Genomic DNA, 127,014 nt, shown 5'->3' with positions numbered 1-127,014 from the left:
TATATTTATCGGCCTTTTCTAGGATATTCTTGAAAAGCCTTATAACCGTGGTTTTGAATTCTATATCCAGTCATTTGTTTTCCTCCATTTCTTTCGTTTGTGATCTGTTTCTTTGATGCCGCATTTTCACTGCTTCCCTGAGTTGGTAAGGTAGCTTTGTGTGCTAGGTTTCCTATATGGCCCAGTGGGTTGGCCTCCCCAGTTAACCTGAGGTGGACACTCTTGGTGAACCCCTTTGTGGACTGTGTGTACAGCCTTGTTGTAGTTAAGTCTTGATTGTTGTTGGTATCACTGGGAGAAATTGACCTCCAGGCCAGTTGGCTGTAAGGATCAGCTCTGTCTATGTTGGGAGAAGTTCGGTGCTGGAGACAGCCTTATAGAATTAGACTTGCCAAATTTCAATAGCCTCTGTGCTCAGCTTGGATGGGGTGGACTCTCAGGGCAGAGCAGACAGTCTTGGCTTCCAGTCAGCCTTGCCCTTGCGCGCATGCGTGCCTGCAGACCTCTGCCTTCCCAGGCTCCTGAGTCTCCGCCCAAGAGTCCAGATTCCCCCCACAAGAGCATGGGTCCCCAGGGGCTCGCCTGGAACTGGGGTTCAGTGCAGTCAGAACTGGGGTTCAGTGCAGTCAGGAGCTTCTGACTCCCTTCCACTAGGGAAAGCCTGTGGCAACCTCCGCAGCCTTTGTGCACACTGGCACACGCGCCTCCAGAACCCTGCCTGCCGGGGCTCCCCTGGTCTCCCCCGGGTCTCCGAGTCTCCGGGTGCCTTTCTATCTACCTGACAGTCCAGACTCCCCCTTTATGAGCCTGGGTCCACACGTTTCGCCCAGGACTGGGGTTCAGTGCAGTCAGAACTGGGGTTCAGTGCGGTCGGGGGCTTCCTTCCCCTTCCACCAGAGAAAATCAGCCAGGCTCTCAGCCATCCTTCCTCTCTGCGCTCGCAAAGACCCTTTGCTGTACCTCCAATTCTCTGTGAGCTTTTCTCTTTCCTTCTAGTTGTAGAATTTTCACTCAGCCAGCTTTCCTGTGGTTCTGGATGGTGTCTGTTCTGTCTTTTAGTTGTAGTTTTGAAATTGCTGTGCAAGGCAGCAGTTTAGGTGCTTACCTATGCCGCCACCTTGGTTTCTCCTTCATGAGGGCTATCTTATTATTTGGTTGATGGTTTCATTTGCTGTGCAGATGCTGTTTATTTTTTTTAAATATATTTTATTGATTTTTTTACAGAGAGGAAGGAAGAGGGATAGAGAGTTAGAAACATCTATGAGAGAGAAACATCGATCAGCTGCCTCCTGCACACCTCCTACTGGGGATGTGCCCGCAACCAAGTTACGTGCCCCTAACCAGAATCGAACCTGGGACCCTTGAGTCCGCAGGCCGACGCTCTATCCACTGAGCCAAACCGGTTTTGGCGATGCTGTTTATTTTGATTTAGTCCTATTTGTTTATTTTCTCCCTGTTTTCCATTGCCCTAGGAGCTGTGTCATTAATGATATTGCTACAATATATGTATGATATTTTGCTGTCTGTGGATTCCTCTAAGATTTTTATGTTTTCCCGCCTTATGTTTAAGTTCTTTATCCATTTTGAGTTTATTTTTGTGTGTGGTGTAAGATGATGGTCTAGTTTCATTTATTTGCATGTGTCTGACCAATTTTCCCAGCACCATTTATTGAAGAGATTGTCTTGATTCCATTGTATGCTCTTGCCTCCTTTGGCAAATAGTAATTGAGCATAATGACTTCAGTCGGTTTCTGGGTTCTCTGTTTTGTTCCATTGGTCTATATGTCTGTTCTTGTGCCAGTAACAGGCAGTTTTGAGGACAGAGGCTTTGTAATATAGTTTGATATCTGGTATTGAGCTCCCTCCTACTTTGTTCTTCTTTCTCAAGATTACTGCAGCTATTTGGGGTCTTTTTTATTCCATATGAATTTTTGGAGAGTTTGTTCTAGGTCTGTGAAATATGTCATTGGTATATTAATGGGGATTGCACTGAATCTATAAATTGCTTTGGGTAGTATGGACATTTGTTTATATCTTCCTCTATCTCTTTTTTCAATGTCCTATAGTTTTCTGAGTACAGATCTTTCACCTCCTTAGTTAAGTTTAATTCTAGGTATCTTATTTTTTTTTTTTTTTTGGTGCAATGGTAAAGGGGATTTTTTTAATTTTTTAAAAATATATTTTATTGTTTTTTTACAGAGAGGAAGGGAAAGGGTAAGAAAGTCAGAAACATCGATGAGAGAGAAACATCAATCAGCTACGTCCTGCACACCTCCTACTGGGAATGTGCCTGCAACCAAGATACATGCCCTTGACCGGAATCAAACCTGGGACCCTTCAGTTCACAGGCCAACAGTCTATCCACTGAGCCAAACCGGTCAGGGCAGGGGATTGTTTTTTTTAAGTTTCTCTTTCTGTGAGTTCATTATCCATCCATAAAAGAGCCATAGATTTCTGGATGTTAATTTTGTATTCTGCTACATTGCCAAATTCATTTATTAAATCTAATAGTTTCTTGATGGAGTCTTTAAGGTTCTCTATGTACAATATCATGTCATCTGCAAATAATGACAGTTTTAATTCTTTTCCAGTTTTGATGCCTTTTATTTCTTCTTTTTGTTTGATCGCTATGGCTAGCACTCCCAGTGGTATATAGAACAGGAGTGGTGAAAGTGGGCATCCCTGTCTTGTTCCTGTTCTTAGGGGAAATGGGTTTAGTTTTTGCCCATGGTTATGATGTTGGCTGTAGGTTTGTCTCATAAGGCTTTTATTATATTGAGGTATGATCCCTCTATTCCCACTTTGCTGAGAACTTCGTTAGGAAAGGGTGTTGGGTTTTGCCAAATGTCTTTTCTGCATCAATTGATATGATTGTATGATATTTATCTCTCAAATTGTTTATGTGCTGAATCATGTTTATTGAGTTGCGGATATTGTATCACCCAGGCATCTCGGGAATAAATCCCACTTGGTCATGGTGTATGATCTTTCTAATGTAATGCTGGATCCAATTTGCTAGAATTTTGTTGAGGATTTTAGCATCTATGTTCATCAGGAAAGGAATATTGTTCTCTTTCTTTGTAGTATCTTTATCTGGTTTTGTGATTAGGGTAATGCTGGCTTAATAAAAAGAGCATGGAAGTGTTCAGTCCTCTTGAATTTTTTGGACTAGTGTAAGAAGGATAGGTTTTAGTTCTTCTCTGAATGTTTGGTAAAACTCCCCTGTGAAGCCGTCTGGACCAGGGCTTTTGTTTGCTGGACATTTTTTGATTACTGTGTCAATTTCATCAGTAGTTATTGGTCTTTTCATTTTTTTATTCTTCCTGATTGAGTTTTGGAAGGTCATATTTTTCTAGGAATATATCCATTTTATTAAGGTTGTCCTGTTTGTTGGAGTAGAGTTATTCGTGGTATTTTTTTTTTACAGTCTTTTGTATGTCTGTGGGGTCGGTTGTTACTTCACCTCTTTCATTTCTGATTTTGTTTATTTGAGTTTTCTCTCATTGTTTCTTGATGAGCCTGGCTAGAGGTTCATCAATCTTGTTTATCCTTTCAAAGAACCAGCCCTTGGTTTCATTGATCTTTTGTATTGTTGTGTTGTTTTTTTGTGTGTGTTTTTTTGGTTTTGTTTTTTGGTCTCTATGTCATTTATTTCCACTCTGATCTTTATTATTTCCTTCCTTCTGCCTTCTGTGGGCTTTTCTTGCTGCTCTCTTTCTAATTCTTTATGCTGCAGAGTTAGATAATTTACTACCATTTTTAAAAAACAAAGAAACAACCCCTGTTTGAAAGAAAAGGAGGAATCACCAGAAAAGGAAATAAACAAAATGGAGGCAAGCAATTTGTCAGAGAAAGAATTCAGAGCAATGGTTATAAGGACACTGAAAAGGATGGAAGACAAATTCAACATGTGTAAGAATTAAGAGGAAATCAAGAAGAACCAAAAGGAAATGAAGAATGACATAGCATAATTAAGAACACAATGGACAATTTCAACAGTACACTAGAAGAACCAGAGACCACATCAGTGAGTTAAAAGACAAGGTAGAAAAAAACCACCCAAACAGCAGCAACTGGAAAGAAAACTAAAAAAGAAGGAGGAGAGCCGAAGGGAGCTTTGGGACAACAAGAAACAAAACAACATCTGCATAATAGGGGTGCCAGAAGGAGAGGAATTGGAGCAAGGAATAGAAAACCTTTCTTTGTTTTTTGAGGTAGGCCTGTAATGCTATGAACTTCCCTCTCAGGATGGCTTTCACTGTGTCCCATAGATATTGGATTGTTGTGTTTTCATTGTCATTTGTTGCCACGATGCTTTATATTTCTTTTTTGATCTCTTTGGTAACCCAATCATTGTTTAATAGCATGCTATTTAGCCTCCAAGTGTTTAATTTTTTTATTGTATTTGATTTCTAATATTATGCTATTGTGATCTGAGAAGATGCTTGATATGATTTCTATCTTCTTGAATTTGAGGAGACTTTGTCTGTGTTCTAATATGTGGTCTATTTTTTTAAAATGTCCCATGTGCACTTGAGAAGAATGTATATTCTGTAGCTTTGGGGTGAAATGTTCTGAAGATGTCCATTAAGTCCATCTGATCTAGTGAATCATTTAGGATTGCTGTTCCTTTGATGATTTTTTTGTTTACAGGATTTATACAGTGGTGTCAATGGGGTATTAAAGTCCCCTAGTATGATTGTATTGCTGACAATCTCTCCCTCGATATCTCTCAGAGGTTTTTTTATGTATTTGGGTGCTCCTGTATTCGGTGCATATATGTTTACCAGAGTTATAGCCTCTTGATGAATTACTCCCTTTGGTGTTATGAAGTGGCCCTCCTTATCTCTTGTTATGGCCTTCACTTTGAGGTTTATTTTGTCAGATATAAGTATTGCTACCCCAACTTTTTTCTCATTTCCATTTGCCTGTAAAATTTCCCCCCCCAGAATTTCTTCACTATCAGTCTGTGTGAGTCCTTTGTTCTGAGGTGGGTCTCTTGTAGACAGCAAATATATGGGTCATGTTTTCTTATCCATTCAGCTACCCTATGTTTTTTTAATGGACCGTTAATCCATTTACATTTAAGTACTTGTTTGTTGCCATTTTTATTCTTTGTGCCTTTGTTCCCATTTCCTTTTCTATTTCTTCTTTTTACAGCAGTCCCTTTAGCATTTCTTGCATTGCTGTCTTGGTGGTAATAAATTTCCTTAGCCCTTTTTTGTCTGCGAAGCTCCTTATTTCCCCTTCAAATTTGAATGATATCTTTGCTGGATAGGGTATTCTTAGATTCAGTCCCTTGCTTTGCATCACTTTGTATATTTCATTCCATTCCCTTCTGGCCTGATGTCTTTGTTTAAAAGTCAGTTGATATTCTAATGGGAGATTCCTTCTAGGTAAGTTTCTGTCTTTCTCTGGCAGCTTTTAAGATTCTTACTTTGTTGTTGAGATTTGCCAATTTAATTATGATGTGTCTTGGTGTCGGTCTTTTTGGGTTCATCTTGTTTAAGACTCTATGTGCTTCTTGGACTTGTGTGCCTTTTTTCTTCCCAAGGTCAGAGAAGTTTTCTGTCATTATTTCTTCAAACAGGTTTTCTATTCCTTGCTCCAATTCCTCTCCTTCTGGCACCCCTATTATGCAGATGTTGTTTTGTTTCTTGTTGTCCCAAAGCTCCCTTCGGCTCTCCTCCTTCTTTTTTAGTTTTCTTTCCAGTTGCTGCTGTTTGGGTGGTTTTTTTCTACCTTGTCTTTTAACTCACTGATGTGGTCTCTGGTTCTTCTAGTGTACTGTTGAAATTGTCCATTGTGTTCTTAATTATGCTATGTCATTCTTCATTTCCTTTTGGTTCTTCTTGATTTCCTCTTAATTCTTACACATGTTGAATTTGTCTTCCATCCTTTTCAGTGTCCTTATAACCATTGCTCTGAATTCTTTCTCTGACAAATTGCTTGCCTCCATTTTGTTTATTTCCTTTTCTGGTGATTCCTCCTTTTCTTTCAAACAGGGGTTGTTTCTTTGTCTCCCCATATTTGCTGTTCCTTTGTGATTGTTTCTATGTGTCAGATCAAATTGCTATGTCACCCAGATTTTTTGAGTTTGTATTATATAGTAGGTGTTTCTGGGACCCAGTGGTGCAATCTCTTCAATGTTCTTGGCTGGGCAATCTAGGGATGCCTCCTATTTAGGTTCTCTTGGTGTATTTGGGTCTTAAATGTTATTGTCCTGTTCATGGATGGAGTCTCCTCTCAGGGTATCTGGTTATGTGCCTCACTCTCTACCACATTGACCATACATCACAAAATACAACTCAACATGACACAACACAAAGGGAACAAAACACGAATGTACTCACAACACTAATAACCCAAATATAAGTGACCACCAGAGAAAAGAGAATTAGGGGAGAGGAAAGAGAGCAAAAATGATATCAAAGAGGTAAAAAATGGGGAGAAAATACCATACAAACAGATAAACAAAAAATGCAAACAACAAACACCCAGAAAAGAGGGTGGGGGCAGAATCTGTAGAGGCAGAGCTTATATACAGAAAGTAAGGTTAAGGAATTGAATGAATATGGGGAGGACCTCAATTCAGTATAGAGGAGGTAGAAAGAGGATGAGTGGATAAGAAGAAAAGAAAAAAAAAAGAAAAAAAAGAAAAATAAGATAATATAACAATTAAAAAATAAAAATAGAATGAATAAAAAATAATGCAAAAAATAAAGAAGCAAACAAGAAAATAAAGAAAAAATTAAATAAAAGATTGAAAAACAAAATAAAGTAAGAGTAAAAAATAAAAGATTAAAGATTTTAAAAAATAAAGTAAAAATTAAAAAGTGAAGTGTCATTCATTTCAGTTGAGTTTTAATGCCCCATGGGGGCTGGTTTAAGATCCCATTCTTCTGTCACTTCTCAGTTTCCTACTATGTAGCCAGCACCTTGTTGAAGTTCCAAGTGATCCACTGCTCCTCTGTTTATGTCTATCTCCACCACCTTGACTGTCAGCAGGCGGGACCGATCTGCCCACTTAGCCTATCTGCCCACTTTTAATCTTAATCTCTCAAGCGGCTGTTTCTGACAGGGCTATAGTTAGGGAGGTTGCTATATTGCTTTCTGGGACTGAACGACCTCTCTTCAACCCAGTCCTGAGGGCTCTTAAGAGCTATTCAGATTATATTTTTAGTCCTTTGTACCCTTCAGGGTGTAGTCTGGGTGTGACTGTATTGGTTGCCTGGAGACTGCAGGGAGGGTCTAGCTCTACAGGAGAAAATGGCTGCTTTGTTTCAGAGTATGAGGAATGTCCCAGTGCCGGACTCCTGGTCACCTTTCCCTGACCTGCTCTTCTTCACAGCCTCTCCCTGGATTCCACAAGTCTGCACATCCACCTGCACCTCAGCCACAGGTGAGTATTTGTATTTGAAAGGTCCTATGTACTTTAATTGCAGACTTAAACATATTTGCGGAGCCTGGCCAGAGTTTAGCAAATAAAAGCAAAGACTAAAAAGAGGGAAAACAACCGCGTGACTGCAAGTTCCTCTCCCTCACCCTCTTCTCACCCCACCCCGCCCGCCCCAGCACCATGCAGTTTGGGCAGTTATTCAGGCCCAAATCTGAATGGCAATCTGGGCTCAGCCTTTTATGGCTATGGACTTAGATCTAGAATCCCCTGCCACCAGCAGCCTTGTGTACTTCCTTTCCACAGTCAGATGTTATGCTTGTTTCCAAGGGGTGTGGACTTGGTGCCATGCAGCTTCCTTCTGACCCTCTCAGCTCGGAGGTCTCACAACTCTCTCCAGCCCAGATCCCCCATCCTACCATTCCTGGCTGCAAATTGTCTCACCAGCTGTGTCTACTTCGCTAATTCTGGGTGGATGTTATTTGATTTAGATGCTCCTTCTATCTGCTCTGGGATAAGGCTCAGGACATGTCTGCCTATTTGGCTGCCATTTTGTCATATTCTGAGTTCTTAGTGTCTAGCACTAAGCATGACCAAGGTAGACATCCAAGAAATGGCAAGTCTGGCTAAGCCCCATGAGCTCTTCAGGTCTGACTCAGGCACCTCCCTGAGAAGTCTTTTTCCCTGACACACTGTTGTTTCCATGCCATTCCATGAATCCCCACAGCTCTGAACTGCAGACTTAAAAATATTTGCGGAGCCTGGCCAGTGTGTCTCAGTTGGCTAAGCATGGTCCTATGCACCGAAAAACTGCTGGTTTGATTCCAAGTCAGGGTACATACCCAAGGTTGTGGGGCCAATCCCTTGTCAGGGAGCATACACCTTTCTGACCTTCCTCTTTATTATTTTTTTAATTTTTTTATTGATTAAGGTATTACGTATGTGTCCTTATCCCTCCATTACCTCCTCAACTCCCCCCCTACTCTAACCTTCCCCCTTTAGGTACTCCTCCTCTCTGTGTTTACTGCACCTAGGTGGACCTCTTAGGCCCTAGACCAGCCGTGGGCAAACTACGGCCCACGGGCCAGATCCGGCCCGTTCGGCTGTTCTATCCGGCCTGCGGAGCCGAAAGAACGGAGGGTTCTCTTGCTCTCCCCTCCGCTCCTTTACTTTGAATTTATATTAGTTCACACAAACACTCCATCCATGCTTTTGTTCCGGCCCTCTGGTCCAGTTTAAGAACCCATTGTGGCCCTCGAGTCAAAAAGTTTGCCCACCCCTGCCCTAGACCAAATGGTTCCTGGAACACAGGAACCAGTCTTGATCCATCTCACTGTGGAATCACCTATCAGTGTTTGGCATCAGACTAAGCACAGGCAACATCTATATAAGGCATCATAGTTAAGAGATGTACCTCTGGAGTAGATAGATCCTGGTTGGGATCCCAGCTCTGCTACTTGAGAGTACACTTGAGACCTTGGGTAAATTCCTTTCTATTAGTTTGCTGGTCAGAAAAATGGTTGACTGAGAAGTCCAGAAATGAGGTGTGAACTACCTGGTTGAGTTGTTAAGATAGCCATTTATACACTCAACCCAAGAGGAGGAGCAGAACAGGCCTTTTAATACAAGATATCTGGTACCTGAGCTCTGTAAGGAGGAGGTGAAGTTACAGTGGGTTTGTCCTTCTCTACCCCATTCTAATGTCCTCCACCCCCAAGTCACCTAGAAAACAGAATCTAAAACAAGAATGAAGTACCAATATTTTATTTGGATGATGTAAACCCAAGGCACTGAAAGGGAGAAAATAAAAAACGAGGCAGGGAGAATTGGAGGTAATGCAAGGTAATATCAGGTGGGATCCTGCTTCATGACAAGTCTTGAAGCACAGCAGGTGTGTTCACTGGCTACTTGGGACATCTCCCCATTGGCTGTATTATTTGGAGAAACAGTGTCTTGCAGCAATTCAGGGAAGGAAGGAAAGAAGAGGGAATTTATCGGCCATGGTCTCTCCCAACTCTCATTAGTCAAATGTTGCTCAAGAGAATTAACTCCCCCATGCTTCTGTGTTGCTAGTGGCTACTCAAAATGCCAGATCCCATGCCCTGCAGTGGGCCATTCCATCCAAGTCTAAAAGTGGTGGGAGGAGACAAACTCTGGGCATGTGGCTGGTGAGTTCTGGACAGAATCTGATTCAATACTTAAGATGTGTCCCAAGTAGTCCAATAGTATTTTTTTTTTCACTTACTAGAAGACTTTTGCCAAGGTCTCATGGCCATGTGGTATGTTCAAGATTTGAACATAGCCTGGATCTGGAAACTTTGGAAGACCAAGATAAGGATCTTGGATTTTTTTTGTAGCCGGCAAGAAGAGTCACTGAAGAGTTTCAAGTTGGGGAGTGACATAAAGAGCTTTTTAATAAAGCTCCCAATCTCTACTTTGCTTCATCTTTCCATGTAGCTAAACTCAGCAACAGTAAGTGGCCTCAAAGAGGTAATGACATCCATTTTTTGAAGAGTTCCTGATGGGGTCCAGATAATATGGGCTTCATTCAACACTGTCTCATAATCTTTCTCAGTCTGCAAATAAGCTTATCCCTACTAAAGAGGTCAGAGTCAAGCAGAATCTGGGTAGAGAAGCCAAAATGAAAGAAAGAGGAGACTAACTAAAGAGCAGGAGCAGGAATACCAGCCATCTTTTCATCATTGGCCTGTGGATTGGGGGATCCTGGCCCCCGCAGATGAGTCCTTGAGTGTTGCCTGAGATGGTAAGATCTCATGAATTCTCATCCGCATTGATCACATCTATGTGGCCTGTATCTGGTGTGTATCCACATATGTTGTCCAAGCTCATCAGAACGGAAGAAAGACCACGTACAACCTTCCCACTCACATTTATAGGGCCTCCCACCTGTGTGTTTGCATTGGTGACTCAGGAGGTGGGAGTGCTTCCCTCTCAAGACTGCTTTCATTGTGTCCCATAGATTTTGGATTGTTGTGTTTTCATTATCTTTTGTTGCCATGATGTTTTTTATTTCTTCTTTGATCTTTCTGGTAACCCAGTCATTGTTTAGTAGCATGCTATTTAGCCTCCAAGTTTTTTATTTTTTTGTTTTTATTGTAGTTGATTTCTAGTTTTATGCCATTGTAATCTCATGTAGCAATGTTTATGAATGCATCTCCTCGGGCAAAGGAAACTAAGGAGAAAATAAACTAATAGGACTACATCAAAATAAAAAGCTTCTGCATCATCAAAATGAAAAGGGAACTAACATATTTGCCAATGATACTTCTGATAAGGAGTTAATATCCAAAATATATAAAGTACTCATATCACTTAACAAAAGGAAGACAAACAATGCAATTAAAAAATGGGCAGAAGACCTAAATAGACATTCATCCAAAGAGGACATACAAATGGCAAGAGACATATGAAAAAATGCTCAAACTCCTTAACATCAGAAAAGCAAATTAAAATCACAAGGAGATATCACCTCACACCTGTCAAAATGGCTATTATTAAAATATCAACAAACAACAAGTGCTGGCGAGGATGTGGAGAAAAGGGAACTCTAGTTCAGTGCTGGTGGGAATGCAGATTGGTGGGAAAACAGTATGGAGTTTCCTCAAAAAATTAAAAATGGAATTTCCTTTTGACCCAGCATTCCCAATTCTGGGAATATATCATAAAAATCCAAAACTCCAATTAGAAACAATATATTCATCCCTATGCTCATAGCAGCATTATTTATAATAGCTAAGATTTGAAAATAGCTCAATTGTTCATATGTAGATAAATGGATAAAAAGGCAGTGGGACATTTAAACTTTAGAATACTAGGCAGCTGTAAAACTGAGGGACCTCTTACTCTTTGGGACAGCATGGATGGACCTAGAAAATATTATGTGCAGTGAAATAAGCCAATCTGAGAAAAACAAATATAACATGATCTCACTTATTTGTACAATCTAATGAGCAGAAGGAATTGACCAACAAAATAAGACCTGAAGCATGAAGGCATGGAACAGACTTACAAACCTCAATGTGGGAGTTGGGGGGACGAGAAGAAGTAAACCAAATAAATTATATACTTATAAGCATAACCCATGGACATGGAAAATGGGGTAATGAAGACCTAGGGTGGGGAGGTTTAGGGGTTTGGAGGAGGGGTATGAAGTGGGGAAAATGGGAGATATCTGTAATATTATCAACAATAAAAATATATGTAAGAAATAAATTGTAGTTGAGATTTCTAGCTTCATACCATTGTGATCTGAAAAGATGTTTGATATGATTTGTCTTCTTAACTTGTAGATACTTGTTTTGTGTCCTAACACGTGGTCTATTGTTGAGAATATTTCATGTGCACTTGAGAAGGATGTATATTTTGTAGTTTTGTGATGAAATGTTTTGTAAGTATCAATTAAATTTACCTCATCTAGTGTGTTTGTCTGAAAGATCTATCGAGTGATGTAAGTGTGGTGTTAAAGTCCCCTACTGTGGTTGCATTGTTGATGATCTCTCCCTTAATGTCCTCCATGAGTTTTATAATATATTTAGGTGCTTCTATTTTGTGGCCTTATTTTTGTGTGTGTGTGTGTTTTTGTTAATTGTCACCCAAGGATATTTTCCCATTGATTTTTAGAGAGAGTGGAAGGAAGGGGAGACAGAGATAGAAAGAAGCATCAATGTGAGAGTTACACATTGATTGGTTGCCTCCCACACATGCCCTGATCAGGAATAGGGATCGAGCGTGCAACTGAGGTACATGCCTTTGACTGGAATTGAACTCCCAGCCCTTCAGTCCATGGACTGATGCTCTATCCACTGAGTCAAACCAGCTAGGGCTTATGGCCTTTGTTTGGAAATCTATTTTGTCAAATATAAGTATTGCTATCCCTGCTTTTTTTTTTTTTCCCCCTTTTTCATTTGCCTGGAAATTTTTTCCCATCCCTTTATTTTCATCCTATGTGAGTCTTTTGTTCTGAGGTGGGTCACATACACACACACTCTGAGAGGCCAGATTATTCTGATCTCTAAATGCATAATAATCTGGCCACTCAGTATATATATATATATATTGGAGGCCCATTGCAGGAAGATTCCTGCAATAGGGCTTCCTGCAGCCGTCTGCTTCCCTCCCTTCTCCCCCACCCCGCCTGCTTCCCTCCCTTCTCCCCCGCCCCGCCTGCTTTTCTCCCTTCTCCACAGCCCTGCCTGCTTCCCTCCCTTCTCCACAGACCCACTTGCTTGCTTCTCCGCAGCTTTGCTCCCTTCTGCAATGCTTGGCTTCCTTCTACACTGTCTTCAGTCTTCGCTCTACTCCTGGATATACAAATTAACTGCCATCTTGGTTGGGTTAATTTGCATACTTGCTCCTGATTGGCTGGTGGACGTGGCTGATGGTCGTGGCTTGTGGGTGTAGCAGAGTGATGGTTAATTTGCATATTACTCTTTTATTAGATAGGATATATATATGTTAGAGACCCGGTGCATGAATTCATGCATGGGTGGGGTCTGACCAGCCTGGCCAGGGGGAGGAAACATGGGTGGTTGGCCGGCCTGCCTGCTGGTCAAACTCCTGGTTGAGGGGACAATTTGCACACTGAGTGGCCAGATTATTATGCATTCATATATATATATATATATATATATATATATATATATATATATATAGTGCTTTCTTATCCATTCAGGGACCCTATATATTTTATTTGGAACATTTAATCCATTTATGTTTAAGGTTATTTTTGGTAGGTATTTATTTATTTAAAAACATGAATTCATTTACCAGTGGGGTCCTTCAGCCTGGCCTGTGGGATCGGGCTGAAACTGGATCTCCGACATTCCCTGAAAGATCCTAGATTGCAAGAGGTCACCAGCCAGGGCGAGGGACCCCACTGGTGCATGATCGGGGCTAGGGAGGGACATGAGAGGTTGGCCAGTCAGGCAGGGACCGTGAGAGGGCTCCAGGGCATGTCCAGCTCATCTTGCTCAGGCCCGATTGGCAGGACCCCAGCAGCAAGCTAACCTACTGGTTGGAGCATCTGCCCCTGGTGGTCAGTGCACGTCATAGCAACTGGTCGACTGGTGGACTATCTGCCCCCTGGTGGCATGACATATTGAGCAGTTGAGTGGCTTTAGCATATCATTAGCATATTACACTTTGATTGGTTGAAAGGATGACTGGACAACTGGGCACTTAGTATATTAGGCTTTTATTATATAGGATATTTTTATTGATTTCAGAGAGAGGAAAGGAGAGGGAGAGATAGAAACATCAATGATGAGAGAGAATCATTGATTGCCTGCCTCCTGCATGCCCCCTACTGAGGATCAAGCCCACAATCTGGGCATATGCCCTTGACCAGAAATGAACCTTGGACCCTTCAGCCTGCAGGCCGATGCTCAATCCATGGAGCCAAACCAGCTAGGGCTATAATAGATAGGTATTTATTTATTGCAATTTTTATTATTTTTTCCTATGTACTTCTCTCTCTATTCCTTCTTTGTTTCACAACAGTCCCTTTAGCATCTGTTGCAATGCTGGTTTGGGGGTAATAAATTCCTTTAGCTTTTTTTTTCTTTTTGGTCTCAGAAGCTCTTTATTTCACCTTCAATTTTTTTAAAAATATATTTTATTGATATTTTACAGAGAGGAAGGGAGAGGGATAGAGAGCTAGAAACATCGATGAGAGAGAAACATCGGTCAGCTTCCTCCTGCACACCCCCCACTGGGGATGTGTCCACAACCAAGGTACATGCCCTTGACCGGAATCAAACCTGGGACCCTTCAGTCCGCAGGCCGACGCTCTATCCAATGAGCCAAACTGGTTTCGGCTCACCTTCAATTTTGATTCATAGCTGTGGATAGAGCAGTCTTGGTTTCAGATCTTTCCTTCTCATTAATATGAATACTTCAAGTAATTTCCTTCTGGCCTGTAGTATTTCTATTGAGAAATCCACTGACAGCCTTATAGAAGCTCCCTTATAGGTGACTATCTCTCTTGCTGCCTTTAAAACTCTCTCGTTGTCTTTATATTTGCCATTTTAATTATGATGTGTCTTGGCATGTGTCTCTTTGTGTTCATCCTGATTTGGACTCTCTGTACTTCTTGAACTTCTGTGGCTTTTTCCTTCAACAGGTTAGGGATGTTTTCTGTTATTATTTCTTCAAGCAGGTTCTCTATCCTTTATTTACTTTCTTATCCATCTAGGGCTCATATGATGCACATATAGTTTTGTTTCACATTGCCCCAAAGTTCATTTAAACTCTCCTCATGCTTTTTAAGTCTATTTTTTTTCTTTTTGCTGCTCTAATCAAGTGTTGTTGTTTTTTCTACCTTGTCTTCCAAGTCGCTTCATCAATACTGCTTGCAATTCCTTCCAGTGAATTCTCAATTTCAGGTATATTATTCTTTGCTTCTGGCTAGTTTTTCTTAAAAATATGTTTTTATTGATTTCAGAGAGGAAGGGAGACGGAGAGATAGAAACATCAATGATAAGATAAAAAAATGGCAGCCAACAGTGAGGAAGAGAGTTTGAATGAGTAAAGGAGAGGGGAGGGTGTTAACATGTGGTGTGTGTGTGGGGGGGGCGTGAGTGAGAGACAGTTAGCTCTTGCAGGAGTCTCAGGAACTGGTGGATCAGGCTCTCCTTGATAGGGAGCGCCTGCTACCTCCATAGGAAGTCCAAGGCCAGCATGGCTCTAGCACAGAGCCCATGCCATCTTGAAGAGAGACACAGCAGAGGCCAGGAGTGCAGCCATACTGACACTCAGACTGACCTCAGACACCACCCCAAATGGAGCAGTGTACTGCTGGCCAGCCATAACTCTCAAGGGACCACTGCTGCAACCCTGCAGTGAGTGGTACACTACCTTGCCATGGCTTCCAGATGTCTGCAGTGAGCACAAGCCAGAGAGACCTCCAACACCATGCCTCTTCACCCAGGATCACGGAACCCACACTCCCTGACCCCATGGTGTGAGTGCAAGCTGAAGAGACACCATGTTCCTCCTCATCCAGGCCCTAGGACCACACTGATGGTGTGAGCTGGTGACACCAGATGCTGTGCCCCACCCAGGATCCAGAACCAAGCTGAAGGTGTGAGCCAGAGACACCTGATGCTGTGCATCACCCAAGATCCGGGAACATGCTGAAAGTGCATGCCAGAGGGTCCAAAGGCACCACCCTGCTGTGGGCCCTGGGGCTATACAGTGAATTCCATGCCAGAGGGCTCTGGAATCTCACAGGGAGTCACAAACCAGAAAAACTGTGAACATGCCCCCGTCAAACCTGAGCATCTATAGCAGAAAACTGAGGGACCCTTTCCATGGGAGAATGGAGTACAACTCAGGGCAGAGAACATAAAGGCATGAGAATCAAGGCAGACTCAGCCTCTGGACTAAGGAGTCCTGGACCATAGGACCACTAGGGGCTTCAACTTCTCAGACCTCAAGCAGGTTGCCCAGGGCCAGAAAGAGACAGCAACTCACATCACATAGAAATAAAAAACAAAGGGATAGAAAAGATGGGGAGACAAAGTAATAATTCCCAAAGAAAAGAAAAGGAGAAGATGGCAACCGGCAGGAAGGTAAGGAGGGAGAGAGTGTGAGAGAGTGAGGGAACCATAGAGGAGAGTGTAGACGTGTGTGGGGTGTATGTGTGTATGAGCTAGGGACAGTTAGATTCTGCAGGCCCTCCAAGGGGCTGCCAAACCAGGCAGTCTTAGACGGCGGAGCCCCACGCACAAAGCGGAAACTTCTGGGCGGCCAATGCAGGCACAGAGACCAAGCCATCTTGAGAAACAGAGCTGCTTGAGACTAGGATCCTGGCCTCAGCACCACGCAGTCACGTCTCAGACGCAAACCAGGACCCTGTAGCCACTGGGGACAGAGAACTGCGACCACAGCTTCAGACCAACAGACAACAAAAATCCAGACTTCCTGGCTGCAGATTTCTGTGAGTCAAAGAGCCTATCCCCCTCCCCATAGTAACTGATCATGCATAGCCATAGTGGATAGCCATAGTGACTGATAGACTCGCCCCTCGCTCGGGCCACAGCACCCCTACGGGAATTTGAATTGGGAGCGTGGGCACAAACCGCAGCACTGCTACGGAAATTTGAGCCTGCGTACACACAGAAACTGGAATCTGCTCCCTGCAACGCAATCAGGTGACCAAACCCGAAGCCCACGCAGGGCGGCAGTGCCACCTGACTTCGATTCTGGGCAAGCGCATACAGAAGTCTGTTCTGCAGCACACACAGAAGTCTGTTTTCTGCAGTGAACACGGAAGTCTGTTTTCTGCAGCGCACACGAAAGTCTGTTTTCCACAGCACACACGGAAGTCTGTTTTTCACAGAGCAGGCACGCTACAGTGTTACTGTGCAACCCAGTCCCCCATGGTGACCGGGACCCAGATTCTCCTGGCAAGAGGCAGCACTGAGCACCACTGACTTGACTCTGTTTCTTATCGTGTGCGCCTGGGATCCCTGACTCACAGCACATTCACACTAAGAGCCAGTGACTCCAATTCTTGGTACATGTGAACATGGGGACCCTGATTCTCAGCAAGAAGCCACACGAGGCAACAGAGACTCTGATAATCGATTCTTGGTGCAGATACAGGGAAACTGACTCCTGGCGCGCGCTAGGAGACTCATTTTCGGCACACGCCAACAGCGCAGTGCAGGCAGGGTCCATGATTCTAGGTGCGCACACGAGACCACACTAAACACTGGTAACACTGACCCTGGGCAAGCCAGGTTCCCACCAACCCATGGCAGCCACATGTCCTAGTGTCGGAGCACTTCAGTGACACTTGGGTTGTGTGAAGCTCCCATGGCACACGGCCCAGGTCCATGCAACTCAAAGTTTAAACCTTCTGGTGATAGAATGGGGAGACGGCACAATACGCAGAGGAAAGAAAATCAGGAGTTGCCAAGAATGGAAATTAGTGAAATTGAAGCATGCAACATGACCGAAAAAGAATTCAGATTAATGGTCGTGGAATTCATACATCAGATGGATGAGAAAATCAACAACCTATGCAAGAATCGGGAATAAGTGAAAAGTGATATAGCTACAATCAAAATCACCATGGAAAGTTTCAACGGTAGACTAGAAGAAGCAGAGGACCAAATTAGTGAATTAGAAGATCAGGTACAGTGACAAGCTCAAGCTGAACAGCAACTGGAGAAAAAAATTAAAAAGCAGAAGGAAAGCCTAAGGGAGCTTTGGGACAACATGAAATGAAGTAACATACATATAATAGGGCTGCCAGAAGGACAAGAAGAGCAGCAAGGATTAGAAAATCAATTTGAAGAAATAATGAGAGAAAACTTCCCAAATATGGGAAAGAAAAAAGTTACACAAGTACAGAGAGTCCCAAGCAGGATCAATCGCAAAAGACCCACACCAAGACATGTCATAATTTCAATGGCAAATATTAAAGAAAAAGAGAGAATCTTAAAGGTGGCAAGAGAGAGACAGAGGATACCTACAAAGGATCCCCGATCAGATTATCAAATGATTTCTCAACAGAAACACATCAAGCTAGAAAGGAATGGAAGGACATATACAAAGTGTTGCAAAGCAAAGGACTGAATCCAAGAATACTCTATCTAGAAAAACTATCAATCAAAATTGAAGGGAAAATCAGGAGCTTCACAGACAAAAAAAAGGCTAAGGGAGTTTATCACCACCAAACCAGCAATGCAAGAAATGCTAAAGGGAATACTGTAAAAAGAAGAAATAAAAAGGTAAGAAGGAACACAGACACAAAAAATAGATATGACTACAAACAAGTACCTTTCAGTAATAACTTTAAACATAAACAGAATAAATGCTCCAATCAAAAGACATCGAGTGGCTGAATGGGAAAAAAAAACATGACCCATATATATGCTGTCTACAAGAGACCCACATCAGGACAAGGGACTCACACAGATTGAAAGTGAAGGGAAGGAAAAATATCTTTCAGGCAAATAGAAATGAAAAAAAAAAAAAGCTGGGGTAGCAATACTTATATCAGACAAAATAGACCTCAAATTGAAGGCCATAACAAGAGATAAGAAAGGCCACTTCATAATACTAAGGGGATCGATACAACAACAGGATATAACCCTGATAAACATATAGACACCCAATGCAGGAGCACCCAAATACATAACAAAACTTCTGGAAGATACCAAGGGAGAGATCGACAACAATACAATCATAGTTGGGGATTTAATACACCACTGAAATCACTAGATAAATCCTCTAGACAAAATATCAGCAAAGACACAGCAATCCTAAATGATTCACTAGATCAGACAGACTTAACTGACATCGTCAGAAAATTGCACCCAAAGCAACGGAACATACGTTCTTCTCAAGTGCACATAGGTTGTATTCAAAAATAGACCACATATTTGGTCACAAGCAAAGTCTCCCCAAATTCAAGAAAATTGAAATCATACCAAGCAACTTCTCAGAACACTATGCCATAAAATTAGAAATAAACTACAATAAAAACAGTCCAAAAAACTCAAACACTTGGAAGCTGAATAGCATGCTATTAAATAATGACTGGGTTACCAATGAGATCAAAGAAGAAATTAAAAGCATCCTGGGAACTAATGACAACAAAAACACAACAATCCAAAATCTATGGGACACAATGAAACCAGTCCTGAGAGGGAAGTTCATAGCTCTACAGGCCTACCTCAAAAAACAAGAAAAAATGGTAGTAAATCATCTAACTCTACAACTCAAAGAATTAGAAAGAGAGCAACAAGAAAAGCCCAGAGTGAGCAGAAGGAAGGACATAATAAAGATCAGAATGAGATAAATGACATAGAGACCAAAAAAAACAAAAAAAAAAAAAACAAAAGATCAATGAAACCAAGAGCTGGTTCTTTGAAAGGATAAACAAGATTGATGAACATCTAGCCAGCCTCACCAAGAAGCAGAGAGAGGACTCAAATAAACAAAATCAGAAATGAGAGAAGCAAAATAACAAAAGACGCCAAAGAAATACAAAGGATCATTAAAAAATACTATGAACAACTCTACTCCAACAAACTAGACAACCTGGAGGAAATGGACATATTCCTAGAAAAATACAACCTTCCAAAACTTACTCAGGAAGATTCTAAAAATCTCTATAGGCTGATAACTATGGAAGAAATTGAAGTCATCAAAAACTCCCAGCAAACCAAAGTCTGGGGCCAGACGGCTTCACAGGGGAATTATACCAAACATTCAAGGAAGAACTAAAACATATCCTCCTCAGACTATTCCAAAAAATTCAAGAGGAAGGAACACTTCCCAGCTCATTCTATGAAGCCAGCATTACCCTAATACCAAAACCAGATAAAGACAACACAATGAAAGAGAATTATAGGCCAATATCATTCATAAAAATAGATGCCAGAATCCTAAAAAAAAAATTTAGCAAATTGGATCCAGCAATACATCAGAATGATCATACACCATGACCAAGTAGGAATTATCCCGGGGATGCAAGGATGGTACAATATCTGCAAATCAATACACGTGATACATCACATAAACAAATTGAGAGATAAAAATCACATAATCATTTCAATTGACACAGAAAAAGCATTTGACAAAATCCAAAACCCCTTCTTGATAAAAACTCTCAGCAAGGTGGGAATAGAGGGATCATACCTCAACATAATAAAAGCTAGATATGACAAACCCACAGCCAACCCATAAATCAATGGACAAAAACTAAAACCATTTCCCCTAAGAAAAGGAAGAATACAGGGATGCCCACTCTCACCACTCCTGTTCAACATAGTACTGGAAGTACTAGCCATTGCGATCAGATAAGAAGAAGAAATAAAAGGCATTCAAATTGGAAAAGAAGAAGTAAAACTGCCCTTATTTGCAGATGACATGATATTGTACATAGAAAACCCGAAAGACTTCATCAAAAAATTATTAGACTTAATAAATGAGTTTGGCAATGTAGCAGGATACAAAATTAATGCCAAGAAATCTACGGCATTTCTTTACACCAACAGTGAACTTATAGAAAGAGATTCTAAAAAAGCAATCCCATTTTCCATCGCACCAAAAAAATTAAGAAACCTAGGAATAAACTTAACTAAGGAGGTAAAAGACCTATATGCCAAACACTACAGGACACTGAAAAAAGAGATAGAGGAAGACATAAACAGATGGAAGAACATACCATGTTCATGGATTGGTAGAATCAACATCATTAAAATGTCCATACTACCCAAAGCAATATAGAGATTCAATGCAATCCCCATTAAAATACCAATGGTATATTTCACAGACCTACAATGAACTTTCCAAAAATTCATCTGGAATAAAAAAGACCCTGAATAGCTGCAGCAATCCTGAGAAAGAAGAACAAAGTAGGTCGGATCTCAATACCAGATATCAAGCTGTATTACAAAGCCATGGTTCTCAAAACAGTCTGGTACTGGCACAAGAACAGACATAGATCAAAGGAATAGAATAGAGAACCCAGAAATCGACATAAACCACTATGCCCAATTAATATTTGACAAAGGAGGCATGAATATAAAATAGAGTCAAGACAGTCTCTTCAACAAATGGTGTTGGGAAAATTGGACAGATACATGCAAAAAAATGAAACTAGACCACCAACTTACACCATACACAAAAATAAACTCAAAATGGATAAAGGACTTAAACATAAGACAGGAAACCATAAAAATACTAGAGGAATCCACAAGCAGCGAAAACGCAGACATATGCCGAAGGAACTTCTTCACCGATACCTCTCCTAGGGCAATGGAAACTAAAGAGAAAATAAACAAATGGGACTACATCAAAATAAAAAGCTTTTGCACAGCAAAAGAAACCATCAACAAAACAACAAGAAAGCCCACTGCATGGGAGAGCATATTTGCCAATGACATCACCGATAAGGGTTTAATCTCCAACATTTATAGGGAACTCATACAACTTAACAAAAGGAAGATAATCCAATCAAAAAATGGCCAAAGGACCTAAATAGACACTTTTCGAAGGAGGACAGAAGGAAGGCTGAGAGACATATGAAAACATGCTCAAAGTCACTAATTATCAGAGAGATGCAAATCAAAACAACAATGCGGTATCATCTCACACATGTTGGAATGGCTATCATCAACAAATCAACAAATGACATGTGCTGGAGAGTATACGGAGAAAAAGGACCTCTTGCACTGCTGGTGGGAATGCAGACTGGTGCAGAATAGTATGGAGTTTCCTCAAAAAACTAAAAATGGAACTCCCATTTGACCCAGTGATCCCACTTCTAGGAATATATCCCAAGAAAGTAGAAACACCAATCAGAAAGGATATATGCATCCCTACGCTCATAGCAGCACAATTTACAATAGCTAAGATTTGGAAACAGCCTAAGTGCCCATCAGCAGATGAGTGGATTAAAAAACTGTGGTACAGCACAACTGCGGCACCCACGGAACAGCTGCGAGCCAAAGAACAACGCTCCCCAATTGGCGCAAACACACGGGTTCAGAGGAGCTCTACACTCCACCACGGAAAGGTCAGATTTCGCCTGGGATAAGGTGAGGTCTCTGGTCCCAGCAGGAGAGAGGAACATGCGTTTTGCAGGAGCTGGAGGACCAGGGAAGTCAGTGCCTAGAAAAATCCATGGCTGTTGGGGCTGGCGTGATCTGTGAATGTGGAAGGGGGTCCTCAGAGCTACTAACAGAAGGGCTCTCTAAAAAGCAACCCATTTTGATCTGACGTGCAGGGACACCCTAAGAATTTCAGGGGTGTGCTGGCTGCCTAGACTTACACGCAGCCCCGGAGTTCGCACACTTGGGCTTTTTCCTCTTCAAATCCTTGCTTCTGATAACTAAGCCCAATACATAGAATCACCCAGTTAGGGACACCCTGGGAGACTGCAGGGGAAAGTTTTTTTTCTGGAAACTGGAGATCTGAGCGGGGAGTGACCATCGGAGAGCCAGCTCTGAGGCAGCCCACTCCCACAAACCGGTAGTGAGTGCCACAGGGAAAGAAGGCTCTAACACTGCCTAGAGAGGCCATAGATAGACCCGGAAGTCCATCCAGAAACACTGCCACCCAGGGGCTGAATCACAAATTGACTCTTGTGTAATCAAAAATAAAGGAATACGAGAAATTAAGACACACCACCTGCTTAAAATCAGGACTGGCTTACAACACTGAAGAGCAGTGGAATGCAGGGAACTGCAATACTGTCCGGACTGAGAAACAGGCATGCCAAACAGAACAACATAGGAAGTGAATGACCTTCACTACTCCACATTTTATTTTTATTTTTTATTTTTTTATTTTTTTATTTTCATTTTTTGCATCTTTTACTCAAGAAACTAATTTTTTTCTTTTTTCCTCACTTGATTTTACCTTTTTAATTATTACATTTTTATTTTTAATCCGTATTATTACTACTGCTATTTTATCTTTTTTTTTTAAGTGTCATTTTATTTTCTCTTCATTTTATTTTGGGACTAGTGTTCTACATTCTACTTTTATCTTTCCTTTAGCATCGTTTTACTCTATCTCAACTCTACCTTTATGCCATCACTCTATTCCTAACCTTCCCTTTTACGGTGTCCTGTTTATCTTACCCCTTTCCTGCTTTAGATTTTCCCTATTCTTTCTGTTTACCCCTTGTTAAAATTTCACCCTACTTATATATCTAATCTCCAATCCCCTGCTCCAAGTCCATACACACCTCTCTCTTTGCTGTCTTAACTATACAAAAAATTGTTTTTCTCTCTGTCCTTTTGTTGTTGTTCACGTGAATGTAGATTATATCTAATTTTTATGCTTTTTTGTGAGATTGTTTTGCTTATTCTTCTCTTGTTTATTTTTTGTTTGTTTTGTGCTTCTGTTTTCCCTTGCCTCACTCAATATTAGTTGGTGTTGTAGTTTGTATTAATCCCCAGGTACTTGTTGCTGACATTTGCTGGGATTAGTGATTGTTCTATTGGAGTTTTATCCCCAATATATATAGTCTGTTCCCCTTTCTCTCTAAGTCACTTTCTTGTCTCACTTACTTTTTTTTTTCGTTCCCATTTCCCAATTTCATTTTGCCACTCCTTTTTTTTTTCTTCTTTTTTTTTCTTCTTCTTTTTTCTCTCCTATCCCCTAATTTGCCTTTCTCTGGTGATCACCTTTATTGGAGGTTATTAATATCGTGAATACATTTCTGTTCAGTGCCTTGTGTGTTGTACCTGGTAGTGCTGTATTTTGTGCCTTTAAATCAACGCAGGAAAGAGAGAACTACATAACCAGACACCCAGAGAAGAGAGACCATGGGGAGACAAAGACACAGCCCGCATATGAAAGAAAAGCAGGCATCACGAGAAAAGGAAGTAAACGAAATGGAGGCAAGCAACCTTCCAGAAAAAGAATTCAGAGAAATGGTCATAAGGTGGCTGAAAAGAATGGAACACAAATTCGACAATATGAGCAAGAACCAAGAGGAAATGAAGAAGAACCAAGAAGAAATGAAAAATGACATCGCTGCTGTAAAGAACTCCATAAAAAGCATCAAGAGTAGACTAGAAGAAGCAGAGGACCGCATCAGTGAGCTAGAAGACAAGATGAGAAAAAATAACCAAGTAGAGCAACTTCTAGAAAAAAAAATTAAAAGGCAGGAGGAGAGCCTATGGGAACTTTGGGACAACACGAAACAAAACAACATCCTCATAATAGGGGTTCCAGAAGGAAAGGAAGCTGAGCAAGGAATAGAAAACCTGTTTGAAGAAATAATGACAGAAAATTTCCCTGATATAGAGAAGAAAAACCCACACAAATCCAAGAAGCTCACAGAGTCCCAAGCAAAATGAACCCCAAAAGAACAATGCCAAGGCACATTATAATTAAATTGGCAAACACCAACGACAAAGTAAGAATCTTAACAGAAAGTTACTTACAAAGGAACCCCCATCAGACTAGCAACTGATATCTCAACAGAAACTCATCAGGGCAGAAGGGAATGGAATGAAATAAACAAAGTCATGCAAAGGAAGGGTCTGAATCCAAGAATACTGTACCCAGCAAGGCTGTCAATCAAAATTGAAGGTGAAATCAGGAGCTTCACAGACAAAAAAAAAGGACTAAGGGAATTTATTACCAACAAACCAGCAATGCAAGAATGCTAAAGAGTCTGTTTTTTTAAAAAAAAATAAATAGGAAGCGAAGAAGTAACACAGGGGTAAAGAATAAGAATGGCGACAAATAAGTACCTATCAATAATAACTTTAAATGTAAACGGATTAAATGCCCCAATCAAAAGACATAGGGTAACGGATTGGATAAGAAAACACGACCCATATATCTGCTGTCTACGAGAAACACACCTAAGAAAAAAAGACGCACACAGACTGAGGGTGAATGGATGGAAAAAGGTTTTCCAGGCAAATGGAACTGAAAAAAAAAAAAGCTGGGGTAGCAATACTTATATCTGACAAATTAGATCTCAAAGAGAAGGACATAACAAGAGATAAGGAAGGCCACTTCATAATACTAAAGGGAGCAATCCAACAAGAAAAAATAACTCTGGTAAACATATATGCACCCAATACAGGAGCACCCAAATACATAAAAAAAACTCCTGGAGGATATCAAGGGAGAGATTGACAGCAATAGAATCATAGTAGGAGACTTTAATACCCCACTATCACCTTTGGACAAATCCTCTAAACAAAAAATCAGCAAAGAAACATCAATCCTAAATGACTCACTAGACCAGATGGAATTAATTGACATCTTCAGAACATTTCACCCCAAAGCCACAGAATATACAGTCTTCTCAAGTGCACATGGGTCATTTTCAAAGATAGACTAAATATTGGGTCACAGGCAAAGTCTCTTCAAATTCAAGAAGATAGAAATCATGTCAAGCATCTTCTCAGACCACAGTGGCATAAAACTGGAAATCAACTACAATAAAAACAACCCAAAGAAATCAAAGACATGGAGAGTAAACAGCATGCTATTAAACCATGACTGGGTTACCAGAGAGATCAAAGAAGAAATAAAAAACATCATGGCAACAAATGACAATGAAAACACTACAATTCAAAATCTATGGGACACAGGAAAGCAGTCTTGAGAGGGAAGTTCATAGCTCTACAAGCCTACTGCAAAAAACAAGAAACAGAGGTAATAAATTACCTAACCCAACAACTCAAAGAGTTAGAAAAAGAGCAACAAGAAAAGCCCAGTGTAAGCAGAAGGAAGGAAATAATAAAGATCAGAGCAGAGATAAACGACATAGAGAAACAATACAAAAGATCAACAAAACCAGGAGCTGGTTCTTTGAAAGGATAAACAAGATTGATGAACCTCTAGCCAGGCTCACCAAGAAGCAAAGAGAGAGGACTCAAATAAACAAAATCAGAAATGAAAGAGGTGAAATAACAACAGATCCCACTGAAATAAAAAGGATTGTTAAAAAATACTACGAACAACTCTATTCCAACAAAGTGGACAACCTGGAGGAAATGGACATATTCCTAGAAAAATATAACCTTCCAAAACTCAATCAGGAAGAATCTAAACAGCTCAACATGCCAGTAACTATGGAAGAAATTGAAGCAGTCATCAAAGAGCTTCCGGCAAACAAAAGCCCGGGGCCAGACGGCTTCACAGGAGAGTTTTACCAAACATTCAAGGAAAAAGTAAAACCGATCCTCCTCAGACTATTCCAAAAAATTCAAGAGGAAGGAACACCTCCAAGCTCCTTCTATGAGGCCAGCATCACCCTAATACCAAAACCAGATAAAGACAACATAATGAAGGAGAATTACAGGCCAATATCGCTCATGAATGTAGATGCCAAAATCCTAAAAAAAATTCTAGCAAATCGGATCTAGCAGTACATCAGAAAGATCATACACCATGACCAAGTAGGAATTATCCTGGGGATGCAAGGATGGTACAATATCTGCAAATCAATAAATGTGATACATCACATAAACAAATTGAGAGATAAAAATCACATAGTCATATCAATTGATGCAGAAAAAGCATTTGACAAAATCCAAAACCCCTTCTTGATAAAAACTCTCAGCAAGGTGGGAATAGAGGGATCATACCTCAACATAATAAAAGCTATATATGATAAACCCACAGCTAACATCATACTCAATGGGCAAAAACTAAAACCATTTCCCCTAAGAACAGGAACAAGACAGGGATGCCCACTCTCACCACTCCTGTTTGACATAGTACTGGAAGTATTAGCCATTGCAATCAGACAAGAAGTAGAAATAAAAGGCATCCAAATTGGAAAAGAAGAAGTAAAGCTGTCCTTATTTGCAGATGACATGATTTTGTACATAAAAAACCTGAAACACTCCATCAAAACACTAACAGACTTAATAAATGAATTCAGCAATGTAGCAGGATACAAAATTAACGCCAAGAAATCTATGGCATTTCTACACACCAACAGTGAACTTACAGAAAGAGAGACTAAAAAAAGCAATCCTATTTTCCATCGCACCAAAAAAATTAAGATACTTAGGAATAAACCTAACCAAGGAAGTAAAAGACCTATACGCGGAAAACTACAGGACACTGAAAAAAGAGATAGAGGAAGATGTAAACAGATGGAAGAACATACTATGTTCATGGATTGGTAGAATCAACATCATTAAAATGTCCATACTACCCAAAGCAATATAGAGATTCAATGCACTCCCCATTAAAATACCTACGGCATATTTCACAGACCTAGAATGAACTCTCCAAAAATTCATCTGGAATAAAAAAAGACCCCGAATAGCCACAGCAATCCTGAGAAAGAAGAATAAAGTAGGAGGGATCTCAATACCAGATTTCAAGCTGTATTACAAAGCCACTGTCCTCAAAACAGCCTGGTACTGGCACAAGAACAGACATATAGATCAATGGAATAGAATAGAGAATCCAGATATCGACCCAAACCAATATGCACAATTAATATTTGACAAAGGAGGCATGAATATAAAATAGAGTCAAGACAGTCTCTTCAATAAATGGTGTTGGGAAAATTGGACAGATACATGCAAAAAAATGAAACTAGATCACCAACTTACACCATACACAAAAATAAACTCAAAATGGGTACAGGACTTAAATATAAGATGGGAAACCATAAAAATACTAGAGGAATCCACAGGCAGCAAAATATCAGACATATGCCACAAGAACTTTATCACTGATACTGCCCCTAGGGCAATGGAAACCAAAGAGAAAATAAACAAATGGGACTACATCAAAATAAAAAGCTTTTGCACAGCAAAAGAAACCATCAACAAAACAACAAGAAAGCCCACTGCATGGGAGAGCATATTTGCCAATGACATCACCGATAAGGGTTTAATCTCCAACATCTACAGGCAGCTTATACAACTTAATAAAAGGAAGATAAATGATCCAATAAAAAAATGGGCAACAGACCTAAATAGAATCTCTTCAAAGGAACACAGAAGGAAGGCCAAGAGACACATGAAAACATGCTCAAAGTCACTAATTATCCGAGAGATGCAAATCAAAACGACAATACCATACCATCTCACACCTGTCAGAATGGCCTTCATCAACAAATCAACAAACGACAAGTGTTGGCGAGGATGCGGAGAAAAAAGAACCCTCGTGCACTGCTGGTGGGAATGCAGACTGGTGCAGCCACTGTGGAGAACAGTATGGAGTTTCCTCAAAAAACTGAAAATGGAACTCCCATTTGACCCAGTAATCTCACTCCTAGGAATATATCCTAAGAAACTAGAAACACCAATCAGAAAGGATATATGCACCCCTATGTTCATAGCAGCACAATTTACAATAGCTAAGATTTGGAAACAGCCTAGGTGCCCGTCAGCAGATGACTGGATCAGAAAACTATGGTACATCTACACAATGGAATACTATGCTGCCATAAAAAAGAAGGAATTACTACCATTTGTAGGCACCTGGATGGAATTAGAGAACATTATGCTAAGTGAAATAAGCCAGTCAATAAAAGAAAAATACCACATGATCTCACTCATTTGGGGATAATGAAAAACATTATAAACTGATGAACAAAAAGATAGATACAGAGGCAGTAAAGCATCAAACAGATTGTCAAATTACAGGGGTAAGGTTAGGGAGAGGTGGGGGAAATAAGAGATCAACTGAAGGACTTATATGCATGCATATAAGTGTAACCAACAGATGCAAAACATTGGGGGGTGAGGGCATGTATGGGAGTGGGGTGGGGGGGGGCAATGGTAAGATATGTACACATATAATACCTTAATAAAAAAATAAAAATTATATATATATATATATATATATATATATATATATATATATATATATATCTGTATATAACTATTTGTTTGAAAAAAATAAATAAAAAAATAAAAATAAAAAACTGTTGTACATCTACACAATGGAATACTACGCTGCTGTAAAAAAGAAGGAGTTCTTACCATTTGCAACAGCATGGATGGAACTGGAGAACATTATGCTACGTTAAATAAGCCAGTCAGAGAAAGGTAAATACCACATGATCTCACTCATTTGTGGAATATAATGAACAACATAAATTGATGAAGAGGGACAGATCCAGAGACAGAGAAGCATCGATCAAACTGCCAAACCTCCGAGGGAAGATAGGGGAGGATGGGGGAAAGGAGGAGAGATAAACCAAAGGACTTGTATGCATGAATATAAATCTAACCAATGGACATGAACACCAGGGTGGTGAGGGCATGAGTGTGGGGAGGGGGTGGCTGGGGTAGTTAATGGAGGGATGAGGACACATATGTAATACCTTAATCAATAAAGAAATTTTTAAAAAAAAGGAAAGGAGAAATGGACAGAAAAGAAACTAAATGAAATGGAGGCAAGCAATGTGTCAGAGAAAAAATCAGAGTACTATGTAGTTATAAGGATGTTCAAACATCTTGATGAGAAATTCACCAAGTATAAGAATCAAGAGGAAATGAAGTATGACATAGTTGCAATAAAGAATACAATGGAAGGTTTCAACAGCAGAATAGAAGAAGCTGAGGACCAAATAAGCGTAGAAAAAACACCCAATCTGAACAGTAACTGGAAAAAAAATAAAAAGCAGAAGGAGAGATTTAGAGCGCTTTGGGATTACATAAAATTAAGCAACATCCACATAATAGGGGTACCAGAAGAAGTAGAAGCTGAGCAAGAAAGAGAAAACCTATTTGAAGAAATAATGACAGAAAACATCCCTGAGTTGGGAAAGAAAAAAAGTCACACAATCACAGAGAGTCTCAAACAAGATGAACCAAAAAGGACCCACACCAAGACACGTCATATTTACAATAGCAAACATCAACAACAAAAAAAGAATCTTAAGGGCTGTAAGAGAGAGAGAGAAGGTTACCTCCAAGGGTTCTCCCATCTTCTTATCAAATTATTTCTCATCAAAAACACATCAGGCCAGAAAGGAATGGATTTAAGTATACAAAGTAATTCAAATGGATTTAAGTATACAAAGTAATTCAAAGAAAGGGACTAAATCCAAGAATATTCTATCCATCAAGGCTTTCATTCAAAATTGAAGGTGAAATCAGGGGCTTCAGAGACAAAAACAGGCTAAAGGAGTTTATTAACCCCAAACCATCAATGCAAGAAATCCTGTGGGGACTGGTGTTAGAAGAAGGAGTAGAACGAGAGGAGAAGCACACACATAAAGAATAAAAATGGCAACAAACAAGTACCTATCAATAAAAACCTTAAACATAAATGTATTAAGGGCTCTAATAAAAAGACATTGGGTGGCTGAATGGATAAGAAAACATAACCCATATATATGCTGTCTACAAGAGACCCACCTCTGAACAAAGGACTCACACAGACTGAAAGTGAAGGGATGGAAAAAGTTTTTTCAGGAAAATGAAAATGAAAAAAAAGCTGGGGTCGCAATACTTATACCTGACAAAATAGGCCTCAAACTGAAGGCCATAATAAGAAATAAGGAAGGCCACTTAATAATACTAAAGGGATCAATTCAACAAGAAGATATAACTCTGGTAAACATATATGCACCCAATACAGGAGCACCCAAGTACATAAAAAATCTTCTGAAAGACATAAAGGGAGAGTTCAATAGCAATACAATCATAGTAGGGGTCTTTAATACCCTATTGATATCACTGGATAAATCTTCTAGACAAAAAAAAATCAGCAAATAAATAGCAAAGTTAAAGTACTCACTAGATCAGATGGAACTAATTGATATGTTCAGAACATTTCACCCCAAAGCTACAGAATATACATTCTTTTCAAGTGCACATGGGTAATTTTCAAAGATAGGCCACATATTAGGACACAGTTTAAGTCTCTACAAATTCAAGAAGATAGAAATCATAACAAGCATCTTCTCAGATCAGAATGGCATAATATTAAAAATCAACTACAATAAAAAGAATTAAAAACATAGATGCTAAATAAGATGCTATTAAACAAAGAATGGGTTACCAAAGAGATCAAAGAAAAAATAAAAACACCCTAGAAACAAATGACAATGAAAATACAACAAACCAAAATCTTTGGGACACAGTGAAAGCAGTCCTGAGAGGGCAGTTCATAGCACTGCAGGCTTATCTTGAAAAAGAAGAAAAACTGGTAATAAGTTATCTAACTCTACAACTTAAAGAAATAGAGAGCAAGAAAAAATGCCCAGAGTAAGTAGAAGGAAGGAAATAATAAAGATCAAAGCAGAAAGAAATTACATAGACTCCACCCCACCCCCAAAAAAGTACAAAAGATCAATAGAATCAAGAACTGGTTCTTTGAAAGGATAAACAAGGTTGATGAACCTCTAGCCAAGCTCACCAAGAAACAAAGAGAGAGGACCCAAATAAAATCAGAAATGAAAGAGGTGAAATAACAACCTACCCCACAGAAATACAAAAGATTGTAAAAAAAATGCTACAAACAACTTTATTCCAACAAAGTGGACAACCTAGATGAAGCGGACATATTCCTAGAAAAATACGATCTTCCAAAATTCAATCCGGAAGTATCAGAAAACCTAAATAGGCCAATAACTACTGAAGAAATTGAAGCCGTAATAAAAACAACTTCCAGCAAACTAAAGCCCTGGTCCAGACAGCTTCACAGGAGAGTTTCACCAAACATTCACAAAAGAACTAAAGCCTATCCTCCTCAGGCTATTCCAAAAAAGTCAAGAGGAAAGAACACTTCCAAGCTCTTTCTATGAAGCCAGCATTACCCTAATCCCAAAACCAGATAAAGATACTACAAAAGAAGAGAATTACAGGACAATATCCCAGATAAACTTAAATGCTAAAATTCTCAACAAAATATTAGCAAATTGCATCCAGCAAAATATTAAAAAGATCATACACCATGACCAAGTGGGATTTATTCTTGAGTTGCAAGGCTGGCACAATATCCGCAAATCAATAAATGTAGTATGTCACATAAATAAATTGAAACACAAAAAAAACACATCATCAGATCAACTGATGGAGAAAAAGCATTTGACAAAATCCAACACCCTTTTTTGATTAAAAAAAAATCTCAGCAAAGTGGGAATAGAGGAATCATACCTCAACATAAAAAAAAGCCTTATATGACAAAACTACAGCCAACATCATACTCAATGGGAAAATACTAAAACCATTTTCTCTAAGAACAGGAACAAGACAGGAATGCCCACTCTCACTACTCCTGTTTGACATAGTATTGGAAGTGCTAGACATAGTGATCAGACAAGAAGAAGAAATAAAAGGCATCCAAATAGAAATAAAATTGTCATTATTTGCAGATGACATGATATTGCACATAGAAAACCTTAAAGACTCCATCAAAAAACTATCTTACCTAATAATAGACAAACATGTAAATTGACCATACCTCCACTATGCCCACAGCCAATCAGAATGAGTATGCAAATTAGAAGGTCAAAGATGGTGGCCGCCCAGCTGCTCCAGGCATGGAGTGGCCAGGCAGGGCAGGACGCCTGCTATGAGAGGGAGGGCAGGGGCAAAGGGATCTACAGGAGAGGAGTGCTGCAGTGAAGACAAGACTCTAGACCAGCCGTGGGCAAACTACAACCCGCGGGCCGGATCCGGCTCGTTCAGCTGTTCTATCCGGCCCGCGGAGCCGAAAGAGCGGAGGGTTCTCTTGCTCTCCCCTACACTCCTTTACTTTGAATTTATATTAGTTCACACAAACACTCCATCCATGCTTTTGTTCCGGCCCTCCGGTCCAGTTTAAGAACCCATTGTGGCCCTCGAGTCAAAAAGTTTGCCCACCCCTGAAGACTCTGGAGTCTACAGCAAAGACGGCAGACTCTGGACAGAGTCTGCAGCAAAGACGAAGATGGCAGACTCCAGCCGGAGTCTGCAGCAAAGACAAAGACAGCAGACTCCGGCCAGAGTCTGCAGGGAAGCAGTGAAGATGAACTGGCCAGAGTCTGCAGCGAAGACGAAGACGGCAGACTCCGGCCTGAGTCTGCAGCAAAGATGAAGAAGGTAGACTCTGGCCAGAGTGGAGGCCTGGGTCCCGGGTGCCGGAGGAAAACCGGTGTTGGAAACCAAGGGAAGGAAGGCCTATTGCACAAATCTCTTCATGCAACGGGCCTCTAGTATTTAATAAATGAATTTGGCAACAGAGCAGGATACAAAATTAACACGCAGAAATCTCTGGGCTTTTTTATAACCAATAATGAACTCTTAGAAAGAGAAACTAAAAAAAAATCTCATTTAACCTTGCAACAAAAAAATTAAGAATACCAGGAATAAACTTAACTAAGGAGGTAAAATTCCTTTACTCAGAAAACTACACATCGAAAAAGAGATAGAGGATGACATAAACAAGTGGAAGAATATACCATGTTTATGGATTGGTAGAATTAACATCATGAAAGTGTCCATACTACACAAAGAAATCTATAAATTCAATGCAATTTCCATTAAAATACCAACAGCATATTTCTCAGACCTAGAACCAACTCTCCAAAAATTTAAATGGAATAAAAAAGACCCCAAATAGCCACAGCAATCCTGAGAAAGAAGAACAAAGTTGGAGGGATCACAATACCAGATATAAGTTATATTACAAAGCCACTGTTCTCAAAATAGCCTGGTACTGGCACAAGAACACACATACAGTATAGAACAATGGAACAGAACAGAGAACCCAGAAATCAACCCAAACTTCATGTTCAATTAATATTTTAAAATGAGGCAAGAGCATATGAACTCTTATGTTCATGGACAGTCTATTTAATAAATGGTGTCTGAAAAATTGGAAAGATACATGAAAAAAAAAAAAGAAAAGAAAAGAAACTAGACCGGCAACTTACACCACACAGAAAGATACACTCAAAATAGATAAAAGACTTAAATGTAAGACAGGAAACCTAAAAATCTTGAAGAAACAAACACAAAGAGCAAAGTATCAGACATATCTCATAGCAATATCTTTTTTTTTTTTTCTCATAGCAATATCTTTGACAGATCTCCTAGGACAATGGAAACTAATGAGAAAATAAACAAATGGGACTACATCAAAATAAAAAGCATCTGCACAGCAAAAGAAACCATCAACAAAACAACAAGGGAGCCCCCACTGCATGGGAGAACATATTTGTCAATGTTATATCTGATAAAGGTTTCATCTCCAAAATTTGTAGGGAAAGCATACAACTTAACAAAAGGAAGATAAACAATCCAATAAAAAAAAATGGGCACAGGACCTAAATAGACACTTCTCAAAATGGACATACAGAAGGCCAAGTGGCATATTGAAAAATGCTCAGAGTCACTAATCATCTGAGAGATGCAAATCAAAATGACAATGAGGTACCACTTCACACCTGTAAGAATGGCTATCATCAACAAATCGACAGATGACAAGTCCTGGTGAGGATGTGGGGAAAAGGGAACCCTCATACACTGCTGGTGGGAATGCAGACTTGTGCAGCCACTGTGAAAAACTGTATGGAGTTTCCTCAAATAAATTATAAATGGAATTCCCATTTGACCCAGTGATCCCACTTCAAGGAATATATCCTAATAAATCAGAAAGGCCAATCAGAAAGTATATATACACTCCTATGTCCATAGCAGCATAATTTACAATAGCTAAGATTTGGAAACAGCCTAAGTGCCCATCAGCAGATGAGTGGATTAAAAAACTGTGGTGCATCTATACAATGGAATACTATGCTGCTGTAAAAAAGAAAGAACTCTTACCACGTGCAACAACATGGATGGGCCTAGAAAGCATCATACTAAGCAAAATAAGCTAGCTGGAGGAAGATAAATATCACATGATCTCACTCATTTGTGGAATATAATGAACAACATAAAACTGATGAACAAAAATAGATCCAAAGACAGAAGTATTGAACAGACCATCAAAACTCAGAGGGAAGGCAGAGGAGGGTGTGAAGGTGAGGTAAGAAATCAACCAAAGATCTTGTATGCATGCATATAAGCATAACCAATGGTCACAGACAATATGGGTGTGAAGGCCTATGCCGGGGGACAGAGGCAGGCTGGGAGAGATCATTGGGGGAAAGGGGAACATATGTAATAATTTCAACAATAAAGAATTTTTAAAAAATCAATGATGAGAGAGAATCATTGATTGGCTGCCTCCTGCACACCTCACACTGGGGATCAAGCTCGAAACCCAGGCATCTGCCCTATCCCAGAATTAAACCATGACCTCCACGTTGATAGGTCGATGCTCAACCATATGAGCCATGCTGGACAGGCTCTGGCTAGTTTTGATTCATGTTTTCTATGTCTTTTTTCATTACTAAGTTCCTTGTAGTTACCAGTAATTTCCTTGTAGTTCCCCAAGAGTTCCTTGAGCATTTCTATAATCATTACTGTGAACTCTGTGTTTGATAAATTGCTGATGTCCACCAATTTAGGTCTCTTTTGGTTCTGCCTCCTTTTTTTAATTTGAAGTTTTTCTTTGTCTCCCCATTTTATTTGTCTCTTTGTGTTTGTTTCTATGTATTAGATATATCTGTCTCCCAGTCTTCATGGGGTGGTCTTCTGTAATAAGTCTTGTGGTATCCATTCATGTGTTCTCCTTGAACTCCTGAGCTGGATACTCTAGGAGTGACCAATTTGAGGCTTATTTGGGCTTTCCTGTTGTAATTGGGTCTTGATTGTTGTTTCATTCTTTTTTTTTTTTTATTGTTTAAAGTATTACAAATAGTAGTACATATGTTTCCTTTTTTTCCCCATTGACCTTCACCTGGCATCCCCTACCCCCCAGCACTTCCCCAAACCCCACCCCCACAGTGTCTTGCGTCCATTGGTTATGCTTATATGCATACATACAAGTCCTTCAATTGATTTCTTACCCCCCTCCGCCAACACTCCCCAGCCTTCCCCCTGTAATTTGACAGTCTGTTCAATGCTTCTCTGCCTCTGTATCTTTTTGTTCATCAGGTAATAATTTTCTTTTTTTTTTAAATTTCTTTATTGATTAAGGTGTTACATATGTGTCCTTATTCCCCCATTACACCCCCCCATCCCACCCACTCATGCCCTCACACGCCTGTTCTCTGTGTCCATTGGTTAGGCTTATATGCATGCATACGAGTCCTTGGTTGATCTCTCCCCCTTACCCCCAACCTCCTCTACCTTCCCTCTGAGGTTTGATGGCCTGATCAATGTTGCTCTGTCTCTGGATCTGTTTCAGTTCATCACTTTATCTTGTTCATTATATTCCATCAATGAGTGAGTTCATGTGGTATTTATATTTCAATGACTGGCTTATTTCACTTAGTATAATGCTCTCCAGGTCCATCCATGCTGCTGCAAATGGTAAGAATTCCTTCTTTTTGATAGCAGCATAGTATTCCATTGTGTAGATGTACCATAGTTTTCTAATTCACTCATCTGTGGATGGGCATTTAGGCTGTTTCCAAATCTTAGCTATTGTAAATTGTGCTGCTATGAACATGGGGGTGCATATAACCTTTCTGATTGGTGTTTCTGTTTTCTTGGGATATATTCCTAGAAGTGGTATTACTGGATCAAATGATAGTTCCATCTTTAAATTTTTGAGGAAACACCATACTGTTCTCCACAATGGCTGCACCAGTCTGCATTCCCACCAGCAGTGCACGAGGGTTCCTTTTTCTCTGCATCCTCTCCAGCACTTGTCATTTATTGATTTGTTCATGATAGTCATTCTGACAGGTGTGAGATGGTACCTCATTGTTGTTTTGATTTGCATCTCTCGGATGATTAGTGAATTTGAGTATGTTTTCATGTGTCTCTTGGCTTTCTGAATGTCCTCTTTTGAAAAGTGTCTATTTAGGACCTTTGCCCGGTTCTTGATTGGATTGTTTATCTTCCTTTTGTTAAGTTGTATGAGTTCCCTGTAAATGTTGGAGATTCAACCCTTAGCAGAGATACCCTTGGCAAATATGTTCTCCCATGCAGTGGGCTTTCTTGTTGTTTTGTTGATGGTTTCTTTTGCTGTGCAGAAGCTTTTTATTTTGATGTAGTCCCATTTGTTTATTTCTCCGTAGTCTCTCTTGCCCTAGGATGTGTATGTAAAGATATTGCTATGACATATGTCTGCAATTTTGCTGCCTATGGAGTCTTGTATGATTTTTATGGTTTCCCGTCTTACATTCAAGTCCTTTAGCCATTTTGAGTTTGTTTAGTGTATGGTGTAAGTTGTTGATCTAAATTCATTTTTTTTTTTTTGCATGTATCTGACCAAATTTCCCAGCACCATTTATTAAAGAGGCTGTTTTGACTCCAATGTATGCTCTTGCCTTTTTTGTCAAATATTAATTGAGTATAATGGCTTGGGTTAATTTCTGGTCTTCTATTCTGTTCCATTGGTCTATATGTATATTCTGGTGCCAGTACCAGGCAGTTTTGAGAACTGTGGCTTGGTAATATGGTTTGATGTCTGGTATTGTGATCCCTCCAACTTTGTTCTTTTCTCAGGATAGCTGTGGCTATTCGGAGTCTTTTTTTGTTTTGTTTGTTCCAGAAGCATTTTTGGAGAGTTTGTTCTAGATCTTTGAAATATGCCATTGGTATTTTAATAGGTATTGCATTTAATCTATAGATTGCTTTAGGTAGTATGGATATTTTAATGATGTTGATTCTACCAATCCATGAACATGGTATGTTCTTCTATTTGTTCATGTCTTCCTCTATATCTTTCTTTCAATGTACTATAGTTTTCTGAGTACAGGTCTTTTACGTCCTTGGTTAAGTTTATTCCTGGGTATCTAATATTTTTTCTTTGGTGCAATGGCAAATGGGATTTTTTTTTCATTTCTCTTTCTGTGAGTTCATTATTGGTGTATAAAAAGGCCATAGATTTCTGGGCACTAATTTTGTATCCTGCTACATTGCCAAATTCATTTATTAGGTCTAGCAGTTTTTTGATGGAGTCTTTGGGGTTTTCTCTGTATAATACCATGTCATCTGCAAATAAGGAAAGTTTTACCTCTTCTTTTCCAATTTGGATGCCTTTTGTTTCTTCTTCTTGTCTGATCGCTATGGCTAGTACTTATAGTACTATCTCAAACAGAAGTGGTGAAAGTGGGCATCCTTGTCTTGTTCCTGTTCTTAGGCAAAATGGTTTTAGTGTTTGCCCATTGAGTCTGATGTTGGCTGTATGTTTGTCATATAGGGCTTTTATTATGTTGAGGTATGATCCCTCTATTGCCACTTTGCTGAGAGTTTTTATCAAGAAAGGGTGTTGGATTTTGTCAAATGCTTTCCTGTATCAATTGATATGATTATGTAATTTTTGTCTCTCAGTTTGTTTATGTGATGTATCACATTTATTGATTTGCAGATATTGTACCATCCTTGCATCCCTGGAATAAATCCCACTTGGTCATGGTGTATGATCTTTTTAATGTAAAGCTGAATCCGATTTGCTAGAATTTTGTTGAGGATTTTAGCATATATGTTCATCAAGGATATTGGCCTGTACTTCTCTTTTTTGTGGTGTCTTTATTTGGTTTTGGGATTAGGGTAATGCTGGCTTCATAGAAAGAGCTTGGAAGTGTGCCTTCCTCTTGAATTTTTTGGAATAGTCTGAGGAGGATAGGTTTTAGTTCTTCTTTGAATGCTTGGTGGAACTCCCCTGTAAAGCCATCTGGACCAGGGCTTTTGTTTGCTGGAAGATTTTTTATCACTTTTTCAATTTCTTTGGTAGTTATCAGCCTATTCAGGTTTTTTGATTCTTCTAGGTTGAGTTTTGGGAGCTTGTATTTTTCTAGGAATATCTCCATTTCATCTAGGTTGTCCATTTTGTTGGAATAGAGTTGTTCATAGTATTTATTCATAATAGTTTGTATTTCTGTGGGGTCTGTTGTTATTTCAACTCTTTCATTTCTGATTTTGTTTATTTGGGTCCTCTCTCTTTGCTTCTTGGTGAGCCTGGCTAGAGGTTTATCAATCTTATTTATCCTTTCAAACAACTGGCTTTTGGTTTTGTTAATCTTTTGTACTCTTTTGGTTTCTATTTCATTTATCTCTGCTCTGATCCTTATTATTTCCTTCCTTTTGCTTAAGCTGGGCTTTTCTTGTTGCTCTATTTCTAACTCTTTGAGTTGTAGGATTAGGCAATTTATTACCATTGTTTCTTGCTTTTTGCTGTAGGCTTATATAACTATGAAGTTCCCTCTCAAGACTGCTTCCATTGTGTCCCATAGATTTTGGGTTGTTGTGTTTTTATTGTCATTTGTTGCCATGATGTTTTTTATTTCTTCTTTGATGTCTCTGGTAACCCAGTCATTGTTTAATAGCATGTTATTTAGTCTCCTGGTGTTTGATTTTTTTATTGTTTTATTGTAGTTGATTTCTAGTTTTATGCCATTGTGATCTAAGAAGATGCTTGATATGACTTCTATCTTCTGGAATTTGAAGAGACTTTGCTTGTGACCCAATATATGGTCTATCTTTGAAAATGATCCATGTGCACTTGAGAAGAATTTATATTCTGTATAATCTGTGGCTTTGGGGTGAAATGTTCTGATGATGTCAATTAATTCCATCTGATCTAGTGAGTCATTTAGGATTGATGTTTCTTTGCTGATATTTTGTTTAGAGGATTTTCCCAATGGTGATAGTGGGTTATTAAAGTCCCCTACTATGACTGTATTGCTATCAATCTCTCCCTTGATAGCCTCCAGAACTTCTTTATTTTTATGCATTTGGGTGTTCCTGTATTGGGTGTGTATATGTTTACCAGTCTTATTTCTTGTTGTTGGATTTCTCCCTTTAGTATTATGAAGTGGCCTTCCTTATCTCTTCTTATGTCCTTCACTTTGAGATCTAATTTGTCAGATATAAGTATTGTACCCCAGCTTTTTTTTCATTTCCATTTGCCTGAAAAAACTTTTTCCATCCTTTCACCATCAGTCTGTGTGAGTCCTTTTTTCTGAGGTGGGTTTCTTGTAGACAGCAGATATATGGGTCATGTTTTCTTATCCACTCAGCTACCCTATGTCTTTTGATTGGGGCATTTAATCCATTTACATTTAAATTTATTATTGATAGGTACTTGTTTGTTGCCATTTTTATTCTTTACACCTGTGTTTCTTTTTCGTTGCCTATTTCTTCTTTTACAGCAGACAGACCCTTTAGCATTTCTTGCATTGCTGGTTTGGTGGTAATAAACTCCCTTAGTCCTCTTTTGTCTGTGAAGCTCCTGATTTCACCCTCAATTTTTATTGATAGCCTTGCTGGGTACAGTATTCTTGGATTCAGACCCTTCCTTTGCATGACTTTCATTCCATTCCCTTCTGGCCTGGTGTGTTTCTGTTGAGAAATCAGTCGCTAGTCTGATGGGTGATCCTTTGTAGGTAACTTTCTGTATCTCTCTGGCTGCTTTTAATATTCTTACTTTGCCATTGGTGTTTGCCAATTTAATTATAATGTGCCTTGGTGTCAGTCTTTTTGGGCTTCATTTTGTTTTGGAATCTGTGAGCTTCTTGGATTTGTGTGAGTTTTTTCTTCCCTACATTAGAGAAGTTTTCTGTCATTATTTCTTCCAACAGGTTTTCTATTTCTTGCTCAGTTTCTTCTCCTTCTGGCACCCCTATTATGCGGGTGTTGTTTTGTTTCGTGTTGTCCCAAAGTTGCCTTAGGCTCTCTTTCTGTTTTTTAAGTTTTTTTACTAGATGCTGCTCTGCTTGGGTATTTTTTCCTACCTTGTCTTCTAGTTCACTGATGTGGTCCTCTGTTTCTTCTTGTCTACTGTTGATGCTTTCTATTCAGTTCTTTATAGCAGTGATGTCATTTTTCACTTCTTCTTGGTTTTTCTTCATTTCTTCTTGGTTCTTACACATATTGTTGAATTTGTCTTCCAACCTTTTCATCGACCTTATGACCATGACTCTGTATTCTTTCTCTGACATATTGCTTGCCTCCATTTCGTTTACTTCCTTTTCTGGTGATGCCTCCTTCTCTTTCATATGCGGGCTATTTCTTTGTCTCCCCATGATCTCTCTTCTCCAGTTATCTGGTTATGTAGTTCTCTCTCTCCTGCATTGATTCAAAGGCACAAAATACAACACAACAAGGCACCACGCACAAGGCACTGAAAACCAATGTATTCATTATACTAATAACCCCAAATAAAGGTGTCCACCAGAGGAAACAGAATTAGGGGATAAGAAAAAAAAGGAGTGCAAAAATGATATTGAGAAAAGGAAAGAAGTAAGAGAGAAAGGAAAAAAAATTAAAAAGAGCTGGGGGGAGGAACTATTTATAAGGGGAGAAAACTCCAAAAGAACAACCACTAATCCCCCAAAATGCAAACAACAAACACCCAGAGGTGAATGCAAAGTACAAACAATAACTAATAACAAGTGAGGAGAGGAAAAATAGATGCAAAAAACAAAAAAAGAGTAACAATCTCAGCAATAAGCACAACAATAACCAATCTAATCAATAATCAAACAAACAACAACAATAGGTCAGAAAAAGGAAGACAAAACAAAACAAAACAAAAAACCTAGAACAAAAAAAACAAAATAGAACAACAACAACATAAAAACAATAACAACAACAACAAAAACAGATCAACAAAAAAAGGGCACAGAGAAAAAAAGAATTGGATAGTGAAGAAAGAGAAGTGAGAGGTGTGTATGGACTTAGAGCAGGGGATCAGGAATTAGATATATAAATAGGGTGAATTTTTAAGAGGGTGTAAAAAGAAGGAATAGGGAAAATCTAAAGCAGGAATAGGGTAAGAGAAACAGGACAACAAAAGGGAAAAAGTGATGAAGAGAGTGTTGGCATAAAGGTAAACTTGAGATAGAGTAAAATGATACTAAAGGAAAAATTAAAATAAAATGTAGAACACTAATCCCAAAATAAAATAAAATAAAGACAAAATAAAATGACACTTTTAAAAAAAGGTAAGCCAAAACCGGTTTGGCTCAGTGGATAGAGCATCGGCCTGCGGACTGAAGGGTCCCGGGTTCGATTCTGGTCAAGGGCATGTACCTTGGTTGCGGGCACATCCCCAGTAGGAGGTGTGCAGGAGGCAGCTGATCGATGTTTCTCTCTCATCGATGTTTCTAGCTCTCTATCCCTCTCCCTTCCTCTCTGTAAAATATCAATAAAATATATTTTAAAAAAAGGTAAAATAGTAGTTGTAATAATACTGATTAAAAATAATAGTATAATAATTAAAAAGGTAAAATCAATTGAGGAAAAAAGATAAAAAATTCAGCTTCTTAAGTAAAAGATGAAAAAATAAAAATGTGCAGTAGTGAAGGTCATTCACTTCCTCTACTGTTCTGTTTGGCATGCCTGTTTCCTGTCTGGTAGTCAGGACAGTATTGAAGTTCCTGTGTTCCACTGTTCCTCTGTGTTGTAAACCACAGTCCTGATTTTCCAGCAGGCAGTATTTCTTTGTTTCTTAGACTCCTTTATTTGTGTTTACACAAGAGTCAATTTGTGATTCAACCCCTGGGTGGCAGTGTTTCTGGATTGACCTCTGGGGCTATAAGTACACTTTCGCCAGCATTTAGATTTTGTTTTCCCTTTTACACTTAATACTGGTTTGGGACTATGGACTTCCCCAGAGCTGGTTCTCTGATCATTACTCTTTGCTCTGATCCCCAGGTTCCACAAAAACAACTTTCCCCTGCAGTTTCTGACAGTGTCCCCAATTGGGTGATCCTATGTACTGGGCTTAGTAATCAAAAGCAAGGATTTAAAGAGAAAAAAAGAGCCAGAGTAAGTGCGCAAACTCTCAACTTTTACCCTCTGGCACTGCGTGCAACTCTTTGAATGGTGCGCAACTCTTTGAATGTCTCTATGCACATTTCTCCCCCCGCCGCCCCCCAGCACTAAGCAGCTGGCACACTGTTAAAATTTTAGGCTGCCTTTTTGTGCCCAGTTGAGCTATAGGTTGCTTTTTAGAGTTCCCTTCTCTTAGCAGCCCTTCAGATCCCCTTCCACATTTGCAGATCTTGCTAGCCCCAATGGCTGTGGATTTTGTGGAGCGCAGACTTCCCGGGAACCTCTAGATCCCATTGTGTGCGTTTCTCTCTCCTGCCTGTATCACAGACCTCACCTTTTCCTAGGCAAAATCTGACCTTTCCATGATAGTCACACTGTTTGAAGTCTGGTGTTCCTGGGTTTGCAGCTGTTCCCTAGGTGTTGTTGTTGTAGATTCCCAGGATGTGTAGGCTTCCAATAACAGCCACTCTCCCCTTCAAGATGGCGTGGTCTCTATGTCAGAGCTGGTTGCTCTGGGAGAGTTTTCAGCAGCAGTGGAGGCTGCCCGGTCAGGGGAACCTGGTCCGGCAATCCCCAACAGTCCCTTTGAGTATAGCTGTCCCTCACTCACAAATATACACTTCCTGTGCAGCCACACACTCTCCTTTCATTCTCTCATTCACACACTATCTTGCAGTCTGCCTTCCAGTCGGCAGCCATCTTCCAGGAGTCTGTTGTTTCATTCTTAAGTGAGATTTATTCTCAGGCTGGCTAACTGTGAGGCTCAACTCAGACCACATCATGTGAGTTGTACTGGTCCTGATAGGACAAAATGAAACCCACCAAGAAAAAACAAAAAACTAACAAAAATATACTAAAGAAACTGACAACAGCAAAAACAACCACAAGAGAAAAGAGACTTAGGAAAGGGAAAAGAGAACAAGAATAATAAATGATAAAGAAAGACATAAAATAATAATAATAAAAATACTAAAAGAGAAAAGGGGAAGAAAGAAGATTCTAAAAGGAAAGAAGAGAGAGAGAAGAAAAATGAGTAAAAAGTAGAAACAGAGAAGAAAAATGAGTAAAGAGTAGGAATAGGAAAATGGTAACAAAGAAAAGATGAAAGAGAAAAACATTATGAAAAGGTAAAAATAAGAGAAAGGTTAAGCAAAAGGAAGAAAAGAAAAAAAAGAAGGAAAAAATAGAGTTAGAAAAGAAAGGAGTCAAATAAGAGATATGAACGAAACAAAAGATAATAGAAAAAATAACAATAATAATACCAAAGCAATAAGAAAGAAAATAATGGAGCCCAGCTGGTATGCCTCCATGGTTGCACATCAACCTAGGGACCAGGATGTCATAGTTTGATTCCTGGTCAGAGTATATATCCGGGTTGCAGGCTCGATCCCCAGGATGAGGCATGCAGGAGGCAATGGATCAATGATTCTCTCTCATTAGGCATGTTTCTCTGTCCGTTTCCCTCAGTCTCTGAAATCAATGTGTGTGTGTGTGTGTGTGTGTGTGTATTAGAGGCCTGGTGCATGAAATTCGTGCGGGGGGGGGGGTTGTCCCTCAGCCCAGCCTGCACCCTCTCCAATCTGGGACCTCTTGAGGGATGTCCAACTGCCCAGTGGGATCGGGCCTAAACAGGCAGTCAGAAATCCCTCTCACAATCCAGGACTGCTGGTTCCCAATGGCTCACCTGCCTGCCTGCCTGATTGCCCCTAACTGCTTCTGCCTGCCAGCCTGATCACCCCCTAACCACTTCCCTACCAGCCTGATCGATGCCTAACTGCTCCCCTGCCAGCCTGATTGCCCCTAACTGCCCTCCCCTGCCATCCTGGTCACCCCCAACAGCCCTCCCCTGCTGGCCCGGTAACCCCCAACTGCCCTCACCTGCTGGCCCGGTAACCCCTAACTGCCCTCCCCTGCTGGCCTGGTCGCCCCTAAGTGCCCTTTCCTGCAGGCCTGGTCGCCAACAACTGCCCTCCCCTGATGGCCCGGTCACCCCTAACTGCCCTCCCCTGCTGGCCTGATCGCCCACAACTGCCCTCCTCTGCAGGCCTGGTCCCCCCCAACTGCCCTCCCCTATAGGCCTGGTCCCCCACAACTGCCCTCCTCTGCAGGCCTGGGTCCCCCCCAACTGTTCTCCCTTGCAGGCCTGGTCTCCCCCAACTGCCCTCCTCTGCTGGCCTGGTCACCCCCAACTGCCCTCCTCTGCTGGCCATCTTGTGTCCACATGGGGGCAGCCATCTTTGACCACTTGGGGGCGGCCATCTTGTGTGTTGGAGTGATGGTCAATTTGCATATTACTCTTTTATTAGATAGGATATATATATACTAGAGGCCCAGCATGCGATTGAAATCATGTGAGGAGGTATCCCGCCTCCCCCACCATGCAAGGAGGCACCCGGCAGGGGGATGGGACCCATGCCTGACCTGCATAGCACTGGCCACTGCATTGTGTCTGCTGGGGTGGGGGCAGGCGCTCCTGTGTGTTGTGTCTCCAGTCCGGCCCACCCCCAGCCTCGGCCTCCCCGCAGCCACTGGGGTTGTGGGTGGCACGTAGTCCCCTCCTGCCCATCTGCACGCGCAGCTCCTCCTGAGCAGTCATGATGCAGCCTCCTCCTGAGCAGTCATGATGCAGCCTCTTCCTGAGCGGTCATGACACCCAGCTAATTGGCATATTCCCTGTTTATATATATATTAGAGGCTATCAACACAGGGAAGCAGCCAAAATGCAGAGACAAAGAAACAGGTCACAAATGAAAGAAATGGAGGAAAGCAAACTACTGGATATAGAGTTCAAAACCACGGTTATAATGTTACTCAAGAATCTTCTAGAAACCTCCAAGAAATATAGTGAGACCCTCAAGGATATGAAAAAGGACCAAATGGCAAGATTTCATCCACCTAACAAATGTGGCCATGGTACACATGAAGCAAGCTGGGAAGTATTTCCAAATCGCTTGCTATAAAAACAAAGTTGTCTCTGGTGGAGCGACATGGAAAAAGACCTTGATGAAGTTCTACAGACCTACTCAGTGTTTATAAATGTTTCTAAAGTTCAGGTTGCAAAGAAGGAAGGCCCCATCAGTAAATTTGGAACAGATGACCAAACTGAAATCTGTAAGCAGATTTTGACTAAAGGGGAGGTTGAAGTATCAGATAAAGAACAGCACAGATAGCTGGAGCTGATGTTTAGGGACACTGAAACCATTGTAGCTGACAAATGTGTGAACCCTGAAACAAAGATACCATACACTGTTACGGTATGAAGGAATCCACTATTCAGTCAACACCAACAAGAGTACAAACAGCAGGCTTCGGAAGTGATAAAGCAGTTAAAAGAGAAAAAGAAGGTAGAACATGCTCACATGAGACTTCGGTTCATTCTTCCAGTGAATGAAGGAAAAAGCTGTAAGAAAAGCTCAATCCACTGATCAAGCTTATAGAAAGTGCGGACTACAATCAATAATTAGAAATTGTGTGTCTAATTGACCCAGTCTGCTTCAAAAAAATTGATGAGCTGATGCAAAAGAAAAAAAAAAAAGACAAAGGTTCTTTGGAAGTGCTCAATCTGAATGATGTTCATCAGTCTCTTCAGCTTTGAAACACTAAAACATTTTCATTTCCCACAGTCCTGTTTTCTTTCTGTGGTCTGCCAAATACTTGCTCAAATCTGTTTATGTTTTCTATGTTTGTGTTAAACAAAAAAAGACTTTATTAAATAAGTATTACAATGTATGGTTAATTTGGTTTTATTTATAAATTGAAATTTTAGGTAAAAAAATGAAAAATTCAAGATACAGAAGTCCAGAGTAGCGTTTTGCTGTCTTATGCCTTTGTAGCTTTCAAAGGTGAAAGTTATTGAGGAAGCTCTTGTAGATAAAAAGTTAAATTTTGAACAGTATAATAACATTAATTTGGGAAGGATATGTTTGTATAACAAAAAGGGAGTATTGCTGAAAAAGAAAACAATGCTTTTTTCTATGTAATGAAATGGATGTATAGCGGTAACTATATTTTGGCCTAATATAAAGCTTGTATAATGGCTTCCTGATCATCTGAAAATATATATATGATGATTGTGCAAGTCTTAAATAATTTTCATTAAAAATGCTGCCATAACATAGATTATTCCTAGTTTTTAAAAATAGCATTTATTGCCCTAACTGGTTTGGCTCAGTGGATAGACTGTCAGCCTGCGGACTGAAGGGTCCCAGGTTTGATTCCAGTCAAGGGCATGTACCTTCATTGCAGGCACATCCCCAGTAGTGGGTGTGCAGGAGGCAGCTGATTGATGTTTCTCTCTCATCGATGTTTCTAACTCTCTATCCTTCTCCCTTCCTCTCTGTAAAAAATCAATAAAATATATTTTAAAAAATAGCTTTTATTTCTAATTCTTAAAGTTTATAATATATGTTAATATAGCCAAAATTATGAAATTGTTAAAACCACTCTTTATTGTTACTAAAAAAAAGATGGGACACACACACACACACAAACACACACACACACACACACATAATGGAATACTATTCAGCCATTAAAAAGATGAAATATTTCCACTTGCAACAATATGGCTGGATCTTGAGTGTATCATGCTAAGTGAAGTAAGTCAAAAGGTAAAGGACAAGTACTGTATGAGTTCACTCATATATGGAATATAAACCAAAGGGAACAAATGAACAAACAAAACAAATAAACAAACTCATAGATACAGAAAATAGAATGGTGGTTACCATAGGGAAAGCAGATTAGGGGGAGCCAAAGGAGGTCATGGGGGTCAAATATTCAGTAAGAGGAGGCTAGATATCAGGCAGTGAGCACACAATGGAAGACACAGATGTCACACTATAAAGTTGTATAGCTGAATTTTATGTTATTAACCAATGTTACCCTAAAACATTTAATTTAAAACAAGCATGAGCATTTATATGCTGCTTACAAGAGACACTTCAAATTGAAAAATACATATAGAATGAAAATGAAACAATGGTAAAAGGTATTTCATGTAGCCCCGCCAGCATGGCTCAGTGGTTGAGTGTCAACCTATGAACCAGGAAGTCACGGTTTGATTCCTAGTCAGGGAATATCCCCAGGTTATGGGCTCGATCCCCATGTGAGGTGTGCTGGAGGCAGCAGACCAATGATTCTCTCTCAGCATTGATGTTTCTACCCCCCCCTCCCCCCGCTTCCTCTCTGAAATAAAAATATACTTTAAAAATATATATATGTTTATTGATTTCAGAGAGGAAGAGACAGGAAAAGATAGAAACATCAATGCTGAGAGAATCATTGATCGGCTGCCTCCTGCACAAACCCCACTGGGGATTGAGCCTGCAACACAGGCATGTGCCCTTGACCAGAATCGAACCTGGGACCCTTCAGTCCACAGGCCAATGCTCTATTCACTGAGCCAAACCGGCCAGGGCAATAAAAATATATTTTAAAAAATAGATATTCCATGCAAATAGAAACAAACTAACAAAAAAAGCTGAGGTAGCAATACCCATATCAGACAAAATGGACTTTAAAACAAAGAATCCTATATAATAAAGAGATAATATGCAAATTGACCATCATTCCAACACACAAGATGGCCGCCCACATGTGGACACAAGATGGCTGCCACAAGATGGCCAGCAGGGAGAGCAGTTGGGGGCAATCAGGCCTGCAGGGGAGGACAGTTAGGGGCAACCAGGCCTGCAGGGGAGGGCAGTTAGGAGTGACCAGGCTGGCAGGGGAGGGCAGTTAGAGATGACCAGGCTGGCAGGGGAGGGCAGTTGGGAGGGACCAGGCCCACAGGGGAGGGCAGTTGGGAGGGACCAGGCCCGCAGGGGAGAGCAGTTGGGGGGGACCAGGCCTGCAGGGGAGGGCAGTTGGGGGCCACCAGGCTGGCAGGATAGGAAAATTATGGGTGACCAGGCTGGCAGGGGAGGGCAGTTAGGGGAGACCGGGCCAGCAAGGGAGGGCAATTAAGGGCAACCAGACCTGCAGGGGAGGGCAGTTTAAGGGCAATCAGGCCGGCAGGGGAGCAGTTAGGTGTCAATCAGGCTGGCAGGGGAGTGATTAGGTGGTGATCAGGCTGGCAGGCAGAAGCGGTTAGGGGCAATCAGACAGGCAGTCAGTCCTGGATTGTGAGAGGGATGTCCGAACTTGTAAAGATGTTACCTTACATGGCAAAAGGGACTTTACAGATGTGATAAGGATCTTGAGATGGAAGATTAGTCTAGATTACTCAAATGGGTCCAATGTAATTACAGGGGCTCTTATAAGTGAAAGAGGAAGGCAGAAGACTCAGAGTCAGAGAAGATGTGATGACTGAAGCAGAATTTGGAGTGATGAGTGGAAAGAAATACTGTGGCAGGCTCTAGAAGCTGGAAAAAGGAAGGAAATAGATTCTCCCAAGTGCTTGAAAAAGGCATGTAGTCCTGCCAATCCATTTTAGACTTCTCATTTCTGGAACTTATTTTAAGCCACACACACACACACACACACACACACACACACACACACACACACACACACACAAAAGAGAACAATTCATAGCTACACAGAACTAACTCAAGAAACAAGAAAAATCCCAAATAATCTAACTTTATACCTAAAGGAACTATAAAAAGAACAAACAAAGCCAAGTAAACAGAAGGGAGGAAATAGTTAAGAACAGAAATAAAATAGGAACTTTAAAAAACAATAGAAAAAATCAATAAAACTATGCTGGTTCTTTAAAAAGATAAATGAAAATGACAAACCTTCAGCAAAACTCATCAAGAAAAAAAGAGTGAAGATAAATAACGTCAGAAATAAAAGAGAAGTTACAATTGATATCACAGAAATACAAAGAATTATCCTATATAATAAAAGTTTAATGTGCAAATCAACCAAATGGCAGAACGAACAGCAGAATGACGGGTTACTATGATGTGCACTGACCACCAGGGGGCAGACGCTCAACGCAGGAGCTGCCCCCTGGTGGTCAGTGTACTCCCACAGGGGGAGCGTCCCTCAGCCAGAAGTCAGGCTCATGGCTGGTGAGCGCAGTGGCAGTGGCAGGAGCCTCTCCTGCCTCTGTGGCAGTGCTAAGGAGCAGCAAGCAGAGCAGTAAGGAGCAGCAAGCGAGGGATCCCCCTCCCCTCAGTGCACAAATTTTGTGCACCGAGCCTCTAGTAAAGGAATAATATGAACAATTATATGCCAACAAAATTGACAATGCAGAAGAAATGGATAAATTCCTAGAAATATATACCCTTCCAAGACTGAACCAGGAAAAACACAATCTAAACAGACCAATTACTAAGATGGCAAGCCCCCTCCCTGCTTGCATCACCATAACCATGCCTCCACTTCTGTAATGTCACTTGTTTCTTCTGCTTCTGCTCCAGTGGGGTCCACTGCCAGTCAAGCTTCTACTGTCTCAGGTTACGGCCCTCCTCCCCAAACTGCAACAGATACCCAGAAGCTTAACATGTAACATAGAAAGAATGCCTAAAATGTGTATGTATGCCATATATTGGAGACAAAGAGCCTAGAAAAATATAAAAGGCCAAGCCCCGCTTTGTTTGGGGCTCAGCCTCTGGAAAGGATTCCACCGAGCCAGAACCAGTGTAATTAAAACAGTCCTTTTCTGAACTTCCAAGTGCGTTTGGTTTGTCACTTTCTGCCAGCCTGATTTTTGCCGTAACATTACTAGCAACATCATTGAAGCATAATAAAAACTCCCAACAAAAAGAAGTCCAGGACTGGATGGTTTCACAGGTGAATTCTACCAAATATTCAAGGAAGAAATAATACCTATCCTTTTAAACTATTTCAAAAAATTGAAGAGGAAGGAAGGAATGCTTCCAAATTCATTGTATGTAGCCAGAATTACCCTGATACCAAAACCAAAGGCATTACAAAAAAAGAATACTAGTGGCCAATATCCTTGATGAACATAGGTGCAAAAATTCTTAACATCGGCCCAGCATCTTGCTCTGCCTGGTCAGTGCCCTAGGCCTTCAGTGTCACCATGGACACAGTGCCACTCACACCATGGCTTGGGTCCTGACTTCACCATAGCCTGTAGGAAGGCATAGGGTCCTCGGAGCCTCTTTTAGTGCTGGAGATCAGGCTTTAGGCAACTCTGCAGTGGTGAAACAGAACCTCTGGAATGGACAGACACTTCCTGAGCCATTTTGCTTTGCCTGTCAGAAAATCATCACATTTCATTCTGGTGGCAGGGATTCAGTTCTGAAATCTATATAGAAAAAGCACCTGGACCCCAGTCTTTCAGTGGTTTCAAGATAAATTAGAAGCCTGCTCTTGAACCTAATGGGCCTCTAGGCAAGATGTCCCTGACCACTGAGATGTACCACCAGGCATTCAGCTATGATAATGCCCTGGACCCAATGCCCATGATTCCACCATCAGACATGGGCAGCATCCCCTGGAAGTCAGTCATTCCACAGCACAAATATCAGCACGTTGTCAGGATGGAGAAAAAAGAGGCAGTATCTTCTCTCCTGCCATGATCCTATCATGGTCATTGGCAATATGGACAAGGTTCTCATGATAAAGGCTAAAGCCACCTATGTCATCATGTATTCTCTGATGACAAAACAAACCCAGGAGAGCATTCAGCATTTTGAGCAACGGGCAGGACAGAGAGATGCTGGATACACACCCAAGGTCCTTACCACTGAGGGGACCAAGTAACTTTGAATGACAGAAAAACTCCACAAAATAAAACTAGAGTTAAGAGATCATGAGAGAAGAGAAGCTGCTGGCCTCAGCCCAGTCCACCCTTAACTCTTCCCCTAAGCAGCTTAGATGTTGGTTCTCTGCTGGCTCTTCCACAGCCTCACCTGGCCCAAATCTTAGCATAATTAATTCTGGAAGTGGGGATAAAGACAGAAACAGATAAATGGGCCCTCTTTGGACCAGTATCTGATTTGGGAGGGTGTTTTGCCACCCAGGCCTACGGAGGAGCCCAGAAACCTTCTCCAGTGGAACTGATCCACGTGTAGGCCACTAGAATGGCTAAGGATCCAGCAACCTTTAAGCCTCTCAAGATGGACACCCCAGTGATTGAAGGGAAGAAACTACTGCCAAGGACTCATATCTCAAACCCCATGACTTGAATGTGCTGATACACCTGCTTCTAGAGCAGTGGTTCTCAACCTTTCTAATGCCGCGACCCTTTAATACAGTTCCTCATGTTGTGGTGACCCCTAACCATAAAATTATGTTCGTTGCTACTTCATAACTGTAATTTTGCTACTGTTAATGAATCGTAATGTAAATATCTGTGTTTTCCGATAGTCTTAGGTTACCCTGCTAGCAGTTCTCAACCTGTGGGTCAAGGAAGAAATAATACCTACAGGTTGAGAACCGCTAGCAGGGTTGCCTACGACCATCAGAAAACACAGATATTTACATTACGATTCATAACAGTAGCAAAATTACAGTTATGAAGTAGCAACGAACATAATTTTATGGTTAGGGGTCACCACAACATGAGGAACTGTATTAAAGGGTCGCGGCATTAGAAAGGTTGAGAACCACTGCTCTAGAAGCAGGTGTATCAGCACATTCAAGTCATGGGGTTTGAGATATGAGTCCTTGGCAGTAGTTTCTTCCCTTCAATCACTGGGGTGTCCATCTTGAGAGGCTTAAAGGTTGCTGGATCCTTAGCCATTCTAGTGGCCTACACGTGGATCAGTTCCACTGGAGAAGGTTTCTGGGCTCCTCCGTAGGCCTGGGTGGCAAAACACCCTCCCAAATCAGATACTGGTCCAAAGAGGGCCCATTTATCTGTTTCTGTCTTTATGTTATGAAGTAGCAATGAAAATAATTTTATGGTTGGGGGTCACCACAGCATGAGGAACTGTATTAAAGGGTCGCGGTATTAGAAGGGTTGAGAACCATTGTTCTAGAGCTTTCTCTTTCAGAGACTCTGCACCCACTTACTTTTTACTTTGGCTCTGACACAGGCAAGATTTGGGGTGCTTTTTTTATTTTCACTTTTTTTGTTGTTTTTTGAAAAACTGCTTAAACTGAGGCTACAGCTGGAGACATAATTGGTTTTTGAGGGGAGAAAAATGAAAAACTTGTCTTTGTGGAAGAAGCCTCTGTGTATTGCTTTAATTTAAAGTTAGACTTAATAGTCTCATCACCTATTTTTGCATCAAAGAAAGCAAGGATATACAATGAGATAAAGATAATCTCTTCAATAAGTGATGTTGGGAAAACTGAATGGAAACATCCATAAAAATGAAAATGGAGCACTTTCTTACACAGTATACAAAAATAAATTCAAAATTGATTAAAGACTTAAACATAAGACCAGAAACCATAAGACTCCTAGAAGCATAAGCAGTAAAACATTTGACTTAGCTCTTAGTAATATCCTTTTGGAGGTGTCTCCTCGGGTGCGGGAAACGAAAGGAGATATAAACAAAGGGACTACATCAAACTAAAGAGCTTTTGCACAGCAAAGGAAACCATCAACAAAATGAAAAAAGCAATCAACTGAATGGGAGAAGATATTTGCAAATGATATATCCAAAAAGGGGTTAATATTCAAAATCTATAAGGAATTCATATATCCTAACACCAAACAAACAATTCAATTTAAAAATAGACAGAAGACCTAAATAGACATTTCTCCAAAGAGGACAGATGATCAACAAACATATGAAAAAATGTTCAGCATCACTAATCATCAGGGAAATGCAAATTAAAAGCACAATGAGATATCACCTCACACCTGTCAGAATGGCTATCTATATATATAAAGGGCTAATATGCTGTGTCCAACTTGCTTTATAGCCAGGTGCAAACATTTCACACTTTAACCAAATGTCTGTGAAGCGTTTCCCATGCCTCATCTCATTTGATCCTCACAGAAGTCCTGGAATAGGTAGATAGGAGACTCAGTGGAATCCTATTTTCTTTTCATTAGCCAGAAAACGGAGATTTAGAAAGCTTAGAAACTTGACCCAACTGAAAAGAAGTAATAAGTGGTGGACCTTGAAAATGACTTTAGGTTTTCTCACTGCACAGAATATAGTCAAACACTGCTGAAGTTAAATATTTTACCCTTTGTTCTCCCTGCATTATCTACAATAATAATCTGCTTCGTGTTGATATTTACTGCTGTGTTGCTGACAATTACCTGAAAGAGAAGTTGGGGTGCTTCACTGGGCTGGAAAAAGTTTAGCTACATCAGAAAGCAGGTCTAATTAAGCAAGTTTATTCTATATCCTAATATATAAAAACACTGGGTCGTAACGACCAAGGCTCAACCAACTGGAAGTCAGTCCTGCAGACAGCACTGGGTTGCCACGGCACAGTGCCCCAGCACTGACTGCTGAGGGGGCTATGAATCAGGGCCAGAGAGAGGCCTGAAGACAGAAGCAGGGACTGATCTGTTGCCTCTATGGCAGCTTTTGATCAGCACTTGCCTCTCTCTTTCTCTCCCAGTCTGGCCAGTAGCCTCACCTCCATTTCCTCTCCAGGCTTCCACCGGGGCTGCTTATCAGCCCCACCTTTCTGATCAGGCCCCATTGATAGTCCCAGAGATGCTGACTGACAGGAACTGACCAATCAGAACCAAATCTGGGTGCTGTGGGGAGCCAATGGCTGCCTAGCAGGTGGAGCTTTTGACGCTGACTGGCATTGAAACCAACCAATCAGAACCAAATTGGCCAGCAGAGGGCAGTTGGGGGCGAGATCAGGCCAACAGGGGAGGGCCGTTGGGGGCAAGATCAGGCTGGCAGAGGAGGGCATTTAGGGGCAACCAGGCCTGCAGGGGAGGGCAGTTAGGGGTGATCAGGCAGGCAGGCAGGTGAGCAGTTAGGAGCCAGAGGTCCCAGATTGTGAGAAAGATGTCCGACTGCCGGTTTAGGCCTGACCCCACAGGGATGGGGCCTAAACCGGCAGTCAGACATCCCCCAAGGGGTCCCCAATTGGAGAGGGTGCAGGCTGGGCTGAGGGAACACCCCCTCCATGCATGAATTTCGTGCACCGGGCCTCTAGTAGTATATATAAAAGGCTAAGTTGACTCACTCATGCATGATACATATAAAGCTCTTGCTGGCACCAATCTCACGCGAGTGTTTCCATCTGTCATTGTCAATCGTGAATTGGTTAACACTTCTATTATAGAGAAAGGGTGAATAGCAATATTGAAATATTTATTCTAATTAACTTCCTTTCAATGTGCACGAATCTGTTCCTGGGGCCACTGTCATCAACAAATAACAAGTGCTGGTGAGGATGTGAAGAAAAGGAAACCCTTGTACACTGATGATGGGATTGTAAATTAGGGCAGCCACTATGGAAAACAGTATGGAAAACAGAGCTGTTGTACAATCCAGAAACTCCACTCCTGGGTATTTACCCAAAGGAAACAAAAACACTAATCTGAAAAGATATGTGCACCCCTATGTTCATTGTAGCATTACTAGTAATAGCCAAGGTATAGAAGCAACCTAGATGTCTATCAACAGTTGAATGAAAGGCTCTGGTCAGGTAGCTGAGCTGGTTAGAGCATCATCCTTATATACAAAGGTTGCGGGTTTGATCCCCAGTCAGGGCACATATAAGAATCAACCAATGACTGCATAATTAAGTGGAACAACAAATCGATATTTCTATCTCTTTCTCTCTCAAATCAAACAATAAAATTAAAAAAAAAATAGATGGGTGAATATAAAGATTATATATATATATCACATACATAATAGAATATCATTCAGCAATAAAATAAAAAGAATGAAATCTTGCCATTTGTAACAACTGGGAATGAACCTAGAGGGTTTTATATTAAGGTAAATAAGTCAGACAGACAAAGACAAATACCATATAATTTCACTTATTATGTGCAAAATCTAAAAAAAAAAAAAAAAAAGAATAAACAAAACAGAAACAGACACACAGATATAGAGAACAAGCTGATGGTTGCCAAAGGGGAAGGGATAATGGGGATACAAAAAATAAAATAAAATAAAATAAAATAAATATTAAGCTATACAGATTAAAGAGACTTAATTGTACAAAAAATAACAATTCTTATATTTTTTATTCATCTTGCTTGAGCTCTTCATAAAAAATTAAATAAACAAAAACTAATCAAATTTCTTTATCCTAGTAAATTATAATATGACAACAGACAGGCTAGATGCCAGCTGATACTGTTTCCTTTTCTTAGGCATAAAGGAAGACCACATTTTCTCAGGGGTTGCTTTAGAACCATGTGGCTGGCCAATGGATATGGACAGAAGTGATGTACACTACTACCATGTCTGGCCATGAATCACTCCACAGTCACCTTGGAGACCATGTGCTGAAGATGACAGCACCACAAAATAGAAGATGCCTGGATCCCTGAATTACCACATGGGGGGAAAGGCTGAGAATAGCCACCTACCCACATCAGATTATGAAATAAACATTTTAGTATGTCATATTTTCATATATGTGTTTCTGAGTGCTGTTTTAGCCCCAGAATTTGCCAACAGAACACTAAATTACTGTAACTTTAAAAAATGTTTGAAATCTGATAGGGCCAAGTTCAGGGTTATGAACTTCTCCAAGACAAGGGCAGTTTCTCATTTCTTATCCTGAGGCTTAGTAGGTGTTCAGTAGTCATTTGTAGTGAATGAATGAAGCCAAAAGCAAAAGTTAGAAAGACCAAAAAAAAGCAGACAAGAAGAGATATGCCCCTTCCCTCTCCAAAGAGAGGTCCCAGGAATGCTAAGGCTGCTCTGGAATAAGGCTCAAGTCAGAGTGGGAGGCAGAGTGGGAGAGTTTCAAGTGAGACCCCTCTTCTCCATCTCTCAGAAAAGAAAAAAAATGATAGAAGGCTTTTGGAATCAAGTGCTAGAGGAGCCTAGAAGCAAAAGCTGGAACTGTCAACTCCCCAGCAGTTTATACAGAGACAATCCTTCTACCTCCAAAGCCCGATAATGCTACCAAGAGCCTGAAGCAGAGAAACAGGCATCCCCGTATAACTGGACAAACAATGGATCCATGATGCTTGTCACTACTACATCCAATTGAGCAGAGACAGGGTTGAGTCATTATGAGCATTTATTCCAATACCAGTATTGCCGGCAGTACAGGAGAGCAGCAGGTCATCCACAAAAATTTGCTCAGCACCCCACCATAAGCCGACTGCTTATATTGGGTAGAAGTACAAAGATTACATGGGGAAGTAGCCAAAGGGTATGCCAAATGGGCAGTTAACAGGTAAACTCTGGGTTGGGGATCTTCAAAGGGCTAGTGATATGCAAAAAGGGCTGGGGTCTTCAAAAGGCTGCCATTTCTGGTTTCTGCAGCAAAGTTGTTAATCTTTCCTTGATAACAGGCAGCTCCCTGATGAGGAGGATGGGCTGTATTTCCAGGTGAGTTCTCAGGTCCTGAGTGCAGCTGCCAGCCAGGTTAGCTTCTTCAATCAGAATAAAACAATCATGGTTAACAGAGTATGATTGGTATTTCTTACAATTCTAGCTAATTCCCCAACATTCTATTTCTACTCCTACCATTTCCCCACTGCTATTTTTTATCATCTCATATCTATGAGATTAATTTTAGATGAAAAATCTCATCCTGTTGGACTGCATTTGCTTCTGCCTTGATAGCAGTTCTTGGGGACAGAGTACAATGAATGCAGGATTTCAAAAGAGGAAGACATTGAATACAGCAAAAAGCTATCAAACTACAAAAAATAACCAGGAGAAAAATTAAAAAGAATTCCAGCAACCCAGACAGGTTGGATAGTCAGAAAGTTAGGTTGACTAAGTCAACTCCAAAAAACCCTTCTCATTGTTTTACCTTGGAGATGGTTTTCCTAATTTGTAGAATGTTTTGTTTTTTTTGTTTTTTTATCAATTGAGAATTGTCAGAAAGGTTAAAACAGCACATTCCTTTAAATTCCTCACAATTGTTGTATGCTGCAACAGCAAATGATCTATTGCTGCCCGATTTTCTAGAACAGCCTCCCTGACCTGGCTCAGCTCTTGATTTATCCCATGAATAGCACTGGAAGTGGCATTAATGGCTTTTACCATGCTACAAGCCAGCTGGGCCATGGCTACATTAAGGGAGCCTACTATTACCAGTATAATGAAAATGGTTAAAGTAATATATTCAGCAGAAATCCATAGGTGGAGATCGTCATTGCAGTCTGGTTGCCATGGCCATAGAAGGTCTCTTTTGGTTTGGCCCCGGTGATGTTTCTGAAGCATAAAGCTGTCCGTTGTCCTAAGGAACAAGGCCCCCCAGTGCTGTTGACAGGGATATATGAATAAACATTTACCCCACATATCAGAAATCAACTGGCCGATAGCTTAGTATGTCTATTACTATATGGGAGGGTGAAATTATCAGAACAATTAATGATGTAGTTATTAGATACTTAAAAGACAAAAACTAGAACACTCGATAAAAGTCAGACATTCACCACAGGAAGTTATTGCAGCAACCTTTAGAGAAAACACTCATGCCCAAAAATATATATTAGCAATAGGTATCCCAACTCCTACTAGGCAAAATGTGAAGGTCCATTCTACATAGGCTCCTCCACTACCAGCTTCAGAGCAGTTGGAGTGGTGAGAAGCACGTCTCAGAAGCACGTCCATTTCTCCTCCAGTTGGCCCATCGTCCTTGCTCTGCTTAACAGCCTAACACACCCCTCTCAAGGATCTTGGCTCTGAATTCTTTCATAGAAAAGGAGCACAGAGTCTCTTCTGAAACTGCTTCATGCTTAAGAGGGATGGAGGCTTCTCTCAGAGCCAAGAGATCCTGGCTCTCTGTCAGAGGGATGATGAGGCCTGGGAACAGAAGGAGGTAGCAATGGTGTCTACAGATGGTATTCGCTAAGTGTGAATAGGGCTTATAACCTGGTGGAGACAAACTGTGTTATAAAATTTAGTATTATTGGGCAAGTTAGAACAGTAACAATTACAACTAATGGTCTTGTAGAAGGGAAAAAAATTTAGTTATAGTAATTCCCTATTGAAATATAATTTTTTCTCCTAAAATCACCCTCATTTTTAGTAAGGAGCCAAATTAAGACCAATTTACTTAGTGTATTAAGTCTAGTTGCAGTTCGGCCTGATTGTTTGCATGAACATAGTAAGAATAACAGTTGCTCATTCAGGCTTAAAGAAAATGCTTTGCTGGAATCTCACGTTTGAGCTTTAATTAGCCCTGCAGGGCAAAGAAGCTGTGCCACGTAGCTGCTATTAGGTTTTCTTGCAATACCTATACACTTAGGTGAATTCCTTAAGTTGAGGTCCCCAAAGATGTCTTAAGGTTCCTTCCTTGCCATCTTTCAGAAAAGTAACCTTCGTTCCTTTGGAAAGACTGCCATGAACCACATGACCAAGCAAGATATCAGGCTTTCTCCAAGGTGCTCACATTGGCTTCATTCCTTAAAGCTTTCTGGTGACATCCAGAGTCCAGGAGTGTTAGACATGACATTACAAAGTCTTGGTTAATAAAACCACAATTGGAAACTGGTCTTATTGAATTCATGCAAAGAAATGCATTGCCATGACTCACTCATTAAGAATTGCCAAATACTGGAGGGATAGGTAGGGAGAAAAAAATAATTTAACAAATTGCTTTAAAAATGCTTCCTTATATCTGAAAAACAAAAAGTTTAAGAATCAGCAATACTTTCAACAAAAGTTACAAAAACTATAATTATTTTCAGTTCATTCAGTCCCATCATTTTTTATTTCTCCTGATTTTTTCTGCTAGTATGTCTATAAATCCAGATAGTCTATAGAGTTCTATTAATTTTCATCCAGTTTGAAAGGGATGATCTGAAAATATGAGAGAACTTTCCATGAATCCCTCAGAAAATGTACAGAAGATGTAACATTTTTCCAAATGCATTATAACAAAACAGTGACTGTCTCTAAATGACAAGAAGAAATTTAAAGTGACACAGTTATAGATTTGATTATACTGCAAATAACACAGAATCGTATCCTTTCTGCAAAACACAATATTTCACAATATTATACCTAATAATAATTAGTTATAAGTCAAAGCATATCAGAATCTAATATGCATATATAAATAAAATATAATTATCATTTCTTTATTTGACAAAACTTCCCATGTACCTTAAGTATAAAATTTTCTTTCATAAAGAGAGAAAACAAATCCTTGAGGCATTCCAGGGCCTATTGGAATGATCTAAAGCCAATTCTATGTCAAAAAAGTTTCTTAAAATTCAAACTCTGTACACATTGTCAAACTTATTTTACCAAAAGATTACATATCATTTTTATATTAAACAGTATTAGACTATTTATTCATTCAAAGTGACAAAAGGGTATAAAACACAAACATAGCCTAGCAAAACTTCAGTTCCCACTATTAAGAAGATCACTTTTTTAAAGTAATTAAGTAGCTGATTAAAATAACACAATATATAATTATTTCAACAATTTGTAGAACTTTTGCTTCCTAGGCAAATACAGGAAAACCTTTTTCCCTTTTAACAAGCTGGAAAAGGACTAAACAAATTCTGTATTAGCTTACTTTAGATTCACTTATCTAATTAAATTATTCAGATTACCTATAATTTCCTTTTAAGATTTCTCTTCACAAGCCTTATATAACTTTACAAATCTTATTATTCATTTAGCTTTAGAACAACTAAATTCCCTTTTCCCTTAAAAAATGCATCTCCACACCTCATGCCTTCTATTACCAAAACCATATTTCTTTCCAATTAGTTAGAATTTCTAACTCTTAGAAACCTTAAATTTTAGTTGACAAGTTAAGTATTTAACATTTCTAAGATTAGCAATACATACACATTTTTAAGATGTAATTCAAATAAAATACAATACATATTCATTAATAGATTCATATCTATCCTCTAGATTCTCTGTAATAAAAACCCCAAAGTAGGCAAACTCAGATTAATTAATATTTCAGTATCCTGTTATTTCAAAACTAGAGGCATGATGCACAAAATTCGTGCAAGAGTAGGCCTTTGCAGCTGGGGGAGGCTGCCTCGATCCCATGGCTGCAGCCCTGGCTTTGTCCTGGAAGGACATCTGGAAGGATGTCCAGTCTAACTAGCATATTACACTTTTATTATTATAGATACCTAGATATTTAATACTTTTTATTATTTAACCCAGCAAACTCCAAAGTGTTAAGTTACCAAAGACTTTAGAAAATTATGTTTAGGCATAAAATTATCACTAAAAAGCTTTATCATAAACCCTTCACTTTAGTTACATCTATTTATTATGTCTTAGTAACTTTGAGATTTTAAAGCCAATTATTATTACCCAAGGCATTTTCTTGACAAAGTTTGTAACAGGGATAACTCACCAGCCTTCAGTGGCTTTAATATGAAAGTACTATTTTATTTTTATTTACAAAAACGATACTGGCGAAGATGGCTACCGACGGGAAGGCAGCCTGCAAGGTAGTGTGTGAGAGAATGAAAGGAGAGAGTATGGATGTGTGGGGAGTGTCTATTTGTGAGTGAGGGACAGCTATATTCCAAGGGACTGTTGGGGACTGCTGGACCAGGCTCCCCTGACCGGGCAGCCCCTACTGCTGCTGAAATCTCTCCCAGAGTGGGCGGGTCTGCTGCAGAGACCACGCCATCTTGAAGGGGAGAGTGGCTGTGATCGGAAGCCTAGCCTTACCTTCAACCAGGAAGAACTCGGATACCTCCCAGGACCCTACAAACACAACACCCAGGGACCAGCTGCGAACCCATGAAGACCAGGTCTCAAGCAGCATGAATACGCAGATGCGGACAAGACCTGCACCTTCTCACAGAAAGGTCAAATATCGCCTAGAGAAAGGTTAGGTCTGCGATCTAGGCTAGAGAAATGCACACAGAGGAATCTAGAGTTTCAAAGGAAGTCTGAGGCCCACAAAATCCACAGCCGCTGGGGTCAGCATAGCCTGCAAATATGGAAGGGGGTCCACAGGGGTGCTGGCAGAAGGGAACTCTAGAAATCAACCCATAGCTGGGATGGGCACAGAAAGGTAGCCTGAAGTTCTACCAGTATACCGGCTGCGCAGTGCCAAGGGAAAAAGACATACGCAGAGACATGCACAAAGACGCACACAGTACTGGGGGGAAAAGTCACGAGTCTGTGCACTTACTCTGGCTTTTTTTCTCTCTTTAAATCCTTGTTTTTGATTACTAAGCCCAGTACATAAGCTCTCCCAATTAAAAACACTCTCAAGAGACTGCAGGGGAAACTTGCTTTTGTGGAACCTGAAGATCAGAGAAGGGAGAAACGATCAGAAAACCAGCTCTGGGGCAGTCCATTCCCCCAACCCAGTATTAAGTGCAGCTGGGAAAACAAAAACTAAATACTGGTTAGAGAGGACTTATAGCCCTGGATGTCAATATAGAAACACTGCTGACCAGGCTTTGAATCACAAATTGACTCTTGTGTAAATACAACTAAAGGCAGGCTGAGAAACATAGAAATATTGCCTGCTTGAAAACAGGATTGTGGCTTATGACACAGAAGAGCAGTGGAATGCAGGGAACTTCAATACTGTCCTGACTACTTGATAGGAAACAGGCATGCCAAACAGAACAGAAGAGGAAGTGAATGACCTTCACTACTGCACATTTTTAAAAATACATATTTTATTGATTTTTTACAGAGAGGAAGGGAGAGGGATAGAGAGTTAGAAACATCGATGAGAGAGAAACATCGATCAGCTGCATCCTGCACACTCCCTACTCGGGATGTGCCTGCAACCAAGGTACATGCCCTTGACCAGAATCGAACATGGGACCCTTGAGTCCGCAGGCCGACGCTCTATCCACTGAGCCAAACCGGGTAGGGCACTACTGCACATTTTTATTTTTTATCTTTTACTTCTAATTTTTTTTCTCACTTGATTTTACCTTTTTAATTATTATATTTCTATTTTTAATTAGTATTACTACTACTATTATTTTACCTTTTTTAAAGTTTCATTTTATATTTTATTTTATTTTATTTTATTTTGGGATTAGCATTCTACATTCTATTTTCATTTTTCCTTTAGCAACATTTTACTCTATCTCAACTTTACCTGTATGCCAACACTCTCTCCTCACTTTTCCCCTTTTGTTGTCCTGTTTCTCTTACCCTATTCCTGCTTTAGATTTTCCCTATTCTTTTTTTACCCGTTAAAAATTCTTCCTACTTATGTATCTAATTTCTGCTCCCCTGCTCCATGTCCATACACACTTCTCTCTCCTCTTTCTTCACTATCCAATTCTTTTTCTCTCTTCCCTTTTGTTTCTTTTTTGTTTTGTTTTGATGTTTTATTTTGTTTTGTTTTGCCCTTCTTTCTCTGTCCTATTATTGTTGTTTGTTTGATTGTTGATTGGTTTTTTTTGTTTGTGTGATTCTTTCTCTCTTTTTTGCTTCTGTTCTTCCTCTCCTAACTTGTTATTAGTTACTAGAGGCCTGATGCACGAAATTCGTGCATGGGGAGGGGGTTGCCTCAGCCTGGCCTGCACCATCTCGCAATCCAGGAACCCTTGGGCAGGCAGACAGGCAGAGTGGTTAGGGGCCATCAGGCAGGCAGGCTACCTCCTCCCAACAGTGGATTCTGCAAGGAATGGGGCTCTCTCCTCCCTCTTGTCACGGTCCAGTTTGAAGGCCGGCCACACCCCTAAAAGCGCGAGACCAAGAGTTATGCAGCACCCTGGTGGCCCGGGGCCCACAGACCCTTCTCGCTGCCATGCCCCAGTGGCCCAGAGCCCACAGACCCTTCTCGTCTCCATGCCTTGGCGGCCCGGGTTTAAAGACCCTTCTCACCACCACTGCACCTCAGAGGCCCAGGGCTCACAGATGGTTCTCACCACTGCCATGCCCCAGTGGCCCAAAGCCCACAGATCTCTCCTGCCACCACGCCTCAGAGGCCCAGAGCCCACAGACTCTTCCCGCCTGCATGCCTTGGCAGCCTAGAGCCCACAAATCTCTCCTGCCGCCACACCTCAGAGGCCCAGAGCCCACAGACCCTTGCCACCTACATGCCTCGGTAGCCTGGGGCCCACAGATCTCTCCCACCGCCATGGCCCAGAGGCCCAGAGCACACAGAGCCTTCCTGCCTGCGTGCCTCAGCGGCCAGAGGCCCACTGTTCAGTCATCTGTTCTGGTTGTGACGGCCCTAGGCTATTATTAGTATATGTTGTTTGTAGTTTACATTCATCTCTGTGTGTTTGTTGTGTGCATTTTTTTTGAAATAGTTGTGGTTCTATTGAAGTTTTCTCCCCATATAGTTTTTTCCCCCTTCTTTTTGTATACTCTTTCTTTCTCTCTTACTTTTTCCCCCTTTTCTCAATATCATTTTTGCACTCTATTTTTTTTTCCTTTTTTATCCCCTAATTCTCTTTTCTCTGGTGGTGACCTTCATTTGGGGTTATTAATATCATGAATACATTGGTGTTCAGTGCCTTCTGCGTTGTGCCTTGTTGTGTTGTATTTTGTATCTTTAAGTCAATGCAGGAGAGAGAGAGAGCTACATAACCAGACACCCAGAGAGGAGCAACCATGGGGAGACATAGCCCACATATGAAAGAAAAGGAGGCATCACCAGAAAAGGAAGTAAATGAAATGGAGGCAAGCAATATGTCAGAGAAAGAATTCAGAGTCATGGTCATAAGGTCGCTGAAAAGGCTGGAAGACCAACAATATGTGTAAGAAACAGGAGGAAATGAAGAAAAACCAAGAAGAAAATGAAAAAATGACATCACTGCTATAAAGAACTGAATAGAAAGCATCAACAGTAGACAAGAAGAAACAGAGGACCACATCAGTGAACTAGAAGACAAGGTAGGAAAAAATACCCAAGCAGAGCAGCATATAGAAAAAAAAAAAAAAAAAAAAAAAAAAAACTTGAAAAAACAGGAGAGCCTAAGGGAACTTTGGAACAACATGAAATGAAACAACATCTGCATAATAGGGGTGCCAGAAGGAGAGGACATTGAGCAAGGAATAGAAAACCTGTTTGAAGAAATAATGACAGAAAACTTCTCTAATATAGGGAAGAAAAAACTCACACAAATCCAAGAAGCTCACAGAGTCCCAAACAAAATGAAGCCCAAAAAGACTGACACCAAGGCACATTATAATTAAATTGGCAAACACCAATGACAAAGTAAGAATATTAAAAGCAGCCAGAGAGATACAGAAAGTTACCTACAAAGGATCACCCATCAGACTAGCGACTGATTTCTCAACAGAAACACACCAGGCCAGAAGGGAATGGAATGAAAGTCATGCAAAGGAAGGGTCTGAATCCAAGAATACTGTACCCAGCAAGGCTATCAATAAAAATTGAGGGTGAAATCAGGAGCTTCACAGACAAAAGAGGACTAAGGGAGTTTATTACCACCAAACCAGCAATGCAAGAAATGCTAAAGGGTCTGTCTGCTGTAAAAGAAGAAACAGGCAACGAAAAAGAAACACATGTGTAAAGAATAAAAATGGCAACAAACAAGTACCTATCAATAATAAATTTAAATGTAAATGGATTAAATGCCCAAATCAAAGACATAGGGTTGCTGAGTGGATAAGAAAACATGACCATATATCTGCTGTCTACAGGAAACCCACCTCAGAAAAAAGGACTCACACAGACTGATGGTGAAGGAATGGAAAAAGGTTTTTCAGGTGAATGAAATGAAAAAAAAAGCTGGGGTAAACAATATGTACATCTGACAAATTAGATCTCAAAGTGAATGCCATACAAGAGATAAGGAAGGCCACTTCATAATACTAAAGGGAGCAATCCAACAAGAAAATATAACACTGGTAAACATATATGCACCCAATACAGGAGCATCCAATACAGGAGCACCCAAATACATAAAAAAACTTCTAGGGGATATCAAGGAAGAAATTGACAGCAATACAGTCATAGTAGGGGACTTTAATATCCCACTAACACCACTGGGCAAATCCTCTAAACAAAAAAAATCAGCAAAGATACATCAATCCTACAAGACTCACTAGATCAGATGGAATTAATTGAAATCTTCAGAACATTTCACCCCAAAGCCACAGAACACACATTGTTTTCAAGTGCACATGGGTCATTTTCAAAGACAGACCATATATTGGGACACAGGCAAACACTCTTCAAATTCAAGAAGATAGAAATCATATCAAGCATCTTCTCAGATCACAGTGGCATAAAACTGGAAATCAACTACAATAAAAACAATCAAAAAATTAAAACACCTGGAGGCTAAATAGCATGCTATTAAACAATGACTGCATTACCAAAGAGATCAAACAACAAATAAAATGCATCATGGCATCAAACAACAATGAAAACACAACAATCCAAAATCTATGGGACACAATGAAAGCAGTCTTGAGAGGGAAGTTCATAGCTCTACAGGCCTACCTCAAAAAACAAGAAACAATGGTAATAAATTATCCCACCCTACAACTCAAAGAGTTAGAAAGAGAGCAATAAGAAAAGCCCAGCGTAAGCACAAGGGATCAGAGTGGAGATAAATGACATAGAGTCCAAAAAAAAACCCAATACAACAGGTCAACAAAACCAGGAGCTGGTTCTTTGAAAGGATAAACAAGATTGATGAACCTCTAGCCAGGCTCACCAAGAAGCAAAGAGAGAGGACCCAAATAAACAAAATCAGAAATGAAAGAGGTGAAGTAACAACCAATCCCACAAAAATACAAACGATTATGAAAAAATACTATGAACAACTCTATTCCAACAAAATGCACAACCTAGATGAAATGGACATATTCTTAGAAAAATACAAGCTCCCAAAACTCAACCAAGAAGAATCAAAAAACCTGAATAGGCTGATAACTACCGAAGAAATTGAAACAGTGATCAAAAATCTTCCAGCAAACAAAAGCCCTGGTCCAGATGGCTTTACAGGGGAGTTCCACCAAGCATTCAAAGAAGAACTAAAACCTATCCTCCTCAGACTATTCCAAAAAATTCAAGAGGAAGGCACACTTCCAAGCTCTTTCTATGAAGCCAGCATTACCCTAATCACAAAACCAGATAAAGACACCACAAAAAAGAGAAGTACAGGCCAATATCCTTGATGAATATAGATGCTAAAATCCTCAACAACATTCTAGCAAATCGGATTCAGCAATACATTAGAAAGATCATACACCATGACCAAGTGGGATTTATTCCAGGGATGGAATAATCTCCGCAAATCAATATACATCACATAAACAAACTGAGAGACCAAAATCATATAATCATATCAATTGATGCAGAAAAAGCACCACCCTTTCTTGATCAAAACTCTCAGCAAAGTGGGAATAGAGGGATCATCCCTCAACATAATAAAAGCCCTATATGACAAACCTACAGCAAACATCAGACTCAATGGGCAAAAATTAAACCCATTTCCCCTGAGAACAGCAACAAGACAAGGATGCCCACTTTCACCACTCCTGTTCAAAATAGTATTAGAAGTACTAGCCATAGTGATCACACAAGAAGAAGAAATAAAAGGCATTCAAATTGGAAAAGAAGAAGTAAAACTGTCCGTATTTGCAGATGACATAATACTATGCATAGAAAACCCCAAAGACTCCATCAAAAAACTACTAGACCTAATAAATGAATTTGGCAATGTAGAAGAATACATTATTAACACCCAGAAATCTATGGCCTTTTTAGATGCCAATAATGAACTCACAGAAAGAGAAATGAGAAAAACAATCCCATTTAACCATTGCATTAAAAAAATAAGATACCTAGGAATAAACTTAACCAAGGATGTAAAAGACCTGTATTTGGAAAACTACAGGACATTGAAAAAAGAGATAGAGGAAGACATAAACAAATGGAAGAACATACCATGTTCATGGATTGGTAGAATCAACATCATTAAAATGTCTATACTACCTAAAGCAATCTATAGATTCAATGCAATACCTATTAAAATACCAATGGCATATTTCAAAGATCTAAAACAAACTCTCCACAAATTCATATGGAATAAAAAAAGACCCAAAAGAGCCACAGCTATCCTGTGAAAGAAGAACAAAGTTGGAAGGATCACAATACCACATATCAAGCTATATTACCAAGCCACGGTCCTCAAAACTGCCTGGTACTGGCACAAGAATGGAATAGAGTAGAGAACCCAGAAATAGATCCAAGCCATTATACTCAATTAATATTTGACAAAGGAGGCAAGAGCATACAATGGAGTCAAAACAGTGTCTTTAATAAATGGTGCTGAGAAATTTGGTCAGATACATGCAAAAAAAAAAAAATGAAACTAGATCACCAACTTACACCATATACAAAAACAAAGTCAAAAAGGACTTGAATGTAAGACAGGAAACCATAAAAATCCTACAAGACTCTGTAGGCAGCAAAATTGCAGACATATGTAGTAGCAATATCTTTACAGTCACAGATCCTAGGGCAAGAGAGACTAAGGAGAAAATAAACAAATGGGACTACATCAAAATAAAAAGCTTCTGCACAGCAAAAGAAACCATCAACAAAACAACAAGAAAGCCCACTGCATGGGAGAACATATTTGCCAATGGTATCTCCGATAAGGGTTTAATCTCCAACATTTACAGGGAACTCATACAACTTAACAAAAGGAAGATAAACAATACAATTTAAAAAATGGGCAAAGGACCTTAATAGTCACTTTTTGAAAGAGGATATTCAGAAAGCAAAGAGACATATGAAAACATGCTCAAAGTCTCTAATCATCTGAGAGATGCAAATCAAAACAACAATGAGGTACCACCTCACACCTATCAGAATGGCTATCATCAATAAATCAACAAACAACAAGTACTGGAGAGATGATGCAGAGAAAAAGGAACCCTTCTTCACTGCTGGTGGGAATGCAGACTTGTGCAGCCATTGTGGAAAACAGTACGGCATTTCCTCAAAAATTTAAAAATGGAACTGCCATTTGACCCAGTAATGCCACTTCTAGGAATATATCCCAAGAAAACAGAAACACCAATCAGAAAGGATATATGCACCCCTATGTGCATAGTAGCACAATTCACCATAGCTAAGATTTGGAAACAGCCTAAGTGTCCATCAGCAGATGAGTGGATTAGAAAATTGTGGTACATCTTCACAATGGAATACTACACTGGGATAAAAAAGAAGGAATTCTTACCATTTGCAGCAGCATGGATGGAACTGGAGAGCATTATGCTAAGTGAAATAAGTCAGTCATTGAAAGAAAGATACCACATGATCTCACTCATTTATGGATAATAAAGAACATTATAACCTGATAAACAAAAGGATAGTTATGGAGGCAGAGAAGCACCAAACAGACTGTCAAATTATAGCAGGAAGGCTGTGGAGGGTTCGGGGGAGTGGGGGAAGGTAAGAGATCAACCGAAGGACTTGTATGAATGCATATATAAGCATAACCAATGGACGCAAGACACTGGGGTTGGGGGGTGGGGTGAGGGCATGTGCCAGGGGTAGGAGAGGTCAGGGGAAGGTAAATGGGAAAAAAGGGTGACATATGTACTACTATTTGTAATACTTTAAACAGTAAAATAATATAAAATAAAATAAAATAAAATAAAATAAAATAAAATAAAATAAAAAAACCTTGCACGGGATGCCCACTCTCACCACTCCTGTTCAATATAGTGCTGGAAGTATTAGCCATTGCGAATAGACAAGAAGAAGAAATAAAAGGCATCCAAATTGGAAAAGAAGAAGTAAAACTGTCCTTATTCACAGATGACATGATACTATACATAGAAAACCCTAAAGACTCCATCAAAAAATTACTAGACTTAATAAATGAATTGGCAATGTAGTAGGATACAAAATTAACGCCAAGAAATCTATGGCATTTCTATACACCAATAATGAACTTACAGAAAGAGAGACTAAAAAAGCAATTCCATTTACCATCGCACCAAAAAAATTAAGATACCTAGGAATAAACTTAACTAAGGAGGTAAAAGACCTATACGTGGAAAACTACACGACACTGAAAAAGGAGATAGAGGAAGACATAAACAGATGGAAGAACATACCATGTTCATGGATTGGTAGAATCAACATCATCAAAATGTCCATACTACCCAAAGCAATCTATAAATTCAATGCACTTCCCATTAAAATACCAATGACATATTTCACAGACCTAGAACGAACTTTCCAAAAATTTATCTGGAATAAAAAAAGACCCCGAATAGCTGCAGCAATCCTGAGAAAGAAGAACAAAGTAGGTGGGATCTCAATACCAGATATCAAGCTGTATTACAAAGCCACTGTTCTTAAAACAGCCTGGTACTGGCACAAGAACAGACATATTGATCAATGGAATAGAATAGAGAACCCAGAAATTGACCCAAATAACTATGCTCAATTAATATTTGACAAAGGAGGCACGAACATACAATGGAGTCAAAACAGTCTCTTCAACAAATGGTGTTGGGAAAATTGGACAGATACATGCAAAAAAATGAAGCTAGATCACCAACTTACACCATACACAAAAATAAACTCAAAATGGATAAAGGACTTAAACATAAGACGGGAAACCATAAAAATACTAGAGGAATCCACAGGCAGAAAAATCTCAGACATATGCCGAAGGAACTTCTTCACTGATACTGCTCCTAGGGCAATGGAAACTAAAGAGAAAATAAACAAATGGAACTACATGAAAATAAAAAGCTTTTGCACAGCAAAGGAAACCATCAATAAAACAACAAGAAAGCCCACTGCATGGGAGAACATATTTGCCAATGATATCAACGATAAGGGTTTAATCTCCAACATTTACAGGGAACTCATGCAGCTTAACAAAAAGAAGATAAACAACCCAATCAAAAAATGGGCATCTGATCTAAATAGACACTTTTCGAAAGAAGACAGAAGGAAGGCCAAGAGACATATGAAAACCTGCTCAAAGTCACTAATCATCAGAGAGATGCAAATCAAAACAACAATGCGGTACCATCTCACACCTGTCAGAATGGCTATTATCAACAAATCAACAAATGACAAGTGCTGGCGAGGATGTGGAGAAAAAGGAACCCTGGTGCAGTGTTGGTGGGAATGCAGACTAGTGCAGCCACTGTGGAGCACAGTATGGAGTTTCCTCAAAAAACTAAAAATGGAACTTCCATTTGACCCAGTGATCCCACTTCTAGGAATATATCCCAAGAAACTAGAATCACGAATCAGAAAGGATATATGCACCCCTATGTTCACAGCAGCACAATTCACCATAGCTAAGATTTGGAAACAGCCTAAATGCCCATCAGCAGATGAGTGGATTAAAAAACTGTGGTATATCTACACAATGGAATACTACGCTGCGGTAAAAAAGAAGGAGTTCCTAGCATTTGCAACAACAGGGATGGAGATGGAGAGTATTATGTTAAGTGAAATAAGCCAGGCAGAGAAAGATAAATATCACATGATCTCACTCATTTGTGGAATATAATGAACGGCATAGACTGATGAACAAGAACAGATCCAGAGACTGAGAAACGTCAAACAGCACGTCATACCTCAGGGAAGGTAGGGGAGGGTGGGGATAAGGGGAAGAGATGAACCAAGGGACTTGTGTACATGCATATGAGCCTAATCAATGGACACAGACAACAAGGGGGTGGGGCTTAAGTGGGGGGTGGGGGGTTATGGGGGAATAATTTGTGTTTTGCCTCCCTGACAGCCAATTTGAAATTGAATTGCCATGGCCTAGAGCAAAGATATCCTTACATGATATTATTCTACAATGTCATTATAATTTTAGATATTTTACAACAGCATATTGTACAATTATCCCAAACAAACTTACAAACTAATTCTTGGAATGTTTGGCAGCAATTAAAAAAAAAAAAAAAAGAGGACATGAAAGGATTTAATCCCTTTCAGAAGGAATTAAGGCACTGGGAAGGCACTTGAGCATTCTATATTGGCCCCTCTTGCTTTTTGTGCCAAGAGGGACCCTCTTCTCACAATCCAATTGCCCTCAGCTGTTGCCTGAGCTTTCTTTTCATGCTGAGCTTGAAGCCTCGTGGTGGCTGGTACCATGGATCTGTCTCTCGCCCAATTGTGTGAGCTGGGCCCTCCCTGGAGAAGAAACCTGAGTTCCCCGAGATATGTGATCAGTTCTGGGGCCCCGCCAGCAGGCCAGGGGATCCCAAGGCAGGTGCTGGGCGTGGAGGCCACAGGGGCATAGGCTACCAAGGAGACAGAACTGAACCTCACATCACCCTGCTTGGCCCCGGAGGATGACTGGTTAGCCAGAGACGGGTAAGATTCCTCAGGGAAGGAACAACCTAAGACAGGCACAGTCACAGAGGGGCCATCAGGAGAGAACTTGGGGATCATCAGAGGTGGGGCACAGACCCCCACCCTCCCTACCTTGCAGAGGCCTGAACCCTCGCCCCGTCTGAGGGAGGTCTCCTGCCCCCATGGCTGCTTTGCTTCCCACGCCCAGCTCAGGTCCGGACACAGGTGACAGACAGTGTGACTTGGCCCAGCTCAGATTGGGACCCAGGTAACAGACAGAGACTTGGCTGACACCAGCTGCCCTATATCTAAATCCAGCCTAACACCAGGAATGCTCAGGGCCTACTCAAGAATGCAAATAATCCTTTCCACTAATATTTACAGGGTAAACTAAGATTGTTGGTAGAGTATTAAATTTGACAGTTAAATAATAATCAAGTGTTCATATTAATTTAAATAGGCTAATTGAAATAAGTGAATATTCAAGAAAATTTAATTGTACTGGACAAAAAGCTGTTCCTAAAGTGTTAACTAAAATTTCTATTGGTAGTTCATCTCATGGTAAAATTCCTGAACATGCAATGAAACTAAAGCAGTCATATTTTTTTGTGGAAAAAGCCTCCATTTATCAAAAAAGGGGGGATAGTAGGGTAATATCATGTAAGGAAAAATCTCCTATAAGTAAATTACATCTAGAAAATTTTTACTTTACAAAATTAATTTTTATTTGTAATGCTAACAGCAAGACACCCATGAAAAACACACATGATGTCTAAATAAGACAAAGTAAAATTTCTATTGGTAGTTCATCTCATGGTAAAATTCCTGAACATGCAATGAAACTAAAGCAGTCATATTTTTGTGCAAAAAATTAAAATTTAAAGTTATCAAGACTGCATTATAAAATTTACAAAAGCCTCCATTTATCAAAAAAGGGGGGATAGTAGAGTAATATCATGTAAGGAAAAATCTCCTATAAGTAAATTACATCTAGAAAATTTTTACTTTACAAAATTAATTTTTATTTGTAATGCTAACAGCAAGACACCCATGAAAAACACACATGATGTCTAAATAAGACAAAGTAAAATCGTTTGGGCAAAAATAAAAAGGATCCCAAATCAATTATATAGAAAAGATTCCTTTATTAACTTTTGGTCGAGAATATGTTTGTATATTTTCAGAAAACAACTCCAAGACCATGTGGATTCCTGCAACAGAGAGGAATTGACAGGTCTGCTCCAATCACGAAGACAAGAGGAGAAACAGTCCAGAGATGGGAGACGCTAACGACGCCTTGCCACGCTAGCAATCAGAAGCTGTGTGACGCAGCAGCGTGCCTAGGACCAAACCAGAGAGGGTTGGACCTGCATTGCCACCATGTGCCCACCATCCAGATATCATTGCTGACATGTACACATAAGGAACTGTTTGACACTGAAACGGGGAATCAGAAATGTTGGACATTGAAATTGGGACTCAAACATTTTTTGTTATTATATGTTTATTTCTAGTCTGCAGTGGCAAGATTTTTTAAAGGAAAGAAAAGGGGGAAAAATAGATACAGAAGCAAAGAAGCATTGAACAGACTGTCAAACTACAGCAGGAAGGCAGAGGAGGTTTTGGGGTGGGGGGCTGTAAGAGATCAACTGAAGGACTTGTACGCATGCATATAAGCATAACCAATGGATAAAAGACACTGTGGGGAGGGCAGGTAAAGGCATGTACTGGGGGGAAGGGTAGGGTGGGGGGAGGTCAATGGGGGAAAAAAAGAGACATATGTACTACTATTTTTAATACTTCAATTAAAAAAAATAAAAATAATAAAAAAAAACCTTGCACATCCACCAGAATCCTATATAATAAAGAGGTAATGTGCAAATTGACCATCACTCCAACACACAAGATGGCTGCCCCATGTGGTCAAAGATGGCTGCCCCCATGTGGACACAAGATGGCCACCAAAAGATGGCCAGCAGGGGAGGGCAGTTGTAGGGGATCAGGCCAGCAGGGGAGGGCAATTAGGAGGGACCAGGCCTGCAAGGGAGGGCAGTTGGGGGCGATCAAGCCTGCAGGGGAGGGCAGGTAGGGGTGACCAGGCCAGCAGGGAAGGGCAGCTGGGGGGAACCAGTCCTGCAGGGGAGGGCAGTTGGGGGGAACTAGTCCTGCAGGGGAGGGCCGTTAGGGGCAATCGGGTTGGCAGGGGAGCAGTTAGGCATAGATCAGGCTGGCAGGGGAATGGTTAGGGGGTAATCAGGCTGGCAGGCAGAAGCGGTTAGGGGCAATCAGGCAGGCAGGCAGGTGAGTGGTTGGGAGCCAGTAGTACTGGATTGTGAGAGGGATGTCCGACTGCTTGTTTAGGCCAGATCCTAAACAGGCAGTCGGACATCCCTCGAGGGGGCCCAGATTGGAGAGGATGCAGGCTGGGCTGAGGGACACCCTCCCCATGCACGAATTTCGTGCACCGAGCTTCTAATACCTAAAATAAAATTAAAAAAATAGGTACTAAGTAAAAAAAACACACACACACACACAAATATACAAAAAAACAAAACAAAAAACGGTAGTGGCCCCCCACTGCTCAGGCACTTCTGCATATCTGGTCCTCCTAGGATAAAGACTTGGGGGGGGGAGTTTAGAAGGCTTTATTTCCCATATTTTTCTTTCTGAGTAGACTATAACAACATGAAATCATGCATATAGGAAGAGAAACAAACAGGAACAAACAAGCAAACAAACAAAAACACTTACAGTAATTAAATGAATACTCTCAAAAGAATGAATGGACTGGGACATTAGTCTTAGAATCTTAACTCACACTAACCCAGCACAGCAAATGTCAAGAACTCTCACTAATTAAGAGTTCCTGGCGGCTGATGCCTTGAAGTTCCTGCAATCCCTGTCATGAATTCAGCCTGCCACACGCAGCTGGGCTGTCAGCAAAGGGGAAGTGCCCTATCCTGAAACAAATTAAACCAAACAACAAAGAGACACAAAGCAACAAACAACAGACACTCTTATGTACAATATTTACAGGCGTGCACAATCTACAGACAAAAGCTTCACAGCATGCTCCTTGTCTGTGCAGCCACAGATACCACAGAACACCCTGCATAAAAAACAAACAAACAAAAACAACCACCAAAGCAGAGCAACTTCTCTCATCCCAGAGGGGATCAGGCTACGGGATCGGAGACCAGGCCATGTTCCGCTGGAGGTCTCTTGCTGAGAAGGCTAAAAAGGGCTAATTCCAATGTAACCCTGATATTTGGGGGATAGTGATCTGAATCCATGCCAGCAAGCTCAGTGTACATTCTTGATAACCTATAATTAAGTCACTGTCTCCTTCCCAGATACTGGTCTTGCAGAACCGGTTACAGAGGCCATGGGGCTGTGGACAGTGCACTGCCCCAGAGGGAGGGTTATTAATGCTGGCGCCAGGCCAGACCATTAGATATGGCCTGGGGACCCCCAACACCTGGGGGCCTTCTTGCAAGGCCTGCGAAAAGGAACAGAAGCATAACCCATGTTTGCGGGACAAAGACCACAGGGGGATATAAAGGAAAGCCCCATGCATGTTCCTTCACTCAGATTTGGAAGGCTGTTCCCTGAGTCCACCGGTATATTAAAACAGTGTCCCTCCATTTCTTTGAAGCATCCTTGGCTTTCTTTGGTCTTCTGCAACTTGCCATTAGGAGCTGATCAGGCTTGCCCAGATGATTGGCAGTACAATGCCTCCTGTGCCATACACAGTAGACACAGTACATGCTTCCTTATAAGGAAACCCAAACGGGAAGCAGCCACTACTCTCATGCCATACAAATACCCTTAATTCCTCCTACAAAAATGCTTGATTCAACTTAGATCTCAGGTGAGATGACAGGAATTGCTGAGGCTGTGGCTGGGTCTCAAAACAGGAACATTGCTGGCAGCACTGCAAATAAGAGTCCAGGCCTCAGCCCTGGGACCCCCCAGTCCAGGCAGCAAGTGGGATTCCTGGTACTCATCCTAGGGGAATTCCTTACTTACATCCCTTTGTGGTTACCAGAATATGTAACGAAAAACACTGGGTCCATTATGCCTATCACTACTTGAGCCAATTGAGCAGAGATAGGGTTGAATCATTATAAGCATTTATTCCAATACTGCTGGCAGTACAGGAGAACAGCAGGTCATCCACAAAAATCGGTTCTGCACCCCATCATAAGCCGACTGCTTATATTGGGTAGAAGTACAAAGATTACCTGGGGAAGTAGCCATAGGGTATGCCAAATGGGCAGTTAACAGGTAAGCACTGGGCTGGGGATCTTCAAAGGGCTAATGATATGCAAAAGGGGCTGGGGTCTTCAAAGGGCTTAGTGATATGCAAGGGCTGAGGATCTTCAAAAGGCTGCCAATTCTGGTTTCTGCAGCAAAGTTCTTAATCTTTCTATAATAGGCAGCTTCCTGACGAGGAGGATGGGCTGCATTTTCAGGTGAGCTCCCTGGTCCTGAGTGAAGCTGCCAGCAAGGTTAGAATGTGCCTTCTTTAATCAGAATAAAACAATCACAGTTAACAGAGCATGATTAATTTTTCTTACAATTCTAGCTGGTTCCTCAACATTCTATTTCTGCCCCTATCACCAGCATGGCCCAACCTCAGCAGGAATCACACAGCACTGGAGAAGTGACAGAGTGACTAGGAGGAAAAATAACTATTATAACTGAGATATTTTAAAATTCCACCCTCAAGGTCATAGCAACCCTAGTTCTTCTGGGAATCCAGATTATAGTTTTGCTCACTGTACCTGCCTTGGGAAGCCAGGGCCCTCAGGAGACCAGAAGCTGCTCCCACAAAGGGGAATACCAAGGAAGTGCCCCTGAGAAGGCTTAAAGGCTAATTCCAATATAACCCTGATATTTGGGGTGGGGTGGGGGGGAGGGAGGGAGAAGGATAGCAATCTGAATCTGTGCCAGCAATCTAATGTACATTCTTGATAACCTATAATTAAGTCATTGCCCCTTTCTCCACAAATTGGTCTTGCAAGACCTATTTCCTAAATGCTCACATTTTACAGAGGCCATAAACCATGACACAGGCCCCAGAGGGGGGTTATCAGCGCTGGTGCCAGGCCAGGCCCTTAGGTAAGGTCTCAAGACCCCCAACACCTCGGGCTTTTTGCAAAGCCTGAGAAAGATCCGGAAGTATAATCCATATTTGGGGGACAAAGAAACCAAAAGGGGATAAAAGAAGGGCTTCCACCATATTGGTTGGCTCAGAATTTGAGAGGCAACCTCCTCTGAGTCTGCCTGTGTAATAAAGCTGTGTAACTCCATTTCTCTAATTGTTGCTGGGTTTCTTCGGTCTTCTACATCAGAGGTTCCCTGACCTGGGAACCCCAACCGTGCTGGACCTTTGGCCTCCGGTGAGTGGACCAGGTTTGGGGCCCGGGGATGTGGGATAGGCCTCCAGAAGGCATGCCCTGCTGATTTTAGCAGAATTGAACTGGGGGACTCTGGGCACTTCCGGACCTCAGCCTAGGACCCAGCTGACATCTGGAGAAAGTTGTCGGACACCTCTGGACCTGTTGACAGAAACGGTAAGGTAGGGGCCCCATGCAGTTAGGCCCACTCCGAGAGAGTGAAAGGGGAGCTTGATCACCTCCCAGGAAGTCATACAACTTCGTCAGGTAAATTAGTCCAGAATTGGGTGGACTGTTTAATCTCTGAGTGAATGTTTCGTGAAAGTGTATGAGTGTGGAGGGAGAGGGCTTGTGCTCTCCTATCTATTGTGTGGCTCCACGACCTCAGTTATGGAGTCCAAGTGGGCCTTTACCTGTGGTTCTGATTCGTCATAAGGCATAACGGTGACTCACCCCCACTAGGAGGTGACCAGGCCCGGGGTTTATATGGGTGCACCTTAGCTAAGAGGAATCAAAGCTCCCGCAAGGGACGCGGCCAGGCGGGCATCTGAGTGGATCTGTGAAAACAGGTTACCCCCTCCCTCATCTGTCTCTCGCCACTGATCATCATGGGGTCGGGACAAAGTAAACCCACTGTCCTCAATTGCATGTTGAAAAATTTTAAAAAGGGTTTCTATGGAGATTATGGTATTAAAATGGATCCCAAAACACTGAGGAAATTCTGTGAATTAGAATGGCCAACCTTTGAGGTCAACTGGCCCTCAGAAGGCTCTTTAGATGAAGGACTGGTCCGGGCGGTCTGGAATGTAGTCACGGGAGACCTTAGACATCCAGATCAGTTTCCCTACATAGACAGCTGGTTAGAAATTGCTCAAACATTGCCACCTTGGGTCCGGTTCTACGTGTCTAAGAAGGGACAGAGTAAGGTGTTAGTAGCAGGAGAAAAGAAGCAGGCAGGACAGAAGCAGGCAGAAAAGAAACAGGTCCCTCGGAAGGGAACCCAACCCCCTGTTCTGCAAGAACCTCCTGAGGAAGCCACGCCAGTTTTACCACCTCCACATGTGCCACAGGTGGCATCAAGTGCACACCCCATTAGTCAGGAAGGTCCGGAAAGTCTAGAAACACCGCCTCCCTCCGTCTCTCCCCAAACAGACTCTCTAGAGCCAGTTGGGCGGCACTTGCGTTCAGCTGACCAAGGGCCCAAACCACAACCAGTATGTCAGATACCTCTCAGGGAGATTCGGGGTGCCCAAGTACTTGGCGAAGATAGGACCTTGCAAGAGGGAGGGCCGGTCTATTATTATCAGCCCTTTACCACAAGTGACATCCTGAATTGGAAGCATCACACCCCAGCTTATTCTGAAAAACCTCAGGCCATAATAGACCTCCTAGAAATGATCTTCCAGACCCAGAAGCCCACCTGGGTGGACTGCTAGCAGCTCCTTTTCACGTTAACACTGTGAGGGCATGAGAATAGTAACAGAGGCTTGGAAGTGGCTCCAGACCCATGCCCCGGCAGGAATATTAGATACAGACAGATGGGCCAGGGAGGCCTTCCCAGATGAGGAACTCGATTGGACCTTGAACTCAGAAACAGAAGGGCCAGGCTAGAAAGATATCGGCTGGCTTTCCTCCAGGGGGTAAGGGCCGGAGCCAAGAAGCCCAAAAATATGGCTGAAATCTCCAAGGTCTTCCAGAAGCCTGATGAAAGTCCAGCAGCTTTTTATGATAGACTATGTGAGGCATACTGGATCTATACCCCCTTTAACCCTGAGGCCCCAGAAAATCAAACTATGGTAAATGCAGCTTTTGTAGGCCAAGCCCAGCCTGACATAAGGAGAAAATTACAGAAACTGGAAGGATTTTCAGGAAAAAACGCTACTGAGCTGCTCGAGATAGCAAACAAGGTTTTCATCAACAGAGACAGGGTGGCAAGAAAGGAGAAAAGAGAAAAGAAACGCCAATATAATAGCAGCGGCTTTTAGAGGTTCAGGCTCCCAGACAGATAAAGGGAAGCAAGAATAAAGATCAGTGGGGAAAAGGAAGAGCAAGCCTGAGACAAGACCAGTGTGCCTATTTTAAGGAAACAGGGCACTGGAAAAATGAATGTCCCAAACGGCAAAGTAAGAACACTGGGCCCCCTTTTCTGCCCAGTTGCTATCAACCAGAGCCACCTGAAGCAGATCTCATTGGGCTAGCAATGGCTGATTCCAACTAGAACAGACCGGGATCTTTCAGCTGGGCCCCCACGAGCCCATGGTCAGAATGAAAATAGGGGGCCAGACTGTGGACTTTATGGTTGATACGGGAGCTGAGCACTCAGTAGTCACTCAGAAAGTAGCGCCTCTCTCAGGAAAAGAGGTCACCATTATTGGAGCTACTGGGGATCAGACCCAGAGACCATTCTGCCGCCCTCGCCGATGACAACTTGGTGGCCAATTCATGAATTCCTGTACTTGCCATATTGTCCAGTACCTCTGATGGGTAGAGACCTTTTAGCCAAAATGGGGGCAGAGATCACCTTTGCCCCAGATGGCTCAGCACAGCTTTGCCTAAGTGAGGAGACCTCCCCAATGATCATGTCCTTAGCAGTGCTGAGGGAGGAAGAATGGAGACTTTATTACTCCTCCCCCCGCCCCTCCCCCCCTCCCCCCCACCCCCCCGCAAGGCCTGAATTAGAAGAAGAATTCCTGCTGGTCTGGGCAGAAGGGAATCCTCCAGGTCTGGCTAAGGACCACGCCCCAGTGCTAATCGACTTAAAGCCTGGAGCACAGCCTGTTAAAATCTGCCAATATCCAATTCCAAGGGAAGCACACTTAGGAATTCAGGTCCACTTAGACCGGCTGCTCCAGTGGGGACTTCTTAAATGATGCCAGTCACCATGGAACACTCCTCTCTTGCTTGTTAAAAAGCCTGGACCTAATGATTACCTCCCTGTGCAGGACCTGCGGGCTGTTAATGAGGCTGTTATAAACCTGCATTCAGTGCTACCGAACCCCTACAGTCTTCTGGGACTCATTACTCAGTGCCAGAAAGAAACCAACGTGCTGATGCCACGGCCAAGCTGGCTGCTAAGAAAAAAGTGGCACCGTCACAGATGTTGGCCCCCGAATTACCTGAACCTCCAAAATACACTCCTCAGGAAGAGGAATGGGCCCAGCAAGAAGGGGGCAAGAGAACGAAGGCTGGTGGATACTCCCAGATCATAGGGTCTATGTCCCAGAACAGTTAGCCCATAACTGTTCTCATGAACTTACTCATTTAGGGAAGACAGCCCCAGAAGGTTTGTTAGGCAGATACTACCTAATTGCCTGTCTTCCCTCCTTGTGTGCCTCAGTCTCTCAGCATTGCCTCCTCTGTGCGCAGAACAATGCCAAATAGGGTTCTGTGGGACTGATAGTTCAGCGCTGCAGGAAAACTCCCTTTGAGGACTTAGAAGTAGATTTTACAGAAATAGGGCCTAGCAGAGGAAATAAATATCTACTAGTCTTTGTTTGCACTTTTTCAGGCTGGGTCGAGGCATATCCCACTCGCATGGAAAAGGCAAGAGAAGTCACTAAGGCATTGCTGAAGGACATAATTCCGCGGTATGGAATGCCTCTGACCATAGGGTCCGATAATGGCCCAGCCTTTGTAGCAGAAATAGTAAAACAGAAAGCTAAGGCTTTAGGAATTAAATGGAACCTACATACAGCCTACAGGCCTCAGAGTTCAGGGAAAGTAGAACGCATGAACCAGACTCTAAAGCAGACTATGGCTAAGCTATGCCAAGAGACAACCTTACCCTGGACAGATATCTTGCCTCTTGTACTCCTGCGGGAACGCTGTGCCCCGAGGGCCAAGGTAGGTTTCTCTCCCTTTGAAATTCTATATGGCAGACCCCCTCCCTTAATTTGGCCAAAGGGAGATTTGGGGGAAATAGGGAACTTGGAAATCCAGAAGCAATTACAAGGACTTGGAAAAACTGTCTTTGAGGTCCACAGATGGGTTACTGATCTCTCTAGGAACTGCCCTACATCCTTATAAACCTGGAGACCAGGCTTTTGGGTAAAGGATTGGAAAAAGGAACCCCTCAAACCTACCTGGAAGGGACCCTATCCAGTCACATTAACCACACCCACAGCTCTCAAGGTTGTAGGATTGAGCACCTGCATCCACCACTCGTGTGTGAAGGCAGCTCAGGAGCCAAGCAGCGATCAGTCCGAGTGGAAGCTGACCCCAGGTCTTGAAAATCCCCTCCGGCTGCGCCTCAGCAAGGAAACGAAGGCCTCAACATGAATTGCTGGACCACTTCTTGTCATGCCATCCTTGGCTTCATTTGCCTTGCAGGAATAGTTATAATACTACTCTTCGTTCTAGCGGTTCACTGCTGTGGACCCCCACTGAACAGGAACAGGGGGAATAACATACTTCCCTTAATTATAGCCTGTATGTTCCCATTCTCCCTTGCAACTACATATCCATCCTGCCCCTGCTTAACCAGGACAAAGGATGATACTATTGTAAGTCTTTCCTCTTATCAGGGGAGCTAGTGCTACACTGGAATAAAGCTCTGTATATGGAAAAGACAGGTCTACTGGACAGATAAGCTCCACAACCATTGTCAGGGATCCTCAAGCAGTGCATACGTCTGTTGGGCCCATAGGGGGGACCAATGTTTTGTTGACCGAGCCCGAGCCAGGGAAGCCATCGGACTAGAAACAATCAAACAACGACAGGAAGCATCCAAGGTACCGGTACCCAGACTAAGAACTCGGCCACGGAGGCAATATGACTTGGACCCCCCGATTCTATCAGCTCCTCAATTCAACCCACCATCTCCTCACTATTATCAACCCTAATTTGGCTAGTGATTGCTGGTTATGTCTTCCCCCAGGACCACTCCTATTAATGGCTACCCCGGTAAACATAGCTAAACCAGGGAACTTAGCAGAAGAAACAATAGGATCTGTCATGGCCAATGTGCAGCTAACTAATGTTGCTCCTATTTGTTTCAGTAGTACCCAGGGCCAACATCCAACAGGTCACCTCCCAGATGATCTATGCAACTCCACTCTCAAGGCTGAAAACACTACGAATCCCGGGTGCCTCCCTGCAGGAACAGTCTACATGTGAGGGACCACTGCTTACCCCTGCCTGCCTGCAAACTGGACAGGAGTGTGCATTCCTGCCTATCTAATCCCAGATATGTCTATTATACCCAACAACCAATCCCATGAGACCCCCCCCCCTTAAAGCAGTAAGTAGATATAAGAGGGCTCTACAAGTAATCCCCCTTCCAGTAGCGCTCGGAATTGCGGGTAGCATAGGACCTGGGATAGGGGGAATAGCTCACTCTGTCTCCTCTTACCAAGTTTTGACCCAAGAATTTTCAGAAGACATAGAATAGCTGAGACTCTAATTGCCTTACAGGATCAAGTTGATTCCTTAGCCACAGTAGTACTACAGAATAGAAGGGGATTAGACTTACTAACAGCAGAGAAAGGTAGAATCTGCCTCTTCTTAGGAGAAGAGTGCTGCTTTTACGCCAACCAGTCAGGCATTGTCAGGGATAAGGCAAAGGATCTAATCGAACGAGCAACAAAAAGAAGACAGGAGCTATCTGAGTCCTGGGCTGTTTGGGGGGTGGGGAAGTCTAGAAATGGCTTCTCCCATTGGTAGGACCACTGTTAATGCTATTCATAGCTGTAACGTTAGGACCATGTCTTCTAAATTTCTTAACTTGCTTTATCTCATTTTGCCTAGATGCCTTTAAACTTCAGATGGTCCTACAAACCAGAAGAATTCCCTACAAACCCCTCCAAGAGGAAGAAACAGGATGCTAATCCCTTGGTCATCACCCCTTATCACCAGGAAGCAGGTAAGAGCGGTCGTCATCTCTGTTCATTGTAACATCCCGTAGTCGTTGTACCACAAGGCTAAGAAAAGCTTGTGGGACAAGGGGTGGGGGGTGGGGGGGGCGGCGGGATGATAAGGCTAAAAGGATAATTCCAATGTAACCCTGATATTTGTGGGGGCTAGCAATCTGAATCTGTGCCAGCAATCTAATGTACATTCCTGATAACCTATAATTAAGTCATTGCCCCTTTCTCCACAAACTGGTCTTGCAAGACCTATTACCTAAATGCTCACATTTTACAGAGGCCATAAACCATGACACATCCCCTGGAGGGGGGTTATCAGCACTGGTGCCAGGCCAGGCCCTTAGGTATGGTCTCAAGACCCCCAGCACCTGGGACTTTTTGCAAAGCCCATGAAAGGTGTAGAAATATAATCCATATTTGGGGGACAAAGACACCAAAAAGGGATAAAAGTGGGGCTTCCACAGTATTGGTTTGCTTAGAATTTGAGAGGCAACCTCCTCTGAGTCCGCCAGCATAATAAAGCTGTGTAACTCCATTTCTCTAAGCATTGCTTGGGTTTCTATGGTCTTCTACAACACCCCTATGTTCCAAACTCCAAGGCAATGACTAACTAGAGAAATCAAGGTCATTCTCTCTGTTCAATGTGATTGCCTGATGGTATAGTTTTGTTCCAGGTTAATAATTTTATCATAAATATGAGCTTACTTCCTGGTCAAATTGACTTACAAAATCCAATTTATTTATTTATTTTTGGTACTGATTTGGCTCCATCAAAACATAGAAAGGTAACATTTACATTAAGTTTCGGGCTGAGCTAATGAAATGGTTGTGAGCCTTGGTTCCACAAGTTCAGACAAAGCCCCTAATAGACAAGACTGCATTGGAGCTGAGTGGCTGGCTTGCTCTCTGACATGGATTTGAAAGATCTTGTTATTGTTACAGAATTTACCATGCAACCAGAAAATACACACAGGAGTACTCAGAGATACAGGAAAAACCCATTTATTTCCAGATGTACTAGTACCGTGACTCAGGGGAGCCTGTTTCCAAATCCTGAGCAAGCCAATATGGAGGAAGCTTTCTCTTTATGCCCTTTGTCCCCCAAACGTGGATCAGACTTCCGGACCTTTTGCAGGCTTTGCAAAAAGCCCCATGTGTTGGGATGGGGGACGTGAGACCACACCTAAAGGCCTGGCCTGGTGCCAGCACTGATAACCCCCTCCAGGGGTTTGTATTATTCATGGTTTATAGCCTCTGTAAAATGTGAGTATTTAGGTAAACAGGTCTTGCAAGACCAGATAATTAAGGAAGGGGCAATGACTTGATTATAGGCTAACAAGAATGTGTATTAGGGATACTGACTAACTAGGTACAGAGTCAGGCTGCCAGCACGCGCCCACCACCTCCCCCAAATGTCTTATTTTCCTCATCATTATCTTTAGGAAATTCAAACAAGAAAGGAAGAGAGATGGCCATCGAGTCAAAACAACTGCCAGCCAAAGAGACAGAACCAAAGGCAGACAGAGTTAGATGCTATCTTCCGTCACTTCCATCTGTACCCAAGGGTTCTCAATTCTGCAAGATTTCTCCTCAAGTAGCCACACTTGGATTTATTTTCCACCTTACTGTGCACTCGCCTATTGTTCCATTTGGTAACTTCAACCTATTTGGCCCATGGAGAGTTTACCTGGTCTCTCTCCACGACAGCAGCTGCTCCAGGACATAAAGCGATGCTTGGAGGAAGGGCAGTGGACTGGCTAAGGATGAAAGGGTCTTTGATGTGTATCTCAGGGAGAACCCTGGGATCAGAGTTAGGAGACCCAACTTCAAGCCCAGCCCCTTCATTTACTAACTTTGGACCACTAAAAGGTGAACTCCACGAGGGCAGGCATTGTTGTTACCAATGACTGGTCACTACGATGGTGCCTAGAATGGTGCTTGGCACACAGATCTTCACTAAATGTTTCTAAAATGAATGATCTCTGCCTTGATGTCCTCATTTATAAAAATGGATAGATAAGATTTGTCTCTCTCCATTAGGGGTTTTGTGAGGCTCTAATAAAGTATGGACAGATGTCTGTTTTAAAATGCTTTGGAAAAGGTTACCTAATAAGCAAATATAAGCTGGCAATATTATTACCCAACCCAGTGGTTCAGATAACAGACAAAGTACTTCAGAGGTCAGGGCTTTACCCATTTCCTTAGAGGTCTTGAAGAAATGATCACAGTTAAATGCCTTCTGGGTCCTGGGCATTAGAGTTGTACTGCAAGTTGCCTACTCAATATCCATTCCACCAGCATTCCTTACAAACAGACTCTGATTTTGTTTGAGCAATAATGTACCCCACCACTGCCTCCTTACAGCTGTGGTGCCTGTGTGACCCAGCTGGAGTCAATCACATAGAACTGCAAGTTCAAAGGTGGAACTTCTGGGAAAGTTCTTTAAAAGATCTGCCCGGCCGGCGTGCTCTGAGCGTCAACCTATGAACCTCAGGAGGTTATAGTTCGATTCCCAGTTGGGGCATATTCCTGGGTTGCAAGCTTGATCCCCAGAGGGGGTGTGCAGGAGGTAGCCGATCAACGATTCTCCTTCATAAACACTAAGAATGATGGGCAAGAATCTGAGTCCTTGATGAAACCCCTGAAATGCCTATCTCTGAACTTCCTGTTGTTTAGAAAAATAATCATCTATTTGTTCAAACCACTGTAATCATATTTCTGTAACAAGCAGCTGAACAAAATCCTAAATGACACAGTATTGTACTTAAAATAGCTTGTTTATGAAATACACATGGCCAATTTTACAGATGAGAAAATGGAAGCTTGGAGAAGTGAAGGAAATTGCCCAAGGCCATCTGGCTAATGAGTGACAGACCTGCCTGGGATTTGATTCCATGCCTGTCTGACTCTAAGACCCATAGTCTTTCACTTTTGCCATACTCCCCAAGGGAGAAGAAAGCCATGTTTGTCTCTAAAAACCCTATAGGAGGATTTACGGGTTCTGTAACCCTACCAACTGCCAAGCATGTAGGTGTGGGGATACAAGAGTGAAGCAATATGAACAAAGTCCATTGAGCTTATATTTTAGAAGACACAGAATAAAGAGTAGATATAAGTCATGGGGTGATAAGGTATAGGGAAAATTAAGTAAGAAAAGAGGAATTTTTTAACATAGTGTTAAATGATGTGGGGGGGTGGGGAGAAGAATGGGGATGGAGTGAGCCTTGTGGATATTGGAAATGAGGCAGAGGGAACAGCTAGTGCAGAGCCCCAGAGGCAGGAGTGTGTATGGTGGACCAGCAAGTAGCCAGTGTGGCTGATATGAAATGATCGAAGGGAAAGTGGTAGAACGGGATTTGTGTTGTGGTAAGGAATTTAGGCTTTTACTCTGAGTGAGACAAGAAGTCACAAGAGGGTTCTGATCACAGAATAGATCAAACTTATGATTTGACTTTTGGGCCAATGAGTGGAAAACAGTGAGGAGAGAGGGTAGGGGTGAGACAGGGAGGCCAGATAAGAGGTTGCAGCAACAATCCAAGCAAGGGAAACCAGCAGCCTGAACCAGGGTAGTGTTGAAAGTTGGAAAGTGCTCACACACTGGATCCATTCTGAAGGCAAAGCTGACAGGACTTGCTGATGGACTAGACATGGGAAATGGGAGAGAAAGAGAAGACAAGGATGAGTCCAAGCTTTCAGTTAAACAACAAGGAAGGAGCTGCGATTGTCTGAAGTGGGAAGGACTGCAGCAGGACCCAGATTATTTGGGGTTCTAGGGTAGGATCAGGCTGTGTTTGGTTTTAAACAGGGTTAAGCTCTGATACAGAGTGAGCATAGTTCATCAATACCTCCTTCATGAAATACGTTCTGTATTCAGCCTCCAAGACACCAGCTCTCAAGTTCCCTCCTATTTCACTGGCCACTTCTCAACCTCCTTTGTTCCTTCTACTCTAAATGACTACCAGGTATGTAAACAGAGGTATCAAGAAGTCAGTCAGACATAGCCAAGTACAGAGTGTTTTGAGAAGAGGGGAAGGAATAATCTGCTGTGTCACAGCAAAGGATAGCTGTAGAAAGATGAGGGCAAGAAATGATATGGGGATTTGGCAAATGCAAGGTCATGGGTGACACAGACCATGGAAACATGGAATTGGATTACTCCTAGAGGGAGGAATAAAGAAAACACATACTCTCTAGAATCATTATTAAAAAAGCTCCTTCCCGCCAAAACCGGTTTGGCTCAGTGGATAGAGCGTCAGCCTGCGGACTGAAGGGTCCCAGGTTTGATTCCGGTCAAGGGCATGTACCTTGGTTGTGGGCACATCCCCAGTAGGGAGTGTGCAGGAGGCAGCTGATCGATGTTTCTCTCTCATCGATGTTTCTAACTCTCTATCCCTCTCCCTTCCTCTCTGTAAAATATCAATAAAATATATTTTTTTAAAAAATAAAATAAATAAAATGAAAAAGCTCCTTCCTTTAGAACAAACCATAGACAAAATCCTTTTTCTTTTTCATATCAGGGAAGTTGCCTGGGCATCACTCATTCCTAAATAGACTTGCTTCACAGCCCAGATGAGGTCAGAGGGAATAAAGGTGGAAAAGGAGACATCAACCTCCTTCTGGAAGTGAAATGCCACCAATCTCTTTGCCTGAAGGTCACCTACACCACTCATCTACTAGCCTTCCCCACATGATTTTTAAGCACATTCCAGATAGAGCTTCACAAGAGATGGCATAATGAATATTTATTATCATTTTAATTTAAAAATAAGTTCAAAAATCTGAGCGATAAGCTGAAATACAATAAAAAGTAGTATCTGAGTGTTAGACACCTTGCTGGCATGCAATGGTTCCCTTAATGCAGGCAAAGGTCCTGTATAAATTTCCATGTTATTACATATTGTCTCCCCTTTTCCCAGAAGACCCTAATGAAATGAGGAGGACAAGGATACTAAGGCATAGAGGCAAAGTGACTGGGCTGAGGTCAGACTGCCAGGAGAAGCAGACAGGAATTGGACCCAGAAAATCTTGATAGTTCTACCCATAATGCTACTCAGGGTACAATTCGATGGCTACTGCCCAGCAGTAGAAAAACCAGTGTCTTCTTCCAAGTAATCACTAATGTCACATCTGTGGGGAGCAGGCCTGACATGATGCCCTGCCCTGTGATCCAGGCCAGAAGCCAGAAAATGGGACTCACCTACAGCTCCAGACACCCTCCGTCCCCCTGCCTGCAACACAGTCCTCACTACAAAGCCCAACCCTCTTTGTGGAAAACCAGCTGCACAGCCTCATCCACATCATTCACAATGTGGGATGCCTCTATAAGCCCTGGACTAAAACTGAAGTCCCGATGCCCATGGAAGGGAGGCTCCTCTCCTCCCTGAGCAGGCTCTGTGAACCCCGGGGCCTTGGGACTGTATACACCAGTGCACACCAGGATGGAGGCACAGCTCTGGGTTGCTGAGGGTCGCTGCTTCAACAGACCACTGGCCCCCAGCTTCTCTGCCCCCTCATGCTTCGCCATCTGCAGGTACTGGTTGAACAGGTTGGCACCGTAGACATCAGACATAGGATTATCACTGGTAGGGGCAACCATACCGGAAAAGAAAAGAGGAGAAAACCGAAGTTCAGTGTTATAAGGCACAGAGAGCAGAGGACAATTGTGGGGCAAGGAGTGTGCATTAAACATAGGGAAACAAGGTGGATGAGAGGGGAAGGGAAAGTTGAGGTAATTGATAGAGCTTACCCTACAGCATAGAGCTTCTGGATGGGGGCAGCCCAACCCCGCCTCTCCGCCTGCCGCCTGATCAGTTCTTCTGCATACTGATAAGTGAGGATGCTGGGTTTGCCCATCAGGCCCTTGTATCTCAGCTCTTTGCCTGTCACTTTGCGGTAAATGGTTTCCAGGCACAGCAGAAACGTGCCATGGCCAAACCTGCCAGAGAAGACAGCCCAGCAGCTCAGTCTTCGCTCCCTGGGCTCTCCAGGCCACCTGCCATTCTCTGAGCAGTACCCTTTCACTCCCCCAGTGGTGACAGGTCAAAATAAAATTACTTCTAGTAAGAATTACATTTATGACATGCTACTATCTAATAACATTTATTGGGCACTGTCCTAACACTGGAGATACAAATAACATTTAATTCTCAGAAAAACCCTATGAGATCACTGTTCTCATTTTACAAATGAGGAAACTGAGGCATAAAGAGATTAAGTAACTTGCCCAAGGTGGTAGCACTAGGATTATACCCCAGGAGTTAGGATTCCAGAAAGTTTAATTTTTGCTTTAGAATTGTGGCAGACTACTGGTTGCCATTCTCCCCTTCTTTCTTGGTGCCAATTTTCACTGAGCATAGTGCTACCAGGTGTAAAAACTATATTCCCTTCCTCCTCTGCAACAGGGTGTGTGGCCATGTGAATGCACTATAACCAAAGAGTCAATGAAATTAGAAATGCTGGGCTAAACTTCTAGGAAGTATCCTTAAATTGGGGAGGTGATGCTCTTCTCTACCATCCCCTGTTCCTTTCTGCCTGGAATGCTGATATGAGGTGAAGTTCAGGCAGCCATTTGGGATTATGTAGTAAAGGGCTAAGGATTGCACAGCAGGAAGACAGAGGTGCCTCTATTTCTGACAGGTGGAGCTTCCATACAAGACTTGGACAGTCTACCCTAGACTTATTTCACATGAGAAAGAAACTTTTATCTTAAGATATTTTTGTTTGCCGAAACCGGTTTGGCTCAGTGGATAGAGCGTCGGCCTGCGGACTGAAGGGTCCCGGGTTCGATTCTGGTCAAGGGCATGTACCTTGGTTGCGGGCACATCCCCGGTGGGAGGTGTGCAGGAGGCAGCTGATCGATGTTTCTCTCTCATCGATGTTTCTAGCTCTCTATCCCTCTCCCTTCCTCTCTGTAAAATATCAATAAAATATATTTAAAAAAAAAAAAAAAAGATATTTTTGTTTTGGGTTTTAATCCCTTGCCACTAAACCAAATCTGAACTGATACTGCACAATATATAAAAGTTATATTTGTGTCATTTATTTATGTAATAAATTATATTTTCAAATTACTAAATGAAAGATTAACCTCAAATCTGGTTTGTAAATTGAAATCTTCCCCTTACTATTCAGTTCACAGCCTATATAACCAAACCCCCTTCACTTAGTGTCAGCATACCCTAATTTTGAAAGAATAACTCAGAAAAAATACCTAACCTCAATAGGAAAATACTTGAAAAGTAACAAGAGAGACACTGTAATCCCCATCTCTTATGGGCTATTGAGTGGCATGACTTGAGGCAGTGTTGGGCCCTGCTGCCCTATTGATGGATCACACACCCAGCTTACTGGGAGTCATGGGGAGGGGAGAAAACTCTAGACCAAGCATGTCAAACTCGCGGCCCATGGGCCCATGTGGCCCACAATGAATATTTTTGTGGCCCAGCCAATATAATGGTATGCAAGAAACGTTTTAATAAAAATTTCATAACTTAATTTTTACAATATCCTGTTACACATTATATATATATATATATATATATATATATATATATATATATATATATATATGGCTAATATGCTAAGTGTCCCTCCAACTGTCCAATCAGTCACTATGACTTGTACTGACCACCAGGGGGCAGACGCTCAATGCAGAAGCTACTGTGATGCGCACTCGCCATTTATAGAAAACAGCAACGTGGACCTGGTGCCGACAAAGCAACACTCGGCTTTCCCCAAGTGGGACACAGGCCCCGCCACCACCCTGGAGCAACAGTCCACCAAATCGCAGCCAATGCTGCTGAGACACCATGGCACAAGCCCAGCCCAGCCCAGCCCAGAAACGGTGGCTGTGGGCACCAGGTAATGACATCACATAGTAATGCCCGGCTTCCTCTCCCTAGCGACAGGCCATCCTATATAATAAAAGCATAATATGCAAATTGACTGAACGGCCAAACAGCAGAACGACCACCTGGACAAGCATCCTGGACCACACTATAACACCCACTGGCACCAGGCCAGCCAAGGCAGGTGCGATGCAATTGGTTGGGGGCCCGGCCATCACCCCATGATCACCCTGCAGAGGGAGGCCTAGGCCACTGACTGCGGGCTGTGGCAGGTGGGTGGAGCCTCCCTCTGTGAGGGAAGCCCAGGTCCCAGGTGCTAGAGGGAAGCTGGTGCCAGCAGCTGGGGGAAGGAAGGCCTACTCTTGCATGAATTTCGTGCATCGGGCCTGTAGTCTATATATATATATATATATATATGTATATATATATATATATATATATATATATGGCTAATATGCTAAGTGTCCGTCTGGTTAATGACATCACATAGCGATGCCCGGCTTCCTCTCCCTAGTGATAACTAGCCTCCTCGGAGTTTCTTCAGCCCAGAAACACAACTTGCTTTATAGCCAGGTGCAAACATTTTACACTTTAATCAAATGTCTGCGAAGCGTTTTCCCGTGCCTCATCTCATTTGATCCTCACAGAAGACCTGGAATAGGTAGATAGGAGACTCGATGGAATCCTATTTTCTTTTCATTAGCTGGAAAATGGAGATTCAGAAACTTGACCTGACTGAAAAGAAGAAATGGTGGACCTTGAAAATGACTTCAGGTTTTCTCACTGCACAGAATATAATCAAACACTGCTGCAGTTAAATATTTTACCCTTTGTTCTCCCTGCATGATCTACAATAATAATCTGTTTCATGTTGGTATTTCCTGCTGTGTTGCTGACAATTACCTGAAAGAGAAGTTGGAGTGCTTCACTGGGCTGGAAAAAGTTTAGCTACATCAGAAAGCAGGTCTAACTAAGCAAGTTTATATATATATATATATATATATATATATATATATATATATATATCATTGGCGCCAATCTCACGCATGTGTTTCCATCTGTCATTGCTGATCATAAATTTGGTTGACACTTCTATTATAAAGAAAGGGCGAATAGTGATATTAAAGTATTTCTTTTAATTAATTTTTCAATGTGCACGAATTCGTGCACTGGGCCACTAGTTATCAATAACAAACTACAATGTTTGCTTATGACTGATTACTATAATCGTGTTGCATTCATTTCCCTTATGCGCCTTATCTGCAGGCACACCATTTCTCTCCACTAATACTAGCAGTGAATATTTTAGTAGCCGATTGCCATGCCATTAGTCTTGGAGTGACTTGTTTGGTGTGTGCAACAGGAATTATTTCCCTTTTGGAGAACAAGAAAAATAGATTTGCATTACACTTATTAATTTGTGCAGCTATTCAGTGTCTGGTAAGTTAATGTGCAAGAAAAAATATTAATTTTTATTAAAATGTTCTATTATTTTATGTTAACGATTACTCATTTATTTCAGCCCTTTGTATTCAGCATGACTCTGTCGAAATAAACCTATGTTTCTATGAAAATTGAAGCTTTTGTTTTTTTGCCACCCATATAAACTTAAATCTTATTTGGCCTGTGTTAGCCTTTGAGTTTGACATGCTTGCTCTAGACTTTGGCCTTGCAGACAAGAGCAGCTAAACAGTACACAGCAGCCGTCAGCTGCCCTTCCTGTAAGGCACCTCCAGGGCCAGAAAAAGGGCTGCCTATACTGTGCTCAAACTCAGAAAAGGACAGGACAGGTGAGCCCTACACAATTGTGCAGAGAGTGTGTAAGCCTGTTCACTACCCACGTGCCTTTGAGAAAGTCACTTATCCACTGGGTCTGTTCTCTGGTATATACAAACCTCAGAACAATTATTTCTTTCCCCTGCTCCTATGTTTTAAGGGCAAAAGGAAACAAAGAATTGAAATAATCAATGCTACAGGGTGAAGGCAAAGAAGGAAGAGCAGTTGAATAATTTGCATTGTCAAAGAAGGAAGAGCAGTTGAATAATTTGCATTGATATACCTCAGAAACTGACCATTTGGGTTCCTCTAATCAAAAAGAACTTGTTCTGTTAAGATTCTGAAGGGCAAGGATTATTTGTTAAAGATCATCTCAATACATCTTCAGTGCTCAGTAAGCTGCAGTATCAAATGGCAATGGGAAACTAACTGTCAGTAGGACTGCTCAGGCAATAGCTGGAAATGGGCCACCAGGGTCAAGGCCAGGGACTATATCCTCACCTGGGCATCTTGGCTTCAGCCATCCAAAGAAGATCCATGTTACTGGCCAGGACAGGGAGATGGGGATAAGGGGCCGTCGCCAGACCCGTCCCAGGGTTCCCATTGCTGAGAAGGACATCCATGATCAGCTGCAGGCTTGTCTCCCAGCGTACTGGCTCCCCAAGGAGGAGTACTCCTTTAAAGAGCAAAGGCATAGGGGTAAGGGTGCAGGGCACTTAGCCTGCCCTTTGTGGCGGGCGGGAGGAAGGCCCTCAGAAGACCAGCTGAGGCCACCCAACCACAGCTCTTCCCCCACAGTACACTCACCCGGGCAAGGGCATGGTTCCCTGAATAGCCTTGGAAAAGCCACTCACCTATTCACCCAAGGTGAACAAAACCCAGGGCCCAGGAAGGCACCTTCTAAGGGCTCATGCTGTTATTGTATCCACCACATTCACATAAGTTAAAAACAAGACAAACAACAGTGAGTCTCAGGCCCACTTCCTTCTGCTAACTGATATTCTCCCCACCACCCTACCCACAGGTACTTGGCAAAATGCTCACTTTCCTCAGCCACTTCTCTCTGAGCCCCAGGAGCCAATAACGCTAACAGCTAGGAGAGCTGGATACAGAGTGATAGAGACCTGAATTCCAAAGCTGACTGTGCCAACTTTCCTGGTTATGGGCAAGTTATTTACCTTCTCTAAGCCTCAGCTTCTTCAACTATAACAACACCTACTATTGTTATGAGAATAAAAATGATATATAATAAAGCACTTAACCTGTGCTGGATTCATAGTACCCAACAAATGGAAGTTGTGATATCAGCTACAAGACCAGTGAATTGAACCACTGCCCCCTGAAGAGGTGTTCTGGAAGCTAGAGGATGTATTTTAATCATTAAAATGACTGATACTTAGTGGTGAGGATTGTAGGAGGGGGCCAGGGATGCTAGATGCTCAGTACAGTCCTGTTCATTCAAAAACTGCCAATGTCTATAAACATTTGAGTGTCCCAGCTGGTATTCATGTAGGGAACAACCTGTTTATAATTAATGAACCTAAACCCTAATTCCATGTAAATACAAAGTATTTTTTGGTAGTTTTCATAAACACTGATTTTTCAAAAAAAAAAAAAATGTACCTATTACATAAGTCAAGAGAAGGCTGTACTTTTCTTTTTTCAAAATGTTACCAAGTTTAGTCCCTATTTTGCAAAATCACTTCACTAATGATGATACTGCCCCTAATTTCTGAGTCACCAATAAAACACACCTATATCACACCTATAAACATATCAGTCTGCATTTGTAGCTATAACATTCATGGTGATTCTATGTTTGGTTCAATCATCTTACTACTTCATTATGTCTTTTTGGAAAATTACTACATATTGAAGTACATATTACCTTTATGTTTTCCCTTTATTTCTCCCTATTACAATTATATTAAACTAATTAATTGTAACATATGTGTATAGGAAGATATATTATCTATGAATTTCATTTCAAGTTAGTAAAGGGGACACTACAATATTTTTGTTATATAAGGAGAGAACTGGGTTTAATGGGGCTAAGGAACACTGGACTAAATTACCCGTAGGTACCTTTCTACTCTAAGATTTTCTAAACTTATGATTCTTCCGGAATAAAAAGGCAAATGATATAAAGAAGAAAATATTAACAACAAATATCTCAGAGGTAGTGAGTGGCAGATCCAAGACCAGAACCCAGGTGATCTAATGCTCAATGTCCCCTGGCTACAATAGTCTGGAGGGCTTGAAAGGAGAAAGAACAACCCAGTCTCATGCCCACACAAGGAGAGGACCTCATTACCTTCAATAGCGGGGAAGTCATTCCTTGGAAGGGGCTGCCAAGAGACAAAGAACAAGCCCATCAATACAATGACTACTTTCCACTACAGGACAATCACACGCTGGTTTCCAAGGGTGGGTGGGAGGAAAGTCTCATTCTAGATAGGATTGAAGAACACCCCATGGTATAGCCCAAGCTGAGGAGAAGCAAATAGGACTAAGGGAGAAGATTCATGAAGAAAGGTGAAGAGAGAAGAACCAGACTGGTCACAAAACAGGTCGAGGGATACCACATATACTAGTAAAGGTCAGCTAAAAGAAAAGGTTGATCAGCTGTTTTCTCCTGCAAGGACAGGAAGCAAGATATGGGCCAAGGAAGGTGAGCCTTTGGAGAAAAAGGAGGCCTTCAGGGTGTGATGGACCATTTCTCTTGCTATTGGATTAGGAAGCCAAAGCTTTCATGTTACCAACCCCTTCCATTCCTTCCCCAGACTATTACAATCTTATCTCTGCCACTAATCAGCTATATGACCTGGAGTAAGTCACTTCCCCTGAGGCTCAGTCTCTGAACTGTTATAAGATCTTTTCCAACTCTGATATTCTGGTTCTCCACATAATTTGCATGGTTCTAGAAAAAAGCTCTCAAAGGCAATAAAGTGCTCTATTTTAATTGGAACACTCTGGGGGAAGGAGAGAAGCTATATAAATGAATAAAAGTAAGTTATCTGTTTATAACACATTTCATCACATTTTGATAGTAGTCAGACTTATAATATAGGCTATATGATATAAATATATAGAGTTGACATAAAAAACAGGGCCAGGGGCAGTCACACACTATAGAGGTTCAATAAGAGGCCCTGTGACTACTGATCAGAAAAGATAAATATGAGCTGAACCCAAAGAGAACACAGCAGACACTCAGAACTGCCAGTTACTTTTATAAGCAAGCTGCTTTTCACAAGGAAACTGTCTCAGGATAAAGCATAACAGTGAAGAATTTAACAAAGGTTAATGATTCTCCCAGACAATACTGGGAAAGCCAGCTACCAAAATACAAAGCTACCAACTAGAGGAGATGCTGGGGCTCTATAAAAGGGTTCTCAGCTAATCACAAACAATGCAGAAAGGAAAGCCCTTAGGAGCGTGTGGCTCCTCTGAGCCATTCTGGATATGTGGGGGACAAATCCTTGGCCAGATGTGCCTCTCCAAGAAGGCAATTTGAGAAACATTGACAAGCTGTAGCTCTAATGGTGAAGGGTTGCAAGAGAAGCCCATGAAGGAACAAGAGGACATAATTAAACACAAGACCCCAGATGTGTTCTTATTACCGTGGTCTTTGGCCGCCGTTGGAGATCCACCATGTCAAGCACAGGGAAGGCCATCCGCAGCTCATCCACAGTAACCACATTCTTGAAGCCCAGTCTAGACCAAGATCAGGGAAACAAAGCTGGGCAGTTCTGGGGAAAAAATATCTTTAAAGGAAGGGGAACCAACCCAATCCTGATCGAACTAGTCTACCCAATCCCCAGACAGGAGTGAACCAATGAGCCCAGCAGGGCCAACACCAATCCTAAAAGTGCTGACAGGCAGTCCATGAGTGCATAGGTAGAGTGGGGCTGTGTTCCTCCAAGCAATATATACCACTGGAGACTGGACACATTCTAGGTGCCAGATCCTACACTGGGTAGTACTAGGGCACAAGGCATATAAGAAACTCTGTCCTCAAGGAGCTCACCACCTGCCCAAAACCCATCACAGAGAGCACTCCATGAAGTGCTGCCACTGTATGCCAAGAAGTTCAGAAAAGGAGACTACTCAGTGGCCTTAACGGTATATAAAAAATGTTTTTGTTTTTTTTTATTGATTTTTTTACAGAGAGGAAGGAAAAGGGATAGAGAGTTAGAAACATCGATGAGAGAGAAACATCGATCAGCTGCCTCCTGCACACCTCCTATTGGGGATATGCCCGCAACCAAGGTACATGCCCTTGACCGGAATCAAAACTGGGACCCTTGAGTCTGCAGGCCGACGCTCTATCCACTGAGCCAAACCAGCCAGGCAAGAAATGTTGTAATAAAAATTTTGTAACTTAATTTTTACAATATCCTGTTATACATAATTATTAATAACGAACTACAACGTTTGCTAATGACTGATTACCATAATCATGTTGCATTCATTTCCCTTATACACCTCACGCACAGGCGCACCATTTCTCTCCACTAATACTAGCAATTGCCATGACATTAGTCTTGGACTGACTTGTTTGGTGTGCGCAACAGGAAATATTTCACTTTTGGAGAACAAGAAATATAGACTTATTTGCATTATACTTATTAATTTGTGCAGCTATTCAGTGTCTGGTAAGTTATCAAGAAAAAATATTAATTTTTATTAAAATGTTCTAATATTTTATGTTAATGATTACTCATTTATTTCAGCCCTTTGTATTCAGCATGTCTCTATCGAACTAAACCTATGTTTCCATGAAAATTGAAGTTTTTTGTTTTTTGCAGCCCACATAAACTTAAACCTTGTTTATTTGGCCTGTGTTAGCCTTTGAGTTTGACATGCTTAGTCTAGAGAAGTGGTCACCAACCTTTTGGACCTCACAGACCACCAGTTGGCGACCGCTGCTCCAAAGGTTTCCTTAAACCAGTGGTCGTCAACCTTTTGGACCTCATGGACCACCAGTTGGCGAACGCTGGTCTAGAGAAGTTAGGCTTGAGCTGAAGCTTTAAGATGAATTGGATTCCACCAGCATGGGGAGGTCATGGGAGAGGTAAGCCAGCTCAGCTTTAGCTCTCCAAGACCTGCCTCCATTTTTCTATCTTTAATTCCCACTTGTAACCTTAACTGTCCACGATTTCAGATTACTCTCAAAATGAATTTTCCAAAAATGATGCTTCCATCAGATCACCCCATCAGTAATAAACCTGGAGACTGCCCACTGCCCTCATAATGAATTCAGTTACTTCCTGCATTTACTTCTGCAGTTTCCTACACCCAGCACCACCCTCCTTATCCTTATTTCCCACCCTGTCTCATTACAATCTTCTGCTTCAGGGATCCTCACCATCCCTTCTCTTTCTAGCCTCCTTACTGCCTCTGCATGGAAAACCTAAAACCTCTCCTGTGTCACAGCCTTGCCCCTCCATGAAACCATAAGTAATTTCTGCTCTAAGGATGTTCCTGTTCCCCTAACACCTGTGACACCCAGAACCACCTATACTGCTCTTTTAAGTCTTTAATCCCATGCCATCTGAAACATTCCTTTATTGGATATGGTGCCTCAAGTATGAGCCCTTCAATTAATTCGCAATTCCATGGTGCTTCTCCTGGCCCCTACTCCCTTAGACCCTACAGTACTGGCACACAGGAAGTGCTGGACAGGATCTGCAGGAGCAAATAAATAAGCTGCTTGAGAACAAAGACAATCTTCTGCCTTTTGAATATGCACATCACCCAAAGGATGAATTCACTGTAGGTACTTAATTAACATTGCAGATAAGTTGATTGAGCACCATGAAGAACAGCCCTAGAGCAGTGATTCTCAAACCTAATTATAGAATCACCTAGTTTCATTTTTTAAAATACAGACTGTTGATTTTTTTTCTCAGACCTAATGACACAGATTTCCCAGGAATTTGTATTTTTAGCTCCCCAGAAGGTAATGATGCAGTGGGCTGGCTTTTGGAAACCACCAGCCACCAGCACTGACCACACCTGAGGGCTGTCCTCTCTCCCTCAAGAGCCCACCACACATCCCATGAGGCCCGGCACCCTGCATCCAGCATGCTTTATGATGGTGCCCCCTCAGCCATGGGAGAAAAGTCCCCAGTCCTGCCCCTTTCTCTTCAGCCAGAGTGAGAAGCACCAAAAGGATACATTTGGGCATTTTCCACCAGGGGTCCCTGCCCAGACACTATCATCCGTTTTCCATGATATTGTGAGAAAAGCTTCATGGGACTGTGAGAAAGAATAACTTGATCTGGCTCCACCTGTAGGGACAGCCAAGAGACAGAAAAGAAGAGTTGGGGGGAAATAATGGGAGATAAATGGCAGCTTCTTTCACCCAGGAAGGAAGGAAAAAAACTCTGCCCAGATTAAAAAAAGGGAGGGGGGGGGGCGGAGGGCTTCCTAGCTCCTAGAAAGTATCTAAATTGGTGTGAGAATCACAAGTCTAATTTGGCTCTTGCCACACAACACAAGCAAGCAGTGCCCTGTCCCATGTGGCTCAGGGGTAGAGTGTTGGCCTGAGCACTAAAGGGTCTTGGGTTTGATTCCCAGTCAAGGGCATGTACCTGGTTGCAGGTTTGATCCCCAGGCCAGGTGGTCAGGGCGTGTTTCTTTCTTTATCTATCTCTCTCTCTCTCTCTCTTTCTCCCTCCCTCCCCCTCTCCCTTCCATTCTCTCTAAAATCAATGGAAAAAAATAACCTCAGGTGAGGATTAACAAACAAACAAACAAAAAGCAAGCAGGACATGCCATCAGTGATGGGTTCTGATACTCACCAATCCTATCCTGCTCAACTTCCCTTTGAAAAGCAGAGTTTGTGTGCATGTTCTTTGTCACTGTCATAGAGCTATGCCTCTAACTTTGACTTTCAGTTCTCAGTTCTACTTAAAGACTTAGCCTTTTAACATTTAAACTAATTACAACAATGCAGCCTTTTCTCAGAATGTTTTTGAAACCCTCTCTGAAAACCACAGAAGGGAAACAGTTTTATGTCTTTACTCCCTGCATTCATCCTCAAACAGGGTCACCCCATCATCAATCAGCCACTTTATTTACTTTCTTGGTTCCAAAGTACTTTTCCCCAAAACTACAAGCACCCTCAACAAAGAAGAATGAGTGTGTCAATATGAGATACATGTGCAGTTGAAAGTGGGTGAAGAGGGACTGCTTTTGGGGGACAGCGTTTATTCACGTGCATGCATCTTATTTATGAGAAACAAGGGCCGTTACTTCAGAGTCCCACTTGGTATACGGAGATTTAGAAAAATGTGACCCTCACCCTGACTAGTTGGTTGAGTGTTGTCTCATGCACCAAGAGGTTGCTGGTTCGATTCCTTGTCAGGGCACATGTCCAGGGTTGTAGGCTCAATCCCCAGTAGGGAGCATGCAGGAGGCAGCCAATTGATGGTTCTCTCTCATTGATGTTTCTCTCTTCCCCTTCCTCTCTCTCTTTTTCTCTCTCAAATCAATGTAAACATATTTAAAAAAGAAAAATGTAACCCTTACTTTCTAGGGGCTGACAATTCAAAAGAGACAACCCTGATGCCCAGAAGAAATGAATATGAAGACTATAGGCTGAACTACCAACTCCATGGGCAGGATTTTTGTGCTTAACATGTATGCATATATAAAAAATTACCCTGTTGTTGAGGCTCTACTCATGAGGCTGGGCTTAAACTTCAAGTTATTTTTCAAGCAGGGTTGAAAGATTTGAACTGAACTAACTGGTCATGCCCTCGGGCTTATCAATACTATACTGCACCCCAGGGAAAAAGGCTTAGTCAGAACAAGAGTGGGGGTTCCACTGGGAACCAGGCCCTTGAGTCTCCAGCTGCCTCCTTACCTTAAAGCCCAGCAGAGCTGACAGCTCCTGGGCTTTGCCATGCTGTAAGATGTTCCCAGCATTCGTGACAAAGACCACAGGCACCCGCAGCTTCCCCTGAGCATTCACCAGCCTGCGGAAGGCTTTCAGAGCAGCAGGGATCACTCTATGGCCCCGCACCAACACTCCATCGATGTCCAACAGGAACCCAAAGGTAGGCTGGCTCTGCAGAGGAGAGAACAGAGCCGCCACTGCCTAAGTCAAGAGGCAGAGAGGAAGAAGGAAAAGACCCTTAAAAAGAGGGACTCGGGCCCAGCCTGCATGGCTCAGTTGTTGAGCCTCGAACTATGAACCAGAAGGTCAAGGTTGGATTCCTGGTCAGGTCACATTCCCTGATTGCGGGCTCAATCCCCAGTGTGGGGAGTGCAGGAAGCAACCGATCAATGATTCTCTCTCATCATTGATGTCTCTCTCTCTCTCTCTCTCCCTCACCTTTCCTCTCTGAAATCAATAAAAATATATTTTAAAAAGAAAAAAAAGGACTTGGTGCTCTCCCTCCAGGGAGCATGGCCATGCCTTTCCCTTTCCCCTCCCCATTCCAGCCCCAGGCATATTACCATTAGCTTCCTCAACTCCCAAGCTCCAAGAAGGCCCTTCCTTTACCTTTGCCCAATAAATGCTCTTTAAAAAAAAAAGAGGGACTCCACATTATTCTCAAGTTGCCCAGGGCCTGAAACATAAAATGAGGACATGGGATTTCTGATAGAGCAAACCCATCAATAATAAAGAATTGGTCCTTTTTCATGTATGTTTAAACACATAACTACTTTGTTAAAAATTATTTTTCCAGCCTGGCTGGTGTGTTTCAGTGGTTGAGCATTGACCTATGAACCAGGAGGTCACGGTTTGATGGCCAGTTGGGAAACATACCAGGGTTGAGTGCTCGATCCTGTGTGGGACGTGCAGGAGGCAGCGGATCAATGATTCTCTCTCATCATTGATGTTTCTATCTCTCTCTTCTTCTCCCTCCCTTTGGGAAATCAATAAAAATATATTTTAAAAAATATTTTTCCATAATTAATATAAAGAATTTTAAATTGCAAACTAGAAATTAAAAACATAATCCCTGCACTTTATTTTTAAAAATTTTTTTTATTGATTTCAGAGAGGGAGAGGAAGAGAGAGACAGAAACATCAATGATGAGAGAGAATCATTGATTGGCTGCCTCTTGCATGCCCCTACTGAGAATCAAGCCTGAAACCCGAGCTTGTGCCTGACTGATGTGACTGGGAATCGAACTGTGACCTCCTAGTTCATAGGTCTACGCTCAACCACTGAGCCACACCAGGTGAGCAATCCCTGCACTTTAACACAATCAATTAATATTTTCTGTTTTTAATTAATTTATTTTCAATCTTAACCTAAAGACATGCTTAGAGAGAGGGAGGGAAGGAGGAACAGAAAGAGTGAGAAACAGCGACCTGTTGCCTTCCATCCACACCCCAACTGGGAATTGAAACCGCAACCCAGGTATGTGCCCTGGTAGGGACTTGAATCATCAACATTTTAGTGCACAGGGCAAAGCTCCAACCAACTGAACCATTATGGCCGGTAAAATATTTTCTTTTTATCTACTTTTTCTATTCTTGTTTGTCATATAGCTACAACTATACTTTATATGTGTAGTTTTTCATCTTGTCCTTTTTGCTTGACATACAAGCATTTTTACCTGTTATAATAGCCTTCATAACCATCTTTTAAAATTTTATTATAACCACACACACACAGGGTTTTTAAAAAACTAGAAATATAAATATTTTTTAGGGTTCTTGTCTCCTTCTTCCACATAGTGCTATTCCCTCTTGTATATTTTCCAGAAACTTTTTTATAGTCAAAATTTCTTATTAACATACAAATGCTATATAATAAAGAGGTAATATGCAAATTGACCATCACTCCAACACACAAGATGGCCACCCCCATGTGGTCAAAGATGGCCGCCCCCATGTGGACACAAGATGGCCACTACAAGATGGCTGGCAGGGGAGGGCAGTGGTGAGCAATCAGGCCAGCAGGGGAGGGCAGTTGGGAGGGACCAGGCCTGCAGGGGACGGCAGTTGGGGAGGGACCAGGCATGCAGGGGAGGGCAGTTGGGGGGGGGGGAACCCAGGCCTCCAGGGGAGGGCAGTTGGGGGGGACCAGGCCTCTAAGGGAGGGCAGTTGGGGACAACCAGCCCTGCAGGGGAGGGAAGTTTGGGGGGGGGGGGAATCAGGCCTGCAGAGGAGGGCAGTTGGGGGCGACCAGGCCTGCAGGGGAGGGCAGTTAGGGGTGACCAGGCCAGCAGGGGAGGGCAGTTAGGGGTGAGCGGGCTGGCAGGGGAGGGCAGTTGGAAGGAACAAGGCCTGCAGGGGAGGACAGTAAGGGGCGACCAGGCCAGCAGGGGAGGGCAGTTAGGAGTGACCAGGCTGTCAGGGGAGGGCAGTTAGGGGCAATCAGGTCAGCAGAGGAGCAGTTAGGCGTCGATCAGGCTGGCAGGGGAGTGGTTAGGGGGTGATCAGGCTGGCAGGCAGAAGCGGTTAGGGGCAGTCAGGCAGGCAGGCAGGCAGGCGAGCAGTTGGGAGCCAGCAGTCCTGGATTGTGAGAGGGATGTCCAACTGTCCTTTGAGGGGTCCCAGACTGGAGAGGGTGCAGGCTGGGCAGAGGGTCACCTCCCCCCCACCCTGCGCACAGATTTCATGCACCGGGCCTCTAGTAGCATTATATTGTTTGCTTTTTTCACTTGGTATGTTTTGGTTATCTTTCCAGATCAATACATAGCTACCTCTTAATCATCATTTCTAGCTCCATAATATACTGAGTGAATAATCCACTAAACACTGTTTCCCCTATATTAGACATTTAGGGTTTTCTACATTTTTACTACTATAAATAATGCTATAAGGAACCTCTTTATGCTGATTTTTCCACATTATCCATTTTTCCTTGAGCTAAATTCTTAAAAGTAGGAGTAGTAAGTCAAAAAACTGCAAATATTTTAAAGACGTAACACCTCCTGACAAATTGTTTTCCAAAAACACATCAACTTACATGGCCACTGGTAATGCATTTTACCCTTGCCAATACTGATTTACAAATGTATCAAAGAGTTTGTTAATTATCAAACGTCTAAATTTAAAAGTTAAAAAAAAATTGTATTTCATCTTGTTACGGCAGAAAGCAGGCCGGCGAAAAATGACAAACCAAATGCACTTGGAGGTACAGAAAAGTACTGTTTATTTGCACTGGTACTAGCTCAGCGGAGTCCTCTCCAGAGGCTGAGCACTGAACGCGGCGAGGTTTTTGCCTTATATACATTTTTAGGTTTCTTGTCTCCCATATATGGCATACATACACATTCTAGACATTCTTTCTATGTTACATGCTAAGCTTCCAGGTATCTGTTGCAGTTAGCAAATGAGGGGCGGGGCACCTCAACTAAGCAGAGCTTGGACCCTCAGCGCCAGCCAGGGGTTGCTCCTCTGTTGGGCACAGGGCGGGCGGCCCGCCTCTCCCTATGCCTGGTGCTGCCCGCCCTCCCACGGTTGCCCCTTGCTCTCGACTGTTTCTCCTGCAGCTTCGCACCCACAGCTGCTCAGAGCCTACAGCCAGGGCCCTGGCACAGTGTGAGCCACAGCAGGGTGGGTCTGGGAGCTGAGCAGGCCCATGCTGACCCTCTAGGGCCTGGGCCTCAGTAGCCGCTTCCTGTTGCCTAGGCTACTGGGGGAGGGCTTGGTTCCTTATCTGTGCTTAGGGGGAAATTCCCAGACCGAGGCCAGAGAGTACCGTGTGCATATGCACGTAGACCTCCCCCTCCCCTGCCTCTCACTGTCAATCTGTCAAGAAGGGAGCAAGATTACAGAAGCCAGGGCTGTGGTTACGGTGATGCAGCCAAAAGTGGGGGTTTTATTTGCTCTCGATTTGCCTTCTCAATCTTAATCTGTATTTCTTGGATTTAAAAAAATATTCATTCAATTTCTTATTTCATAAACTATTAATATATGAGATATTTTTCAATTGTCAAAAAACCTAACCTAACTTGTTTGCTAGTCTCCTTTTTTAGGGTGACAAGTGAAGTCATTCTTATTTTGTGCATAGTGTTCCTATGTGAGGATCAACCAAAAACAGACAAACTGTTCCAGACCTTCACTAAGCTTGGGTGAAAGAACAAACTCATCTAGGACACAAAAACTCAATAAAACTGCTTCATTTGCATAAGTGCAAAGCAATCATGAGTATTTAAGTTCTGAGTAAACAGAATTAAACAGAGGTAGGTTTTTATAAGATAATTTTGAGCTAGGCAACAAAGGATTTAAATATATGCATTCATTTAACAGTATCTATTGAGAACCCAATCAGCACCAGGCTAGACAAGCAGGCAGAAGTGGCTCTGCCAAACAGTTCAAGGGGAAGACAACTAAACAAGCAGCACAGGCCCTTCTACACTGAACACTATATTAAGAGACTAGAGGCCTGGTGCATGAAAATTCATGCACTGGAGGGGGGTCCCTCAGCCTGGCCCTTCCCCCCTCACAGTCCGGGAGCCCTGAGGGGCGGGAGGTGACCCAGGGATCAGGGGAAGGCAATGCCCCCATCACACCTCTGCTGCTGCCACTGCCAGCAGCACAAGCCTTGGCCAGCCCTGGTTACCTGAGCCTCGGGCGGCTGGGCAGCCGCCATCCAAGGCTTGCTTGCACCTTGGGCCAGCCCTGGGCGGCTCGGGGGCTGAGGGTGGGTCCAGCCGCACCATGCACCTGCCGTCCCCCTTCCTCCCCGGCTGGGCTGAAAGGACTGGGGGATTCTGGCGGGGCTGAGAGGACTGGGCACCACCATCTCTGTGATGTTATGATGGTCAATTTGCATATTCCCTCTTTATTAGATAGGGACCTGAGAGTCTGAATCAGGGGTACCTTACCTATTACAGATGGGGAGTATTGGCCATGACAAGATTAGCCAACATAAAATAAGGAGCTTGAAACAGGAAAATGGCATCATCAGACTTTTGCTGTTGAAAAATCTTGGCTGCAGAGTGAAGAATGGATAGAGTGGACTAAAGAGAGTCAAGTTGAAGGACACCAGCTGGGATTCACTGCAATCCAAGACAGAGGTGATGGTGGTAGTTTTTACTAGGTGGTTGCAACAGGAATGTAAAGGATAAGGCAGATCAGAGTAGAAGGCAGAACAGCCACACCTGGTAACAATCAGATGCAGGGAAGGAGAGTGGGACCACAGAAACTCCATGCTCTTTTTGGCTTGGGAACCTGGGAGGGTTGGTATCACTCACTGACCCAAGGAATTCAGGAGGAACACCAACTAAGAGGCAGGGGAGGGCAGAAAATATGTCCCACTTTGGACCTGCAACACAGGCAAGTGGAGATATCAGCACTGGACAGAAGGTCCTTGAGATGAAAATCTAGAAGGTCTCTACTCTTAGCTGAAACTTGGGAAAAGACAGGAGAGCCCAAGAAACACAAGCGGAGCAAGAGCTAAAGTGTGGCTCACAGAGAACCAGGAAGAGCATCACCATTTAAGGATGGGCCACGTAAGAGTCAATAGCAAAAGAATAAGGAGCAGCAATTAGCATGAGGAATAAAATCAAGAGGGTGTGGGATCACCCTAGCCGGTTTTGCTTAGTGCATCAGCCCTCCGACTAAAGGGTCCCAGGTTTGATTCTGGTCAAGGAGGATTCTGGTCAAGGGCATGTACCTTGGTTGCAGGGTAGACCCCTGGTCCAGGTCTGGGAGAGTGGGGGAGGCAACCAATTGATGTCTCTCTCTCTCCCCCTCCTTTCCACGCACTCTAAAAAATCAATGGAAAAATATCCTCAGGTAATGATTAACAACAACAAAAAAAAGAGGGTGTGGGATCCAGGAAGCTGAGACATGGGTTCTGGAACAAGGAATATAGAAAATGGAGTTGATACAGTTGTAATTAACCTAGTTATTAATAACAAGAAGGGAGAATAGGCATGTCATTCAGGCAGCTTCACCAGGAAGCTACAGCTTTACACTCCCCAGGGAGCCACCAGTGGTCCATTCCTCACAGATCACTGGGGGAAGGGATTGGACAGGGGGGAGATAGATGCATGCCAGTAAAGTTGGGGGGACTAGAGAAGGTGCTTGTCTGTCAATCACACCTAGGAAGAGGTCATTGGCTGGAATGGGCACGGTCACTGCAAGTGCGGGAAGATTTGGAATACTTAATTCCCTGAACAAAGAAGTTCATTCTTTTGATTTCTCTTGGTTTCTTGGGCTTTCTTGGTTGATTCCTGGCTTGTGGGGCTCTTGCTCCTGTTTCCCGGCATTCTCCTGTGTGGCCCAGGGCCATGAGGACTCCCACATACAATGGACTAATGGACTGCAACTAGCCTTATGCTGAACTGACCCAGCTGCAACATGGGGACAGAAACTTTGGACACTGGCTTTGATTTTAGTTCTACTGAATCCCTAGTTACACTTCTTCTATAACTGGACTAAGAGAAATGGGGCCCTGGAAACCCAGGTATGTGCTTCCACGCAAATAAAAATCACTCATCCTCCCATGTGAGACTCGGAAAATTCTCTTTCTCAGGATAAAAACTCCACCCCCAGCACTCAATGGGGAAAGGGATACCCTACTTCCACTGATAAAAGAGTGACTGCAAAGTAATGATCCCATCTCCCCTCCACACCACCCAGGGAGGGATCTTTCACCTCCTTCACACTAGCTTCTGCAGAGTCTTCCAGCCTTACACAATGACAGCTTCAGTGCCAAGTTGGAAGTAGGAAAGGACACTGGAAAAATAGGAGAGAAACTCAAACCAAGAAGATAGCACTTCTTACCACCAGCAAACGGAGCTGCCAGGAGAAACTTGTCAAGTCCCACATACCATGCAGGGAATGCTTGAACAAACAGCATCTTTCTCTACTCCAATGTCTGATCCTGCACCCCAGACATGTAGATTGTACTAAGCTATATATTTTTATTGAATCCTTGTACCAACACTTTGGGGGTGGGTGTCATTACCTCCAATTGACATTACCTAGCTAAAGTAGCCTGGTTTATACATGGTGCTCATTATGTATTCACTGGATAATCAACTAAATGAAAAAGAAACCAAATTCAGATTAAATTAAAGTTTATAAAATTCAGAGAAAATTAAACTAGTCAAATTGACCCAGTTCACAAGTGCTAGATTAAAAACTCAGCCTCAAATTGAGCTCACAGCAAAGTCAGAGCTCTTCAGGTGACCACACAGCAACAACTCCAAGCACAAAAGGGATCCAGGAGGTACTAGGTCATCCAGCACCTCCTGCCAGCCCCCAGCCACTGAGATCCAGTTCTCTGTTCTCAATATACTCGTGCACCCAATGGCTCTCAACGATCTCTGCAACACCTTCCTTTTCCTCAACAAAACCCACTAGGATTGGGGTCCTAACTGGGTTCCATAGACAGGTTTCAGGATGGCCTTTTTTAAGTGAAGGTATAAGAAAAAAACAAAAGAAATATAAGAAAGAAAAAAAAGTAAAAGTAGCTAGAGTAAAAGGACAAAGGGATACATTTTCTTTTCATTTTTCTCTTCATAAAATCTCTTGAAGTTCTATAGATTTTTCCTGGGTAAAAGAACCATATCTCCTTTCAAATTTCATCATCTTATTCTTTTCAAAGAGAATCACTGCACAGGTCTAAAGGGAAAGAGGGTGTGATTTGCCTTCAAACCCCCAAATCTGGCACAATGCTTAGACCTTTGTAGGTGCTCAATAAAGGTTGACAGAATGTTGAATGCCCTCCAAAATGAAGGTTTAAAGCAAAATAAGGTAGACCTTTCCCCTCAGGCACTTTCTGACCACCCTATATCTTCTCAAGGGAAAAGAGTTGGTAACTCTTTATAAAAAATATATTTTTACTGATTTTAGAGAGGAAGGGAGTGGGGGAGAGGGAGAGAAAGAAACATCAATGTAAGAGCGGAACACTGATCAGCTGCCTTCTACTTGCCCCCTACCAGGAATCAAGTCTGCAACGTGGGCATGTGCCCTGACTGGGAATTGAACCAGCAACCATGGCTGTACAGGACGACACCCAAGAAACTGAGTCACACCAGCCAAGACAGAATTGGTGACGCTTACAAGGACTCTGTCTTTCTAGCACATGATCTACCTTCCTTCTTGTACTGTAGAACACAGAGCATAAATGTTCTGAAAGTTTAAATGTAAAACTCATTTGCCCATAATTTTGAGACAATTAGGGAAATTTTTTAAAGGACTGGATTTTAAGTAACATTAAGCAATTACTAATGTTGTTAGGTATGATAATAGCATTGTGATTATATTAAAAATGTCCTTATTTTCTTATAGATACACAAAGAAGAATTTAAGATTGAAATGACGAGCAATCAGGAATTTGTTTTAAAATCTTATAGGCACCAAAAAAAAGAGGGGGCTAAGCAAAGCAAGTGTGGCAAAATGTTAATAATTGCTGAATCTGGAAGATTTCATAGTACAGTATGTCCTCCTCACTTAACATCATCAATAGGATTTGTGACTTGAAGCAAAATGATAATGAAACCAATTTTACCAAAACTAATTAATATTAACAAAAGTTAAGTACCTACAGCACCTCATCAATCTTTTAACAAAATGACACTATTCAAGAAACTGCTTTAAAAAAAAAAAAAAGAAAAGCCCTAACCGGTTTGGCTCGGTGGATACAGTGTCGGCCTGCGGACTGAAAGGTCCCAGGTTCGATTCCGGTCAAGGGCATGTAGCTTGGTTTCGGGCACATCCCCAGTAGGGAGTGTGCAGGAGGCAGCTGATTGATGTTTCTCTCTCATCAGTGTTTCTAACTCTTTATCCCTCTCCCTCTCTGTAAAAAACCAATAAATTAAAAAAAAAAAAAAAAGAAGAAGAAGAAACTGCTAGCCCTGGCAGGCTCAGTGGATAGAGCATCAGCCTGTGGACTGAAGGGTCCCAGGTTCGATTACAGTCAAGGACACATGCCTGGGTTGCGGACTCGATCCCCAGTAGGGGGCGTGCAGGAGGCAGCCAATCAATGATTCTCTCTCATCATTGATGTCTATCTCTCCCTCTCCCTTCCTCTCTGAAATCAATTAAATATATACATATATATATATATATATATATAGAGAGAGAGAGAGAGAGAGAGAGAGAGAGAGAGAGAGAACGCACGAGGGAGAGAGAGAAACTGCTGTATATTTTTTTTTTGGATTTCTGAAAACTTACATATTAAAAAAAATGAAATAAAAACAGTTCAACTGTGCTGATGGCTGCAACAGTTTTAGTGGTCTTATGTGGCCATATTCTAAATAACCACAAGATTTGCTCTCTTAGACATAAGAATCCTCAATTCCTTTTACTTAGAACAGGAAGGTTTCAGAACAATTTAGCAACATCCTTGAGGATCCCTCATCTGTAACTATATATAGGGAGTAATCATCATCTCCGATACCCAGGTGAATGGTGAATGTAGAGAGAACCAGGCACTTAGCAACATAAAAAGTGAAGGTATACAACTATTAAAAAAAAAATGCCACACTAATAATGCAAGATGTTAATAATAGAGGAAACTGGGGGGAGGGACTTTTCTATACCTTCTGCTCAATTTTTCTATAAACCTAAAACTGTTATAAAAATAAAGTCTATTCTCTTAAGTGAAGACATAAAAAAGAAAGAAATATAAGAAAAAAAGAGAGAAAAGAACAAAGGGATACATTCTTTCTTTTCATCTTTCTCTTCATTCTCCAATCTGTATTCTGATTTGTTTTCTACATTACTTGATTTTGTTTTTTAACTAGTCCTGGGTATTAGGCCATATCCTCTAATTAAAGTTCATATTTTGTCAGTGATAAAATGTGTGGTTTAAGATTAATTTGAAATGAAGGGACTACTTAGATGTTCCTTTGTCTTTGCTTTTTACCTAGAATTGGCTTGGTATGTTTTAAACCAGCAGTCACCAACCTTTCGGATCTCATGGACCACCAGTGGTCCACAGATCACCAGTTGGTGACTGCCATTTTAAATAACAGCATTACAACTATAGTCCACTTCACTGTCTCCTCCAATCACTTCCACATTTGAGATAACTTACTATATGTCAGTCACTGTACAAAGTACTCCACATCTATCTACATATATAAAAGCTTAAGCGACTGAGTGACCAGTAGCTATGATGTGCACTGACCACCAGGGGGCAGACGCTCAACGCAGGAGCTGCCCCTGGTGGTCAGTGCGCTCCACAGCGGGAGTGCCCCTCAGCTGACTGAAGGGCACCAGACGCCAGGGTCACAGCTGGCAAGTGCAGCTTCAGCATGAGCCTCTCCCACCTCCATAGCAGCACTACTGAGTGGAGGCAGTGGCAGGCACAGCGCAGCTGGGATGAGCGGGAGCCGTGCAGTGCCCAGCCTGGGCTCAGGCTCCTCCCCTGTCGCCTGCCGCTTTGCATACTACTGCATCTCTTGGGGGATGTTGGATTGCCGGTTTCGGCCCGATCCTGGTCAGGGCACATGCCCAATGGGGCCAAAACCGGCAGTCCAACATCCTCCAAGGGGTCTCGGATTGTGAGAGGGCGCAGGCCAGGCTGAGGGACCCCACCGGTGCACCGATCTGTGCACCGGGCCTCTAGTTTGTCATAAAAAGTACCGTACATATATTCACACAAAAAACACTGCATAGTAAGTAACACACCAGTTACATATATTAGGAAACTGAAGCTTAGAAAGCTAAGTATTTTGCCTTAGGTCACACAGCCAGTAAATGGTACAGGCAGGATTCAACTCAAATGCTAATACTCTTAAATTCTATGATATCATAAAAATCATTCAGAGATATCTCAGGATGCCAGAATCAATATAATTATAAGTGATGGCAATTATTCTTTATACTTACGTCACTACTTTGCAGTCCTTTTATCAATATATTATCATTCTATGCTTCCAGCTTGGGTACTTTTAGCTCTGTGACACTGGCCAAGTCACTTATCTTCTTTGAATCTTAGCTGTTCCATATGCAAAATGATTACAATGACATAGCTAACAAGAGCTAGAACTCTGGCATCAGACTGCCCTGGGTTCCATATTCTGCCACTTACCAGCTGTGTGCCCTTGGGCAAGTCACTTAACCTCTCTGTGACTCAGTTCCTCCATCTGTAAAGTGGGAATAATAATAGTACTTACCTCATGGAGTTGCTATGAAAGTTATATGGATTAATGATATAGTTGTGAAGTACTTAGTGCCTAGCACAAAGTACTATTTTTTAAAATAAGTACTTAACTTAAAATACATCAAAGGGTTACTGTGAAAGCATTATACAAATATAAAATATTATCATTATTACATACAGAAATTGTGAATTTATAAGGCAAAGTGGCTCAGGGGAAAGTCAGGGTGATGGATATAACTACCTGGCTGAGAGTCCTGGCATGGTAGTATATCAGGTGTTTGACCTTTTAAAGTTTTTCAAAACTTGATTCGTAACTTCGGCTTCCTTACTAACACCAGGATCATGCCTACCTCCAAGGTTGAGAATTAGATATCATTTAAGTACCTGGCACAAATTAGGTACTCTGCCCCAGTTTTCTTTCCCAAACCTACCCCCCCCCCCCCCACCCACCTCCCGACTTAACAGCTACTCATTACAAGCAGGCCCACAAGCCAATGGGAACAAAGTAAAAAGGCCCCATAAAAACCACATTCATCTCCGGGCTGTTCCCTTACAGGTGCAGCACCGGAGCGGAGTCTAGCATGAGTCTCCAAATCTCTTTCAAATGCAATTGAAAATCATAAAAGGTTCTCATCATGAAATCAAAGAGGAAGTGCATGAACCATACCCTGACCAGAAAAATGGGAAGGTAGAAAAGGCCGGGTAATTTGAAGGGCAAAGAGCGGCAAGAGGCCAAGACACAATTTTGGTGCACGTTTGGGATGTTTTGTTTATGCTCTAGGCGGAGTAACTTTTCTTCCCCGCCAAAGACCGCCAAATCGCCTCGAGTCAGGGGAAGGCAGTGCGTGCAGGAAACATTGCTGCTTAAGGCAAGAAAGAAACGCCCTGGAAGTCAGTTGCCTAGTCACGGCCATTTCCCAGGAGGCCAGGAAGGCTTGAGCGGCTGGACCCGCGGCCTCCCCTCCCGCAGCTCCCGGCCTCACCACAAGCCCTGAGAGCCGGCTCACCTGCGCGCGGCCTACAGCGTAACCCTTTCCAGGGCAGCGGCCCCGGAACCCTGCGGCCGCGCACGCCACCCGCTGCCAGGGCCCAGGCGCCGCACGGACCGCGGCAAACAAACCGAGAACAGCCATCGGGCCACCACTTGCGCGCACTACGCCTGTGCCGTGCAGCCAATCAGCGGCCGGAGGTGCCCGAGGCCTCTCGGGAGTTGTAGTTCTGCCTGGGTGTCCAGGCAGCAAGTTGGGCTGCGAACAGGCGCAAGGTCCTGCCCTTCCTAAACAAGACATGAGGTTACAAGCTGGTGTTCAAGGTTGGCATGGCATTCATACCTGCTGACTTCCTGGATCATAGGTTTCAGGCCAAGGTCCCAGCTCCCTGAACCCTTGATGACGTCCGGGGACGGAACTGAACCTTGATTGGGAAGATGTTCTTTTGATGTTCAAATCCCAAGGAATGCTTGTTGGGTGCCAGTTGTTCATTCTTGTGTTTGTAGATATTAGCTATATTCTCTTTTCTGCTGGGCTCTGTGCTATTTCCTGGGGAGACTATATACTGCATAAGTAATCCTTCCAAACTCACATTTTGTAGGGTGGTTGAGACAAGATCCTGAGATGGTAACTGTCTTGAGAGGGGTTGGATAACTAATTAAGCACAACTGTGTGTTCCCACCATTTTCAATGAGTAGGATGCCCGCCTTCCAGACCCCTTGATCTGCCCTTGGTAATAGTTATACTAAGAATAGATGAGCCTACAATATATCTAACTTTAGGAGGAGGACTAAAGGTGGGCATCAGGGATGCTGCTAACTGAGGGGTTAGCAATAAATACCCTTTGGTCCTCAGCTTTGAAGGCTAATATATATATATATATATATATATATATATATATATATATATTAAGATCTACTCTTTTAGCAACTTTCAAATAAACAATCTACTATTAACTATAGTTGCCATGCTGTGCTTTAAGTTCACAGTACTTACTTTATAGCTGGAAGTTTGTACCTTTTGACCTCCTTCAACCATTTCACTCATACCCACCCCAGCCTCTGGTAATCACCAATCTGTTCTCTTATTCTCTATATCTATGAGCTTGGTTGGGGTTAAGGGGGGTGAGGGGAGTTGTTTTTGTGTTTGTTTGTTTTTTATTCCATATATAAGGAAGTTCATATGATATTTGTCTTTCTGTGTCTTATTTCCCTTAGCACAGCAATTTTCAACCAGTGAACCTCAAGAATTTTAAAATATACACCAAATATACACCTGACTATTTAGTCAGGGGTATTAACCTCTTTTTCCTCTGATTGTCAAATAAAAAAATTACAACAGCCAACACAAAAATAGTGGTCCAGTGGGAATGAATCAAAATTATACCTATTTTTCTTGTCAGATTAGCAAAAAATATATTTCTTGGTGTGCCACAGATTTTTAGTAATTAATTTATGTGTGCCATGAGATTTAAAAAGGCCCTCAAGGTCCATCATGTTGCAAATGGCAAGATTTCATTCTTTCTTATTGATGAATAATATTACATGGTATACATATATAACACATTTTCTTTATCCACTCATCCATGCATTGGCACTTAAATTGTTTCCATAGTTTGGCTGTTGTAAATAATATTGCAATTAATATGGGAATGCATATATACTATATAGTGTGTTCTTTTTCTTCAGATAAATACCTAGAAGTGGAATTGTTGGATCATATGGTAGTTCCATTTTTAATTTTTTTAAGAAACTTCATACTATACTCCATAGTGGCAGCACCAATTTATATTCCCACCAACAGTGCCCAAGGGTGCCCCTTTTTCTTCACATGTTCACTAACACTTGTTATTTTTTTCAATGTCTTCCTCTTTTAAAATATGTTTTTATTTATTTTAGATAGAGGAAGGGAAAGGGAGAGATAGAAACATCAATGATGAGAGAGAATCATTGATCAGCTACCTCCTGCATGCCCTCTGCTGGAGAACAAGCCTACAACCTGGGCATGTGCCTTAACCAGGAATTAAACCGTGACATCCTGATTCATGGTCAACCACTGAGCAATACCAGCCAGGCTGTCTTTCTCTTTTTAGTGTTTACAAATGTATTTCTTAGAGGTTATACTATTTGGAATATATTTCACTGTTTGCAGGAATGCACAGGTTTGTTTGTGGAATACAGGTACCTTTTGTGAAATATTGTACTATTATGCCATTTAATGGGAAAAGAAGCATAGTGGGACATTCATTACATAGTGAGAAGGAGTTGTGTGTGTGTGTGTGTGTGTGTGTGTGTGTGTGTGTGTGTGTGTTTTAAGTAATGATGATTTGTGCTGAAAACAGTTGGTCAAAATCCCACTTGGTACAAATTAATTGTAAGTGATCAAACACTTCACTACAGATTTTACACAATACACAGTTCACTGATATAGTAACAATAGACTGTTCTAGACACAGTATGCTAGTAACATTTACAAATACATTGATTATATGTTGTAATATGGTTAACAATTTGAAAGAATACACAGGTGAACCTAATGTGTGGAATGGTGTTACCTTCTGTGAGATACTATAATACAATGTCATTTACATTCATTACGTAATTAGTACACGTATCCTTTACTAATTATAGCCTGTGTTAGAAAGAGTTTGCCAAAATCCAACTGGCTATGAATTCATTCTAAGAGTTTTCAAACACTTTACTACAGGTTTCACACAATGCTCAGCTTATTAAATCACTAAAAGTAAACTGATTTAGTGTATTCCAGTAGTGTTTACAAATGTATTGATTAAACGTTATACTAGTACATTACCTATTGGGAATATGTTTCACTCATTGAAGAAATACACTATTGAACCTAATGTGTAGAATGCTGGTATCTTTTGTCAGATATTACATTATAAGGCCATTTCCTGGAGGAGCATGTTGGAAAATATATTACATAATTAGTTGGATTTTCATTGCGTAATCATAGTCTGTGCTAAAAGGAGTTTGATAAAATCCCCCTTGGTATGAATTAATTCTATTGGGTACCTATTTTCGTTGTACAATTTTTTCTCTTTGTTTTCTAAGTTCTCTCTTTTCTTTTTGTTCTCTCCGTTTTCTCTCTTCTCTCTTAGATCTTTGTGTTTGTTCTCTCTCATGTCTGTTTTCTCTCTTGTCTTGGTTCTCTTTTTTCTCTTCTTTCTCAATATTTTCTATATTTTTCTTTGTTCTCTTTGTTTTCCCTGTTTGCTCTTTTCTCTTTATATTCTCTTAGTTTCTCTGCTCTTTCTGTTCTTACTTATTCTCTCTTCTATCTTCTCTTTGCTCTCTCCATTTTGCAGTATCTCTGTTCTCTTTTTGGTTTTTTTTTTTCAGTTTTTCTGTGATCTGTTTTTTGTACTCCTTTTCTTTTTCATTTTCTTTGTTCTCTCATTTTCCCCCCTTCTCTCTACTCTTTTTGTGTTCTGATATATTTTCATTGTTCTCTCTTTATTTTCAGTGTTTCTGGTTTCTTCTTTTGCTCTCTCCATTTTCTTTGTTTTTTTATATTTTCTCCCCATTACTCCATTATTTTACTTGTTTCCTCTGTTCTCTGCCTTTTATTTGTTCTATCTGTTCTTTACTCATTCCCTCCATTTCCTCTTGTTTTTTAATCCATTAGTTCTTTTCATTTTTCTCTGTTTTCTTTTTCTAGCCTTTTTTTTTTTTGCCATTATCCTTTTTTTCATTTTGTTGTGACTATTTTCTCTGTTATTTCTCCCCCCTTCAATATTTTTCTCTTTGTTATCACCATATTCTTGCCCTCCTTTTTGTCTTAATTATCTTTTTTTAAAAAATAAATGTCTTATTTTGAATATATTTGTATTGATTTCAGGGAGGAAGGGAAAGGGAGAGAGAGATTGAAACATCAATGATTAGTGAGAATCTTTGAACAGCTGCCTCCTGCACGCCCCACACTGGGGATTGAGCCCGCAACCCAGGCATATGCCCTGATCAGGAATTAAACCTTAACCTGGTTCATAGGTCAGTGCTCAACCACTGAGCCACACCGGACAGACTCTTTTTTTGTTGTTGTTGTCTTTATTGCCTTATTTTTTGTTTTAAAATTTTGGATTTCTATTTTTTTTATCTTGTGTTGTTTTCCTCCGTTTTTTACTGTTAAAATTCTATTTTACCCTTAATATTTCCAGTATTCATTGTTTCTCTTTGTTTTCTCTGTCCTCTCTATTTTCTCCATGCTTGTTCCTCACATTTTGGTCTCTTCCTTCTCTTTATTCTCTCCATCTTGACAGATTTCTGTTTTACTTTTGGTGCTTTCATTTTTCTGTTCTCTATACTTTCATTGGTCTCTCCTAATTTTGTTCTCACATTTTCTGTTTGTTTTTTCTGTTCTTTACCTATACTTTTTGTTCTTTCCAACTCTATGTTCTTTCTTTCTTTGTTTCTGTTTTGTATTTATTATCTCTTCTCCCAGTTTTCTCTTTTTTGGTATTTCTTCTTCTACCATAAAATATTACATCCATTACCTACTAGTACGCTGAATGTTTCACACTTTGTAGAAATACAAAGGGGAAATTCCCTGGTTGTTCATTAATGGTATTTTCTATGAAATATAATGTTTTTTACAGAAGGAGTATACCAGAACATTTATTACATACTTAGGATGAGTTTCAATTAGTAATTATAGCCAGTCTGATAAACAGGTTGCAAAATATGCTTGGATGTATTAATACTAAGAGTGTTCAAACACTACATGTTTCACAAAATACACTGCTCATTAAAACAATATAACTAGTTTGAGAAGACAGTGTGTTACAATATCATTTACAAATGTATTGATTACATGTTATGTCATAGACTAATAAATGTATTACCAACTGGGAATATGTTTCACCCCTTTAAGAATTATATAAGTGAAACTAGTGTGTGGATGGCTGGTTCCTTCTGTAAAATATTTTTATTTCAATTACTGGGGAATATTTTGGAACATTAATTATGTAATTAGCAGGGCTTTCAGTAAGTAATTATATTATGGAAAAGAAACAGTGTTCCAAAACCTGCTTTGTACTACTTTTTCCAAGAGTGTTCAAAGAATATCCAAAAGGATTCACTCAATGCCCACATTATTGAAACATTAAAACTACACATTTCTCAACAGACTTGCATTTAGAAATGTATTGATTTTACAATATCTTATAGGTCACTACAAGCAATGCTTAATTGGAATATATTTCACTCTTTGAAGGAATACACAAGTATACTCAGGGTGTGGAATGCTTGTATCTTCTTTGAAATATTATAATACAACACAATATACAGTGGCAGCATGTTGGAATTATGTGGTCAGCAGTTGTTACATTTACTTATTGTAGTGATCCAAGAGTTTTGCTTGCAGTGTTTACAAGTGTACTGATTACATACTATGTCACAAAATAGTACAAGCATTGCCATATGGAGAATATGTTTCAGAGTTTGAATTAATACACAGCTGAACCTCTTATGTGCAATGTTGATGTCTTCTGGGAAATATAATGCAATGCCATTTACAGAAGTAGCTAGCATGTTGTTCCATTCATGGAATAGTTAGTAGGAGTTTCATTAATTAGTCTGTGCCAAAGCATTGTGAGAAAATCTCACTTGATACGAATTAGTTTTTTTCATTTTAATGTCTTTATTGATTAAGGTATTAGATATGTGTTCTTATCCCCCCATTACCTTCCCAACCCCCCCCCCCCACTCATGCCCTCACCCACCTGTTGTCTGTGTCCATTGGTTAGGCTTATATGCATGCATACGAGTCCTTTGGTTGATCTCTCCCCCTTACCCTTACCCTCCCCTACCTTCCCTCTGAGGTTTAACAGTCTGATCCATGCCTCCCTGTCTCTGGATCTGTTTTTGTTCATCAGTTTATGTTGTTCATTATTTCCCATAGATGAGTGTGATCATGTGATATTTATCTTTCTCTGACTGACTTATTTCACTTAGCCTAATGCTCTCCAGTTCCATCCATGCTGTTGCAAATGGTAGGAGTTCCTTCTTTTTTACCTCAACATAGTATTCCATTGTGTAGATGTACCACAGTTTTTTAATCCATTCATCTGCTGATGGGCACTTGGGCTGTTTCCAAATCTTAGCTATAGTAAATTGTGCTGCTATGAACATGGGGGTGCATATATCTTTTATGATTGGTGTTTCTAGCTTCTTGGGATATATTCCTAGAAGTGGGATCACTGGGTCAAATGGAAGTTCCATTTTTAGTTTTTTGAGGAAACGCCATACTGTTCTCCACAGTGGCTGCACCAGACTGCATTCCCACCAGCAGTGCATGAGGGTTCCTTTTTCTTTTTTCTTTTTTAAATATATTTTATTGATTTTTTACAGAGAGGAAGGAAGAGTGATAGATAGTCAGAAACATCGATGAGAGAGAAACATCGATCAGCTGCCTCTTGCACACCTCCTACTGGGGATGTGCCCGCAACCAAGTTATATGCCCTTGACCGGAATCGAACCTGGGACCTTTCAGTCCGCAGGCTGACGCTCTATCCACTGAGCCAAACCGGTTTTGGCTTGAGGGTTCCTTTTCTCCGCATCCTCGCCAATACTTGTCCTTCGTTAATGATAGCCATTTTGACAGGTGTGAGATGGTACCGCATTGTCATTTTGTTTTGCATCTCTCGGATAATTAGTAACTTTGAGCATGTTTTCATATGATTCTTGGCCTTCCATCTGTCTTCTGTTGAAAAGTGTCTATTTAGATCAGTAGCCCATTTTTTGATTGGATTGTTTAACTTCCTTTTGTTAAGTTGTCTGAGTTCCCTGTAAATGTTAGAGATTAAACCCTTATCGGTGATAACATTGGCAAATATGTTCTCCCATGCAGTGGGCTTTCTTGTTGTTTTATTGATGGTTTCCTTTGCTGTGCAAAAGCTTTTTATTTTCATGTAGTCCCATTTGTTTATTTTCTCTTTAGTTTCCATTGCCCTAGGAGCAGTATCAGTGAAGAAATTCCTTCGGCATATGTCTGAGATTTTTCTGCCTGTGGATTCCTTTAGTATTTTTATGGTTTCCCATCTTATGTTTAAGTCCTTTATCCATTTTGAGTTTATTTTTGTGTATGGTGTAAGTTGGTGGTCTAGTTTCATTTTTTTGCATGTATCTGTCCAATTTTCCCAACACCATTTGTTGAAGAGACTGTCTTGACTCCATTGTATGTTCGTGCCTCCTTTGTCAAATATTAATTGAGAATAGTTATTTGGGTCATTTTCTGGGTTCTCTATTCTATTCCATTGATCTATATGTCTGTTCTTGTGCCAGTACCTGGCTGTTTTAAGAACAGTGGCTTTGTAATACAGCTTGATATCTGGTATTGAGATCCCACCTACTTTGTTCTTCTTTCTCAGGATTGCTGCAGCTATTTAGGGTCTTTTTTTATTCCAGATAAATTTTTGGAAAGTTCGTTCTAGGTCTGTGAAATATGTCGTTGGTATTTTAACGGAAAGTGCATTGAATTTATAGATTGCTTTGGGTAGTATGGACATTTTGATAATGGTGATTCTACCAATCCATGAACATGGTATGTTCTTCCATCTGTTTATGTCTTCCTCTATCTCTTTTTTCAGTGTCGTGTAGTTTTCCACGTATAGGTCTTTTACCTCCTTAGTTAAGTTTATTCCTAGGTATCTTAATTTTTTTGGTGCGATGGTAAATGGAATTGCTTTTTTAGTCTCTCTTTCTGTAAGTTCATTATTGGTGTATAGAAATGCCGTAGATTTCTTGGCGTTAATTTTGTACCCTGCCTCATTGCCGGATTCATTTATTAAGTCTAGTAATTTTTTGATGGAGTCTTTAGGGTTTTCTGTGTACAGTATCATGTCATCTGCGAATAAGGAGAGTTTTACTTCTTCTTTTTTAATGTGTTGCCTTTTATTTCTTCTTCTTCTCTGATCACAATGGCTAATACTTCCAGCACTATATTGAACAGGAGTGGTGAGAGTGGGCATCCCTGTATTGTTCCTGTTCTTAGGGGAAATGGTTTTACTTTTTGCCCATTGAGTAGGATGTTGGCTGTGGGTTTGTCATATATGGCTTTTATTATGTTGAGGTATGATCCTCCTATTCCCACCTTGCTGAGAGTTTTTATTAAGAAAGGGTGTTGGATTTTGTCAAATGCTTTTTCTGCATCAATTGATATGACTATGTGGTTTTTATCTCTCAATTTGTTTATGTGATGTATCACGTTTATTGATTTGCAAACATTGTACCATCCTTGCATCCCCAGGATAAATCCTACTTGGTCATAGTGTATGATCTTTTTGATATACTGCAGGATTCAATTTGCTAGAATTTTGTTGAGGATTTTGGCATCTACGTTCATGAGGGATATTGGCCTGTAATTCTCTTTCATTGTGTTATCTTTATCTGGTTTTGGTATTAGGGTGATGCTGGTTTCATAGAAGGAGCTTGGAAGTGCTCCTTCCTCTTGAATTTTCTGGAATAGTCTGAGGAGGATAGGTTTTAGTTCTTCCTTGAATGTTTGGTAAAACTCCCCTGTGAAGCCGTCTGGCCCCGGGCTTTTGTTTCTCAGAAGCGCTTTGATGACTGCTTCAATTTCTTCCATTGTTATCGGCCTATTGAGATGTTTAGATTCTTCCTGATTGAGTTTTGGAAGGTTATATTTTTCTAGGAATATGTCCATTTCCTCCAGGTTGTCCAGTTTGTTGGAATAGAGTTGTTCATAGTATTTTTTAACAATCCTTTGTATTTCGGTGGGGTCTGTTGTTATTTCTCCTCTTTCATTTCTGATTTTGTTTATTTGGGTCCTCTATCTTTGCTTCTTGGTGAGCCTGGCTAGAGGTTCATCAGTCTTGTTTATCCTTTCAAAGAACCAGCTCTTGGTTTCATTGATCTTTTGTATTGTTTTTTTGGTCTCTATGTCATTCATTTCTGCTCTGATCTTTATTATGTCCTTCCTTCTGCTCACTGTGGGCTTTTCTTGTTGCTCTCTTTCTAATTCTTTGAGTTGTTGAATTAGATTATTTATTAGCATTTTTTCTTGTTTTTTTGAGGTAGGCCTGTAGAGCTATAAACTTCCCTCTCAGGACTGCTTTCATTGTGTCCCATAGCAATTGCATTGTTGTGTTTTATTGTCATTAGTCTCCAGGATGTTTTTAATTTCTTCTTTGATCTCGTTGCTCACTCAATCATTGTTTAATAGCATGCTATTCAGCTTCTAAGTGTTTGAATTTTTTGGAATGTTTTTATTATAGTTTATTTCTAATATTATGCCATTGTGGTCTGAGAAAATGCTTGATATGATTTCAATCTTTTTGAATTTGGCAAGACTTTGCTTGTGACCCAGTATGTGGTCTATTTTTGAAAATGTCCCATGTGCACTTGAGAAGAACATATATTCCGTGGCTTTGGGGTGAAATGCTCTGAAGATGTCAATTAGGTCCATTTGATCGAGTGTGTCATTTAGAATTGCTGTTTCTTTGCTGATTTTTTGTCTAGAGGATTTATCCAGTGATGTCAGTGGTATATTAAGGTCTCCTACTATGATTGTATTGTTGTCGATCTCTCCCTTGATATCTTCCAGGATTTTTTTTTAATGTATTTGGGTGGTCCTGCATTGGGTGTATATATGTTTACCAGAGTTATATCTTCTTGTTGAATTGCTCTCTTTAGTATTATGTAGTGGCCTTCCTTATCTCTTGTTATGGCCTTTACTTTGAGGTCTATTTTATCAGAGATAAATATCGCAACCCCAGCTTTTTTCTCATTTTCATTTGCCTGAAAAACGTTTTTCCATCCCTTCACTCTCAGTCTGTGTGAATCCTTTGCTCTGAGGTGGGTCTCTTGTAGACAGCAAATATATGGGTCATGTTTTCTTATCCATTCAGCTACCCTATGTCTTTTGATTGGTGCATTTAATCCATTTACGTTTAATGTTATTATTGACATGTACATGTTTGTTGTCCTATTTTTCCTTAGTGTTTGTGTTTCTTTTGCCTTTCTCTTTCTTCTTTTTATAGCAGTCCCTTTAGCATCTCTTGCATTGCTGGCTTGGTAGTGATAAACGCTCTTAGCCCTTTTTTGTCTGTGAAGCTCCTGATTCCACCTTCAATTTTGTTGATTTTTTAAAAATATATTTTATTGATATTTTTACAGAGAGGAAGGGAGAGGGATAGAGAGTTAGAAACATCTATGAGAGAGAAATATCGACCAGCTGCCTCCTGCACACCTCCCACTGGGGATGTGCCCGCAACCAAGGTACATGCCCTTGACTGGAATCGAACCTGGGACCCTTCAGTCCGCAGGCTGACACTCTATCCACTGAGCCAAACCGGTTTTGGCCACCTTCAATTTTGAATGATAGCCTTGCTGGGCATAGTATTCTTGGATTCAGACCCTTGCTTTGCATCACTTTGTATATTTCATTCCATTCCCTTCTGGCCTGGTGTGTTTCTGTTGAGAAATCAGTTGATATTCTAATAGGAGATCCCTTGTAGGTAACTTTCTGTCTCTCTCTGGCAGCCTTTAAGATTCTTACTTTGTCATTAGTGTTCGCCAATTTAATTATGATGTGTCTTGGTTTCCGTCTTTTGGGGTTCAACTTGTTTGGGACTCTGTGTACTTCTTGGATTTGCATAATTTTTTTCTTGCCAAAATCAGGGAAGTTTTCTGTCATTATTTCTTCAAACAGGTTTTCTATTCCTTGCTTCTCTTCCTCTCCTTCTGGTATCCCTATTATTCTAATATTGTTTTGTTTTGTGTTGTCCCAAAGCTCCCTTAGGCTCTCCTCTTGTTTTTTAAGTCTTCTTTCCAGTTGCTGCTGTGTTTGTGTGTTTTTTCCTACCTTGTCTTCTAATTCGCTGATGCAGTCCTCAGCCTCTTCTAGTCTACTGTTTAAGACTTCCAATGTGTTTTTTATTGCAGCTATGTCATTCTTCATCTCTTCTTGGTTTCTTTTCATGTTGGTGACATTCTCATTCAGCTCCTTATAGTTTTCATTGAGTTGTGTGTATTTGTCATCCATCCATTTAAACATCCTTATAACCATTACTCTGAATTCTTTCTCTGTTAAGCTGCTAGCCTCAGTTTCATTTAACTCCCTTTCTGGTGATTCCTCTTTTTCTTTCCTTTGGGAGTTGCTTTTTTGTCTCCCCATGTTTTCCTGTAATGTTTTAATTGTAGATCCAATTGCTTTGCTACCCAGGTTCTTTTGGTGATGGTGCTACTGGTGTAGTCTCTCAGTTCTCCTGGGCTTGGTAATCTAGTGTAGCTCCCTACTTGAGCTATTTGGGTTCTCTTGATGTAGGCCTGCGAGCTTGAGAGGCACAACTGCAGTGTCTAGAATTCAGCAGCCATGGAGGGGAGTATCCCAATTTTTGCTGTCTCGCACCCTTAATTGAAATCACGCGTGCCCAGTGGGGACTCACAGTGGCACCAAGGAACTGTCTCTCAGGGTTATGTGGCTCAGGGGGCCTGCCTTCTGGACAGGTGTGACTGTGATGCCCAGAGTTCTGTAGTTATGGGGTGGGCAGACTCAGCTTTCGCTGCTGCACCTGTGGTGGATAGGCGCTTACTCCCAGTGGCAGCTCACAGGAGCACCCGCGGTAAGTTTGCCAGCGAGGCACATTGAAGCACTCTGAAGGACCCTGGCAGTGTAGCTCTGTAATTGAGGTGCCTAACTTCTAAAGATTTCTCTTTAGGGCAGATCCTATGGCTTCAGGGAGTATTCAGATTCCATGGTATTAATCAGTGTGGGATCTGGGTGTGGCTATATTGGTTGCCTGGAGACTGGAGGGAGGGGCTATCTCTCAGGAGAAAATGGCGACCGGGGCTTAGATATGACTCAGCACCACACTCGCTTCCACCTCTCCTGGACTGTACGCTTCCTACTCTCCCCAGATTCAACAACCCTACCCCTTCTTCTGCACCTCAGCCACAGGTAATTGTATCCTAAAGGTCCTATGAACTAGGTTCAGTGGAGAAAGGCACAGGCCCCAGCGCGAGGAGGGACCGCGTCTCTGCAAGTTCCTCTCTTGCAGGCACTGCGTGGTCCAGCAACTCTTCAGGGCTGCCTTAGAGCTGAGATCCCAAATCCAGACTCCAAGGTCTAAAATCCCCTACCTCCCGCAGTCCCGTGGACGCTTTTTTTTTTTTCTTTCCGTCAGATGCTTTGCCTGTCCTCAGAGACGCAGCTTGTCGCTCTGTAGTTTTTCCCTGACCTTCTGGGCACAGAGGTCCAGCAGATTCTACTGCCTAGATCTTTGATGTTCCCTTTATCGGGGGGATCTCTGCCCTTCCCAGCTGCAGACTGTCTCACCCGCTGCACCTCCTTTGCCAATTCGTGCTGGATTCCACTCGTTTCAGCTGCTCCCTCTATTTGCTCCGGGACAAGGCTCAGGACACATCCATCTATTCTTCCACCATTTTGTCTCCCTCCTCTTTCTGATTTTTCATAGGTTATTGATTTTCTCATCCATCTGGTATATGAACTGTATGACTCTGAATTCTTTTTCTGTCATGTTGCATGCTTCCATTTCACTTTTTCCCTTTCTTGGCGATTCCTCTTTTTTTTCCTCTGGGGATTTTTTCATTGTCTCCCCATTCTGACAATCACCAGAAGGTTCAAATGTTGAGTTGTGGGGGCCTGGGCAATGTGCAGTGGGAGTTTTGCACCCCCAAGTGTCACTGAAGAGCTCTGACACCAAGATGTGTGGCTGCTGTGGGTTGGTGGGAGCCACGCTCGCCCCGGATCAGAGTCACAGGTGCTTAGAGTGGCCTCGTGTGCACACCTAGAATCAGGGACCCTGTCTGCGGCATGCTGAAACAGAGAACCTGCTGGTGTGTGCCAAAAATCAGAGTTCCCTAGTGCATGTCAGGAGTCAGAGGCTCCCTGTGTCCACGCTGAGAATTGAGTATCAGAGTCTCTGTTGCTTGGTGCGGCCTCGCACCAAAAATCAGGGTCCCTGTGTGCTTATGTGCCAAGATTTGGAGTCGCTGGCTTTAGTGTGAATGTACTGGGTACCTGAAATCCCAGGCACACACAATGAGAAACAGAGTCTAGTCCAGGGGTGGGCAAACTTTTTGACTCGAGGGCCACAATGGGTTCTTAAACTGGACCGGAGGGCCAGAACAAAAGCATGGATGGAGTGTTTGTGTGAACTAATATAAATTCAAAGTAAAGGAGCGGAGGGGAGAGCAAGAGAACCCTCCTCTCTTTTGGCTCTCGGGCCAGATAGAATAGCCGAACGGGCCGGATCCGGCCCGCGGGCCGCAGTTTGCCCACGGCTGGTCTAGTCACTGGTGCTCATTGCTGCCTATTGCATGGAGATTCAGGGTCCTCGAAATGCTTGGGAGACTGGGTTTCACAGTCGCACTGTGTCAGCAGGAGGTCCACTCCTGCCCTGTGGAAAACAGCCTTCTGTGTGCGCTTGCCCTGAATCAAAGTCAGGTGGCACTGCTGCCCAGTGTGGGTGTGGGGTCTGGTCACACAGGTGTGCACTGCTGGAAACAAACTCCCCGTGTCCATGTACCCAGGCTCGTATTCTGTGCTGCTCCCCTGTGTGGGCATGGGGTAGGGTCATGGGAAACAAACTCCCCGAGTTTGCACGTTCAGGTTCAGATTCAGTGCAGCCTCCCTGGTTGGGTGCAGGGTCTGGTCATGGGAAACAAACTCCCCGGGTTCACACCCCCAGGGTCAACTTCAGTGCTGTCTCCCCAAATGGGTGCAGGATGTTGTTGCAGAAAACAATCTCCCCAAGTTCACGTACCTAGGCTCAAATTCAGCACAATCTCCCTGCCTGGGCTTCGAGTCTAGTCGTGGGAAATAAACTCCCCGAATTCGCACGTCCAAGTTCAAATTCAGTGCGGTGTCCCTGCTTGGGTGCAGGGTCTGGTTGTGGGAAACAAACTACCTGGGTTTGCACCCCCAGGCTCAAATTCAGTGCTGTCTCCCTGCATGGGCATGGGATCTGATCACAGAAAACAATCTCACCAAGGTGACGCACCTAGGCTTAAATTCAGCACAGCTTCCCTGCTTGGGTGCGGAGCCTGGTCGTGGGAAACAAACTTCCCGTGTCCGCACACCAAGACTCAAATTCAGGTAGAGCTGCCTCTGTTGTGTGTGGGCAGAAAGCCTGATTGTGTGGCTAGGGTCTGGCAGTTCCTGTGCCACTGCTGCGGGGCCGGTG

The 127,014-nt window shown here is 41.7% G+C and overlaps 1 protein-coding gene and 2 pseudogenes across 9 annotated transcripts; 2 read left to right on the top strand and 1 right to left on the bottom strand.

Moving 5' to 3' along the window:
• Positions 1-34,273: 34,273 nt before the first annotated feature.
• On the top strand, positions 34,274-46,252 carry LOC308244127 (ribosome maturation protein SBDS-like; annotated as a pseudogene). The gene is made up of 2 exons: positions 34,274-34,311; positions 45,528-46,252. The product of its transcript is annotated as a ribosome maturation protein SBDS-like (transcript).
• Positions 46,253-50,948: 4,696 nt separating this feature from the next.
• On the top strand, positions 50,949-55,846 carry LOC308244125 (putative monooxygenase p33MONOX; annotated as a pseudogene). The gene is made up of 2 exons: positions 50,949-51,769; positions 55,841-55,846. The product of its transcript is annotated as a putative monooxygenase p33MONOX (transcript).
• An 857-nt stretch (positions 55,847-56,703) lies between these two features.
• On the bottom strand, positions 56,704-113,007 carry HDHD5 (haloacid dehalogenase like hydrolase domain containing 5). 7 transcript variants are annotated; one of them, XR_013960213.1, is made up of 11 exons: positions 112,851-113,007; positions 100,673-100,876; positions 98,980-99,092; positions 96,420-96,513; positions 95,111-95,144; positions 93,298-93,472; positions 88,920-89,108; positions 88,608-88,752; positions 61,789-61,903; positions 59,197-59,280; positions 56,704-57,079 (listed from the first exon to the last, which is right to left on the bottom strand). XR_013960213.1 is itself a non-coding variant. In XM_080661905.1 (9 exons), exons 1-9 carry the CDS (start codon positions 112,974-112,976, stop codon positions 57,044-57,046), a joined length of 1,116 nt encoding a protein of 371 aa, XP_080518031.1. In that variant the 5' UTR covers positions 112,977-113,007; the 3' UTR covers positions 56,704-57,043. The 7 variants fall into 7 exon arrangements, 6 of the variants coding, with proteins under 6 accessions (XP_080518031.1, XP_080518029.1, XP_080518030.1 ...); XM_080661905.1 differs by lacking the exons at positions 59,197-59,280; positions 61,789-61,903; XM_080661903.1 differs by lacking the exons at positions 59,197-59,280; positions 61,789-61,903 and having other exon boundaries at positions 100,673-100,906; positions 112,851-113,005.
• Positions 113,008-127,014: the final 14,007 nt, after the last annotated feature.

Source organism: Plecotus auritus (assembly GCF_963455305.1).
Source record: "Plecotus auritus genome assembly, chromosome: 3".
NCBI lineage: Eukaryota > Metazoa > Chordata > Mammalia > Chiroptera > Vespertilionidae > Plecotus > Plecotus auritus.
The sequence above is the reverse complement of the archived record's forward strand: the minus strand, read 5'-3'. Positions and strand labels throughout refer to the sequence as shown.

Bases quoted from the DNA above. Each gene is read 5' to 3' on its own strand.
- HDHD5 (XM_080661900.1), bottom strand. From the start codon at position 112,976: ATGGCTGTTCTCGGTTTGTTTGCCGCGGTCCGTGCGGCGCCTGGGCCC. The intron at 95,145-96,419 runs GTAATAAGAACA...GTCTCTTGGCAG, and splicing joins AACGGCGGCCAAAGACCACG to CCCCTTCCAAGGAATGACTT. The intron at 93,473-95,110 runs GTAATGAGGTCC...TGCTCTTTAAAG, and splicing joins TGACTTCCCCGCTATTGAAG to GAGTACTCCTCCTTGGGGAG.